The sequence below is a fragment of the Arachis stenosperma genome, chromosome 2 (assembly GCF_014773155.1).
Source record: "Arachis stenosperma cultivar V10309 chromosome 2, arast.V10309.gnm1.PFL2, whole genome shotgun sequence".
NCBI classification, from domain to species: Eukaryota; Viridiplantae; Streptophyta; class Magnoliopsida; order Fabales; family Fabaceae; genus Arachis; species Arachis stenosperma.
Genome location: NC_080378.1, coordinates 9,623,817 through 9,759,690, shown reverse-complemented (window position 1 = coordinate 9,759,690; position 135,874 = coordinate 9,623,817). Strand labels below are relative to the sequence as shown.

The 135,874-nt window shown below is 31.9% G+C and overlaps 12 protein-coding genes, 2 long non-coding RNA genes and 2 pseudogenes across 23 annotated transcripts; 10 read left to right on the top strand and 6 right to left on the bottom strand.

The window, feature by feature from the left end:
- Positions 1 to 3,021: 3,021 nt before the first annotated feature.
- LOC130961950 (uncharacterized) lies at positions 3,022 to 5,370 on the top strand. The gene is made up of 4 exons (XR_009079670.1): positions 3,022 to 3,181; positions 3,273 to 3,322; positions 3,416 to 3,545; positions 5,006 to 5,370. It is a non-coding gene; the product is annotated as an uncharacterized LOC130961950 (long non-coding RNA).
- A 4,506-nt stretch (positions 5,371 to 9,876) lies between these two features.
- On the top strand, positions 9,877 to 11,891 carry LOC130961601 (elicitor-responsive protein 3-like). Its single transcript, XM_057887563.1, has 5 exons — positions 9,877 to 10,116; positions 10,522 to 10,587; positions 10,696 to 10,822; positions 11,482 to 11,596; positions 11,685 to 11,891. The coding sequence occupies exons 1-5, from the start codon at positions 10,050 to 10,052 to the stop codon at positions 11,763 to 11,765; spliced, it is 456 nt and encodes a 151-aa protein (XP_057743546.1). The 5' UTR covers positions 9,877 to 10,049; the 3' UTR covers positions 11,766 to 11,891.
- A 19,715-nt stretch (positions 11,892 to 31,606) lies between these two features.
- LOC130960159 (transcription initiation factor TFIID subunit 7) lies at positions 31,607 to 34,432 on the bottom strand. Its single transcript, XM_057885462.1, has 6 exons — positions 34,194 to 34,432; positions 33,226 to 33,252; positions 32,837 to 33,096; positions 32,598 to 32,717; positions 32,439 to 32,508; positions 31,607 to 32,054 (listed from the first exon to the last, which is right to left on the bottom strand). The coding sequence occupies exons 3-6, from the start codon at positions 33,092 to 33,094 to the stop codon at positions 31,894 to 31,896; spliced, it is 609 nt and encodes a 202-aa protein (XP_057741445.1). The 5' UTR covers positions 33,095 to 33,096; positions 33,226 to 33,252; positions 34,194 to 34,432; the 3' UTR covers positions 31,607 to 31,893.
- A 5,668-nt stretch (positions 34,433 to 40,100) lies between these two features.
- Positions 40,101 to 43,269, top strand: LOC130961411 (uncharacterized). The gene is made up of 6 exons (XM_057887288.1): positions 40,101 to 40,560; positions 41,207 to 41,366; positions 41,639 to 41,826; positions 41,909 to 42,032; positions 42,326 to 42,456; positions 42,837 to 43,269. The coding sequence occupies exons 1-6, from the start codon at positions 40,315 to 40,317 to the stop codon at positions 42,966 to 42,968; spliced, it is 981 nt and encodes a 326-aa protein (XP_057743271.1). The 5' UTR covers positions 40,101 to 40,314; the 3' UTR covers positions 42,969 to 43,269.
- A 369-nt stretch (positions 43,270 to 43,638) lies between these two features.
- On the top strand, positions 43,639 to 44,562 carry LOC130961412 (NAD(P)H-quinone oxidoreductase subunit S, chloroplastic). The gene has a single exon (XM_057887289.1). It carries the CDS (start codon positions 43,733 to 43,735, stop codon positions 44,414 to 44,416), a length of 684 nt encoding a protein of 227 aa, XP_057743272.1. The 5' UTR covers positions 43,639 to 43,732; the 3' UTR covers positions 44,417 to 44,562.
- Positions 44,563 to 45,784: 1,222 nt separating this feature from the next.
- LOC130961410 (uncharacterized) lies at positions 45,785 to 47,562 on the bottom strand (annotated as a pseudogene).
- A 404-nt stretch (positions 47,563 to 47,966) lies between these two features.
- Positions 47,967 to 51,612, bottom strand: LOC130961409 (disease resistance protein Roq1-like). 6 transcript variants are annotated; one of them, XM_057887287.1, is made up of 5 exons: positions 51,487 to 51,612; positions 50,308 to 50,362; positions 49,854 to 50,215; positions 48,634 to 49,741; positions 47,967 to 48,552 (listed from the first exon to the last, which is right to left on the bottom strand). In XM_057887287.1, the coding sequence occupies exons 1-5, from the start codon at positions 51,489 to 51,491 to the stop codon at positions 48,235 to 48,237; spliced, it is 1,848 nt and encodes a 615-aa protein (XP_057743270.1). In that variant the 5' UTR covers positions 51,492 to 51,612; the 3' UTR covers positions 47,967 to 48,234. The 6 variants fall into 6 exon arrangements, with proteins under 6 accessions (XP_057743270.1, XP_057743269.1, XP_057743267.1 ...); XM_057887286.1 differs by lacking the exon at positions 51,487 to 51,612 and adding an exon at positions 50,833 to 51,058 and having other exon boundaries at positions 47,967 to 48,190; positions 48,280 to 48,552; positions 49,854 to 50,362; XM_057887284.1 differs by having other exon boundaries at positions 49,854 to 50,362.
- LOC130961413 (uncharacterized) lies at positions 51,587 to 52,097 on the top strand (annotated as a pseudogene).
- A 10,224-nt stretch (positions 52,098 to 62,321) lies between these two features.
- Positions 62,322 to 69,393, top strand: LOC130957335 (DEAD-box ATP-dependent RNA helicase 13). Its single transcript, XM_057884206.1, has 14 exons — positions 62,322 to 62,921; positions 63,612 to 63,793; positions 63,884 to 64,078; positions 64,201 to 64,377; positions 64,817 to 65,205; positions 65,594 to 65,774; positions 66,064 to 66,186; positions 66,256 to 66,372; positions 66,682 to 66,786; positions 67,134 to 67,274; positions 67,362 to 67,427; positions 68,103 to 68,261; positions 68,516 to 68,597; positions 68,707 to 69,393. Exons 1-14 carry the CDS (start codon positions 62,333 to 62,335, stop codon positions 68,760 to 68,762), a joined length of 2,562 nt encoding a protein of 853 aa, XP_057740189.1. The 5' UTR covers positions 62,322 to 62,332; the 3' UTR covers positions 68,763 to 69,393.
- Positions 69,394 to 78,916: 9,523 nt separating this feature from the next.
- LOC130962510 (uncharacterized) lies at positions 78,917 to 80,098 on the top strand. Its single transcript, XM_057888715.1, has one exon. The coding sequence runs from the start codon at positions 78,917 to 78,919 to the stop codon at positions 80,096 to 80,098; it is 1,182 nt and encodes a 393-aa protein (XP_057744698.1).
- A 2,364-nt stretch (positions 80,099 to 82,462) lies between these two features.
- On the top strand, positions 82,463 to 88,799 carry LOC130962070 (NAD-dependent malic enzyme 2, mitochondrial-like). The gene is made up of 19 exons (XM_057888160.1): positions 82,463 to 82,794; positions 83,625 to 83,721; positions 83,883 to 84,001; positions 84,080 to 84,247; positions 84,405 to 84,533; positions 84,890 to 84,950; positions 85,141 to 85,244; positions 85,344 to 85,427; positions 85,541 to 85,647; positions 85,771 to 85,873; positions 86,172 to 86,279; positions 86,460 to 86,525; positions 86,676 to 86,748; positions 86,840 to 86,926; positions 87,019 to 87,073; positions 87,176 to 87,247; positions 87,569 to 87,631; positions 87,744 to 87,858; positions 88,386 to 88,799. The coding sequence occupies exons 1-19, from the start codon at positions 82,663 to 82,665 to the stop codon at positions 88,455 to 88,457; spliced, it is 1,815 nt and encodes a 604-aa protein (XP_057744143.1). The 5' UTR covers positions 82,463 to 82,662; the 3' UTR covers positions 88,458 to 88,799.
- A 1,331-nt stretch (positions 88,800 to 90,130) lies between these two features.
- LOC130957272 (zinc finger CCCH domain-containing protein 48-like) lies at positions 90,131 to 92,381 on the bottom strand. Its single transcript, XM_057884143.1, has 7 exons — positions 92,291 to 92,381; positions 91,576 to 92,074; positions 91,178 to 91,465; positions 90,942 to 91,088; positions 90,677 to 90,856; positions 90,460 to 90,557; positions 90,131 to 90,359 (listed from the first exon to the last, which is right to left on the bottom strand). Exons 2-7 carry the CDS (start codon positions 92,068 to 92,070, stop codon positions 90,218 to 90,220), a joined length of 1,350 nt encoding a protein of 449 aa, XP_057740126.1. The 5' UTR covers positions 92,071 to 92,074; positions 92,291 to 92,381; the 3' UTR covers positions 90,131 to 90,217.
- A 5,758-nt stretch (positions 92,382 to 98,139) lies between these two features.
- Positions 98,140 to 101,029, bottom strand: LOC130961845 (uncharacterized). Of its 3 annotated transcripts, none has more exons than XR_009079641.1 (3): positions 100,984 to 101,029; positions 99,541 to 100,839; positions 98,140 to 98,628 (listed from the first exon to the last, which is right to left on the bottom strand). It is a non-coding gene; the product is annotated as an uncharacterized LOC130961845 (long non-coding RNA). The 3 variants fall into 3 exon arrangements; XR_009079640.1 differs by having other exon boundaries at positions 99,541 to 100,847; positions 100,984 to 101,026; XR_009079639.1 differs by lacking the exon at positions 100,984 to 101,029 and having other exon boundaries at positions 99,541 to 100,977.
- Positions 101,030 to 107,593: 6,564 nt separating this feature from the next.
- LOC130962345 ((+)-neomenthol dehydrogenase-like) lies at positions 107,594 to 109,745 on the top strand. Of its 2 annotated transcripts, none has more exons than XM_057888565.1 (4): positions 107,594 to 107,775; positions 107,910 to 108,165; positions 108,695 to 108,769; positions 109,371 to 109,745. In XM_057888565.1, exons 1-4 carry the CDS (start codon positions 107,687 to 107,689, stop codon positions 109,743 to 109,745), a joined length of 795 nt encoding a protein of 264 aa, XP_057744548.1. In that variant the 5' UTR covers positions 107,594 to 107,686. The 2 variants fall into 2 exon arrangements, with proteins under 2 accessions (XP_057744548.1, XP_057744550.1); XM_057888567.1 differs by having other exon boundaries at positions 107,756 to 107,775; positions 107,925 to 108,165.
- A 2,978-nt stretch (positions 109,746 to 112,723) lies between these two features.
- On the bottom strand, positions 112,724 to 114,788 carry LOC130962509 (zinc finger CCCH domain-containing protein 48-like). The gene is made up of 6 exons (XM_057888713.1): positions 114,126 to 114,788; positions 113,748 to 114,035; positions 113,522 to 113,668; positions 113,265 to 113,444; positions 113,043 to 113,140; positions 112,724 to 112,961 (listed from the first exon to the last, which is right to left on the bottom strand). The coding sequence occupies exons 1-6, from the start codon at positions 114,786 to 114,788 to the stop codon at positions 112,724 to 112,726; spliced, it is 1,614 nt and encodes a 537-aa protein (XP_057744696.1).
- Positions 114,789 to 120,900: 6,112 nt separating this feature from the next.
- Positions 120,901 to 125,872, top strand: LOC130962189 ((+)-neomenthol dehydrogenase-like). 2 transcript variants are annotated; one of them, XM_057888318.1, is made up of 10 exons: positions 120,901 to 120,951; positions 121,134 to 121,192; positions 121,347 to 121,394; positions 121,501 to 121,620; positions 121,712 to 121,992; positions 123,314 to 123,457; positions 123,651 to 123,891; positions 124,460 to 124,534; positions 124,681 to 124,860; positions 125,429 to 125,872. In XM_057888318.1, exons 6-10 carry the CDS (start codon positions 123,438 to 123,440, stop codon positions 125,801 to 125,803), a joined length of 891 nt encoding a protein of 296 aa, XP_057744301.1. In that variant the 5' UTR covers positions 120,901 to 120,951; positions 121,134 to 121,192; positions 121,347 to 121,394; positions 121,501 to 121,620; positions 121,712 to 121,992; positions 123,314 to 123,437; the 3' UTR covers positions 125,804 to 125,872. The 2 variants fall into 2 exon arrangements, with proteins under 2 accessions (XP_057744301.1, XP_057744302.1); XM_057888319.1 differs by lacking the exons at positions 120,901 to 120,951; positions 121,134 to 121,192 and having other exon boundaries at positions 121,346 to 121,394; positions 121,491 to 121,620.
- The last annotated feature ends 10,002 nt before the right edge of the window (positions 125,873 to 135,874 follow it).

Here is a 135,874-nt window from a genome sequence, read left to right as displayed (position 1 = left end):
TATCAAACTCGTTAATACTTTTATTATACTTTCAACATATACAATATTTTATTCTTCTATTTTATATCATATTTTTATTATACTATAAAAATTATTAATAAGTACAATAAAATATATTAGTAAGTACTATAAAAAAATATTATCGAGTAATTATTTTAGTATACTCATTAAAATTTTTTATAATAACATTTAAATATGGTATAAAAAGGAGGAATAAAAATAAATATAGTATAAAATGGAAGAATAAATATGGTATAGTAATATTTTTTATTTGTTTTGAAAATTAAAAAATTATTTTAATTCATTTAGATAAATTTTCCATTATAGTAGTCTTTTATAATTAAATTTAACTTTTGAATTTTTAATATTAGTAAATAAAATTGATTATAAAAATTATAAAATTTAAATCCAAAAAATTATTTTTAAAATGAAATTTATTTTTATTTTAAAATTTTAACACATTAATAGTTTAATATATCTAAATGTATAAGTCTCATATTTTTTAATATTTAAATGTATAAGCCTCATATTTCTCAGAAATACTGTTAATAGAATGTTTATACTTACGGATATCTAAAAAATAATTGATACATAAAAAAAATATTGTTTAAATTTATAGTCTTATATACTACTTTTTTTTTCATCCATAGCATCATGATTTTAAAAATTAATTATATTATAACATACTATTTAATTAGGATATATATAAATATATATTAGGAACAAAATTAATATTTTTTAAAGTGTTACTTCAAATTAATTTGTCAAAAGATATTTCGAAAAAAAAGAGATATTAAAAACAAATTTAGATGCCTTTAGGTATTGCATAATTTTTTTAATATTTTATTGAAAATATTTATTTTAGGTTATTAGTTGAATATAATTTTATATTTTTATAGTTAAAACTAAATTTAAAAATAATTTTAAGTAAGTAGTCACAAATTAAGAAGTAGAATAGTGTTACATTGTCACCAAAAAGAATAGTGTTACATTATGGTCAGAATTCGTAACTAGAGTTAGTTGCTTCTAATGTTTAATCCATGGATTTCTAAAATTACATTCAACTAATAACCTAAAATAAACATTTTCAATAAAATCTTTAAAAAAAATTATACAATACCTCAATGCATCTAAATTTATTTTTAATATCTGTTTTTTCTTTTGAAGTATCTTTTGACAAATTAATTTGAAATAACATTTTAAAAAATATTAATTCTATTTCTTATATATATCCTAATTAAATAGTATGTTATAATATAGTTAATTTTTAAAATTATGATGCTATAGATAAAATATATATATATATATATATAAAAGACAAATTTTATGAGATAAATTATAATATCAAATAAATAATTAAAATAAATAAAAATAAAAGTTATTAATTAATTAAAATTTATAAACAAATTTAAGAATTTTAATAACTTATATACTAATAGAATATGTTAAATTTCTAATAGTAAGTCATTAAAAAAATTCAATAATAATTATAATTGTCATTTTATAGAAAATATATTTTAGAGGATATAATTAATGTGTTTGTACTTTGTAGTTTTACAAAAAAAATATATTAATTACTTGATGATCTTATCAATGTACATTAAAAATTACATTAATAAAATATTCCTTTAAATATTGCACCAACGTATATTATAGTATTGGAAAATCATCCAGTATTTCACACTACTTTAATGGAATACGGTATGTCATGTATGAATAAGTTGCCTATGTTACTTTTGGTGTTTAGTGAGGAGTTAAATTCCTAAAATGTCTATCTTATTGATGAAAACGACGAAAATAAGTTGGCAAATGTTTTGGCTTTGAAGGCTGCTACCATCTTTTTGGTGACTAAAGGCTGCTACTATCTGATCTTCTTTATTTATTTATTTATTTATTTATTTATTTATTTATTTATTTTGGATCTAAGTTAAAGCATATATGAGAGGGTTAACATACCTAGTAGAAAAAAAGAGATCCTATTAAAAAAGACACGTGTAAACAACTAACACTTAATATTTTTATTTTTTAAAAAATATTAAAATTAATGTTGAGTCTATAGTTTAATTAAAAGTTTGATAGAAATAAGATGTAGTTAATTTTACATAAAATTGATAACTAAAAATCATTAGTTAAAAGTTTAGTTAAATTAATTAAATTATTTAATGGCTTTTAATTATCAACTTTACGTAAAATTAATTGTACATAAATTTTTACCTACAAAATTATATTATAAATAAAAATATGATATAATAATATAAATATATTTAATATAATAAAAAACTTTAATTTTTTTTCTTAAACTCTAATTTTAAAATTTTTTATTAAATTCTCTTTAATTTCTATCTTTCTTAATATAATATCGTATCAAAAAATTACATTAATTTTGGTTTATTTGTTAAATTTAAAAATATAAAAACACATACATTTGTCGAACTAAAAATTTTTTTTATAAACTTTTTTTCCATTGATTTATTTATAATTTTTCATCATCATCATCACTATTATTCTATCATTGTCATTATCTATTACTATTATAATTGTTACTATAATTGTTGTTGTTGTGGTAGTCATTATTGTTATTATTATTGGTTAATCGTGAACAAATTTTATTTAATTAATTAATTAATCAATAATAATAATAATTGTGAACAAGTTTTCTTTTAATTATTTTGTAAATGCAGTCTTTATTAAATTTGAAAAAAAAATATTTAAATTATAATTATTTCCATAATTTTTTAGGTAAACATCTTATAATAAATGTATTATGTAAACCCCGGTTAAATTAGTAGATAATTAGTCAATAAATTAATTTTTAATAAGAAAGGTTAGAAATGTGAATATTATATTAAATTAAGATAGAGCTCATCGAAACGAGAATTTTGACACCAATTTCGAAGAAATCGGTCCAAGATTGGACCGAACAGGTCGAACCGGTTGAACCGGACTCGAACCGGGCCGTCGGTTCAACCGGACCAACTCATTAAAAGCAGCCGAACTCCTTTCTCTCCCTCATTTGGATGCAGCAGCGTGAAACATTTCCAGGGAGGGGAGAAAGCTTCCGTAACGTTACGGTAAATTTTCGATCCCCGTAACTTCTCCGTCCGAGCTTCAATCGCCGCACCGTTTGCGGCCACGCGTTCACCGCGTCGAGCTCTACGTTTCTACCGGAACAATTTCACTGGTAACTTGTTTAATCACTCTCAACCTTCTCTTCCCCCAATTTTCAAATTTTAAGTGGGAATATTGAATTTCTTTGATTTCTGATGTTTTAGGATCCAATTAGCTTGAGGAAAACGTTCACTCTTGCTTATGTGAAGCTTGGGTAAGATGAGGATACGATAATTCTATTTTATTTTCTTTGAATTTGAGCTTTGAGTATTAAATTGGATATATATGTGTTATGAATGTGTATTAGGTTGTGAATAAATAATTGGAGCTTGAAATTGTGAATATTGGAACTTGGAGGAAGCTGATTAGTTGAATTTTGAAGGGGCTGCCTTGGTTTTAAATAATTTGCTTTGGTCGTTACGTGGAAATCGACCAAGGTATGGTTTAGGTTTCTTGCATTTAATATATAATGTTCTGTGAAAACTTAGGCTAGATGACCATAGGATAAGTTGGAATGCAGGTGTATGTTTAATGTTTAGTAATTTGTTGATGAATATATTTGGTTGAAGTTTATTGAATAATTAGTTATTAATTTTGGATGGTGAATGTTGTTATGTTAATTTGGAGAGAATTATGGTTGAATGTTATTGTTGATGAACATGGTTGGTTTGGTACTTGTTGATTAACTAATAATTTGGTGAATTATTGATTTGAGGTATTTTGTGTTAGAAGCCTAGGATTAGTGAACTATGAACCTTAGTTGAATTTTGGTTGTTGGATTTGAATATTGTATGAGTATAATTGTGGATCTGAGGTAGATTTATTATGGTGACTGTTATGATGATGAGGAAGGGTATGTTGAATTGAAAAGAAAGCAGGTTTGGACCCGAAAAGGGTGGCAAAGTCCGAGTTTTAGAGGAGATGTTGCCAATTTTTTATAAAAAATTAGAGATTTTGTTTATATGATTATTTAAAAAGATTTAGATTCAAAGGGTTATATGATTTGATTTAGAGTTATTAAGAAATTGAACGTGTTTTAAAATCTGATTTATTTAGAAAAGAATAAATTATGTTTCGAATTGGAACTATTGATGGACGGAATGGGAGGCGTGATAATGAAGGATAAGGATTGAATATGATTGACGTATAATGATGAATGAAATGCGGTTGAGAACGATGTGGATGTTGATGAATTATAATTTAATTATTTATATGGCTTATGAATTTGAATAATCTGAGATACGAGATTCCCTGGATTAAATGCCGTGGCTTGCCACCACGTGTACCAGGTTGAAAACTCGATACTCTGTTGACCCTACGACGTAAGTGTGATCGGGCACTATATAAATTCCCGGGAATGTTACCCCCATTGAGCAATATTGATTATTTGAGATAAAGCTATGCATAGACTCTTGGGGATGCACGTCGGGGGACAGTCTAAGGACAATTCAGACTTGTCGGGTTGGCTGGATAACCGACAGATGAGCCTCATCAGCCATAGGACAGGCATGCATCATATGTATATTACTTGAATTACTTGCGTGTGTATTAACTGGGTGTGCCTAAATGTACTTGCCATTGTTAAATGTATATTTGTTATCTGCAGTACTTGTAACCTTCTTGTGCTTGCCTTTGTTGTTTAGTTGTCTGTGAAATGCATGATGGAGTTGGAGGTGAGGAGGTATGGCAGAATTTAGATTAAGGTTAAGTTAAGTTAGGTTTAAATCCTTAGTAAACCACCTTTTATGGCTTCTGTTTAATACTTTAAGCTTACAATCTGAGTGTCGACGTTCTAGGATTGCCTCTGGCATTCCCAGGACCTTATATTATGTGTGTGGCACCTTTATCATACTGAGAACCTCCGGTTCTCATTCCATACTATGTTGTTGTTTTTCAGATGCAGGTCGAGAGGCATCTCGTTAGGCGTCTGGACCCTTGAAGCGGAGTGGTTACTGGGTTATTTGGTTATGCTGATGTATATATGTACTTAGCTTTCTCTCCACATAACTTATTCTTTTTGATCCTCCTAGAGGTGTATGGAGAGGCAGGATTTTGTTTATGTACATTTGGGTTTTGGATATGTATATATATGTATATATGTGTGTATATTCTCCGGCCAGTCTTGACTTCGCAGGCTGAGTCAGGAGCTCGTTATTTTGTATCTTTGACTCTCTGTTCCTATTTTGGGTTACTTTACACTTGACAGCTGTAGCTTTCTTAGCACGCAAGTTAACTTTCTTCTCGAGCGTTGCGCTTTTATATTCGCGATTTTTTATTTCCTCTATTCTTCAAGGCTCCTAGTATATTATAATTATTCTGCTATTATGTGTACTCATTTTATTTTAGAGGTCGTAATACTACACCACCTCTGTTTTACGGCTTAAGCGTAAAGTTTAGTGTGGTAGGGTGTTACATATTAAAAATATGTTTAATTATTCTGTTGGTCTTTGTAATTTTATCAAATTTGTAATTAAGTTTCTATATTTTTTTTTTCAATCACGTTCTTACACTACTTTTAATTTTGTAATTAAGTCTTTTTGTTTCAAAAATATTAAAATCAATGAAATATTCCCTCTAAAAAATTTCTGGTCAAAGTTCTAATTAAGTTTTTAAATTGTGGGTACATTCAATTTGTATAAAAATATTTCATTAACTCTAGCATTCTTATACTGGAAAGGACTGAATTACAAAATGTAAAATAATATAAAGATTCAATTAAAAGAAAAAAAAATATTAGTAACCTAATTATAAATTTAAAAAAATTATAAGGATTATAAAATAATTAAATCTTAAGAATATAGTTGAATTAAATTTTAACTCTTTTTTATATATAATTAGACTCTTAAATATGAACTCTATCAAAGATTTTTTTTGTAAATTGAAAATTTTTTCTTATTTTTCTGTAAAAAAGAATTAGTAGTAAATTTTTTTACTTTCAAATATTTTTATTGTGTGCTCTTTAAGACTAGTAAAAATATTTTTTTTTATCTTTTTGTATAATAGTATCTCTGATGTTTTAAATATATTTTAGTTTTATCTTTGATAATTATTTTAGTTATACCTCTAAAAATATTAATACCATATAACATGACAAATTAAACTATTAGTAATACTTGAGTTTAGTACTGCTATATGTAGGTGACAAATTAGCATAACATTATGAGGTTATTAATTAGCCATTAACTATTAGTTATTAATCCACTAAAAATCAACAATCAATAATTTTTATAAAATTAGTCGTGTGATTCTTATTATGAGTAATACAAAGTAAAAAAATACAAATTAAAAGAAGAAAAAGGTGCTTTTAATTATATTAATATATCTCATATGCTGGGTACTTATTCTTTTCTTTTTTAATGAAATATGATAGTCATGAAATTTATACAATAATACAAATGAATTGATAATATAATATTTAAATCCTAACTATTATTGCATAATTCATGACTTGTTCTATTCATTTTTTTCATGATAGTTATATTCTATCCTATCTATATAACTATGAATAATTTATATAATAATTTTGGTAAATAAAAAATTAGTAATTTTTGTGATAATAAATACTACATACATCATTATTGACTAAACTAACTGTATTTAATCAAATTTGATTTTTTTAAATCATAAATTAATTAGAAAAATACAATTCATAAACCTAAAAATTAAAAAATATGATTGATTATGCAACCATATTGATGATATCAAATTAAATTTTTAAATATACTCATTAATCATCAAAAGAAGAACTCCCATTGTACTTAATTTAAAGTATTTTATTTCTTATAAAGTCTATCGACTTTACTCTATTTTTTATTAATATTCAAAATTCCTACTAAAATAAATTTTTAGGTTTTACAAATATAACATAAATAATTTTGATTACAAACAAAATTAAGAACTTACCATTATTTTCTATCAATATTTAAATAAATTTTTAAGCTCATTACAAATTAAACATATTTGCAAGTTAAAAAATACTATGTGCATACAAAAAATTAAATATTAAAATAATTACTATGTATTAAGATAATACATAGGAACGGAGTTATGTTATATTTAAAAAAAACTAAAAATTAATTTTATAAAAAAAATAGTTAAATAAAAATTTATACATAATTTGTTAAAAAAATTAAGAGGGAGCATTGCCCCTCTTCCTTTACACAAAATTTTGTTTTTGTTTATATATATTAATTTATATATTTTTAATTATTAAAATAATTAAACTTAGTATACTAGAATAATCAAATAATAAATAAATAATTTAACTATTTTATAGTACTATAATAAAAAATTTTATGAAAATCAAATGATATCTTTATACACAATAATTATATTTTTTTTATATACATTGCATGATTATTGTTGTGACACTCGTTCAAAAAAAGAAGAAAAATAACGCCATTTAGTGCAGCTCAGCCAAGACATATCACATATGGAGGCTGAAAAAAAATGGCTTTTAAAATTGATCTATAAGGACAAGCTGACAACTTCAACCTATAGTATTAATAGCATAAAGGAGTTTCAAAATTTCAAACTACAGAAGAGTATGGAATCGGGTCCGGCTTAGAGCCCGTTTGGGAAATAACAGAAACTACTTTTTCTGACTTTTGAATTAGCGTATTTGGTATCATTTAAAAAAAACTTTTAACTTTGCAAAAATTTAATTCATAACTTTTTGAAAAAATAGAAATACATGACTTCTCCAATAAGTCATTCTATCATTTCCGTAAAAACAAATGACCTCAAAACAAAAAAAAAATCTATTTTCACTATTGGCTTTGTAAAAAATACTGGAAATACTTATTTATTAAAAAATAAAAAAAATATTTTTCATTGAAAAAAGATCTTTTTTTTATCAAAATAATAGCGCCCCAATAAATACTAAAAATCCAAATACAAAATAACTTATTTATAAACTGGTATTAATAAAAGTCCTTATACTTTAAGTTCTTTTTTTAAAAGAGCTTATTTAAGTTGTTTATCCAAACTAGACCTTAGTTTAGTAAAATTTTTACTTTTTAAAAATAACTTACTAATTTTTAAAAGATGACTTTTTAAAAGTTGTAGCATTTATGTTTGGTAAAACAATTAAAAATAGTTTTCAATAAACACAAGCAACAACAATTACCTTTGGCAAAATAGTTTTTAAAATTTAAAAATATTATAATAGACATAAATATAAGCATTAAATTTAAAAATTAGTTACCATATGAGATTATATTAGACTTTTAAATTTTGAAAAGCACACGCCAACTTTAAAAAATTCTATTTTAAATATTTTTAAAAATATCTCAATCTTTTAAAAACTGCAAGCATAAATATATAATTTTTTTGAGTTACCAACCGCAAAATAAAGAGTTTAAACTTTTAAAAAACACAAATACCTCTTTAAAAAAGCTTTACCAAATCAAATTTTAGAAATTATATAACAAAAAATCAGACAATTGACGTGATTAAATAAGAAATAATATTGGGACGATGCATTCTTGATAACTTAATATAGACGATAATTATATCGGTTACATCTATCATTTTTATTGTATTTCAATAAATCCACCCTCCTATATTCACTCCTGGAATCATTGCATATGGGGGCTGTTGAGAAAGCACATGCTGCATGATCTAATCAAAGCATGTAACCTTTACAAGAGTGTTGTGGGAAGGTTCCTTGTCCTTTTAACTAAACTTTTTGTTAGGTTTAGATTATTTTTTCCGTAGGCCCAATCTTATTTTACTTAGATATTTAATCTATATATAAGTCTTAAAAGTCAAGGCAAAAAAAAAATCTTAAAAGTAAAAATTGTACTTTAACATGTACCAAGTATGATTAACAACACCAATTTCCCCACCCACTCGCTTGCCTTTTTTTTTAGGAAAAAAATTTATCTACATAATTTAAAAAGGCAGTGTACAATACATGAACCTAAAGTATTTTTTTTTTGTTAGTAAAAATATCTTTTAATTAAAATACTAATAATGCATGATGGATTAGGGCAAAAAATAGTGTTTTGATTGTCTAATAAGAGATTTTGAATTCAAGTGGTCAAGTTGATTTAAAGTGCATTTATTTATAGTTTTTTAAACATAATGGAAATTTTACCACCTAATTTATTTATAAAACATTGGATAAGTTCTAAAAAATTGATTTAATCAGAAACTAATTTATTTAAGAATTTTCAAATAAAAAACTAAAAAATTATTATTTTATAAAATTTATAAAAAAAATGTGAAAGGTGATTTTTCAATAAAATACATTAATTGTTTGTTCAAAAAAAAATTAAAATAACCGCATACTTACTCTAGTAAGTTCTTGTAATTAATGGATTCCATATGAGTAATTAAAAAAGAAGAAAAAAATCAAGCAAAATTCAACTCTAATGAATTCAATTCATACCCTGAAAATTCTAACATATACCAAGTTAAACATTCTCTAAAGATAACAGATCTTACGGCTTCACATAATTTAATATGAACAATATTTATCAGATCTACATCGTTGGATTATCTTAGACCACCATGCACCAAAATTTAACTTATTGCACATAAGATGTTCCTTTGATACTATATATTAATGAATTTAATTTTAATACACTAATAGAATAAAACGTTTTATACCGTTATACAATTACTTTCGTTCAATTAATATAAAAAATAATTATTTATACTGATATGTCATTGTATAATTGAATATATATATATATATATATATATATATATATATATATATAACTTTACAATGACAACATCAAAATTAAATTTTATATTAATTCAGATTTTTCTGGTACAGTGACGTCTTGCATTTACTTCAGCTTTAAAAAGTTTGTGCATAAATGGAAGTTAAGTATTCCAAGTCAAATGATTTTGTTCTTATAAGAATCCGTGTTCTTTGAAGTGGTGTGTGTTCATTCCAGAAAACTCTATTTCCAAAGAGACCAAAAAACATGCCTCGTGGTACACTTGAAGTTGTTTTGGTCAGTGCCAAAGGCCTTGATGGCAGTGATTTCCTCGGTAATTGCTATGATGTTAATTATTATTATTATTATTATGAACATATGATGTTTGATGAAATTCAATTTGTTTCTTTCAAATGATTTCCACCATTTTCATGGAAACATGATAGCATTTGTTAAAAGAGTTCTTGATTCTCAGGTTTTGATGTTGATTGTATCTTTGTTGATTTTGAATATATCAGATCAAAGTAGAGAAAGTTCATGTTATGATGACTGGATCTAGATATTGTTAATTATCAAGTTAAAAGAATCAATTTAATTGATCCTTTCTTTGATCTGATTCATGGGGTTTTTTATTTTTCATTTTTATTTATTTTCTGGTTTTTAATTATAAAAGTGATGATTATTCAGATTGGTTATGATCATGCTCTGTTAATGTTTGATTTTATGTCTCAATGAGCAGCAAACATTGATCCTTATGTGATTCTCTCGTACCGTTCTCAGGAGCACAAAAGCACTGTGGCAGAAGGTGCATTTTTCTTTTCTTTTTTTTTTCTTCTCTAGCAAATTTGATGATGTTTGATACTTTAACATTTTCTCTATGGTGAATTTGATTACTGTTATTATGAATCTGCAGGTGCTGGATCCAACCCACAATGGAATGAAAGCTTTCTTTTCACTGTTTCTGACAGTTCTTGTGAGCTTAATCTGAAGATCATGGACAAAGACAATTTTAGTCAAGATGATTTTCTTGGCGAGGCAACGTGAGTTTGAATTCTTCTTTGACTTGAACAGATTTTGATTTTCCATTCAAATGTCAATGGTCAATTGGTTTTCCATTCATATATCTTTAAGTCTGACATCTAAACTCAGATGGACCAATAAAACATAGCAATTTTCTTTTCGGCAATTTATATCTAGAGGTGGCAGGCTGCAGCTGTTATTGATTCCACAAGGGTAAATTTCTGATCACAAATCACACATTTTGAGGGATCAAAACAGATGTCTCTAACGGTCAATTGTTTGATCCCTTACAATGTGTACTTTGTGGCCAAAGGTTTACCACTAGTAGGAAAATTTCTTATATGTTTTCGGAGCAAATTATAACTCTTGTGCTGATTTATTAGTTGAATGACAAGTTATTAGTGGATATTTATAACAAAGTCATCTTAGCGTATATGGCATAAATTGATTAGAGAGAGTAAATCTTTTGTTTGCTCCGAGAGCAAGGTATGGATACCTTGCGCAATCACATTTTTCATTTTTTTTCCCTTGAAATCAATAGATTTTTTCTTTCTTTTGATTTTAAATATGTACCATCATTCAAGAGTTTAGACGTTGATGATACAAAAGGTATACAAAATGGGGCATTTGCACTTATCATATTCTAAGTGTTTGTGTGTATATATATATGCATCTGCAGGATTACTCTTGATGCAGTATTTGATGAGGGTAGCCATCCAGAGACTTCTTATAATGTTGTGAAGGACAAAGAATACTGTGGAGAGATCAAGGTTGCTCTCACTTTCACTGCTGAGGTAATTCTAGAATCTGCATTTTCTAATACTTTTCATCATGCTTTGATGCAAGATGCTCTATTCAAATAGAAACCATTAACTTCTGCAGAGAGGTGGTGCTGGCCGGGACGAATACGGTGGACAAGAAGAGAGTTATGGTGGATGGAATGAATCAGCCAGAGATTTTTAGAGTGAAGGAGGGATTTATTTATCTTAATTACTCTTGTAACAGAATATAATGTGTTGGATCAATTTGATAAACTTTTATCACTCTGTTTCTTTCTGGTGTGGTTATTTGATGACATTGTGCTTTTAACTATGTCTCTTACATTTTTGGTTTCTTTCTTCATTTCTTATGTTCTATGTTTTCATTCATAGTTTTCTTTCTCACGGTTTTTGAAATAGGAAAAAGTACAAAATAACATTTTGTTGTTTTTATTATTTTTTCTTTTTTTTTTTTTACAAAATCATGAGCACAGGGAAAACTAAAATAAAAAAAGAAAAACTGATAAGAAGTTCCAACAGTTGGCTAATTTTTTTTATACAGATAAAAATGGTGTGTTATGTATTATTGGAATGATTGATGTGTTTTCTTAATATAGTGTTATAAATTGTTTTTAAGTAAATTATATGGTCAGATTTGTTGAGGGGTGAAGAGGAGTATGAAACTGGAAGATTTGATTTTAATACACGATTTTTTTTTATTTAAATTCAATACAAATTGGTAGGTTCGATTTTAATTTTTAAATTTTTTTAACTTTTTATAAATAGAAATCAAAACTCTAATTTTCATATTATAAAGTTGGTAAAAAGTTTAAGTCAAGTCAACTTTATATGAAGTTTTGTTAAATAATTTAAATGATTTACTAAATTTTCATTTAACAACTCTTAAACTGAACATAAGTATGCCCGAGCATAAGTATGCCCCTAAACTGAACATAAGTATGTTCGATCATAAGGCGGTGTCGTCCTCGATCATCGAAGTTTGGATCATTGGCATCCAGAGCCATCGGGCCGATCTCCATGTGTGAGTATCCTTGGCCGCCGATCCACATGAACTTTCCGCCGTGGCCTCCCTTCTTGGGCGATCCGCTGATTCCGCTAGCCGATTTTCGGTTTTTCTTTGCCTCCCAGGATGATTTCCTATTTGCCTTGCGGCTCTTTCCGGCGTCCTTCATTCTTACTGTTTTTGTTTTTTACACTTTGAACACTGATCATTGATGAGAAGAAAGGATTACAATGTATTCATAATAGACCAGAAGTAATAAAGTAAATTCTAAAATTTTTGGTGACTTTTATCCAAACAATATAAATTAGATACAAAATACCTGAAGACCTTTAATTATCGATAAAAACTTTTCTTCCTCTAAATAGTACCAAGGTGCTATTCGCATTCAGCAAAAAATAATCCTTACTCACAAAAATTGTATTTAGAGATAAAGGAACAAATTGTGATTTTTGTTGTGATAAGTCCAAAAGGATGTGGATGCCCATTTTCCCTATGAAAAATGAAGCTCTCAAGCCAAAATGATAATAAATGGAGCTTTGAATATTTGACCTTATGTATCTATAAAAGGAGGTTAAGCCTTCGTCAATTTTACACAACAACAACAACAACTGAATATTATTCTCTCTCCCTTTATACACATAGCAATAATAAAAGCAAATGCTATTCTCTCTCTCTCTTTATTTTTTATACTCCTTTCTATCTTTATATATATTTATGCAATTCTCTCTCTCTTTATTTTTTATACTCCTTTCTATCTTTGTATATATATATATACATTACAACATATAATATTATTATATATATATATAAATTATTATTGAGCTAATTATTTTAATACTAGAGTCTTCTATTTATACATCTTTATTTTATATATCTTTTATTTTACAACACGTTATCAGCACGAGACTCTAATCAAATTTTTAAGAAGACTCAGGTAACAATTTTTTATTATGTCGAAACTCTCTCATATTGAATTCAATGCTCTTGATATATCTGGAAACAATTATTTATCATGATACTAGATGCTAAAATCCATCTTGATTCAATGGATCTTGAAGATACCATTAAGGCTGAAAATAATGCATCCCAAAAGGATAAAGCTAAAGCCATGATTTTTCTTCATCGTCATCTTGACGAAGGATTGAAAAATGAATATCTTACATTAAAAGATCCTGCAGATCTTTGGAAAGACCTTGAAGAAAGGTATAATCATCAGAAAACGGTGATACTTCCTCAACCCCGATATGAATGGACGCATTTGCGTTTACAAGATTTTAAATCTATAAATGAATATAATTCTGCAATGTTTCGAATCACCTCACGAATGAAATTGTGTGGGGAAAAAATAACTGATCATGATATGTTGGAGAAAACTTTCTCAACCTTCCATGCCTCGAATGTGCTCCTGCAGCAGCAATATCGAGAGAAAGGATTTAAAAAATATTCTGAGTTAATTTCTTGCCTTCTTGTTGCTGAACGCAACAATAAGTTGTTATTGAAAAATCATGAAGCACGCCCAGCTGGCGCTGTCCCATTTCCTGAAGTAAATGTGGCAAATTACCCCAGAAGAGGTAAATGGCAAGGTTTTAATAATAAGAAGAATTATGGAATGAAAAAGAATTATGTTCAAAAGAGAGGATCTCACCAGAAGTGGGATAAAGAAAGAAATATCGGGCAGAATAAATCAACAGAGGATAAGTGTTTCCGTTGTGGTGGAAATGGCCATTGGTCACGTACCTGTCGTACCCCAAGGCACCTAGTCAATCTTTACCAGGCATCTTTGAAAAAGGACGACAAAGAAAAGGAAACAAATTTTGTTTCAAATGATGCTGAGAACTCCACCACTCATTATGATGTATCTGATTTCTTTGAGGATCCTGAAGAAAATATTGGTCATTTGATCAATGATGGAATAGTTTAATATGTGGGATTGTGAAGTATCTATGTAAATAAATAATGTAAAGAACTTATTGTTAAGTTTTATTTTTTATGTATTTAAGTTTCAAATATGATGTATATAAATAATGAAATATTAATGTTTATGAATTTTGAAATTATTAAATGTATCATGTTTTAAAATAAAATTGTAGTATATGACATTATTTTTATGTACAGTATTTCTTAGAAAAATAATTCCGACCAAGTATTCAATTTAACTGTGCATACTACTCATTTTATTATTATTTGTCTTTGAAGAGAATGGCAAGGATATGTAATGAAGATGTATGCCTTGCGGATAGTGCAAGTTCGCACACTATTCTCAAAAATGATATATATTTTACCCATCTTATGCCAAAAGAGGAATATGTTAATACTATTATTGGCTTAGGCAATGTGATAGAAGGCTCCGAAAGAGCTATAATTTTGTTTCCTGGAGGAACAAAATTTATAATAAATAATGCACTATTATCTACCAAGTCTCTGAGGAACTTGTTGAGTTTCAAATATATTCACCGAAATGGATATCATGTTGAGACAATGAATGAGAGAAATCATGAGTATTTATGTATCACAATGCATGATTCAAATAAGAAAGTTATATTAGAAAAATTACCCTCACTTTCATCTGGGTTGTATTATACCAAGATTAGTGCAATTGAATCACATGCCATTGTAAACCAGAAGTTTACTAGCTCAAATGAGTTCATAACTTGGCACGACCGATTGGGTCATTCGGAAACAACCATGATGAGGAGAATTATTGAAAACTCTCATGGACATTCACTAAAGAACCAGAAGATTCTTAAAACTAGTGAATTTTGTTGTGCTGCATGTTCTCAGGGAAAGTTAATTTTAAGGTCATCACCAGTAAAGATTGGATTTGAGTCCCCCGAATTCCTAGAAAGGATTCAAGGTGATATATGTGGACCTATTCATCCACCATGTGGATCTTTTAGATATTTTATGGTCATAATAGACGCATCTTCGAAATGGTCACATGTGTGCTTATTATCTTCTCGTAACCTGGCGTTTGCGAGATTATTGGCTCAAATTATTCTATTAAAAGCACAATTTCCAGAAAATCTAATCAAAGCAATTCGTCTTGATAATGCTGGTGAATTTACTTCCCAAGCTTTTGATGCTTATTGTATGGCTAATGGTATAAGTGTTGAACATCCAGTAGCTCATGTTCACACACAAAATGGGTTAGCAGAATCACTTATTAAACGCCTCCAATTAATTGCTAGACCCTTACTTATGAGAACAAATCTCCCAATATCGGTTTGGGGGCATGCTATTTTACATGCTGCAGCACTTATTCATTTGAGGCCAACGAGTTACCATCAGTTCTCTCCTATGCAATTAGCTTTTGGCCAGCAGCCAAATATTTCCCATTTAAGAATATTTGGGTGTGCGATATATGTTCCCATTGCACCACCTAATCGCACCAAAATGGGACCCCAAAGAAAATTGGGAATATATGTTGGATATGATTCTCCCTCTATAGTGAGGTATCTTGAGATACAAACTGGAGATGTATTTAAAACCCGGTTTGCGGATTGTCATTTTGATGAATCAAAATTTCCAACATTAGAGGGAGAGAATAAGCTTCCTGAAAAGGAACTAAATTGGAATGCGTCAGCGTTGATGCATTTAGATCCTCGATCAGGGCAATGTGAACTGGAAGTTCAAAAGATTATACATTTGCAAAGAATAGCAAATGAATTGCCTGATGAATTTTTTGATATAAAGAGGATAACCAAATCTTATATACCAGCGGAAAATGCCCCAATTCGAATTGATGTCCCAGTTGGACAAATTGTCACCGAAGCAAATACACGCCAGAAGCGTGGCAAGTCTGTCGGTTCCAAAGATAAAAATCCTCGAAAGAGAAAAGAGGTAAATATTATTCCTGTTGAAAAAGACATAGTAAAGACACCTGCAGTTGTCCAAAATTATAATATAACGCCAGAAGACGTTCAGGTACCTGAAAATTGTGAAAATGACGAGATCTCGATAAATTATGTCTTTACAGGAGAGAGATGGGACCGAAATAAGACAATTGTCAATGAAATATTTGCATATAATGTGGCATTAAATATCATGCATGAAAGTAAGGATCTTGAGCCAAGATCAGTCAAAGAATGTCGACAAAGGAATGATTGGCCAAAATGGAAAGAAGCCATGAAGGCTGAGTTAGACTCACTTGCAAAACGTGAAGTCTTTGGACCTGTAGTCCGTACACCAGAAGATGTAAAACCTGTTGGATACCGATGGGTATTTGTAAGAAAACGAAATGAGAAAAACGAAGTTGTGCGCTACAAAGCTCGACTTGTAGCACAAGGTTTTTTACAAAGGCCCGGTATAGATTACGAAGAAACGTATTCCCCTGTAGTGGATGCGATAACATTGCGTTATTTGGTCAGTTTATCTGCATATCATAAACTGCATATGCATTTAATGGATGTGGTAACAGCTTATTTATATGGCTCATTAGATCGGGATATCTATATGAAAGTTCCTGAAGAACTGAAGATATCTAAACCATCCAATGAATATTTGCAAGGGTTATACTCAGTCAAATTGCAAAGATCTTTATATGGTCTTAATCAATTTGGACGAATGTGGTATAATCGTCTTACTGAGTATCTGGCCAAAAATGGATTTAAGAATGATGATATCTGCCCATGTGTTTTCATAAAGAAAACTACATCTGGGTTCATTATAATTGCTGTATACGTTGATGATTTAAATATCATTAGGACTCCTGAAGAGATTCCAACAATTATAAAAACTCTAAAAGAAGAGTTTGAGATGAAAGATCTTGGAAGAACTAAATTTTGCCTCGGCCTGCAGATCGAGCATATAAAAAATGGGATCTTTATTCATCAAACAACATATACAGAGAAGATCTTGAAGAGATTTTATATGGATAAGTCACATCCATTAAGTACCCCAATGATCGTAAGATATTTGGATGTGGAAAAGGATCAATTCCGTCCTAAAGAAGAGAATGAAGATATCCTTGGTCCTGAAGTACCATATCTTAGTGTCATTGGAGCGCTAATGTATCTTGCTAATAATACGCGACCCGATATATCATTTGCTGTGAATTTACTAACAAGATATAGTTCTTCTCCAACCAGAAGACATTGGAGTGGAATCAAACAAATTTTTCGATATCTTCATGGAACGGTTGATATGGGATTGTTTTATCCCTATGGATCCAAGTCAAACCTAGTTGGCTATGCAGTGCCGGATATTTGTCTGATCCACATAAAGGGAGATCTCAAACAGGATACCTGTTCACATATGGTGGTACAGCTATATCATGGAGGTCCACGAAACAGACGATAGCAGCAATCTCCTCTAATCATGCTGAAATCTTGGCAATTCATGAAGCTAGTCGCGAGTGTCTTTGGCTAAGGAGTCTGATTCAATATATTCTGTCATCATGTGGACTGATTAATCATAAGATAGCTCCAACTGTCCTGTTTGAAGATAATACAGCATGCATTGCTCAACTTAAGGGTGGATACATCAAAGGTGATAGAACAAAGCATATTTCTCCCAAATTCTTCTTCACTCATGATCTTCAAAATCAATGGACAATTGATGTCCAACAGATCCGTTCAAGTGACAATCTGGCAGATTTATTTCCAAAGTCACTCCCAAAATCCTCCTTTGAAAGATTGGTACATGAGATTGGGATGCGCCGATTTCGAGACATTAAATGATGTCGGCAAGAGGGGGAGACTGTACTCTTTTTTCCTTGGTCAAGTTTTTTTTCCATTGAGTTTTTTCTTGACAAGGTTTTTAATAATGCAGTCCCCATCACTAAAGGATTTTGTACTCTTTTTCCTTCACTAAAGTTTTTTCCTCTGGATTTTCTTTAGTAAGGTTTTAATGAGGCATAATCCTAAAATGGTCATCCAAGGGGGAGTGTTGTGATAAGTCCAAAAGGACGTGGATGCCAATTTTTCCTATGAGAAATGAAGCTCCCAAGCCAAAATGATAATAAATGGAGCTTTGAATATTTGACCTTATGTATCTATAAAAGGAGGTTAAGCCTCCGTCAATTTTACACAACAACAACAACAACTGAATATTATTCTCTCTCCCTTTATACACATAACAATAATAAAAGCAAATGCTATTCTCTCTCTCTTTACTTTTTATACTCCTTTCTATCTTTGTATATATATATATACATTACAACATATAATATTATTATATATATATAAATTATTATTGAGCTAATTATTTTAATACTAAAGTCTTCTATTTATACATCTTTATTTTATATATCTTTTATTTTACAACAATTTTCTACTATTGCTATATATATATATATATATATATATATATATATATATTATATATATTATATATATATATATATATATAGTATGAGCTTTTAAAGTTAGATTTTATCTTATTTTAAATTTAAATCTTATCTTATCAAAAGTATAAACAATAATAAAGTACTTTTAATTTATTAGATATAAGATAATTTAATTTATCATGAAGATTTATATGTAACTTTTTTTAAGTTAATAATTAAAAATTATTAAATAATAATTTAGTCAAACATATTAAATTATTTAATAATTTTAAACTAACAATTTCATATAAAAATAATTTTATGTAAATTTTTTTTAACATATTTAACTAAATTAATTATTACACAAATTTAATTTTAATATATTGTTATCAAATCATGTAATGTTACATATTCAACTAAACCAATTAATATGCGAATTTTTTAATTTTTTTACGCCACTTGATTTGACCGACAATGACGTCGTTGGTAAAATAAATTTTACTATTTTGTCCAAACATTAATTTACCAACAACTTTGAGTATCCACAATATTTTTATTTTACCAATACTTCGGGGTCATTGCTAATATTTGCCGAGAATAACCAGTGCCAACTTAGCCGTTGGTAATACTGTTGGTAAAACTAACGTTTTTTGTAATGAATATCGCAAAAATAAGAGTAATATCCCAAATCAGTCCCTAAGGAATTTTAGACCGGATATTTTAGTTCTCAAAGAATAAAAATACCCAGATCGATCCTCAATGTTATACGCCGTTAGTTATTGTAGTCCTCGTCCGTCAAAAGGTAACGTCCGCTGCTGCGGTGTAGCGTTAAGTTTTCTACGTGGCCGTTAAGTGCCAGGTGGAGCGAAGAGGACAGTTCAGTCCCTGTAGTCACAAACAGAACGACGCCGTTTTAGAGGCATGTAACGCTGCGTTTTGAATGGCATTACAGTTTGTCTCTTCATTACCCCCCACTCCTTCACAAGGCTTGACACAAAAAGACCTGAGATCCTAACCCCTCATCTTCTTTTTACAGAGAATTGCCCTAACCCTCTCCACCGTCATCTCCCACCTCATATCCTACATCACCCTCAACACGCTCTCTAATCCATTTATTTTTCGTCGTTACTCTTTCATCCATGAACATAACGTCCGTTTGCTGCACCGTAACCGCCAAAGCATAGGAGCAAAATAGTGGGAATGTTCGATTGTTGATCAAGCCTTAGTTGCGTTCACCAAGGTAATCCCCCGAAACCAAGAATGTAGTGCTTACTGCAAATATTGAAGGTGTTTATTATAGTACATGGTTAATCAAATTTTGAGTAGGTATTAATATGTTTTCATTAGTAATAGCAGAGCATCTTCAGCAAAGTGTGCTCTTATTATATGATTATATGGTTCTTGTGTTTCATTGCATTGTATCTTTGTAGCCCAGGATTATACCTGATTATGTATGATGCTTATTTAGAATAGTTAAATAGAGTAATTTATGAAATTGAAAATTAATCTTCTTTTTTGTTTCTGGGTTTGTGGTGTATGTAATTTATGAAGGCAATATTGTTTTCACCATATATTGCAGATGGAGGATATGGTGGTTCCTGTGTTCCACCATGGAGGCAATATTGTAAGGGATAATAAAGGTGTTATGCTATACATCGATGGAAAGATTGAGAGATTTCCTAAGATGGACATTGACCTCATTTAGAGTGACATGTAGCAAATGTGGAGAGTCTGGTCATAACCACAAGACATGTAAAGGTCCACCTGCTCCAAACAGAAGAGCTTCTACAAGGAACAATCCAAGAGCCAATGGTGCAACAACTAACCAAGCGGCTGAAGAGATCCATGTGTCTCAATCAGCTCCACAAGAACAGGTAACGTGACTACTTTATATTCATCAGGCTGCTATTCGAGAGGATCTTATTGGTAACTGACCAAATTCTTTAGGGATTTCTTTGGTTATTTTAAAAACAGTTAGGGACTGAACTGTCTTATTCTGAGTAGGGACTAACTCTGGATAATCATTGGTTTCAGGCTGGTGCTTCTGGAATTGCTTAACCCCATATACCTTCATCCTTTCATGGACCATCAGCAACAAACATGGTTAGTGATTTCTAACAAAATCTTTATAATTGTTTGCATTCGGTTAGTGAGTTTCAACTAACTATTCATTCTTGTTTGGCAATCTGCAGACCACTGGAACAGTGCCACAAACCATTTGGAATGGCCTTAATGCTCAAGCCTCTACACGAGCAAAGCAGCCTATTATCAGGCCACCTCACATAATGAACCCACCAATTTCGTCAAGTACCCCACCACCAATTCAACCACATCAAACCCTTCAGGGCATCTCACATGAAACAATGTCTGCTGCAAGTGAAGGAACTGCGTCAAGGATGTTCCAGTTCATACCCAATCCTGGTTTCAAAAAATGAACCAACATATATCAAGGCCTACTCTTAAGTGTTGTTTAGGGAATTTTAAAATGTAATCATGTGGTTTGAAATACCTTTTAAGTAGTATTTTGGTTGAATTAGGATAAACTTGATCCTTTGTTTTGCTTCATGCATGAGTATTTTGGTAGAATCAGGATAAACTTGTTCCTTTGTTTTGGAACACATTTTGATGGAATTATCATTGCCAAGAATAGGCTTCTTGAGACAATTACACTTATTAGCACAAGGTTTTACATGTATTACTTAGATACTTTAATCTATGATGGTTGCTGTTTGGTTTTTCATTTCTTACTTAGATATTTGCTAATACATGGTAAGTCACTCATCATTGAGACAATTATACTTATTAGCACAAGGTTTTACATGTATTACTTAGATACCTTAATCTATGATGGTTGCTGTTTGGTTTTTCATTTCTTACTTACATATTTGCTAATACATGGTAAGTCACTCATCATTGATTGTTGAAGTAGAATAAATTTATCGTACAAATAGATTTGCACTCTCCGTAAACAAATTATTGCTTTTTTCATTCATCAGGAATTTAGCAAAGAAATATACAACTCAGTCAATTCACATCCAACCCTAAACTACTAACATTTTCCAGAGTGCTTGATTAAACAAAGCCAACTTATCATCCATAAACCTATAACAAATACAACAACATTAAACGTTATTCTTTTCCAATCAATTTTTGACACTGAATTATGAGGTTTCTCCAGTGCCCCTATCCTGTTTTCAAGCTCCAAAAATCTCTCTTCAACCCATCCATCATCACCACTTATGCCATGAAGTTCAGTCATCTTTTCCACACTAACTTTCTTGTAATCAAAGTCAAAAACTGATTCAAACCATACGAAGAAATTGCAGTGGATTTGTTTTTCCTGCTTAAAAAAAAATTCATCTTTTTGCTCAGAACCAGTCTACAAACAAATGCATCAACAATGATTTTCCAAACCACTATCTAATTAAAATCTAACCTTATATTTTGGGCAACCAAAGAACAGTCTCCCCGGATTATCAGGAGTCCTTGACTTCGATACGATTGCATACAATCCACATCCACATTTTGGGTGCTGTCCTTTGGGGATTTCGCATGTTTCCATGCCTGGGTTATCAGCTCCGGCGTGGGTCGCTCTCCGTCGACGACCACTTGATGCCAAGGTGCTTCCTATACTATGTGACATTATAGTTGTGATGTATTTTCTAGAGGAATCAACTTCTTAGGGTTTCAAATTCATGCAGGATTTAAAGAAGAAAATGAACAAAGACCTCTACACCTTCATATACAAAATGCAGCGTCGTGGTCTCCCCCAAATTGACGTTACTAGGGCTGTGACTACAGGGACTGAACTGTCCTCTTCGCTCCACCTAGCACTTAACAGCCACGACGTGGAAAACTTAACACTACACCTCAGCAGCGGACGTTACCTTTTGACGGACGAAGACTACAATGACTAACGGCGTATAACATTGGGGATCGATCTGAGTATTTTTATTCCTTGGGGACTAAAGTGTCCGGTCTAAAATTCCTTAAGGACTGATTTGGGGTATTATTCCAAAAATAATTATTTTTTATATTGACAGTATAAATAATTATTTAAAAAAATAAATATAATTTAATAATTACGTAAAATATTATTCTATTAACGCATCAAATTTTAACTCTTAATATATATTCACTTCTTAATTTTAAGATGATTACTATGATATCTAAAAAATGGTATTTAATTTAAAAATAATAAAATAAATAATTTTTAAATATTTAAAATTTATTATAAAAAATAAATTAGACACAATTAGATAATAAATAAAAGACAACATAAAATTTACATAATTTTATTATTTATCTAATTATCTTATACTAATATAAACATAAATAAGAAAAAAAAATCGGTAAAGTGAAATAAGAGCCGCTTCAAATGATTGATTGATCTCGAAGACTTGATCAACACCCAAGAATGGCCTCCTTCTTCAACCTATTCATGATCATCATCTTTAGCTTCAAGAATTTTGCATCAACAAACGCACAGGGTCCTAACTATATCTCTTCATATATTGCGTGCTTCAAAATTTCACGGCCAAACAAAGACTGGTAGGTGCTGAGGTTTGTATGGTACCACCAGTGCATGGTTAGGTATTCAAATTTCAAACACGAATTGCTAAATAAGGTATGTTTTGGTTGTTTTTTGCTATTTTATTTTGGTTATCAAACATTTTTTGTAAAAATAAATTAAACAACATATATTTATACATAAATACATAATAATTTATTTTAGTGGCTATTTTAATGTATAAATAGTATTTTTGATGAACTAAACTTTTTTTATTTAACTTAAGAATTCAATTTTGGTGAATTATTAAATATTTTATATAATTGTCCAATCATATTTATTTTTTTAGATAATTATTTATATGATTAAAATAAAAAATAATAATTTTTACTGATATAACATTATATAATTAGATCTATACACGTAAACTTACTTTATTTGATAATATATTAAAATTAAATTCTTAATTTAATATGAATATATAATTTTTTTTTAACTAAAGATAGGGAGATTCAAATCCGCGACTTCTTAGATGTCATTGGCATATGGATATATAATTTAATATATATAATATTCATAATTTTATATTTATTATGTTTAATATTATTTAATTATTTCAACAACAACTAAGATAATAATAATTAAAAATATAAAATAAAATAATTTTAGACTATTTTACTCTCAATTTGTTTTCTTGAATTGGTCAAGACAAGAGTGTGTACATGCTTTAATTTGGTTTGATTGCCGGCCTTGCTAATTAATTTGATTTGTTTTTAGAAACTTCATTATTGACTTACTTTGTTTATTCGGAGTAGTAAGTGTGGAATTCATCTCACGAACTCGAAGGTTTTATTTTATTTTATTAAGATGATTAGATTTTGATGCATAGTTAGTGTTAAAAGACTTTAATTTAAGTTAACCTGTAGTATTAAACACTTGTTAGTGTGTAAGACATGATTTGACATAAAACTAAAAAACAAAATAAATTTTATATCGTATTATAGTTTTTAGGCTAATTTATTTGAATATGAAGGTTTGATTGGTGTTACGCTGAGTTATGGACTTCATAGGGGTTTAACAAGAGTGTGACGGCGTTTAGCTGACAGATTGAAATCGGACGGTCCGATTTCTTGCATGGGGTTAGGGGACACAAATCGGACCGTCCGATTTGTGTGAAGTGAAGCTTGGTGCATAGAAATCGGATGGTACGATTTAAGGAAGAATTCAAATAAGAACCAAAATCGGACCCACCGATTTCTAGGTTCAAAAAACTTTTGGCGGGCTGTTTAGTAATCGGACCGTCCGATTTCTTTATTCCAAAAATATCGAATGCTCATGCATGCGGTCGGACGGTCCGATTTGAGTGTCATATATATATATAGATTTACCTACTCAACCCATTTCATTCTTCTTCTTCGCCAACTCTCAACATTTTTCTCTTTAGATCTCTTTTTCTTCTTCTTCTGTAGATCTATTCTTCTCTATTATCATGGATGATAGAGTAAGATTAAAAGTGTATTATGATGGTCAAATTTTATTACAAACATCAGAAGGAGTGAAATTTGTGTGTCAAAATCCATTAGATATTATTATTCCATTTACACTGTCATTTGAAGAATTAAAAGGTATCATTTGTGAGAAGATAGATTCTCAAACAACAAGGATTGTATCGTGTATTCTGTACAGATATCCATATCTGTATTTGGTGGGTTCGTGCAATTTCAAACTGATCCAAGCATTCGGCCTCTAAAGCCTCATAACTGCTCATTGTGGGTCCCGTAACTGGCAAACCATTTGTCGGAAGACCAAGAATTAGCGCCACATCCTCTAGTGTCATGGCACACTCACCAACCGGAAAGTGAAAAGTATGTGTCTCAGGGCGCCATCTCTCGACCAGAGCATTAATCAATGCCGACTGACATTGGACAACTCCAATCTGTGAAACATGATAAAAGCCGGTGTCCCGTAAATACCCCTCCACTATTGGATCGTACCGATCCGGCGGCATGTAGTGGTCACATTGCAACATTCGAGAACCCTAAACAAAAACGTAATATTAATTAATTATCAAATTAAATTGATCAAATCATACTATCATTACCAAATAACTAATTTTACTAATTAATTTAATCAAATCATACTATCATTATCAAATCATACTAATTAAATTGATCAAATCCACAACATACTAATTTTACTAATTTTACTGAATTAACTGGGTTTTTATTATTATTATTATTATTATGATTCATAACACAACATACTAAATTTACTGAATTAACATTTAATTATTAACGATCATAAATAAAATAATTAATTAAACTCAATTACTAATACTAATAATAACAACAACAATATAATATATCAATAGTTACCTACTCCAATCTAATATGTACAGGTCTTATTTTTCTTCTTCTTTCATTCATTCATTCTTTACATAAGACATTCATTCATTCATTTCTTCATTTTATTTTAACTAAAATACATAAAAAAAACCCAGTTCACCGGTTTACTAACCATATCATTCATACATACATACATAATTAATTCCTATTTTAATTTCTATTTCTAACCACCTAATAATAAAATCATACATACATACATGTTTAGTCTCTACTTAATGCCATTATAATATATTACTAATAAATCTAATATTATCACTATTATTATCATTAAATCAGATTATTCAAAAATAAAAACTTTACATAAGGAAATCAGATTATTAAATCAGATTATCATTAAATCATTAAATCAGATTATTAAATTATTATTATTAAAACAGTATGAAACAGTAATAAACAGATTAATAAAACAGTAATAATCAGATTAATAAAACAGTATGACTTATTATTATTATTATTATTATTATTATTATTATTATTATTATTATTATTATTATTATTATTATTATTATTATTATTATTATTCCAATAAATTCATTAATATTCATTATTTTATTTATTATCTCTCTATTTTTAATAACAGCATTATTATTATTATCATTCACTTGCTAACAACAATAATTAATTTATTATTTTATTATAATGTATCATAATTCTTTTTTTTTTAAATAATCTTATTACACTCTATAATCTCTGCATTATTATACTCTAACATTACTAATTCCTAAAATTTAACTAATCATATTAAAGTACTCAGACATTACTACTCACTAATTTCTAACATTATCATCATAATAATTTACTAATCTCTAACTTAATAATAATTATTATTTTACTTAAAATAAAATTTTTTAAAATAAAAACTTACATAATTAGGATGATCAAGATAATTTGCAATGTGAAGCTCCGGACGATTAACATCTCTTAATCTTCTTCTTCTTCTAGGTATTGTTACAAAGTGGTGTAATTTTTTTTTCCTCAGCATCTTAAGTGGAGGGCCATGGCTGTGGGGTTAGAGAGGGATTGATGAGGAAGAGAGGGTTGCTGAAAGTGAAAGAATGAGGGAGGGGTTGGGTTCATTCATTCACGCAACTATACATTCAATGGGTGCCGGACCATACCTGCATGCGTGACACCTGGCTGGGGGGCACAAATCGGACCGTCCGATTTGTGTTCCTTCCCAGCCCCTAAATCGGACCGTCCGATTTCCGTGGTGAAATCGGTCTGTCCGATTTCTTCATCCCAGCCGTCACAGTTTGGTGAAGCACCATACAGCCCCATAACGTTATAATACCCCATATTAAAAATAAAAAAGTGTAGTTTTTACTTAGATGTTGTTTCAAATAATGGAAGTAAATCATTACTTTTAATTAAATCTAATCATGTTAAATTAGGTAGTGTATAATATATAAAATTAGTCTCTAAATAAATTATATATATATTTAATATATATTAAAATATAAAATATGTATTAAAAATATGAATAATATTATACATTACTTTTGTATATATTATTATTAAACATTTTCTGAATTGAGTTTAAAAGTAATTAAAGAAAATAAGAAAAGTATGCAGAAAATAAGAAAAGTCAATCACGAACAATTATTTTAATTATTGTTCCTATTGTTGTGGTGATACTCTTCACTTGTTTTTGCTATTTGCTAAGAAAAAGAGCAAGAAAGAGCCTTCAAACTATTCTTAGAGAAAATTTTAAGTATCTATAAAATTGAAAGAAGAAAAAAATTATCTGTAAATGTTCAATAAATTTGAAATTTTCTTTGTTTTTAAATGATTTAAACATATTGGTCTAGTTGATCATAAAAGTACCACTTTAGAAGGATTGCAAATTTGCAATTTGATTTGAACGTACTTAAAGTGGCTACAAATAATTTTTTATTTGAGAAGTGTTTATACTCTGTTCTAAAATATAAGTTAGGTTCAAATTTAGCTAAAAAGCCCAATCTTAAAGGTTGACCTTCATTGCCTATTTGACCTTGGACTTCCACAAAGAAATCGGAACCGGCTAAAACAGGCAGCTCATACTTATATAAAGAAGTAACTATCTCCCTGAATCTCTCCCCTACTTTTAGAAGGGAGATCTCAACAACTCTAAGATAAAGGGACGGTTATCTACCATTAAAAGTGAAACTATTTTAACAGTAGTTATTGGTTCATCTCTTAGTAAATTCAAGTTTCAATACCCTATTCAACCCTTTGCTGACTTTGGTATCGAAGTGTCTTTACAAATACCACCTCTCATTTCTCAAAACACACAACTCAGACAGTAGCTTCCAAACAAGAACAATTTGAAAACCTCCATCCTTCAAGCGTTTGGATCTTCAATTCGAACCCAAACATCCGATTTTAGATAACCCCTGAACAAGAACCTTATTGGCAAGGGAGGATTTGGAGAAGTTTATAAGGTAAGATGAAAAAATGTGATAAATTTTATTTTATTTTTACATTCATATTATATATCTATCATATTAATATAATAGCACGTGTTATTAGGGCATTCTTCTTGATGCAGGCTTTCATGAATCACATGAAGAAAGCCTCGTAAGTTAAGTGAAAAAAAAAATTCTTATTTTCTTTTCCCTTTAAATGATTGGCGGCTTTTAAACTTTAATGATGCTAAATGTATACAAAAAATCAGCCACTAAATTAATTACTTTTATAGAATACATATTGTAAATGACTTAAATAATATACGTATTTATATACAAATATATAACAACTGATTTGGTATTTAATTTGTTGTATGCACATAACATCTTTATTTTTATTATTGTTTTTACTAAATTTCATTACATTGAGGTAAGTGGAAGTAGATCTAAGTAAATAAGAGATGTGTAAGTATTTGAGTATTTAACTATGAGCAATGCTAGGGGGCCAGCAATTTTTGTGATTATTAGCCATCAACTAGCCATCAATGATGATTTGATGGTGTGAGATTGGAAATTTCATCCAATGGCTCACCTTCCTCTGCTGGTTACATGCTGGCCAAAATTCAATAAAACTGCTGGCCCTTTAGACTTTTCCTTTAACTATAGATTTGGAGACAATGGCAAGATGGAACACCTTTCAACACATTGGATCCAAATCTGAAAGAAAGTTATGATGAGGTGGAAGTCATGAAATGCATTCAAATTGGTTTATTATGTGTTCAAGAGAATATAAATGATAGACCCTCAATGGTGACAGTTATTTCATATCTTAATAATCTTTCACTTGAATTACCATCTCCACATGAACCAGCATTCTTCACTCTTGGTAGATTCATGGATCCTAAAATCACAAATGAATCAAGTTCTAGCCAATCTGCTAAGAGTTCCACATTATTTTCAATGAATGAAATGTCAATAAGTAAATTTCATCTTCGGTAGCTAGTAACTAAGCTAATTTCTCTTCTATGTAATTATTTATTTATTAATGTATTTTCAGTCTCTGAATAAATATTTATTTTGCTTAATTTCTAGGAACTTTGACTTGAGTGCAAGTTTTTGGGTACATATATATGCAACTATCTATAATAATATGATATCATCTTATATTGTTATTAATATAATTCAGTGTGGTTCCTTGGTACTTCAAATAAATCAGAAAAAAAAAACTAATTGAATTTATTTTTGATATAATTTAGTTCTAATTTTGGTTATTTGAAGGAAATTTTCCTTTTTCCTTTTTCCTTATTGGTTCAAATCCCATTCAAAGTGAGAAACAAAAAATATAAAAAATTATAAATGGATTTATATTTCATTATTTTACAAATAACTATTAATTAATAAATTTATTTTTTTTATTCAAAACAAAAATTAAATTCTTAAATTAATTATTATAATTCTAAAATATAAAGACATTAATTATTTTAGGAAAAAAATCAGCAACATTTAATTCTTAAGAAAATAAAATCATGTGGTTTATTATTTCCCATTTTTTTCATAATATAATAAGATCCTATTTTCATAGAATGTCATCATCCAACAAAACAAAATTCATGCTAGTTTAAAGTCTAAGTCACAAAACATGGGGAACATTTTTCTTAATCAATTCAAAATAATTGTCTTGGTAATAGACAATTCAAGATTGTGGGTAAGAAATTCATCTTAGATTCTAATTCGCCGCAACATCAATTTCCAACTCAAGCAAGGTGATTAGCTATCTCCAACTCAGAATCCAATCCTGAGATAAACATGTTGAATCAAATCATTAGTTGCATGGCATTGTGAATCTTAAATGTACTTTGTTTCTAAATGCCACTTCATATGGTTGATGAACTTATAAGTTTCTAAGAAATTTACTCTGATCAATAGTCTAACGAATTCAGATTCGATGAAGGTTTCCTTGGTAGTGACAGAGCAGCTTTCTGCTCGAATCCGGCAACATTTCTTTCTCTGACTTGACTCTCAATCCTTCTAACTGATTTATCAGCCTGCAAAGAGTAAAAGACATAAGAAATATCATATAATCATGATTATGGACACTAAATTTATGAACTATAGCAAAAAATGTTACTAGAAAGAAATTTTCACAATGGCCAAACTTACTAGATTGTAGATGCCAACGCCATGAGTTTGAGCGAAATTCACATAGCGCATTAGTTCGAAATAGGTAGCGAAGTGCTGCCCTGTAGCAGAACAGTAATAGAACTGCAAAAATCAATGAATAAATAAAATCAAAAGAGTTGCTGAATACATAGATCAATGAAAGAATAGTTGCTGAGATCATTCAAAAAAGTGAGAAAACTGCAATTCCTTTCTTTCAATCATGATCACTAATATTACTCATTTGATGAATTCCCATCTGATCAAATGAAAACAAAATTTTCAATTGAAAAAGAATGCAATAAAAGATTTAGCATATAAACAAAACCAATCACAGAGTTTGCATAAACATAATGAAGTCAATTGAGTCAACTCTGCCATATTATCTTAATTGTGCTTGCTACAATTTAATCATTTCACTGAAGAAACCTGAGAGTATGGTGATATTTTTTCGACGTACCAATATCTTGGAACCATCTTTCTTCACGTAGGTTTCTAAAGTCCATCCGACCGGAATTAGATCTGCTTCACCCTGAGATGCCATATGTGTAGCAGACCTTATCCCGGAGACCAGCTTGAAACACTCCCTTCTTCCTTCTACTTTGCTCAAAGGCGTCAAAGATATATTAGTCATGGGAAATAGTTTTAAAAAGCTAAGATTGTAACAACAAAAGATGACTCAGTTGCATTTGGTCCCATTCTCTGCACTTGCAATTGTCAAAACAGATGCATGACCGTTACATGTTTTTTCCCCAAATTTCAGCCTGTAAATCATATGTTTTTCCCCAGGTATGAACTAATGCCAACTCAGGATGATAAAGATTACCAAATTATGTCAAATTACCATTTCTATACACAATTCATCACAAATAACCCATCTAACAAGCATAAGTGAAGCCTAGATACTCGTGTATAGCTGATAACAAGGAAAAATCAGAAGGTAGAAAAAGCCAGTGAGCTCAATTTTTTTAATAGCAAGCAAAGATAAAAATATAGAAGTAGCAAAATGTTAAGGATATAGGTAGAATCATTCATGCTCCTTTACCCAGCCACATAAGCTTTTGAAGGAAAAATTGTTTTATTATATGGTATTAGAATCGTTTTGTACTTGTAGTATTATTCAGTTATCTGCGGGTGTTTAATGTTGCAAACTTCATACATTGCTTAGGGATATCATAAAGATGGCCTTCATAGGAACTTAGACCACCTTCCTCCTATGAACTAGCATTTGAAAGAGTTAAGTCCACTTCATTCTAAAATAATTTCAAAATCAACTCAACTAAAATTAGTTGGATTTGGAAGAAGGAAAAAAAATTGCTGCAACAGCATTGCCTGATTGCCATTATTATCAAGTATCATATATGTAGAGAAAATTAACACCCGGAAGGTTGCTAACTGACTATACAATTTGATAGGATACAGCATAAGATGCAACAAACCATTTAGAAAATGAAATACACAATGTAGGATGGCAAATCCATTTATATCTGATTATAAGAAAGATGGTGGGCGAAGTTCAAATATAGCATGAAAAATAAAATATACAAGGTTGCCAAAGATGCAAATTTTCTTTGGTAGCTAGTTTGGATCAAACTGAATCATCAGATTCATCAGAGTCACTCCTGTCAGGCTCTCCAGCATTTGTGTTTGTTTCCGGAACATCATTTTTAGGTGCAGGTGTTTGTGCAGGTTTTTTCCTGACACCTCGAGCATTCTCATCCCCTTCATCTTGCTCAGCTGCTTCCACATGTGAATCTCAGTCAAGGAAATGATTAGAGCTTCTTTATATACAGAAATCAGCAAACATTAGGGCAATTGAATTAGTAATCATTGTATTTTTACAGTGATAAACAAACATGGTGCATATAATGACTGTGTAAACAAACCTGATCTGAATATGTAACAATTTATTCCAAGTGACAAACAAGATTTCATTGTGTGATGTAATTAACAATCATATATACCCCCGTTAATAACAAAGAAATTGTGATAAGAATAGGCCAAAAGGCTTGAGCAATGACATGGATCACAGCAAGTAACCAACCATCCATCATCCATTTTAAAGTGGAATAATAAATTTGCAAGTGTTCTCTAAAGTCCTATGTGAGCAAAACAAGACAGATGTAAGGATATCAAGATTGTCAGCTGTTCCTCTTGCCATAATTTTGAGAAGATCTTTCTCAACACGGGAGACAAGCTCAGGCTGAAAAAGAAATATGATAAACATCACACATACATGTTTACGGGAGAGAGATATTTTGAGAATACATGGGCGAAAAGTGGAGAGAATACATTGAGATCAGGTTCTCGGCGAAATCTACGCTTGCGGGCATCTCTCATGGGAGGGGTGAGGCCATGTCTGTACTCAATTACATCAGGAGCTGCGTCACCAGATTCCCTCACCATAATCATCTGTTTATTGGATTCATTAAGCTAAAGCAGTTAGTCAAATGAATATAATAAAGAAATAGTAAAACTATTAAGAATTATTACAACATTGAAGAATAATAAGGATGGAAAGAATAAATGACCTGCCCAATATCTGCAGTCTTAATCAAAGAGTTATCATCATAAGTTTTGTAGGATTCAACGACACAAGGAAGGTCCAACAGAGATGCAGGAAAATGTTCATTCCCAATTACAAAGGTGCCACTTCTACCATCCTCGGAAAATGACAGATCTAATGACTTGTCTTCAGAAGATGAAGAAGCATCATTGCCTTCATTTAAAAGACGCTCTATCCGCTCCGCAATACTAGGAGGAACTCTAAGTATGAATTGCTCCTCCATAACTTAACAACAGGATTAGATTAGGTCAAATTACAATTCAATTTTCAATTGAGTAAATGCAAATAATTGTCTTCAATTTGATTTTAGAAGAAACTCTAAAAATGGAAGAGTTACGGCAGAACCAAACATACCTGGATCTGAATATCTGATGATGAGACCTGAAAGAGAAAGAAGAACAAGATGTGAATTGTGAATTTTAAGAAAGAAAGAATTTCAAACAAAACAATAGTACTGGAAATAGGCATGTAAGTGGCCTATGGTATATGCACCTATGGCCGAAGGCCGAGTCCCGGTAAAATGAGTACAATTACATATGAATCCCCACCAAACCCTACTATTCTCCAATTTATTTCTTTTTCCTTCTTAACTGAGTTCCTCTCTAGTACTTAACTATGTTTGGTAGGTAAAATTGAAATAAAAATTAATCTTGCTCTATGTTAAATTAAGATGTCTGCTGTTTAGGGTAAATGCATGTACATAACTACATATATAGCATTCTTATACACATACATATATGAATGAACATGAACATGAACATATACGTATATATCATGATGAGTCTGTCACTCACTGTCTTTTCTCTTCAAACAATAAGCAAAATGTAAACAAAATCCAAGCACACTGAAAAGCTTGCTTGTAAGTAGTAACTTTACAGAAAGGAAAAAAAGTTAGACATATTATTTCCCTTCAGGATATTTTCCTGAGAATCATGAAAAAATATGTCTAGAAATGAAGATTTCCATGATTGGTAGACATCAACATTTCCAGGAACAACAAACAATTTTGAAAAATATCCCTAACAATTTTAACTAACAACGTAAAATTAAACAAACAATTTAAACTTACAACACCACCAACAATAGCAGAGCAACAAGCAACAATACCAGAGCTCAATTTCAGAACCAATTTCAATAATTTTGACGCCAATCACAAAAAAAAAAAAAAAACACTAACTATCATAAGTTTGTCAAATTTCACATTAGTACATATCAAGCAACTGAAAATTTTTAAAACCGAAACCATTGCTGTCCGAAGCAAAACAAAAAAAAGATAAATTAAAAAGCAACAGAAAAAGGAGGAGGGAGATCAGAAGACCGACCTGGAGCGAACAAGGAGCGCGACCACGGAAGGAGGGCAACCAGCTGATGGACGAGATTGGATGAACAGAGATGGTCGATGGCGATAGAGGCACGATGAACGGAGCGACAGTGACGGAGGCACAACAAACGGTGGCGACAGCGGTTACTCTCCGGTGGAGATGAACAGCGAACAGAGAGAGAGAGAGGTGCGATCAGCGAATGTAAATAAATAACCCTCGGTGTTTATTTGGGTTTTTTTTTTTTTGGTGACTTAATTGGGTTTGGTAATACTGTATTTTAATTAATAATATATTTGTGGATATCAAAATATTTAACGTATGAATAATTTTTTATAATAATACTATATAATCAGTAAATATTATTATTTTTGGACAATAATTAATCATCAATAATTTATATCTATATTTATAGGCACATAATGAAGTATATAATTTATATTATTAAAATTTTACATACATAAATTAATACAGATTGTACTAACATTTTTTAAAATTTATACATATAAATTAATAAAATTTATTTATGAGAGACAATTTAGTGTTTGTGTAGGTTAAATGGCCAAAAATATTAAAATTACTAACCTTAAGAATTTTTCAATTTTTTATAAGAAAAATACTAAGAGCCATAAGAATTTATTATTTTTATCATCACTTAGTTCTCAATTTTTTTAGTTTAATTTTTTTAGTATAGTAATTCACAATATATTTTATTCCATACTTTTAAATATTGATAACTAACTGATGATAAAAATAATAAATTCTAATATCTTTTTAATATTTTTCTTTTTAAATATTGTGAAAAATAAAATTGACCTAGTTAAATCGACAAAATTAAAAAGTCTCTAATCTCAATTGCAATTTAAGTTTTATCGAATATAATAAAATAATATATTTATATAAAAAATATATTTAAAAAAATTTGTGTTTCATTAATTTAAAATAATCACTACAAAATCGAATTTGATTGATTTACAAAATTTTTTAAATTTTTCTTATTTTTAATTGGTTTATTAACAATTATTTTTTATTTTAAATCGGACTGATCTAATGATGAGTTATCTATTAATCGAATCATTCACTTTATATTTTAGAATTATGATAAACTTTGGGCTACATAGTATAAATAAATAAAAAATACAAATATAAATATATAAAAATTTAATTTTAATGCACTATTAATATAAATAAATTTTATATTTGTGTTTAATTAAATAGTGTTACATTAACAAAAATATTTTTTTTAATATTAATTATATAAATAATTATTTTAAAAAATAAATTTGACGATTATAAAATTATACACTATTTATGCATTAAAATTAAACTCTAAATATACAAAAAAAATTATATTAACTAACGTCATAATAAATATAGTTGCTATGAAATTTTGAAAGTATTTGACAACACAAATCTTTGAAAAACAAATACAAAAAACTATAACCAAATACTTACTTTAATTCAAAAACCTATTTAACTTTAAAAATTATCTTTAAAATTAGAATAAATGTCATTTTCAGTCCCTAACATTTGTCCAGTAGATTTTGTACCCTCTAACAAATATAAAAATTCAAATCAATTCCTATCTACTTTGATATATGTGCGTTTCAGTTCCTGCAACCGATTTCGAGCAGGTCACTTGCTGATGTGTCAGTAATTTGTCTACGTGAGTTTCTTTCCTTCATAATTGAGACAAATCGCCCCATGAACTTTTGTTAAAACGTTACGTTTCATAAAAAAGACGTTATCATTTGGGTTCATAGTTGTTTAAGATTTTTTCTTTATTCTTCATTGTCTTCGTTGCGTGTAGAGTGAAGATAAGGACTTTTCTCTTGAAGAAGAATATGGCTACGAAAGTCAGAGACTCTTCTTCATGAATGGTGGAGGAAAGCAGTGAAGATGGGAAGATTTTGTGCTGGAGTCCGACTTTGGGTTCCACTCGGAGTATAAAGAAAAAGGCAAAACAAGACAAGAAAATATTTGTAGCACCCAGATGTCATTATGGCACATATATTATTTGTATTTAACACTGCAGAAAATTCGAACAAGCTTTTTTTATTGCTCTTATTTTAAGATAAAATATTTTTTAATTTTAGTTTTGTTTCAAAATTCGTTGCCATTACCATGGAGTGTTATTTGTTGTAGACTGCAACCCCACATTGCAAATACTTCTTGCCTTGATGAATATGTTGGGTCATATACACATAAAGCTGATGTCAATCAGAATAGAGTGGTTGAAAGTTTGAAAAAGATGGAGGAAAGATTGGAGGCATTGGAAGTAATGATGGCGAAACAGGAAATTAAAAAAATATTTGGAGGCAACACTAAATACAGAATCTTAACCAATTTTTTAATTGGAATTACAGTTACACTTATAATTTCATCAATTTTCAGTGGATTAATTGAGAAAAATATGAATTTAATTTAGTGTGCAAAGTTATGTAAATAGAAGATAACTACTTAATGTATTATGGTTGAAATTCATGACGTGTATGAAGACAACTCATGTTATGGTTATTTACTCTAATTTAGTTATACTTAATTTATTTCATTTCATGTAGTTATTAGAATTTAAAATAGTGTATTGAGATATTATCATATTGTATTATTATGTAATTGTGAAATATATGTCTATGAAAATAACAATATAAATGTTCAAATATGTGACACATTTGGAATTGCACTCCAAATTATGAGAATTTCATAAAAGTTGAAACCAATATATAAACGGATTCATTGATTCACAAACCAAAGCATGAGCGTTTCACAAAAAGTTGACTCTAAAATATGAACAGCTCCAGAGTTTTACTTACAAGACCATGTTTGTTTTTGCAACTTGATACTAAAACAAATACAAAAAAAAAATGACAATATCTCTAAATCAACCCTGAATATTATGTAGACTTTAAACCAGAACCTAATCATAACATTAAAATTAACCAAAATAATTAAGATAGAGTCTCCCCTAAATCAAAGTTTTACATTTCTTAAATAATAAAATATCTATATAGCAGGTTCTTTTACTTTTTTTTTTTTTATGGAGGCTTGGTTCTTAGAGTTGGAATGAGCTTGAAGAGCCTTGATGAGGTCTCAGTGCTAGTTGCTGTCAGAGTTTCATTGGAGATTGCATGAAGAGAGGTTCTTTGCAAGTCTTGTCCTTCTGGTTGGGCTTGGACATTGTGAGTAGGTTCGTTGGGCTGGAGGACTTGGGAGCCTTCTGAGATTCTGTTTAGGCCTAAACCTTGGAGCTGCAGAAGGGAACTGAGTCTTTGGAGTCTAAGTTGTGGCCTGATTCATTGGTGCAGTTTGATCAATTTCTGGAACCTGGTAAAACAATAGTGAATCACATATGGACTTTAAAACTGCATCTTTTGTGTTAAAAAAAAAAAAGCTAAAAACCATGGTGTGTCTATTTACCTCTGCAGTTGGAACAATTTGTAAAATGTTTATCTCATTTGGCTCTACATGAGGTCTCTTTAGCATTTTTTTCTTATTTTTCCTAACCTTATCCTATATCACAGAAACATATTTTACGGCCACATATGTTTACAAAGATTAACTTATTGTGAATACTCAAAGACAACCCAAAATTTACACAACTTACAAAATACTGGTCTAAAAAAAATTTATAAGAGACTCCATGTTAATAGGTTCAGGTCTAGACAAATACATTCTTCAAGTCCTTCTTAAATCTCGCCATACTCGAAAATTGCATTCCAAGTTCAAACCGAACCTCTCCATATTCATTTTCTTTATTGAAATCAAGTCCGTGCATGTTCTTACCTTGGTTTGCCTTTTTTTCCTATACTCCCAGTGGAACTTAGAGTCAGACTCCAGCACAAGTTCTTCCCAGCTTCATTGCCTTCCTCCACGGTTCGTGAAGAAGAGTCTCTGACTTCCGTAGCCATATTCTTCTTAAAGAGAAAAGTCTTTATCTTCACTCTACACACAACGAAGACAATGAAGAGTAAAGTAAAAATTCTAAACAATTATGAACACCAGATGATAACACCTTTTTATGAAACGCAACGTTTCGACAAAGGTCTAGGAGGTGATTTGTCTCAATTATAAAAGAGAGAAACTCACGTGGACAAGTTACTGACACATCAGCAAGCAGGGGTGAAGCTTCTTAGGTTGTAGGGGAGGCAGTGCCCTCCCCCCAAGAAAAAAATTTGTTTATAAAAATAATAAAAAATCAAAGAGTGTCCCCTAAAAAAAAAAGTAGGCCTCCCCCCTTTAGAAAATATATGCTGTCCATAACTCCATTCAAAAAATAGTTTAGAAAGTAGTGTGTTATTTGGGCTATGAATAGTGGGTCATACATATACTTAGTTAAAAAAAAGTCCCAATTCATGTTAAAAGTAAAGAATCTGAAAAGGCAATAACAAGAAGTCAATAAATCACTTCTTTCATTCTTTCTTCTTCTTTCATTTAGAAAACAAAACATCACTCTATATTTTCATTATCATTACAACTTAGAAGATAGCAAGTAGTCTTTGGTCTTCCATTATCATCTTTTATTCTTTTTTTTTGTAAGTTATTTATTTTATTTGTTTTGATGAATAATTTATATATTTATTTATTTATTTATCTAGTTTATAATATTGTAATAATAATTTAGGTTTTTGAAAAAAAATGATGATAATCATGTAATTATAATGTTATCCTTGTATTGTTTTTAATTTTTTTCATTATTAATTGTTTGTGACAGTGATATTATTGATTTGCAGACAAATTTCTTGCAAATAATTTAGTCATTTACATTGAAAAAGAAATTGCAGCTACTTTCAGTATAGATTCAATAATAGATGACTTTGAATCAAAGAAAAAAGTCGAACTCAATTGTCTATGTAAATTGTAAATTTTAATTTATTTCAGTTCTAATAATATTGTTACTAATTTTTTTATTGCATAAGTTATGGTTGTGATTTAAATTATTTACATGAAGGTTGAAGCATAATATATTTTTTAATAATTTTGCAGGAAACGTCTAAAAAGGAATTGAATAGTATTTGAAGATTCTAAAAACAAGTATGTAACAACTTATATTTACAATATTTAAAATTAGTTTTGAGATATTTGTATTTAATTATTTTAATATACAATATGTTTAGTTATCTTATAAAAAGTAAATTTTAAGTTTTAGTTCTTTTTTTTAATTAAAATTATATATAGAGTTATTTTTAACTTTTTTTGTTAAAATAAAAAACTAAAAAGAATATTGGCCCCTGGTAAATATTGTCTAGCTTCGTCCTTGTCAGCAAGTGACCTGCTCGGAATCGGTTGCAGGGATTGGAAGTACATATATCAAAGTAGATATGGACTGATTTGAATTTTTATATTTGTTAGGGAGTGCAAAGTCTATCGAACAAATGGTTAAGGACTAGAAAGAGCATTTACTCTTAAAATTATTATGTGTGTAAAAAAAAATTTCTTTAAAAATAGGAAGGAACTCTAATAAATATTAAGTGTAATATTTTTTTTAAGATTTGTACTTCTTGATATGATTAAGCAAATAGCTTTTTTTTTAGTATTTTTCAATTTAGTAAATTAAGAATTAATTTGTCGCAAATCAGAGTTCAATTTAAGGGTTTGTCGTTGGTCAATACATTACTTCATACATAAGACAGGATTCAAACTTCTTAACACTTATTTAAGTGGACTAGTGAACTAATCACTAAAATCTAATTTGGTTATTTAAGCAAATCTAATTAATATCCACTATAACAAATTAATAACCCTTTTTTAAGAATTTTTTTGGACGTGTTTTCGAAGAGTTTGAGGGTCTCCTTACTCCTTAGATTGCTTAGAAATTCTATTAAATGCAATGAGTTTCTTTTATATTTTTGTACATCAAAAAAAGGAAGTTCCATGAGTTTTCTTTTGTTGGGCCACCAAATCTAACCCAATGCAGAGAAGATGATGAAATTCATTTTCTTAGGGTCAATTTTCATTAGCTTCACCAAATTGGTTTTGTGAAAAACATTAGTAGTGATTGCAAGCGACAACACAAGCATGTGTAACAGAACAACGTTAACCGTTCCAATGCTACAACCATAAAAACGAAGCAGAGAAAAACTCCAAAAAGTTTGCATTTGGAAGGAAACTCCCCAAAGAGAGAAAGATGGGTAAGAAGAAGGTTCTTGTTGTAGGAGGAACTGGTTACCTTGGTCAGCATCTCTTACAAGCTTATTATGGTTCTTCTTCTGATACCAATGGAAATGGAGTCTCTTCTTTCGATCTGGCATTCACTCATCACTCTACTCCTCCGCCAAAGCTTCTTCTTCATGCCATTCCCGGCTCCATTCCTTTCCAAGTTGATTTGAAAACTGGCGTTGGATTTGAATCCATTTCCAATGCATTTGGTCAGGTTTTGATTCACGCTGCTCTGTTCTCATTACTACTTCCTTTGCTGAATTTTGTTGTGTTAAGGGTTTATTTCAAAGTTGGGTGTAAAATTAGATTTTGTTTTGATTTTGTTCTCCAGTTGGGTGGCATAAAAACATGATTTTGATTTATGAATATTGTTTGTAGGATTGAAGTAGTTGCCAGCTTCAGAAGAAAGAGTGTGTTTGATTCTGCTTTTATGGAAGTAATGATTGTGATATTAAGTTGATCTATGTTTCCTAGTGAAAAAAAATTATGATAATTTCTCCCAGAATCAATTCTTGAGGGGGGAAAAAATTGTTCTTGTTGATTAAAACAAAACATTATCTCAATTGATCAAATTGGTTTTGGGAGTAGACACTAGAAAATCAAATACATGTGAACACTTTTTGGTATTTTCAGGCATCTTACATGAATCAAAAAACATATTTTGATATGAACCCATGGTTCTCTAGACTTGTTTATAGCTGATTTATAGCAATGATTTGAGGATATTGTTGGCTCTAAATAGAAAACAATAGGAAAACATAAGGAAGAAGGATCTTTAGCTACCATTTCAAAGTATTTATATAGTGTATTGTGACTCATTTCATTTGGGACTGAAAATTCTGCCACTTTTCGAATTGCAGCCCGATGTTGTTGTTAATTGTGCTGCCATGTCGGTACCTCGTGCTTGTGAAACTGATCCTGATACTGCACATGCTATTAACGTGCCATCAGCTCTTGTAAATTGGTTGCAAAGCTTTAAAGAGAAAAGCAGTCTTCTCATTCATCTCTCAACAGATCAAGGTAAGCCGAAACCACATTATAAAGATGAAGATGAAAGAGATGAGGTATAGAACTCTTTGTATCAATTTGTCATTGTTAACTAAAAACTACTATCATAGTTTTTCAATGTTGGAAATTTTGGCTGCGAACAGCATACGAATGCTTTCCGTTTTTCTTTTATCCTTTTTTCACAAATGAAGTGAATGAATCATTTTTGGCACACAATTTCTTTCTTCATGAACTAGTGTGTTTTCAAGTATTAGCTAGGTTATATTTATATTTCTTCTCATCAGTTTATGAAGGGGAAAAGTCCTTTTACAAGGAAGAAGACATTGCTATTCCGGTAAATGTTTATGGTAAAACTAAAGTCGCAGCTGAGCAGTTCATTTCCGAAAATTACTCGAATTATGCAATTTTGAGAAGCAGTATCATCTATGGACCACAAACAGTCTCACCTGTTCCAAAATCTCTTCCAATTCAGGTGGATATGCAGTATGCGAACTTTGTATGTTATTAATTAATAATTACTTGATGTTATTAATTAAATCTATCTCTTGATGCAGTGGATGGATGGTGTCCTTGCTAAAGGAGAAGAAGTGCAGTTCTTTCACGATGAATTCCGTTGTCCGATTTTTGTTAAGGATCTTGTAAATATGATACTGGCTTTAACAAGGTTATGGATATCAGGTAATAGGAGTTTTAGAACCAAAGCTTATATATTGATCAAAATGTTTTTTAAGTAAAAGAAGATCAATGAGAGATTTAGGATGCCATTCTGAACATTATATTGGAGAAGGGTTACTTCCTATCTATGAAAATTATTCATATATTATAACTGATTTACATATAAATACAGAATTTCATGTAAATATGATTTCCCTGGCACTTTCATTTTCTTTTAGCCCTTTTCAAATGCTCTCCTTATACTTTTTAAACTAATTTTGCAGCCATGATTTCTACTTTTCTGATTTTTTTTCCAGAGGATAAGCAAATACAATTGCTACTCAATGCTGGTGGACCTGATCGGGTATCGCGAGTTCAAATGGCCGAGGCTGTTGCACAGTTAAGAGGCTATGACGCCTCAAAAATCAAATCAGTGTCTGCCTCGTCGGTATGTAATCCACTTCATTTTATCACAATTTTCTGATGTAATTAGTAATTGTTTATTGACATTATCCCTGTGTAGATGAGAAAATATTAACCTCCTTATTGCTAACCGTTAATTTTAGACCAATGTATTCTGATTCTGTTTCATGGACTCTGCTTACTTGTTTTCTGTTTTCACTTTTTCCATCAAAATATCTTTATTTGAAAAAATAAAAAATGAAAATGAAAATAGGAAACAAAACCAAAAATCAAACTACCAAAGATTGTCCTTGAACTTTTGATGCCATTTGAGAACTTCTTAGCCTGCCATGGTATTTTTAACTTCTTTCTCTTTACCATTAAGTCCTCTTCTTGAGATGGCATTGAAATATTCTTATTTTTCAGGTTGATAGAGGTGTGAAGTCCCCATCTGACATATCAATGGATATTACTAGATTGGTTCAAACACTAAAAATTCATCCTGTTTCATTCAAGGATGGTGTCAGATTAACGCTTGAAGCTGAAGCGAAAAATTGAAGCAACAAAGATGTTCAATGATCCCTTGTTAGCATTTTGAGTATTGTTGCCATAAAAGTGAAAACTATGCTCTCTCAGCTCTCTGCCTCTCTTACTGGATTCTGAATGTTGTAAACTAAACATAGGTAAATTCTTGATAAATTTAAGCCAAGCAATTTGTTGTTGGGCATTGAGGGAATTAGTAAATGAGAAGTATTAATTTGTTTGTCAATGTATTGTTTTTCAATTTTTGAAAAATAAGTTGTACTGAAATTTGTTCATGTGTTCTTGCATGTATCAAAAAATATATATTGAACCTGAGTTGCTAAATACATGTCAAGTGAAGACAAATGTTTTTATGGTTCAATTATGCAAGACTTCTCAATGCTCATTATGCACTGAAAAAATATATAAATAAATAAAAGGGGTTGAAGGGGAGGAATTTCAACTTATGATGATGTTTAGATTTTAGTTTCTATTACAAATTGAATCTTATTAATTTCATATGTCTAACAAAAGTTATAGTAAGTTATATGTTAACAACTTAACATCACTTTTAACCTTAAACTATGACTTTATATTACTATAATCCGGACATAATAAACTTTGAGGTCAGAAATAAGTTTGCGGAAGAAGTTTTTCTGATGTTATTATTATTCTTTACAAGAAACAAAAAACAAGGATAAGGGCTATCCAATAAGAACCCTTGTGGTTGGAATTAAACCAAGAATCTTTTTCTCTCCCTGACATCATTCAGTTCCCTCTTCCTCATCAAACTGTTAAGAATGTCTTCCACCTTTGTTGCTCTTCATAGTTCTCTTCTTCAATCTCAGTTTCTAGGCCAAGATGGCCTCACTCATCTCTACCATTCCAAATCCACCATTCACACAAAACCAAAAGCATACAAAGTATGTGCCAAATTTGACATGCTGCAAATCATGGGAGGTAGAGGACTATGCAATGGAGAAGAAGGCCTTATACAAGAGCTGAAAAGACAAGTTGAGAATCCACCATCACCATCATCATCAGAACAAGAACAAGAGAATTTAGCACTGGCCAATGTTGCAGCAGAAGATGGTTTTGAGAAAGAGTTAATGGGGCTAACAGGTGGCTTCCCCGGTGGCGAAAAAGGCTTGAAGAAGTTCATCATGGAGAACCCTCCTCCTAAAAAAGGTGATGGAATCCAAAGCTTGAAACTTTCGATGGCAAAGAAGCCAAAGCCACCGGAGCTTCCTCTTCTGCTTCCGGGGATGATCGCCATTGTGAGCAATCCGAATAATCCGTATTACATGTACTGTGGCATTGTTCAAAGGATCACTGATGGAAAAGCAGGGGTTCTGTTTGAAGGAGGGAACTGGGACAGGTTAATCACATTCAGGCTTGAGGAATTGGAGAGAAGAGAAAAGGGTCCTCCAATGAAGAATCCAAAGTCTTGTGTTCTTGAACCGTTTCTTGAGAAGAAATCATGATAGCATCTTCCATCACCTCCTTCTTGTTGTAAAGCATGTTCTCACTTTTGTATAATATATGTATATGTATATGTATATGCATATGCTTTTCTTGACAATTTATCTAGAGGGTGTTTGGTACGAGGTAATCTACTTAGATTTCTATATGCGTCACCAACTATTTGAATTGGAACGTTGAGTTCTGAATCAAGGTTATCTTACATTCATTCTATAAAAAGTCGAACTTCTATGCATAACAAAAGTGAACATGTACATATTGTATTGCACTAATGGTGCTTTCATCTAAAAATCGACCTCCTCCTCAATAAATCACCTTCAATATTAAATACTAAATAGAAGATTCTTTTCTGAACATGTCATTATATTTCTGACCTGTTCTAAATATAACACTAAATAGCAAATGTATTAGTTGTTTCAAATAATAAAAATAATGAGTAAATATCGTTTTCACCAGAAATAGTATGAAATTTGTTTTTCAATTATTATTTAAATAATAAAATTTAATTGTGTAGAAAATTATCAAATCAAATTTGTACTCGGTAAAATACAAATGTTAGTTCTTAGTTAGAAGTTAGAAATAAGGACCAATTTTATTAGCTTGTTTGAAATTTCTTTCAAATTAAAGAATACTATCTAATTTATATAGATGTACTAATCTCCTACTTACAATTTACATAAAAAAAGAAATTTGTTCTTTGAATTTAGCCGCAAAATTATGTTTATCTATCTTTAGTTTTCGATCAATTTTTCCTGTTTATTACGACTAGAGTGAGACCTGCGCAATGGACGAAGAGATAGATTATTTATACTATATAGTATATTTTAATAAATATTATATTAAAAATATGTTAGAGAACATATTATAAATGGATTTTGAAGTTATTTATTTTAAAAAAAAAAACATAAGTTATTTATATTAGAATTATATAAAACTGCATTTTCATTTTTCGTTTTGCATTACTTGCTACACTTTGTCTGTTCTTACATTTTTTGTTTGTTTGTAAATAAAAATGTTATATTAAATTTAAGAAATCTTTTACAATTAGTATGAGAGATTAAAAAATGAAGAAAGTAAGAGTCTTAATATGTATAAGTTGTAAAATTTGAATATTTGTAACTGAAATTTTTTATAATTATTATTATTATAACACTTTTAATATATGCTTACTGCATTTAATTAGTACTTGATGTTTCAATTGAATAATAATAGATAAGAATTTTTTGTTTTAATTTTTTTAAAATATTTTATTTTACTAAATAGTGATTGATTGATTTTCATTAAACCATTGTGGAGAGAGTTGGTATCAGCTTTTATAAATAGATAAATAAATATTCGGAAACAACCTTATATGTTGTGCCTAGGGCTGACAATTCATACCCTACCCGCGGGTACCCAACCCGGTCCAACCCGTTCGGGTAGGGTAGGCTACCCGACCTGTTGCGGGGTGTACCCTACCCTACCTTACCCACACCTCATATATATAACACATCTTTTATAAAAATTAGGTATATAGTGAAGAAAGTGAAAGTTGAATCCACAACCTTCCTTATGTAATGACTTATACTAGTCAATTAATTTAGTAATTTAGAGCATTAGTTTTTTATTTTATATGTTATTAATATGTATAAAATTCGAAATGATTGAATTTTAGATTTACTTTGAAAACATTTGATATTTCTGCGGGTAGAGTAGGATAGAGTTTAGAATTTTAGGCGTGGGTAGAGTTAGGGTTGAGAACCCGCAGGTAAAGTATGGGAGAGTTTTAATAAAATTTTCAACCCCGGTTAGGGTAGATAAACCCTACCCATTGCTAGCCCTATTTGTGCCTGCTTTTCTTTCTTCTCGTGTTTTTGAAGTGCTTTGCTTTGGTAGTAGCAGCGGAAACTATTCTTGCAGTAGGGAGATCGATATAATAGGATATCATCATTATCATGCATGTCCCCATGAACGGTGCTTTGCTTTATTGTTCCTTCTATGCTTCTGTTTTGGCCTTCACTTACATGCTTAGGATCATATGGCATGTGATATTTTAGCTCGAATGAAACCTCAACGTGATTCCATTCACCCTTGGCATTGGAAAACACTCTTTTAACAACACCCTCCTCAATCAGGCGTTGAAGGTCACCCAGAAAAACAGAGAGACACAATTGCCGTGTCTCACTTGTCTCAGAAATGATGTAGTCACATGAAGAACTGAATTGGTTGATTCCATCGATGACCACTGAATATCTGAACTCACACACTGAACTATGCATGATGTCAATGTATAAAGAAGGTTCTGCAATAAGCAAGATTGTGACCTTTGGAAATCTTCCACAAAACCAAAACGAAGCAGATGATCCACTCCCTAAATAGACGTGTTTTTCAGGCAAAACAATGCCGGTTAGTAGATATTCTTGGATGACATTGTAGTCAATCATCGTTATACAATATGCTTTGGCAAAGGGAAGCAAAGATCCCTTATCCACTTTTAAAGAGGGAGATACGAACACTTTTGACATCACGGCTTCTTCAGATTTGTGTGGTTCATACAATCGATATCCTCTACCCTTGTAATCAATCAACACCTCAAGTTTGGGTAATAAATTAATGCTGAATGGAAGTTGGTTGAGGTTTGTGCATCTCCTCAGGAACAGCCATTCAAGCCCAATCAGACGGTGGATTGAAAATGGCAATTCTTTTATGGCAGTGTGGTCCAAATAAACCTCTGAGGTTTTCCATTTGTCCTAGTACTTCTGGAAAACTCTCAAGACTTGTGCACCACCTTAGGTCTAGAGTCTCAAGAGATGGCAAATTAATGGCACTTACAAAACTTTGAAGCTTGGAGCATCCTTGAGCACTCAACAAAATTAGTTTCTTAAGAAATCCAACAGAATAATGAACTTCAACTAAATTGGTGCAATTATCAAGACACAATGCCCGTAAGTTTGGGAGTCCAAAAAGGCCGGGTACTTGTCTTAACAATTTACAATCTTCAAAATTCATAAAACTCAGAACAAAACACGTGCAGAACCAGTGGTGGAGCTTAGTTCAGACAAGGGAGGGCCACGGCCCCCCCAAATTTTTTATAAAAAAATTAGTAGTACTTTTTCAAAAGATAAAAAATAATTCAATTGGTTTAAATACTTTACTATGACTTAAAGTATCCAATAAATTTAATAAGCAATACTCTTTCTACCTTTAAATTTAAATATAAAAAATTAGATATTTTTATTTATTTAATTTAATATTATTTTATATTTTACTATTTATTTAATTTAATTTTTTATATGATAAAAAATAATCGAATATTCAATAAGTATTAATATTATTGTATTTGTATAAATTGATAAAAAAATTCAATAAATATTATAAATTTTAATATTTGTTCTTCTAACTTCTTCTTTACATATTCTACAGGATATATATTCAAATTTTATTATAAAATAATAATGAAAAATTAAAGAATTGATCCATTTTTTAAGAGGAAGACTAATATTTAAGAAGGAGAACATATAATTTTTACAATATCAACATATGTAGATAGTTTTTCTACTTTAATGAATCGTGAAAAAAGTGAGATACAACTTTAAAAAGTTCAAAAAGTTACATCTGATAAGTTTGACCTTAATTTTTTGGAACGAGACCCTGAAAAACGGCTTTAAATTTGGCAATATCACCAAAACCAGAGAAATGAGATTAGACGAGCTTATCTTAAATGGAGTCCATATCAAAAGCATTTTTACAATTATCTTCTATGTGGCCCCCCCAAAATTTTACTTCAAGTTCCGCCACTGTGCAGAACAAAAACAAGAACTGTTGAACTAATATAAACAAATCAAGAGCCATGACAGACATCACAATAGTATGAAACAATTACTACCTTGAGTGGTTTGTCGAATTTAAGGCAGCTACTAATCATGCTGAGTATGGAGAGCTCGGTAGGATTAAAACCAGATGGTAAAGATGTTGATGGATATCCGACCCAATCCAAAACCCGTAAACTATTTGGGAGATGTTTGGGACCTGTAGAAAAGTATGCATCCCCAACAATAAGAACTCTAAGATTCCTCATCTTCTGGAATGCATTCCCATTCCAACACACTTCTTTCTGTCTGCTTGAGTTCAAAATTATGACTTCGACTTTATCGGTACCCTTCTCAAGCACCAAACATAACCAGATCAGAACATTGTCAGAAAAGAAAAGGAAAACAAAATCAAGAAGAATCCAACGTACCGTCTCATTTTGCAAAACTTGAAAAATATCCTCATCAAACCACAATCTACTGCGTTTGCCAGGCTCAGAAGGAGATTCCTGTCTAACAATTTCTCTACCCATATCCTGAATCAAGTCATGCATTCTCAGACAATCATTTCTATCAATACTCACAAGAGATTTGTCAACCAAAACTTGAATGCCATGTTCTGGGTGGAAACCATGTGCATGTAGCATTCCTCTGACATAGGACATTTTGTATTTGTGGAAGAAACAAGCAATGTCAAGGAAAATATTCTTCTCATCTTCCTCCAGACCATCATAACTTACCTTAAGTATTATATTAACCTCTGTATTAGGAATTCTTTCATATTTATCTAATGCAGACTTCCATTCATCAATGCCTCTATTATACAAGTTGGAACCAATTACTTGCAGAGCTAAAGGAAGACCACCGGCATACGACAGGACACGTCTTGAAATTTTTGCATAACCTGGATCAACTTTGTTGCTTTTAAAGGCATTCCAACTGAACAATTCAAGTGCATCTCTTTTACGTAACTCTTTAACCTCATAAAACTCACTCACCCCATGAGCACTTAACAGATGCTTGTCTCTAGATGTGATAATGATTCGACTACCAAAGCCAAACCAATCATTTCCTCCAGCAATTGCCTTCAACTGTTTAAGATTGTCCACATCATCAAGTACCAATAGGACCTTCTTTCTTTGGAGCCTCCTTTTTATTAGTGGAATCCCTTTATTGACACATCCAATCTTAATATCTTTCTCTCCAAGTATTTCAGAAAGTAGTGTTTCCTGCAGTTGTACAAGGCCATGCTTATCAATCGCCTTTTCTCTGATGTCCGCAAGAAAACACAAACCATCAAATTGGTCAGCGAGCAGGTTATACACAGCTCGTGCAATTGTTGTTTTACCTATTCCACCAGTCCCACAAATTCCGATCATTTTAACTCTCTCACTAGAGCCAATTCCCATAATAGATTTCACTTGAAGCACCAGTGATCCTAGCCCAACTGGGTTGTCAGCAACATGTAAAGGAGTGTGATTGAGCTTTTCGGAGACAGTTCTAATGATATTTGTAATAAACTTATATTCTGTTTGAGACCTGCACATTGTAAAACTTCATGAGAAAGCTTATGAAATGAAAAACACTAAGATTTTTTATATAATAATACATAAATATAAAAGGATAAGTGTGATTATGACTGGTATGGTACCCCTGTACGAAATGCCAACCAGACAAGTTAGCTGCTTCAAGCAAAGCTTTCCTCCATTTTTGCATTTTTCCCTTGTCATCTTGGTACCTTTCTTCATGTTTTGCTAAAGCTTCTGCATAACTATCCCTCTGATGTCGAACAACGGATGGATCCACATCATAAAAGATAGGCCAAACAAGTCGACCTTCTGCTTTCAAGTGCTCAAGAATTGCGACAAGTTCATCCAAACAATAAGTTGAGGACGCATAGTTTTCTGAGAAAACAACTATGGCGGTCCTAGATTCTTGAATTGCTTTGAGAAGGGATGGCTTAATTTCTTCTCCCTTTCTAAGGCTTTCATCTTCGATGAAGGTGTGTATTCCCTTTTGATCCAAAGAATGGTAGAGATTACCAGTAAAATTGTGGCGGGTATCTTGCCCTCTAAAACTGAGGAAAACATCATAAGTCCACTCACCGGTAAAGGAAGATGGTGATATTTCTGCAGGCTGTGCCATGGGTAACTACAGAAACTGCAAGAGCAAGAACATGATTAATTCCATTGAATGAGAGAAAATTAATTAACAAGCAAGTTTACTTTGAACTTTATGTAACATCTACAATTACAAATTTATTACATCTAATATTACTCAATTATTTCAAAGATAATTAAAGAATGCAGAATAAGGTAACTTGAGGTACTTTGAGCCGATTTTTTATTATCTCCCAAACATTTTTGAAACTTTAATAGGCTGCTGTATGGAAGATGAGTAACAGAGTCACATAATAATAAAAGCTTACAATTACAAGCTACTCTTTCTTCTGTTTTCCCTCAAATTAGCTTCTAATCCTTTTAACCAATATTAATTTGAACAATGCAACGTCAGCAAGCTTAACCTATCCTCCAACTGCCATATATCATATCCCATTTCATTCCAGAAAAGACGATTTGTAGATTAAAATAAAGGAGAAAAAGAAGAGAATAAAGATGATGATGATAAACCAGGGTGAATGCCATGCAGGTGATTTTAACTGATAAAGGTCGAATTTTACTTGCGCCTCAGTGCTGAGAAGTGAGAAGCAGCTTGCTTGCTTCTCGGAACCAAGATCAACAACTCATTATTTGAGAAGTTTGCATCGTTGACTAATGACTAGGAAGACTTAATTGGCTAATTAGTTTGCTTTTTCTCCCTTAAGTATCTTCCTTGTTTTTTTGTTGAGTATTTCCTCCGAACTTGATCGGTTAAAGACTAATTGTATCGAATCTCTATTTAAAAAGTGTAGCTAGTCATAGTAGTCAATGAGTTACTGCCTAAAAAGTAGAATTTAAACTTTCAAATTTTGATTACGCGAATGAGTGAACTAACCACTCCAACTTGGTTTCAGGATCTTCCATGTTAATTAAACTAACCGGATATCAATAATTTGGGGGCTTAATTTTCGGTGGAGCACCTAAATGCAGGAGCTCCAAGCACCATCCTAATATATTCCTTTTGTGTGGCTGTTATTGTAGCCGTACAGTTACTTTTCTATTTGCTAAACTATCCCACAAGAAATGAAATTAAATATGAGATTTGCTTTCTTACCATAATTATTAGTTAAACAACGAAGTCTCTATCTATAAAGATGGTTGGATCAAATACTGAGCAACACTAACCTCATTTTGCATTCGACCTTAAGTACTCGTTTTCGTTATTTCATAGTTACTGGAAGATGTTCATTTATGGTTCTTTCTTTGATTCTGCTGTTAATTTTGGGCGCTGCAATCCTCTGTTGCGTTCCCATCAAGAGCTACCACCATGAAGGTTCATCCCGTCGTTCCCCGAAAGCGCAACATCACCATTCAATTCAGTGTTGACGCCGCAGCCGCTTCCGGAAAGAAGCTTCGTCACCTGCCGCACGTCTTCAGCCGCGGCCTGGAGCTGCCGGTTTGGTCCGAAGCCGATTGCTTTCGCTTCGTTGCCAAGATCGTCGTCGGAGACGGTGGTCCAGTGGAGTTCTCCCTCAACGATCTCGAACTCGATATGTGGAGGTTCTGGCTGCCGAATCAACGCGACCGGAGCTTTCCAGCACCGTGTTCGTCGACGGCAGCTCATCGTCATGGTGCCGAATGGCGAAGACGAAGAAGAGGAGCCGACTGAATGGCGAAGATGAAGAAGAGGAGCCGAGGGAGAATGTTGAGGGGGTTAGTCATGGCCTACTGGGCACTGACGTAGAGTTCTTTTTGCTAATTACAACAATAATTTTTCCTATTTTCATAAAGAACCATGTAGCTTGGAGCACTGCATATTCTTTTCCCGAAGGCAGTTACAATACTGTTTGGAGTTTTAAAATTCTATTAAAATTTTATTTTAATCCTATATTAATTAGATTAAACATATATGTATTGGTAGGATCATTAAGCAATTAATATTTACTAAAAAAATTAATTTTTTTCGTGAAACTACAAACACATTAATTATAATCTTTAGTTTATATTTTCAATAAATGACAATTATGATTACTATTAAAATTTAACATATTCTATTATTATATAAATTAAGCCATTAATACATGCTAAGAAAATTAATTTATTTCCGTATTTTATCTTCTCTGTAACACAAATTCAGCTCTCTATAATTTATATATGGTGCATTTACTTCTAATAATTTATGCATCAACATAAAATTTATATTTGTATAATTGTACACATAATTTATACATTATGCTTTATTTTGATTTTTCTAACTTTACTTTATAATTTAATTTTAATATATGAATATCTAAAATATAAAATAAGAAGTTATCCAACAACATGCCTATAATAACGTTAGCAATCATAACTAAAATTATATTTTGATTAACTTGATAAATTATAATAAATAAATTTGGTCGCATAAATAATTATATTTTTTGTCAATATATTGTTGCTAACTTTTTTTATTTCGTTTATTCATCGTATTAATTTTAATTTGAGGTGTTCTTTACTAATTTAGCATATTATGGGATACCAAATAGTTAAAAGAAGTTAATAATTTTGATTTTTTTTCAATTAACAAATAATTTGAAATGAAATTTGTTAGTTTAACATTAATCCAATGAGCTATTAAGTTTAGACTTCAACCCAGTAAAATTACTATAAACATTAAATTTTATTACTAATTATAATATCATTTGTTATTTGACTAGTTGTTTATCTATATAAATCAGTCACTAACTTTGACAAAAAGTATTTTAGTATTTAAAAATAATTACAAAATTATTTAAATATTTGATATGAATATAATTGAATTGACAGAAAATTTGACAAAAGTTTAGGGTGATCTGACCCGATTATCTTTTGGGTCCAAAATCAATATAATCATATTGGATTGGTTTTAGACGGGTAATCGGATTACCTATACCTGTGAGCACCCTTAATTAATGAATTAGAATTAAATTTAAAAAAAAAAGAAAATTAAAGAAAAAAACATCTACAACAAAAAAAAGAATAAAAAAATAGGTGAATGATGGTTGAAGTGAGATTAGGATTAGAAAAAAAATTATATAAATTTTATATTTTTATTTTTTAATATGTAAGATAATCAGGTTAGTTTGGGTTTGCAGAATCTTAAATTTGATATTCAAACCAATTAAGGTGGGGTATAATCAATAAAATTTCATTTGACATGATTACTTATCGGGTACAAAATTTAATATAATTAGGCCAGATCGATTGGTATTTTAACTTTATTGAATTTAGCACAGAAAAGACCTAATTACAAGATAAATTTAAAATAGTGTAAGAAATCAATTGAAAATTTTTAAACTATAAATACTTAACTACAAATTTAGTGAAATGATAAAAGCTGACAAATTAATTTAACCTTAAAATAAATATAAAATAATGTATTTGGATCTATTAAAACCAAATACAAATTTCTTCTTTTAAATTAATAAAACAACCTTGATTGTATAATTAGTATTTTTGTCATTTTAAAATGATCTAAAAGTGTATGTAATATTTTTAAAATTAAATTTGAATTTTAACATTATAATTTAATTAAACAACAATAATCTTAAAAGAATATTTTAATCTTTTTAAAATTAATCTTAAATAGTATATTTTTATTTTTTAATATCTAGGACAAATTTCTAATTTTTAAAGCATTTGAAAAGACCATTAATACTAAATAGATATTTTAGATTTTTAAATTTTAATGTTACTCTTTAAAAAGAGTACTTTTTTTCTTTTTAAATTCAATATAAATTTTTAAAATAATTAAATAACTCTAATCTTAAAAGAGTATTTTACTATTCTTGTCCTTTTAAAATTTATTACAAATTTATTTTATTTTTTAAAATTAAATTAAATTTTCAGTTATTTTTAAATGATATTTTAATCTTTTCATATTAATTTTAAAAGAATATTTTTGTCTTTTTATTTTTTAATTTTTTAATTTTTTATAATTTTATGATAATCTAATATCAAATCAAAATAGAGTAATGTAATCTGATTTAATAATAGCCCATATTTTTTTATCGCACAAAAAACATGAAAAACCCTTAGCCCAAATTGATTTGTTTTTAGTATGCAATTAATAATAATAAAAACAAATAAAAACAAATAAAATGCAACTTGTTGGGATAAACATGAAATAAATGCCCATTTATCAATTGGACGGCTAATAATCTTTCCCATGCAAAGAGATTTATTTTCAAGGAAGAAATTCCAACCTTTAATGAAGGTTGATTTTGTACTACTATAAATAAGGCTTCATAGCCTTTACGTATAACACAACAATAATACAAAATAAAGATCAATTCTCTCTTTATGTTGCAATCAAATACTCTTCTCTTTATATTTCTACTACAATTCCTTCTCTTCTTTTATTTTATTAGTATTTTAAATTCTCTTTTCTATTACTCTTTACATATAATATTAATAGCAATATTAATCATTTTTATTATATTGAGATAGTAACAATAAACATATGCAATTCTCTCTCTCTTTATTTTTAATACTTCTTTCTATCTTTGTATATATATACACATTATAACATATAATATTATTATATATATAAATTATAATTGAGCTAATTATATTAATAATAGAGTCTTCTATTTATACATCTCTATTTTATATCTTTTATTTATTTCACAATACGTTATCAGCACGAGACTCTGATCAAATCTTTAGGAAGACTCAGGTAATATTTTCATTATGTCGAAGCTCTCTCATCTTGAATTCAATGCTCTTGATATATCTGGAAATAATTATTTATCATGGATATTAGATGCTGAAATCCATCTTGATTCAATGGATCTTGGAGATACCATTAAGGCTGAAAATAATGCATCCCAGAAGGATAAAGCCAAAGCCATGATTTTTCTTCGTCGTCATCTTGACGAGGGATTGAAAAATGAATATCTCACATTAAAAGATCCTGCAGATCTTTGAAAAGACCTTGAAGAAAGGTATAATTATCAGAAAACGGTGATACTTCCTCAAGCCCGATATGAATGGACGCATTTGCGTTTACAAGATTTTAAATCTATAAATGAATATAATTCTGCAATGTTTCGAATCACCTCACGAATGAAATTGTGTGGGGAAAAAATAACTGATCATGATATGTTGGAGAAAACTTTCTCAATCTTTCGTGCCTCGAATGTGCTCCTGCAGCAGCAGTATCGAGAAAAAGGGTTTAAAAAATATTCTGAGTTAATTTCTTGCCTTCTTGTTGCTGAACGCAACAATGAGTTGTTATTAAAAAATCATGAAGCGCGTCCTGCTGGTGCCGCCCCATTTCCTGAAGTAAATGCGGCAAATCATTACCCCAGAAGAGGTAAATGGCAAGGTTTTAATAGCAAGAAAAATTATGGAAGGAAAAAGAATTATATTCAAAAGAGAGGATCTCACCAGAAGTGGGATAAAGAAAGGAATATCGGACAGAATAAATCAACAGAGGATAAGTGTTTCCGTTGTGGTGGAAAGGGCCATTGGTCACGTACCTGTCGTACCCCAAGGCACCTAGTCGATCTTTACCAGGCGTCTTTGAAAAAGGATGACAAAGGAAAGGAAACAAATTTTGTTTCAAATGATGCTGAGAACTCCACCACTCATTATGATGTATCTGATTTCTTTGAGGATCCTGAAGGAAATATTGGTCATTTGATCAATGATGGAATAGTTTAATACGTGGGATTGTGAAGTATCTGTGTAAATAAATAATGTAAAGAATTTATTGTTAAGTTTTATTTTCTATGTATTTAAGTTTCAAATGTGATGTACATAAATAATGAAATATTAATGTTTATGAATTTTGAAATTATTAAATGTGTCAAATTTTAAAATAAAATTTTAGTATATGACATTATTTTATGTACAGTGTTTCTTAGAAAAATAATTTTGATCAAGTATTCAATTTAACTGTGCATACTACTCATTTTATTATTATTTGTTTTTGAAGAGAATGGCAAGGATATGTATTGAAGATGTATGCCTTGCGGATAGTGCAAGTTCGCACACTATTCTCAAAAGTGATATATATTTTACCCATCTTGTGCCAAAAGAGGAATATGTTAATACTATTATTGGCGCAGGCAATGTGATAGAAGGCTCCGGAAGAGCTATAATTTTGTTTTCTGGAGGAACAAAATTTATAATAAATAATGCACTATTATCTACCAAGTATCTGAGAAACTTGTTGAGTTTCAAAGATATTCGCCGAAATGGATATCATGTTGAGACGATGAATGAGGGAAATCATGAGTATTTATGTATCACAACTCATGATTCAAATAAGAAAGTTATATTAGAAAAATTGCCCTATCTTTCATCTGGGTTGTATTATACTAAGATTAGTGCAATTGAATCACATGCCACTGTAAAGCAGAAGTTTACTAGCCCAAATGAATTCATAACTTGGCACGACCGTTTGGGTCATCCGGGAACAACCATGATGAGAAGAATTATTGAAAACTCTCATGGACATTCACTAAAGAACCAGAAGATTCTTAAAACTAGTGAATTTTGTTGTGCTGCATGTTCTCGAGGGAAGTTAATTTTAAGGCCATCACCAGTAAAGATTGGATTTGAGTCCCCTGAATTCCTATAAAGGATTCAAGGTGATATATGTGGACCTATACATCCACCATGTGGATCCTTTAGATATTTTATGGTCCTGATAGACGCATCTTCGAGATGGTCACATGTGTGCTTATTATCTTCTCTCAACCTGGCGTTTACGAGATTACTGGCTTAAATTATTCGATTAAAAGCACAATTTCTAGAAAATCCAATTAAAGCAATTCGTCTTGATAATGCTGGTGAATTTACTTCCCAAGCTTTTGATGCTTATTGTATGGCTAATGGAATAAGTGTTGAACATCCAGTAGTTTATGTTCACACACAAAATGGGTTAGCAGAATCACTTATTAAGCGCCTCCAATTAATTGCTAGACCCTTGCTTATGAGAACAAATCTCCCAACCTCGGTTTGGGGGCATGCTATTTTACATGCCGCAGCACTTATTCGTTTGAGGCCAACGAGTTATTATCAATTCTCTCCTATACAATTAGCTTTTGGCCAGCAGTCAAATATTTCCCATTTAAGAATATTTGGGTGTGCGATATATGTTCCCATTGCACCACCTAATCGCACCAAAATGGGACCCCAAAGAAAATTGGGGATATATGTTGGATATGATTCTCCCTCTATAGTGAGGTATCTTGAGATACAAACTGGTGATGTATTTAAAGCCCGGTTTGCGGATTATCATTTTGATGAATCAAAATTTCCAACATTAGGGGGAGAGAATAAGCTTCCTGAAAAGGAACTTAATTGGAATGCATCATCGTTGATGCATTTAGATCCTCGATCAGGGCAATGTGAACTAGAAGTTCAAAAGATCATACATTTGCAAAGAATAGCAAATGAATTGCCTGATGCATTTTCCGATACAAAGAGGATAACCAAATCTTACATACCAGCGGAAAATGCCTCAATTCGAATTGACGTCCCAGTAGGACAAGTAGCCACTAAAGCAAATTCACGCCAGAAGTGTGGCAGGGCGGAAAATGCCCCAATTCGAATTGATGTCCCAGTAGGACAAATAGCCACGGAAGCAAATACACGCCAGAAGCGTGCCAGGCCTGTCGGTTCCAAAGACAAAAATCCTCGAAAGAGAAAAGAGGTAAATAATATTCCTGTTGAAAAAGACATAGTAAAGACACCTGCAGTTGTCCAAAATTCTGATATAACGCCAAAAGACGTTCAGGTACCTGAAAATTGTGAAAATGACGAGATCTCGATAAATTATGTCTTTACAGGAGAGAAATGAGACCGAAATAAGACAATTGTCAATGAAATATTTGCATTTAATATGGCATTAAATATCATGCATGAAAATAAGGATCTTGTGCCAAGATCAGTCGAAGAATGTCGACTAAGGAATGATTGGCCAAAATGGAAAGAAGCCATGAAGGCTGAATTAGACTCACTTGCAAAACGTGAAGTCTTTGGACCTGTAGTCCATACACCTGCAGATGTAGAACCTGTTGGATACAAATAGGTATTTGTGAGAAAACGAAATGAGAAAAATGAAGTTGTGCGCTATAAAGCCCGACTTGTGGCACAAGGTTTTTCATAAAGGCCCGGTATAGATTATGAAGAAACGTATTCCCCAGTAGTGGATGCAATAACATTGCATTATTTGGTCAATTTATCTGCATATCATAAACTGCATATGCATTTAATGAATGTGGTAACAGCCTATTTATACGGCTCATTAGATCGTGATATCTATATGAAAGTCCCCGAAGGACTAAAAATATCTAAACCATCAAAGGAATATTCACAAGGGTTATATTTAGTTAAATTGCAAAGATCTTTATATGGTCTAAAGCAATCTGGACGAATGTGGTATAATCGTCTTACTGAGTATCTGGCCAAAAACGGATTCAAAAATGATGATATCTGCCCATGTGTTTTCATAAAGAAAACTACATCTGGGTTCATTATAATTGCTGTGTACGTTGATGATTTAAATATCATTGGGATTCTTGAAGAGATTCCAACAATTATAAAAACTCTAAAAGAAGAGTTTGAGATGAAAGATCTTGGAAAGACTAAGTTTTGTCTCGCCCTGCAGATCGAGCATATAAAAGGTGGGATCTTTATTCATCAAACAACATATACAGAAAGGATCTTGAAAAGATTTTATATGGATAAGTCACATCCATTAAGTACACCAATGATCGTAAGATCTTTGGATGTGAAAAAGGATCAATTTCGTCCTAAAGAAGAAAATAAATATATCCTTGGTCCTGAAGTACCATATCTTAGTGCCATTGGAGCGCTAATGTATCTTGCTAATAATACGCGATCCGATATATCATTTGCTGTGAATTTACTAGCAAGATATAGTTCCTCTTCAACCAGAAGACATTGGAGTGGAATCAAACAAATCTTTCGATATCTTCATGGGACGGTTGATATGGGATTGCTTTATCCCTATGGATCCAAGTCACAACTAGTTGGCTATGCAGATGCTGGATACTTGTCTGATCCACATAAAGGGAGATCTCAAACAGGATACCTGTTCACATATGGTGGTACAGCTATATCTTGGAGGTCCACGAAACAGACGATTGCTGCAACATCCTCTAATCATGCTGAAATACTGGCGATTCATGAAGCTAGTCGCGAGTGTTTTTGGCTGAGGAGTCTGATTCAATATATTCTATCATCATGTGGACTGATTGATCATAAGATAGCTCCAACTGTCCTGTTTGAAGATAATACAGCATGCATTGCTCAACTTAAGGGTGGATACATCAAAGGTGATAGAACAAAGCATATTTCTCCCAAATTCTTCTTCATTCATGACCTTCAAAATCAAGGGACAATTGATGTCCAACAGATCCATTCAAGTGACAATCTGACAGATTTATTTACAAAGTCACTCCCAAAATTCTCCTTTGAAAGATTGGTACATGAGATTGGAATGCGCCGATTTCGAGACATTAAATGATGTCGGCAAGAGGGAGAGACTGTACTCTTTTTCCCTTGGTCAGGTTTTTTCCCATTGGGTTTTTCTTGATAAGGTTTTTAATGAGGCAGTCCCCATCACTAAAGGATTTTGTACTCTTTTTTCTTCACTAAGATTTTTTCTCACTGGGTTTTCTTTAGTAAGGTTTTAACGAGGCATAATCCTTAATGGGCATTCAAGGGGGAGTGTTGGGATAAACATGAAATGAATGCCCATTTATCAATTGGGCGGCTAATAATCTTTCCCATGCAAAGAGATTTATTTTCAAGGAAGAAATTTGAAGACCAACCTTTAATGAAGGTTGATTTTGTACTACTATAAATAAGGCTTCATAGCCTTTACGTATAACACAACAATAATACAAAATAAAGATCAATTCTCTCTTTATGTTGCAATCAAATACTCTTGTCTTTATATTTCTACTACAATTCCTTCTCTTCTTTTATTTTATTAGTATTTTAAATTCTCTTTTCTATTACTCTTTACATATAATATTAATAGCAATATTAATCATCTTTATTATATTGAGATAGTAACAATAAACATATGCAATTCTCTCTCTTTTTATTTTTAATACTTCTTTCTATCTTTGTATATATATACACATTACAACATATAATATTATTATATATACATAAATTATTATTGAGCTAATTATATTAATAATAGAGTCTTTTATTTATACATCTCTATTTTATATCTTTTATTTATTTCACAATACAACTTTGTCACCTACTTTGTTTGTGAAGTTTGATATTCCAAAAGTTGTAAGGAGCATTTAATCGGGTGTCTCTTTTCCCACCAAAGAAACCTCCTAATTTCTGTAGGAAACCGAAAGTAAAGTGAAATTCTCAGTCAATTAATCAGGGTTGCTACTTATGGTTTTTTTTTTTTTATGGAAGTATAAGTAGTGATATACCTTAACATTATAATTTTTGGTGTTTTTAAAAAATGTGGAAGATACATAAATCGGAGGGTCTGATTTCTATACTTAAATTTTTTTATTTTTTTTAACAAAAATCCCTCAGTCCGATTTTTATACTCTCACAATTCTCTCGGTCCGATTTTTGTATCCTCACAAATCGGACGGTCTGATTTTTGTACTTCTCACAAATTAGACGGTCCGATTTGTATTTATCTAATTAAACAGTTCTACGTTTGAGAATAACACCCCATCAACCCACATTTTGAAAAAACACCGTTGCTATTACAATATCAAAAACAAAATCTGGCTACTTGCTACACATATTTTTTCATCTGTTATTCTAATAGAGGCAACACTAACAAAAACTACTCTCACTGGAAAAGTATAATCACACAGATTTTTAATAACGAAACTTTTTTGTCCACGGCTTCTCCTTCTCTATTTCCTTCTCTTCCATCTCCTCCTCCTCCTTCTTTTAAATTCGCACACGTACTTTTTCTTCTTCTTTTCATCCTTTTTTGTTATCCTCGTCAACAATAACACCAACATTTTGCTAATATTTTTATTGGTTTGATTTTTTTTTACTATCATCATTAAATAATTTCGGTTCATTTGTGTGTTAATTTCGATTTACTTGTGAATAAAAAATTTGGTTAATACTTATTAGCAGTATCAAGTAAACCTCACTTAGCACATAAATGAACTGACAATTAACACACAAATAAACCGAAATAAATTATAATATGAATCGAAATTATTTAACGATGACAGCAAAAAAAATCAGAACTAATAAAGACATTTATAAAATGTTGGTGTTATTGGTGATGACGATAAAAAAGAATAAGGGGGAGGAGGAGAAGAAAGAAGAGGAGAAAAATAAGGAAAAAAAAATTTGCATGTGCGAATTTAAAAGAAGAAGAGCGAAGAGGAAAAAAAGAAGAGAAGAAGAAATACTTGGGAGAATTTGAAAGAAGAAAAAAGATTAAGAGAAGGAGAAGAAAAAAGAAAAGAAAATAGATAAAGAGAAAGAGCGCATTATTTGAAAAGTTATTATAACAACTAGAATGAAAAGTAGAATTATTTTTAATTGATAAAAAATATGTATATCATATATGACAAAAAAATTGTTACTTTTTTTTAAAATCAATTAGAGAATTAATTTTTTAATCAATATTAATTAATTTTTAAAATTATTTTTTAATTTTTAATTTTAAATATTATATCTTAATTCTAATTCCTAAATCTTCTTACAAACATAAAAATTAAATATACTTTTACAGTAAAATATTAAATAATATTAGCTAATTAAAAAATAATATCTTATACTTTTTTTTCTATTATAAAGAAACAATTTCACTATTCAGATATAGTACACCGTAACATTGCTTTCTTTTTTTATTTTTTTTTTTGGACTTGGACTAAGCTTGTTGAATTGTTGTGGTCTCGGACTAGTAACGTGTCAAATTTGAAATTATTATTTACTGAGCTGGGCCTTGGCCCAAATTAAGGCCTACAAAGGCAAACTTCGAAACCGGTATCACGGTTCGGGTTTTTCCGTGTTCGCCATGGAAGCAGCTACAGCAACTGCTACTTCCTCTCAGTCTCGCCAGAGAAAGCTGAAGAGAAAGCGCGCCGCCGCGTTGGCGAGTGACCCCCAACTCGACCGACTTAACTCGCTGCCTTGGAACCCTTCGTTTCCACGAAACAATGACGAAGATGATAACAACAACGAAAACGATCCCTTTGCTATGCTCGCTACTGGCTCCAACGAGCTCGAAGGAGGTTTCCTCTCGCTCGAGGAGATCGACGAGGCTGATTACGGTTTTTCCATTCCTGAACCTCAAATTAACGATAAGAAGAACCAGAAGAAGAAGCATAAACTCGACGAGAATGTGATAGAAGAGAAGAAGAAGAAGGAAGAAGAAGAAGAAGATGTTGGAGTTGGCGGTGGCGGCGGCGGTGGTAGCGGTGAGGTTGAAGTGAAGAAGGAAAAGAAAAAAGACAAGAAGAAGAAGAAGAAGAAGAAGCAGAAAAAGAAGACAAAGAAAGATAAGAAGAAGGAGGAGGAGGAAAAGAAGGATAAGAAGAAGGAGGAGGAGGAAAAGGAGGAGAAAGCGGTTACCGAAAACCAGAATGTTGAGAAGCCAGATACTGGTAGTTACTTACTTGTTTGATTCTAAATTGCCAATGATACAAATTCATATATGTTTACGTGCTTTAGGTCCCTGAAATGTGAAATATCTTTATGTTCATGTAAAATGTTAATAGTTGAAGATGATAAATCCTCACTATGTCGATGCAAGGTGATAATTAATGACGAGAAATCCATGTGCTGGTAAATACTTGTTCATACTCTTGTAGTAATTATATAGTTCATGAAACGGTAAGTGTGTATGTAGACTCCTGAATTTCGAGACGTTTATGTCTATGCGTTGTGAATAGTTGAAGATGAGAAATCCTGATACTTATAGTTATTTGTTTATTATATATATATATATATATATATATATATATATATATATATATATATATATATATATATATATATATATATATATATATATATTCTAAGTTTTAAATTTTCTGTATATATGTTTGTGTGTGTATGTGCATAAGTGTTTGGAGGTTCCTGAAATATGATGTCTTTATGTTAATGCCCTGTGAATGAATAATTTAAGATGAGAAAGCCAGATACTAGTAGTTGCTATTTTATTTATACATATCAGCATACGTACTTTAGTATGTATGTGGATACGGATTCCTGAAATGTGGGATGTTTATGCAATGTTGTGATGAATGAAGGTTTTGGAGATGTATTCATCTTACTGCTATATTTTCTTTTAGGTCTAGATACTGATGTGAAGGATGATGATGATGTTGGGGAAGACTTTGATGAAACTGAATTTTATGCATGGCACGAGTTGAGGCTTCATCCTTTGCTGATGAAAGCAATTTACAAGCTTGGTTTCAAGGAACCGACGCCAATTCAGAAAGCTTGTATTCCTGCTGCTGCTCATCAAGGGAAGGTTGTTTGAAGTTTTCCTTCTTCAGTGGTTTTGCTGGTTTGATTAGCTAGATTAGCTTTTTGACCCTTGTTCTTGTGTGTTTTTCGGCAGGATGTTGTTGGGGCTGCTGAGACAGGATCTGGTAAAACACTTGCATTTGGTTTGCCCATTTTGCAACGTATTTTGGAGGAACGGGAGAAGGCTACAAAGATGGAGGAAGAAAGGGGTAAAGAGCCAGAAAAATATGCTCCTACAGGAATTTTGAGGGCTCTAATTGTTGCCCCAACCAGAGAGCTTGCTATTCAGGTATTTGTAAAGGCTTTTCATTCATTTGCATGTTTGTTAGTTACTCAATTTAGATTATATGAGTATATACTTGTTTTAGAAATTAGGAGTCATGCTACAAGCTGACTGGAATCCATTTTCAGGTAACTGATCATCTGAAAGCAGTAGCTAAGTATATTAATGTTAGGGTGACCCCTATTGTTGGGGGAATTTTAGCCGAAAAGCAGGAGAGACTTTTAAAATCAAGACCTGAGATTGTTGTTGGAACTCCAGGGAGGTTGTGGGAACTTATGTCAAGTGGAGAAAAGCATCTAGTTGAGGTAACTTCTAGCAATATGAATTATGAAGATTGAGTATCAATTTATGTTTATAAAGATTAAGTTATTGTTTTCATGAATGCTAATCCAGTAGATAAGTGCGAGGGGGAATCTGAAATATAGTGGAAAACTACAAGTGTTTAATAAGACTGAGTATGTAAATTGTAGCCTCCTGGTAATTGTTAATCCTTATTGTTCAACATGTATGGGCCACAATTAAGCACGACTTATTGGAAGAGTCATACAATGGCACCCTTGCTAAATATTTGATATAGACAACATTTGTAGACTATATAAGACATCTATCATTTTGGTTATATTTCATCTTAACTTTTAGCAGCAATAATTCACACATTAAACATTAATGTTCTAGTTTTTGTGTAGACTTGACGTATTGCTTTCATTGAAAGTCATTTTTGACATGGCCATGTTTTTTTTGCAGTTACATTCATTGTCTTTCTTTGTGCTTGATGAGGCTGATCGAATGGTACAAAATGGTCATTTTAAGGAGTTGCAATCAATAATTGACATGCTTCCCATGTCAAATATCTCCGCTGAAGATAATTCTCAACATGCACAAAATTGTGTTACAGTTTCAAGCTACCAAAGAAAGAAAAGACAAACTCTTGTGTTTTCAGCTACTGTTGCACTTTCTGCTGATTTTCGCAAGAAGCTTAAGCGCGGTTTAGTAAAACAAAAACAATCATTCACAGAGGAACTGAATTCTATTGAAACTCTTTCTGAACGAGCTGGAATGAGATCCAATGCTGCAATTATTGATCTTACCAACCCGTCAATATTGGCAGCCAAGCTTGAGGAATCATTTATTGAGTACGTAAACTCATGCCGGATAGGACACTGATTTTATTAAATATTGATGTATATTCTTTTTACTCTTAGATTCATGATTTCATGTTGATTTGAATTGGCTTGAATTTAATGTTACATTATTTTTTCCCGTTTGAGTATTTTGTTGGGTCACATATCCTCCCCCGAGACAATCGTTATCTTAATTATCATTCCTTGTGCAAATAGAGATTTTGCATCTTTGTCAGCTGTCTTTCTCAATTTTAAAACATACTCCGTCATATGCATAGCCACTTTTTGCCTTATTTCACCATCTAAGATAAAGGGACTGAATAGTTTCTTAGAATTAAATGCACACATATGTTACCTTCATCATCTTCCTGATTTTGTTATTGAATGTCATTGGTTGCAGATGCAGGGAAGAAGATAAAGATGCCTACTTGTATTATATTTTGACTGTCCATGGACAAGGTCGCACCATAGTTTTCTGTACATCAATTGCAGCTTTGCGCCATATTTCTTCCATACTGCGGATTCTTGGCATTGATGTTTGGACTCTGCATGCACAAATGCAGCAGCGAGCACGTTTAAAGGTAGCTTCCTTTGTTTGTCTCAACCTTTTCTTGCTTTCTTCCAGTTGTGTTTCTCGTCTTTCTGCTGAAAGATCTGCATAACAAAATAGCTCACCATCAAAAGGTCATAGTGTAGATCTACTTTGCCCTCCTTTTTTTTTTTTCCTTTTTATAGGGGATTGGACTTGGATAGTTGACATTGTGGTTAACCTGAATACATCTTAATACTGAGTTGTCTTTTATTTTAAATGGATATTGTATTTTGTTTCCATCATCATATTTTTCGAGTTTCTTTCATTCTTCAATGCAGGCCATGGATCGTTTTCGTGAAAGTGAAAATGGCATACTAGTTGCTACGGATGTTGCTGCAAGGGGTCTTGATATTCCTGGTGTTAGAACTGTTGTCCACTATCAGCTTCCGCATTCAGCAGAGGTAAATTAATATTTTGCTTCTTTTATCCATATTATATATTACATCTAACAATTTATTTCTTCTTTTTAGGTTTATGTGCATAGAAGTGGAAGAACAGCTAGAGCTTCTGCTGAAGGTTGTAGCATTGCTTTAGTCTCACCAAAAGAAACGGCAAAGTTTGCTTCGCTGCTCAAATCATTTTCTAAGGTTGTTTCCTGAACAGCATTTTTCCTTTTAAATTTAAGCATATAGGTTAGAGATATTAAAGTTGGTTGCTTACTTCATTGAAGTTGGGAAAAAATTCTTCGCATGAAGATAAGAGGTGTAGTCAATAAGAACACGGCATGTTGAGTTGTGTATCATACAGCCATTTATATGTTGTTCCCTGTAAACATGTTTTAAAGAGAGTTGAATGAACTAAATAATACATGTTTGAAATAAGTTACCATCACTTACCTCGTGATCGAGAACAATATAGTGATTTACATTTTTGTCATTATCTTGTTTTATGTACAGGACAATTTTCAGCGGTTTCCTTTACAGAACTCATACATGCCAGAGGTTTTAAAAAGATTGTCTCTTGCACGCCAAATTGACAAAATAACACGAAAGAATTCGCAGGTATTAGGATTCACCTGTACAGTATATTGAATTATATAACATTTTTGCATTTTTTTTCATGCAACCAGTGTTAGTGTCAAGTGTGCTTGGAATTTATCATTTTTCTGTTTACGATTTGAAATGGTTTTGAATGTAATTTGCTTGAGGTAACCTCCATATTCGAGAGGTTTTCCTTATTGCATCTTTACAAACGTACACAGAATAATTTCTAGTTACAGACTTCCAGTCTCATGTATTTTCTTGCTTTTCAGGTTTGATTTAAAATTCTGTTTTGCTTTGTTGCTCCTTTGTGCTGACTGGATATGGATAATTGTGTTTTCAAATTCTATTTCTCTTTGCTATTTTAGGTGAAAGCTGAGAAAAACTGGTTTGATCGAAATGCTAACTCAGTTGAATTAGTTACTGAAAATGACGACAGTGAGGAGGAACAAGTGAACAAACACAAGCAAATGAAAGCCAGTTCTAAACAGTTGAAGACATTGCAACAGGTCTGATGCCTTCATATATATACCTGAAACGATATATAGATATTATTTCCAGTTTATTTAATTCTTCTCAAATGTTTCATATTGCAGGAGCTCAAAATGTTGATTTCACGTCCTTTACAATCAAAGACATTTTCACATCGATATTTAGCAGGGGTATTAATCTTATGATTTTCTTTCATTTTCACGCTTAATATTTATTTACCACATTTGGAATGCCTCTTGCCCATTTCTAGTCATTTGTTATTATTGCAATTCTAATTTTTAATGTTTTTCTTCAGAAGTTTCAGAGGAATTGCAAGGCATGATGTACATACTAGCACATAGGTGTTTTAATTATCCACAATAATATATGTGTTTGGGAACGCTAAAAATTTATACTTTTCGAAATAATCAATTATGTGACGATCAATTTATGTTTGGATACTTTAGCTGAAAAATGGTTTTAGAATAATTTATTGTGTTTGAAATGTATGAAATCTTAAGTGGTGTTATTACGAAATAACGAAAATGGGTATAGAATGATTGCCTATATTATTTAATATTTGGTGCTTTAGGTCAAATTAGGAAAATCATTACAATTAAAAAAATATAAGCTTTTGCTTATATTCCATAAGTTTCAAAATATTGCTTTTGCTTATAAGCTGGTTTTTAGCTTAAAATTATTAGTTTCAATTATAATCTATTTTCAAGTTTTTACCCAAACGTGATTATTTTTCTTAATTTGACTTTTTTGAGAGGTTCTCAAACATGCTCCTAGTATCTTTTTACTATGCAAACATATGTACTATGTTAGGACATAACTCTGAAACATAATACTCTCTTTTGTAGGCTGGTGTCACACCTGTCATGCAGGAACAATTGCTACAATTAGCTAAGCAAAAACTAAATGATCGCCCGGGCTCAGGAGTAGGCAAGAAGGGAAAATTGGTTGTGATTGGTCAAGATTGTGTTGAAGCACTTCAGGCACTCCGGAATGCCGGTGAAGAGGTAGAATGTTCCACCCTTTTCATATTCCAGCGGGCATAATTTTGTATTCATCCTGTCAAATATGAAATCGTCTATTTTACAAAGTAATTTGCCGCATTAACAAACTTTTAGATTTTGAAAAGTAGAATAAGGTTTATTTTGCAGGAAAGTTAGGAATTTCTCGTTATCTAAATATTCAGCTTGAGTAGTAGATTGGAGCTTATGTTTTTTATTTGTTTTGTTGTTCTTGCTTTTGCTCCTTTTTCTCCCCACAGGTGCGCATGGATGTCAAGGATTTTGCTGGAAAACAGAGAAATATAGAAAATCGGAAAAGAAAAAGAAAAGAGGAGAAGAAACGTAATCTTCAGTCTGAAAATATATGATATCCTTTCTTCTTTTCTAGTTATTTATTTAATTAGATCTTGGCTCTAGCATGTTCTAAATTTTCGGAATGTTCTTGCTTCAGGTTTGCGTGATCAACGAAGAAAGCAGAAGAAAAAGCTAAAACAGGACAATCAATAGATTGCAATACATATGATATATAAAGTTGGGCAAATTTTGCACCAACCGAAGTTTTGTCATTTGTTGCTGGGTAATTTTAAGGCTGGGACTATGTCCCATAGTTTTATCGTGATTATCCATAGAGCTTTGATTTCTTGTATGAATAGAATATATCATGAAAATTTCAATTGAGAAGTAGAGAATATAACTATGTCAGAGGAAGCTTATGTCAACTTTGGCAGTTATCAGCGGCAATCAAGCTTCAAATTCAGTGGTTCTGTATTCACACATAGACCAGCCGTGACTGATCGAAAATAGTTCTTTTTCTTTTTGATGTTATACGGAATTTTCTCTAGTCATGTTTCATTCAAAAGCAAGCTTATTCTAATGAAATCCTACAAGTTTAGGCTCTGTTCTTTCTCTCTCTCTTACTATCATTGTTGCAGAATCATTAGCAGTTTTTTATGGTGTTGGTTTGGTGTTTTTGATTTTGGAGAGTATAAATTATAACATTGGAAAGTATCTCAATGTTTTCTACAGGAAAATTTCTTCTTTTTTGCTTTTCACGAACTGGAAGCACTCACTCAGAGCTACCTCAAATTCCGCACCAATTATGAAAAAAATCAGGGATTGTAAAATGCAAATTGTCCAAAATTTTTATTATTAATGGACAATTATAACAATTGTGTGATCAAGGGAGAATAAAATTATTTCATTTCATGTCACATAGGTTAAGTATACCATGTCTTTTGTCACTTGTCATTTGGCTCACCAATATCAATTGATTTTCCCATTTGAGTTAGAGAAAAATTAAAGGATTGGTTTTTAGAAGATTTCAATCAAGCACATGCAGTTGAAGGTTTTGAACAAATTTAAACTATAGAATCAGTGTTTAGGTGATTTAGTTAATTTCTCCGTTAGGTGTTCTTTTTATTTTCAAAACAAAGTTAGGTCCTCTTAGGTGGAGTTTGTTAAAGAGGTGCAATATAAAGAATATGCAATAGAATGTTACACAATTTTTGTGAAATTAGAGAACTTTTCTTAGTTTAATATTATTTATTATTTTCATATTTCAATAAAAGGTTACACAATAGATTCTTTATCTTCACACATAATCTACAATGATTGGATATTTAATTATTTATCCTATTTTAGATATTCAATAAAGAAATTTATAATTAATTATTGATTTTGGACTCCTTAGTCCTTATTTAACGTGCAAATAACTTAATGAATCAACAGATAGTGTAATTCGAAGGAAATATAATTTGAATTGTTGTACAATGCCCGAAAAGGCATGCAGTTTTTATGGCAACAAGGAAAAGGTGGTAATATTTCTACTAAATATTGAATAGTATTACCAACAATTTGGAAAATGGCACTCTTATTAGGCAATGTGTCTAACTCTACTTGATATATAAAGCATAGGCTAGAATTAATGTGCTTTAAAGATAGAAGAAACTAGAAAGAATTGCCAAAATTGCACACTAAATTGTAGTTGGATTGAACCGTCTACTTAGTATTTCAATTGCATTTATGCTATGAAATTGAATTCTTTTATTTCAAAGCCTAATTAAGTACTCCCTCTAGTTTCAATTACTTTCTACATCAACGATGTGAAGGAATCGGTGTTTTTTTTGAAGGCCTTATCCCAGTATGTCAAATATTAATCTATCGTGAATCAGTTTACTTTAAAGATTTATTATTAGTTAATAGATTATTATATGCACAAAACAGAATTTGAACTCTCAACACTTACTAAACTGATGAATAGGCTCTCTACTAATCCAAACTGATTAGATTGTGATCAATTTAATCATTATTGTGGTTTCAAATTCGAGTTTTTTTTTTTTTTTAGAAAAACACTATGATAAAAACGGCAACAACAATTTCTCGAGACAACTTTGTCAATTTTTCTTTTTATATATAATAGAATTTAGATGTCAGTAACAAGAGTAAAAGAAAAGTATTACCGTAAGTTTAAAGGTTAAGTTATTGGATTTGGATCCTTTAAATTTTGAATTTTATTTTAAAAAATAAAATATGATCTATCACTATTTATTTCATAAGTAGGATAAAAAAAGTTATAAAAAAAATATTTAATGATGAGAGATTTTACTTTATCCTCTAAAATAAAAATCTAAAATTTAGAGAACATGAAAAGTTATTTATACTTTGTGTCTTGTAAGCCATCTCATACTTTTAAACATTAATCTATAAACAAAAAAGTCATAAAATATTAATGTGTTATTAAATGTGAAAAAGATCAATGAAATGTAAGGCATTAAACTGTTGGTGAGATGGCCACTGCTTAGTGCATGTTTGGGTGCCATTATTTTGTTAAAAAAAGAAGATCTTTTTTTATTTTTTAACGTATTTGGCAAATTTCTAGTAGTAAAAGTAAAAGCACTAGTAAAATAAAAAAAAGATCTTTTTTGAGAAGCTGTAATTTACATCTTTTTTTAAAAGATCTTTTTTCCTTAAAAAAAAGATGTTTTTCATGTAATAAATAAACAAAAAAGTACTTTTATATTGTTATACCTAAACATAATTGATAGATAAAAAGACTTTTTTACATGAGATATCCAAACATAAAATTATTTTTACTTCTTTATAAGATCTTTTAAAAAAAGATAACTCGAAAAAAGATCTTTTCTTAGAAGCTCACCAAAACAAACCCTTAATGGAGCTGAAAATCCTAAAGAAGCAAACTAACATGTATGATTCTCAATTTCTCATTTTCTCACTGCTATTGCAACCCTCAAATGATCTCGCTTCATTCCAATAATATATTGCGTTCGTTATTTTAAAATTTGACTAAAAAGAGAGATCGACAAATTTTAAGTTTATTTTTGTTTTCAAACATATTTTTGTTCTTAATGTCTTTATTTTCTTTATCGTGAAGACAATAACCAAACGTCACTTTAAATGTCTAAAAACCTTGTTATTTGTCTAGTCACCAAAAAAAAAAAAACTTATTATTTGTCAATGGTGCTTTTGGTGGAGATCTAGTTATTCTTCCCAGCAGTCATTGCATAACTTAGCAGAAAGTCACAACATGAAGACATTTTGTTCCACCGCATAAAAGTAATAATCTTATAATCTCAATTTCTTTAATGTTACATTTATAATTGAAAGAAGCACCTAATCTGAAAATTTGAAAAAAGAAATGCATTATCAGGCAATAACATAGTATAACACACAAACTATTTCCATAATTAAATTAATGACCTGCATTATGAGTAATCCTAGTTTTTATGTATTTCTAAAACATCCTAAGTACTTTAATAAATATACAAAAATATTATGTGTATACTAAAAATTAATCACTACACTAGACATTATATATTTATGTATAAATATATATAGTATTTAATTTATTTTTAATATATAATTTATATGAATGGCTGATTTTTATCTACATATTGATAAATATATTTAGTGAAGCTAACAAAACAACATTTCTATTTTAATATTTGTGAAGGTACAATTAGTTGAAGCTAATAAAACTATGCATGTGTGTGCCAATTGCTCTTTGCAACGGTTTGTTTCATTCCAAACCAAAATTCACGCCACATTGGAAGTTTCCTCCGGAGCTTCCTCCATCACCAATCATCTAATATAATAGAATTTCGTTAACTAATTTGAGTTCAATTCATTTATTTACTTAAAGTTTTAAACAAGTCTTAGAGATTCGAGTCTCGTATTGTGTATACAATAATTTATTGGTCAGTGATATACAATTTTAAATAAAACTTAAATCTGTAAAAAATTAGTTATTAACTTGTCGGATTAAAGAATATTATAGACAATTCAAAACGAATATAATACTATTTTGTTACTATTTTATTTAATTAATGAGTTCAAATAATATTTCATATATGATCGAAGAAGCACATTGAAGGTATAACATCAAATAGAGCTAAAAATTTTGGTTAGGGAAAGGAGAGGTGTAAAATGCTTTAAAATGGTCTATTCAAATAAACTAATGATTTATAGGCTCAAATCTTTTTGTAAGTTACAAAAAGAATTTTTTTATTTTTTGTTTTAATTTTTATTTTCCACAAGTTGCGGATTTTTCTATTTAATTAAATGTTTTGCTTTTTGAAATTTTTGAAAATAACTTATTTATTTTAAAAAAGTTTAATATTACTTTTTACAAGTTACAAAAAATATATTATGAAATAACAAAAAATCAAACATGCGACACCTTCTTTTTTATAGCTTATGAAAATTATATATCAATTTTTATCGGGTTGCGAAAAGCAAAAGCAACTTATAACTTTTATATTTACATTACATTTTATTCTTTTGAATAATCACATCACTTATGTCCCGTTTAAAAATGAAATTTTGTAAAACACATAGCACTACAAATTCTTTTATTTTTTTTAACAATATAAATTTTTCTAGCTCAATATTATGCATACTTTTAATGAATAAATAATTCATTTAAGATAATATGTTATATTACATTTAGTGAATAATAAAGAAAAGTTTAAAGACCACCAAAATTTATTATTTTTTGTTAATATTTTTAGTTATTAATTTAATATCTTTAGTCTAATAGTCTAATAACATATTTTTACCTCGTAATTTTAGATATCTTTATTCTTTATAGTAATACAAATAGGGAGTCAATTTGCTGACGTGGCGCTCATACGTTAAGTCTGGGAGTTTATTTGCTTACGTGTCGTGACTAGAAATTTTTAGATTTATATTTATAAATTATAAATTATTATTTGCTCGGGTTGTTATTTTCAAATTTTAAGTTTGGGTTGTTTTACATAGGTTGTTATTTTTTTAATTTTAAATTATTTTATTTGTTTGGGTTGTTTTAGTTAGGTTGTTATTTTTTAAATTTCAAATTATTTTATTTAAATTGTTATTTTTTTAATTTTATTTAGATTTTACTTAGGTTGTTCTTTTTTATATTATAACACTATTTTTTAAATATCTGTTAATTCTTTTTAGCATTATTTTTTAAAATTTTGTTGATTTTTTTTTAAATTGCAGCTACATAAATTCTTTTAAAGAAATTTAGAGTTTTAAAAAAATTTACGTTAATTATTCTTCGGTTGTTACATACTAATATTACAATAAATAAATATTTATGTTAGTTTAGAATTTTTAAATTATTATTTATTTAAGTTGTTATTTTTAAATTTTAAATTTGGATTGTTTTACTTAATTTGTTATTTTTTAAATTTTAAATTAAAGTCAACCAAACTTTATAAAATTTAGTTATGATGCAACTATAAAAGGATAAGTTATGAGAGATGTAAAGTACCACAATTTAAAGTACATCAATCCCTTTTTTTACATATATCCAAAATCTCCCTACTTATTCCAATGACTGATATCCACAAAATTGCTGACATCAATCCTACAATCGACAATTTGTGTGTACGTATATGAGTGATATGGTTATGGACACTATTAAGTTACGGAAATTCTCCATTGCCATACTCAATTGAGATGGTTTGACTCGACGAAGACGCGAGTTTTCTACTAATATCCTTTTATCCATGACTCCAAGGTTATTTATTTATTTATTTAAATTAAAGTCTATGTACATTGGATTAGATATTAAATAAGTCTATATTTAACTTTTTCTTATGTTATTTTCTTTTTTAAGCATGTATCGAATAAAGCTTGGTGTCATTGATGATTCTGACTGTGCATGTTATGTAGTCTTTGACAAGGAGGCAAAACAAGTTTTAGAAGAGAGCTGTGTAGAAATATTTGATCCACTCCTATTGGTAAGATCTAACCAATATTTATTTCTAAAAGCATTAGTGAAGATATTTTTATTGGTACTTTTTATATTATTTATTATTAATATATTATGTAATATTCTGCAGAAAGGAGATCTATCAGATACACCTACACTTTTACTCAACCTAATTGATAAGATCTTTCTCTTCATCGTTGAAGTTCAAATATATGATATTTCATATTTTTCACCTTCTTATAAAGTTAAGAAGATGACTAATAATGTGGATCTCATAAATAAATTCAAAGAGGCTCATCCTATTCAAATTGTGAGTATATATAAGTGTACTTCTATTAAAAATTAATTTATTTTTTGCTTTCTTCGTCATTAGTAGTATCTAATTTATAAATAATAATTAATTATAATTTTAGGATGTTGACTACACCGGTGGTTTGTTTTCAATTTCAAAGACATTCTTAATCATTGAAAGGGAGAAAGTAGAAGGTACTAAGGTATTTGTTCAAAAAATATTTTTTTTTTGTTCTCTCAAAATTAGATCTTAATTTTATTTAAAAAATATTAGTGAGATAAAATCAAAGGTTAGAAAGAAGTCTTTAATTTAACATGGTTTTTTGTACAGAATTTGTTGCTTGAATTCTCCATTGAAGTTGCGGCCAATGATGAATCTGAATTGTTGGAAAGTGCTATTACACCAACTAAGTGACTATTTTCGGAGTCGAAAGATTCGAAGGTGAAAGGAGATACCTCAACTTACAAGAAGATCAAGATTGATAAAGAAACTTGAGAATTTGGATGCACATGTTTTGGAATCTCTTTTAGAGTCTATCTAATAGAATAATGCCAATCATATATTTGTTTTGGTGGAAACATTATCTTTTCTTGAGTTGTTATTTTTCTTTTGGTTCTTTTCAATTTTTATGTTTGGAATTTAGAATTTTTTTAAATATAAATTGAAGTTATTTTGGTTATTACTTGTGGTTTTATTTTTAATTTGATTCTCACCGTTGATATTCTGATAATTTTTAATTTAATATTTAATGTCATAAAATTATAAATTTCTTCTTTGAATTATTGTTGATACAATTAAGTTAGTTATTAATTTTTAATGTGTACTTATTTAAAAAAATCTAATTATAATTTTTAATTAAAGTATTATGTTTATAATTTTAAATTTAAATTCAAATATACTTTTTTTTTGAATTTTTACGTAAGCAATTGGGTTTGAGAACATTTTTTAAAAATTTATATAATTTATAAGTTACTATGCTAATTACAAAGGATTATAATAAAATAAATAGAATTATCAGTCTTATTAAGATGTGAAATTATTTATACAATTTAAAAAAAATGTAATACTGTTTAAATTTTAGAAAAAGTATAATAAAATTAATACTGTTTATGATGAAACTAAAAAAATTATTTTTAAATTAACAAATTTCTATATTCCTAATGGACAACGGACGTTTGATTAGAAAATTTTATTTAAAAATTTAAAATTTATACTAGCTAATTAGAAAATTCTATTTTAAAAATTTTAAATTTGAATTTCTAATACTAATTTCTAATTAAGTAAGTTTTTAACCATTTCAATTTTTAAATTTAAATTTTTTTACTTGCCACATTTATAAATTTTTATTATTATCTTTTTAGATTGTCTCTCCACAGTAGAAATACTTTCATCTTTTTTTCTCTCTTTAAGTTATTTTTTCTAAATTTACGTAATTTATAAGGTTATTAATTTTTAGATTGTATTTAATTTTATTTATTTTTATCGATAAATAATAGGATTGATACTATTTATGACGAAACTAATAAAAATTATTTTTAAATTAACAAATTTCTATATTCTTAATGAATAACAAACGTTTAATTAAAAAAATTTATTTAAAAATTTTAAATTTGCACTAGCTAATTAGAAAATTCTATTTAAAAATTTGAAATTTAAAACTCTAATACTAATTCCTAATTAAGTGGCTTCTTAACCGTTTTGATTTTTAAATTTAAATTTTTTTATTTGTCACATTTATAACTTTTTTTTCTATTTACTTCATTTACATTGTTATTTTTTATATTATAACAATAGAGGTATTTTTATCTTTTTCTCTCTTTTTACTTATAAGTTGTTCATTTTCAATCTCTTTAACTATAAGTTAAATTTATTGATCGTGAGATTAAACTTATATTTATTTGAGAAAAGATACTTTTGTAAAAAAATATATATTATTTTCTGTAAAATATGTTTACGTAACTAAATAAATGAGAATAAAAAAGAAATTAAAGCAGCCATTCAAAATAAAATTTGTGCGATTTTACATAGACATAAGAAGACACTAATTTCATATTCTATTTGGTAAGTTATACATGAGAAAAAATTGTAAAAAAATTAGTGTCTCAAGTTAAAAATTAGTGTTTCAGCATTTTAGAGAGACACAAAATACATATTTTTAATAGGTGTTTGTATATGAGTATGACTATGTCTTTTATCATTTTTGTCTCAGGAAACAAACATCATACATGTACTACGCTGTCATATGTGTACTACTTTATTTTTTTAATAATATATAAAATTTGATAATAAAAATGTATTATGTATAATGTATATATATTTTTAATTGGTTAAAAAATTTATTTATTTGATATTTTTAGGTATATATTGAAAGATGCAAGAAGTCCAAAGAGAAGTAAGATTATATTGTAGAGAAAATTAATATTAAAAAACAAAGAAAATACAAAGCAAAGCACAATTCAACGTAGATTTTATATAAAAAAATAAATTAATTATTTTATCATTTTTGTTTTTAGGTTAGAATAATATATTTTTTTATTTGGTATTTTTAAGTATGTCAGTTCCATATATTTAGTTTTTATTTGGTATACAAAATAACTAACATGTCATGAGTATTTTGGCCAAATGAAAACTCATAAAATACAATATTTTCTATATATTATTTAGCTATTGATAAGTAATAAATTATTAATTTACATTGTCTTCGTAATATGTTACTAAATTTGTTATGAAAAAATTACAGAAAATTCGAGTGATAGTTCCAATGGTGTACATTTTCAATCGGTGTTGTCGAACATTACAAATAGCATTAATACAGATTTATTTTTGGATTATTTTTTTGGAACTTACTTATGGGAATGTACATGCACTTTATGTATTTTGATTTTCCTACTATTTATTCAATTATAAACTTTAACAAAAAATATGTTCAAAACTAATATCTCGAGTTATCTTATTAGGTAATAACCCAACACCATATTGATCAAGCTCTCCAACTACTAATCTACACTCTGTAGATGAAAAAAATGATGTTCCAATATTAGTGATATTAGTAATTCGGGTATCACACATGAAGCATATGATAGTCCATGTCATCAGATAAGTCAACAACATCTTCAACAAACATCAAATAATATCTACGGATTACTATGTTAATATGTTTTTATTACTTAAAGACCAAACATTTAACTTTTTAATTGGTCTATTAAAAACAATCATTGGTATATGCTAAATAATTATTATAGATTCATTGGAGTACACAAATGGAATTAGATTGCAAAGGGATGTAAGACTGAATAGGAAGACTATGCTACTTCAAAAGAGACATGGTAAGATAAGCATGATAGATTGTAATTATCACAAAGCTAAAATTTTACTTCTTTTATCTCTAATACTACCTTCATAATATATATTCATAATTCAGCTGATTCAAACATTTAACATATATTCATTTTTCTTTTTTTATAATATAAAGTACTTGATATATTATCTCTAATGATTACAGGAGTAAGTACATTTAATTCAAATTTAGATAATTCAAATTTAGATACTACAGAATTATAAGAAGTGTGCATAGCTGAAAAAAAAAGACACCTAATACAAAGAGAAACATTTTTAAAGGAATTGACTACAAATCTTTCAAAAAATTTTCAAGAAGTTGAGGATATTACTGAAAATACGACTATTTTAGATGATTATGTGCAAATTTAATACTCAACCATATTCGATGTTGCTGAGAATACAAGTAATTTAAGAAGTAGCAATATCAGCACTTTATTATTTACTATTGTTATGCTTTTTATAAACAAAAAATTATCATTTAGTGTTCAAGTTTTAAAATTTAAACTAAGATATGGTTATATATTATAATTTTTGTATTTGAACATTGATTGATTGTAAAACTTAAATCTTGAAGTTGGCACAATAAAATTGTATTATATGATCTCATCTTTTTAATCCATAAATTATATTTTTCGGTAATCTTTTATGAATATTATTTTTATACTTAACATGGTGAAAGAAAGGTATATTTTTATATAAAGTATTTGTTGCAGATATAACTAAAACAATTTATTATCTTGGTGATTATTAGATGTGATAGATATTGGTGACCCAGAATTTTTTGTCGGCATTGCGACGCCATGATGTGGTATGAGGAGAGATCAGAGAAGTCCAAAACAGGATCCAATTTTGAGTTCTCAATATGTTGTATGCGAGGGAAGGTACAACTGCCGTTTTAAAGCACTTGATCGGACACTTAGGAATCTTATGTCAGTTACTGATCAACATAAGACACATCAACCATTTGGTGGTAAGATTGTTGTTCTAGGAGCTGATTTCAGACAGATACTTCCGGTGATTTCGAAAGGAAGTAGACACGATATATTAGCATCCGCTATTAACTCATCCCATCTGTGGTCATTTTGTAAGGTTCTGAAACTGCATACGAATATGAGGCTTCTAATGTCTTCTTCGGATCAAGATGAAGGTGAAATGAAGATATTTGCTAATTGGATACTTGATGTTGGAAATGGAAATATTGGCTCTGTTGTTGGTGATGAATCAGAAGTTGAAATTCCAGATGATCTATTGATTACAACTACTGATGATCTTCTCTCTCATTTGGTAGACTTTGCATATCTAAATTTGTTGCAAAACATGTCAGATTACAAGTATTTTCAGAGTAGAGCAATTCTTGCACCCACACTTAAGAGTGTCGAGAAGGTAAACAATTTTGTCTTGACAATCTTTCCAGGGATGGAAAAGGAGTATTTGAGCTCTGACACAACATGTCAAACTGATGAGAATGAAGATGTAAAACAAGAGTGGTTCACACCAGAGTTTCTAAATGACATCAAATGTTCGGGACTACTCAATCACAAGTTGACTTTGAAGTCAGGAGTCGCTATAATGCTACTGCGAAACATAGACCAGACTTTAGGTTTATGCAACGGGACAAGATTAATAGTTAACAAACTTGGCAGCAACGTAATTGGAGTGACGGTAGTGACCGGTAGAAATATTGGAGATAAAGTGTACATTCCAAGAATGAACTTGATCCCTTCAGATTCAGGATTGCCATTTAAGTTCCAACAGAGACAATTTTCATTAATAGTATGCTTTGCAATGACCATTAACATGAGTCAGAGTCAATCATTATCACATGTACGGCTTTATTTGCCAAAATCAGTGTTCACCCATGGACAACTTTATGTTGCTTTGTCAAGAGTTAAGAGTCGCAGTGGCCTCAAGATTTTAATTCTAAACGAATACGGCAATCCAAAGTCATCAACAACAAATGTCGTGTTCAAAGAGGTTTTTAATAATATTTAGGTAAGAATAATATTATTTTCATTTTAATAGCATGTTATGATTTACACTTTTGTACAAATCTTTACTATAGATATAACTAATTTATCTATAACTCTTTTTTCAAATTTGAAATGAAATGTGTAACAAGGAGCACAACATCCAATGATTTTCTAATGAAGTTAGTAAGATACTAGGTTGTCGATAAATTTTTATTAGCTTTTTGATATAAAATTTAGAGTAAAATTAACATGTTATTATTACAGTTATATATGTTCTTATTTTTTTTATCTCCCTCCTTATGGTTCAAGAATATTATAAACTTTGAACTCTTCTATTCATATTTTACTTTGAATAAAGATAAAACAACATATTTAACACGTTTATTATATAACGATGATGATAGTGTTATACTAAATTTAAAAAATATATGATTATAAAATATTATTTTTAATTTAACTTATCAAATTTAAATATAAGCCCGTGCATCGCACGGGTTTAACACTAGTTACTAATTAATTACTGACCAAAACTAATAAATTATATTGATTGATATTTTTTTTTATGAATTATATGTGTAATGTGTGATGTAAAATTTCAGCATTGCTTTTGATATTTTAATTTTGTTAGACAAACTTGCCTTATAATTTTTTTTTGTTATACAGTTAAGAGAATAATATATATAATTTATTTTTATTATATTGCATAATAAAATTTAAGTGTATATATTTGTATATGTATACAAATTTCTTTTATCATTTGACTGCTTCTAACAATCACATACATAAGAATCTTGTGTAAAGTGAATGTTACGATGGGTAACCGGAGATTAATAAGATGGATGGCTTTGGTTGGCCCAATCGTCCGCGGATGGTGGCTTCTGAGCTGATTTGCACGTTGGGGCCTCCTTCCGATTTGCGCTCGTGAGTGAATGGGGGGTGGTAGCTGCAAAGACACTCCAATGCCTAAGTTAGCAAGGGTGTGAGCAGGTCTAGAGAGTATTGGGCTTAGAGATACCTGAGGGGTGTCAGTGTATTTATAGTGGTGAGCCAATAACCACCGTTGGAGTAGTGCCATATTTTTAGGGTGTTAACCGTCCCATTATCTTAGGGAGGTTAAGATATGGCTCGATAAAGTAGTTAGAGAGATTTTAGGGGCAGTTACTCATTTGAATGAGTGCTTATCTGCCAACTATTCTCCGTCCCGACTTCTTGGGAGTAAGTCGGGTTTGGCACCGACTTCTTAGTGTGAAGGTTGGTGCTTAGTAAGGCTCAATCCTCTGGACTAGGCCTTTTATTTGGTCCTGGGCCTTTCATTATTGGGCCAGGGTATGAACAGTGAATATCTTTTTTTAAAAAATATGATAAAAAAAGATACATTATAATTTTTGATTGTGTATTGAATTTATTTTGAACATTAACTCTCAAAAAAGTTGTCTACACTCTTAAGAATTTACAAAAATAGTATAGATGTAATTTTAAAATATTTTGTTTTAATTTTTTTTAAAAATTATAACATAAAGAGAATAGCTAATATGTATTTATGTTAAACTTATTTATTAGAAAAGACTTAAAGTTTAAGTTATATATAAAACATTTGTTGTGTATTTATTAAAATAAAAAATTCAAAACTTTCTATAGTAATAACTAATAAGTTTATTATGTGTTTAATGGTCAACACATGTTAATTAAACCTTAAAATAAAAAAATAAGTAAATTACTAAAAATGTATACGAATAATTTTGTCGCTAATAAAAATTCATTTAAATTTTACTATTAACAAAAATGTCCTCAAATAATTTTAAATGCGATAAAAATATCTAATATTAAATATGTATTTTTCAAAAATATTTTAGAGATTGAATTTTGATGCGATTTTTTATAAGTATGATTAGAAAAATGAGATATTATTCTTCTTAAAATTCAGTGATTTTTCGTTAAGTATATATTTTTTGTGATTTTAAAAAGTATTATTAATTGTTGACAAAAAAAATCATAAAAAATATATATTTAACAAAAAATTACTAAATTTTAAGGATAAAAATATCTTATTTTCTAATTATATTTATAAAAAATTACATTAAAATTTAATGTCTAAAATATTTTTTAAAAATAATATTTAATATTAAATATTTTTATTATAATTTTAAATTATTTAAAAATATTTTTGTCGATAATAAAATTCGAATACAGATACAAAATTATTGGAGTGTATTTTTTATAGTTTATAAAAAAAAATTAGAAACACCAACCAAAGATGTCTGTTGTAATGTCACAGACTTTGACTAAAAAAAAAGTTCATTGCTGTAATGTAATTTAAAATCAGCCAATGATTACTCATTCTTGAAGTTGAATCTATATATACTCTTTGATGTTACCACTCCAACACTTCCCATCCTTTTCCATTAATTAATTATAATTAATTTCCCATTTTCTCGGGAAAATTGTTTTTTCACCAGTAAAACCAAAACACACGCACCAGCTCAATTTTCCTGAGAAAATTTAGACGCTTGCTACCATTTTTAACTTTATACAGAGCTTAAAGTTCAGCTCAGTAGTATAGTAGCTGAGTTGAATTTCCCGACAGCGATGTGGAACCTGGCACGAGTCGCCGCCACCGCCGTTGCCAGATCGAGCCGGCGGTTATCGACGGCGATTCCCGGCCCTTTCATTGTTCACAAGCGCGGTGCTGATATCCTCCACGATCCTTGGTTCAACAAGGTTGGTTTTTTTGTTCAAACTTCAATTTTTCTTTCTTCAACTTCCTCACTTTTTTTGTTTTGGTTTGGGAATCTGAAGTTTTAGTTTAAGATTTTCAGAAAGGAAATAACTTTCGTTTAGTTTTTATCCTTAGTTTGTCTATTTATAGTTTATAAAGCTTCTGTTGAATGTTGTGAATTGCTGTTCGCTTGAAAGTCAATATTTTCAAAAAAAGAAATTGGGTTGATCCATGTTGAAAATGTTCCACAAAATTTTGATGAAGTTTTCGTGGTTGTTTTTCTTTCTGAAGACTTGAATGGCTGAGAATTTTTAGTTTTTTTTTTTAATTAATAAATGCTATGTAGGTTACTACAAACATGTAGTTTTATGGAATTACACTACTCTTGTAATGGATTTGAATATGGTGGTTATATGAAAGTGGAGGCTTGTTTTTGGATTGGCTTAAAATAGGCCACACACTAAAAACTTTTGAAAGTAAAATGTTTATTTCCCCAAATTTAACCAAATCCAAACAAACAAAAAAGAAAACAATTCAAAATAGCCTGCACACTAGAGAGGAAAAAGTGATTGCTTGATCATTAATGTCATCTACTTTTTCCTTGTTAGTGGTATTTATGTGTTTTAAAGTTTGGTTAAATGCTGAACATGAGTTCATGTATTACACATACAATTTGACATTAGAATAAAAATGTAAGCTTCTCATAGAATGTTTTACATAACTTTGGGATCACGTCAAATTGTTCATGAAACCTTCTCTCATCATGTCATCACGGTTTTGGATCTAAAACTCAAGTTTTTCTCCAACTCTGTTTCCAAATTCTTGAATGCAGGATACTGGGTTTCCTTTGACTGAACGGGACCGATTGGGGCTTAGGGGCCTCCTTCCTCCTCGTGTAATTTCATTTGAGCAGCAATATGATCGGTTCAGTAAGTTTAAGCCTACCTGTATCATATTTTATATCTTTAGAATTTTGGATGTTTTACTCTCAGTCATTTTTCCTTTCTTCTGAAAAATACATTATAGCTTTTACTTATTTGTAAATTTCCTTTTTGTTCAGTAATAATTTGATAGCAATATATTGTTTTAGTGAACTCATACCGGTCTTTGGAGAAGAACACTCAGGGACAACCAGATAAAGTTGTTGCCCTAGCCAAATGGAGAATCTTGAACAGACTGCATGACAGGAACGAGACATTGTACTACAGAGTGAGTTGATGATGAAGTTTTCTTCTTAACATGAGAGTATATATTATTATCATGTTGATTTCTTCCATTTCGCTACAGGTGCTTATTGATAATATTAAAGAGTTTGCCCCTATAATATATACTCCTACAGTTGGATTAGTTTGCCAAAATTATTCTGGGTTATTTAGACGTCCACGTGGAATGTATTTTAGTGCCAAAGATAAAGGAGAGATGATGTCGATGATCTATAACTGGCCAGCTCCTGAGGTATTGCATTAATCTTGTTTATGGCAGTATCCTTTTCTTTTGTTTATTAAAGGGTAAACTCTTTTCCTTGATGTTTCTTGGTACATTGAGTAGCAAAAGTTGTTTGCATTTATTCATTTAATGTGTTCACATCTTGTCATCTTACACCTTTTTGCAGGTAGATATGATTGTCTTGACAGACGGTAGTCGAATCCTTGGCTTAGGTGACCTTGGAGTTCAGGGCATTGGAATACCAATAGGAAAACTTGACATTTATGTTGCTGCTGCTGGTATCAGCCCGCAAAGAGTATGCTTTCTTTTCTCCGTTATCTATTTGCTTCCTACCTCTTTTCTCTAGCTCACATCTGCTGATGGTGGGAGTTAACTTCAGTTTTGTTTCACGGTGGCCCATGCTTGGGACTAAAATTATTATCAACGTTTACTAGTGGATAGGATTACTACCCATGCTAAGATACCTTAGGACATATAATTTATTAATATGCTTTCTTTAATTATTTCAGTTTTATTACCTTCTGTGATAGGTGTCATTTACAAAGGGGCTTGACTATCTTAATTTCGTTTTGACTTCATTAAGATCATCTACTAGGTAAAAACCAGTAATTTTTTCTAAGTTGTTATATGTTGAATTTCTTAATGTGGCAGATACTTCCAGTTATGCTAGATGTTGGAACCAACAATCAAAAGCTACTTGAAGATCGTCTTTGTGAGTAAAATGTTTCCTGCCAGATCTTTGTTTTCTTGTTTAAAGCTTTCGTTTGTTAATTAGTTTATCCTTACTTTGCAATTATATTTAGAAACTGCTAAGACCATACCAAAAGCTAGCATGTGAATTAATCTTAGTTGATCTTGTGAAAGGTATTGGTGACTGTTCTGATGTCATTTTCATGTGATAGATTTAGGACTTCGACAACCAAGGTTGGAAGGTGAAGAGTATCTATCAATTGTGGATGAATTCATGGAAGCTGTTCATGCTCGATGGCCTAAGGCCATTGTGCAGGTTTCTTCTTTCTTTCTTTCTTTCTTTCTTTCTTTTTATTCTTTTGGGCACATAGCTGTTATCAATTGTATAATTAGATGGTTGTGATAATTTCTTCAGTTTGAGGATTTCCAAATGAAGTGGGCTTTTGAAACTTTGGAACGATATCATAAAAGGTTTTGCATGTTTAATGATGATATACAGGTGAGAAAATGATTTAAGACTTTATTAATCAAGAAAATCTTGAAGGTTGTTATCTACTGGACTGTTTTATTGAAGTAGCTACCGAAACTCATTTTTTCCTTCATGTCCTTCAGGGCACTGCTGGTGTTGCTCTTGCTGGAATATTGGGATCTGTAAGAGCCCAAGGTCGGCCATTGTCTGATTTTGTAAACCAAAAGATAGTTGTGGTTGGAGCTGGAAGGTAATTGCAGAACTTATTATGATCAACCTTAATATTGGGTGTCTGATTTCATTTTGTTGTTTCATCACATTCATTATAGATTAGCTACTTTTGTGTCAAGAACATTTCTTCCCTGGCTTGCAGTGCAGGGCTTGGTGTTCTGAAAATGGCCATCCAGGCAGTTTCAAAGATGGCAGGGTGCAGTGAAACAGCTGCCAAAAGTCAATTCTTTTTGATTGATAAAGATGTATGCTTTCACATATTTACTAGCTTTGTCAGTTCTTTAAGTTGTAATGCTTGAAACTATAACTGTTTATGATCGTAACTATACTAAGATACCCAATTCTGATTTTGATTGATCTTCTTGTAATGCTAGTATTATTTTTACTCTCTTTTTCCATCATATTGTTTGTCTTGATATGACTTAATATAAAATGCTGGAATTATAAAATAAATAAATTTGTGCAATCAAGTGTTGGATGCTGCTGTTTTGTATTTGTATTTAGTTGCATTAATCCTGATGACAATGCCATTTCTGTATGCAGGGTCTTGTCACAACTGATAGGAATAATCTAGATCCAGCTGCAGCTCCATTTGCTAAAAACCCAAGAGACCTAGAAGGGCTCACTGAGGGTGCTAGTATAATTGAAGTGGTAAATTTAAAGGATTCATTGAGCAAAACTCTTTTGTGTCAAGGGTTATGTTATGATATTGAAAACAATTATTTTGGTATAAGATAACTTAACCATCTACCTATGGTGATGCTGATCTTGAGGGTCACGCATAGTCATATTCATACATCAAAATTGATTGTTGAACATATTGATGTTTAGGTGAAGAAGGTTAGACCACATGTTCTCCTTGGTTTGTCTGGGGTTGGTGGCATTTTCAATGAGGAGGTAATTATCTTGTACAATTCCACTTATATCATGTCCTATCCATGAGTGAACTATATTAATAATATTTTTTTTATTGATATGTTAGAATGCTTGGTGTTCTGTATGTGTTATTCAGCAATTTCTTATTTTAATAATTGTGATTAAGCTCAGGTGCTTAAGGCAATGAAAGAATCTGTTTCAACAAAACCTGCCATCTTTGCCATGTCTAACCCTACAATGAATGGTTTGTCTGCACAAGGCTTAATAAACTCTCACAATTTCTTAATGTAATGACTGTTTTTAATTTTGACATTGTCATTGGTGTACCTGGACAGCTGAGTGCACTGCTATTGATGCTTTTAAGCATGCCGGAGGAGATATCGTATTTGGAAGTGGAAGCCCTTTTGAAAATGTAGATCTTGGTAATTAGCTCTCATTGGTTGAGTTGAGGCTTCTTGTCTACTTTACATTTTTCCTTAGTTGTGAAGAAACGTCTGATTAAAATTTTATGCAGGTAATGGAAAAGTGGGTCATGTAAATCAAGCCAACAACATGTATCTGTTCCCAGGGTAGGACATGCTTTCAGCTTTCTTGTGTCTTATAAATTTTCATGATCATTCTTATGATTGGAAATATTGATTTAGTCTTTTATTTTAAACTTTCCATTTTAGAATTGGTCTAGGATCACTTTTGTCAGGTGCTCGGCTAATAACAGATGGAATGTTGCAGGCTGCTGCTGAATGGTATGCACATGTTAATGTGGACTACTTTTATTAGCATTCATGGAAGTTTGGCAAAATCTGTTTATTTGATATTTATAGTGTTGCATTTTAGAATTCACTAAGCTGCTAAAACCTAAAGCGATTAAGCATATTTTCCTTGTTTTACATGCTCAAACATTTATCTGTTCGCATTTCTTTGATGGATCAAACAACACCATATTTCTATGCTGTAGATCATATCCGTGTTTTACCCGTGATAATTTGTGGCATCTTCTTGCATTCATGATGACATGACATTCAATCTTTTAAAATAAAATACTAACAATACTGTCTTTCTCACAGCCTTGCTTCATACATGTTAGAGGAAGATATCTCAAAAGGAATCTTGTATCCATCCATTGATAGGTAATATTTTCGTCACTTGGTATATTTGATTTTCCGTTTTTGCTTTGTTGATTGATTGTTCTTATAGCTGATATTATTGACATTCTCTGATCAATACTTGTGGTTGCTGTAGCATTCGAAATGTAACAGCAGAGGTTGGTGCTGCTGTTCTTCGAGCAGCAGTTGAAGACAACTTGGCAGAAGGGCATGGTGATGTAGGGCCCAAGGAACTTGCAAAGATGTCAAAAGTAAGTGAAATCTTCATTTACACGCTTTATATGATACTAGTTGATATGTTATAGTCTGCAAATTAAATTGTTAAATATTATTATTTTATTATGAAAATTAGTTATATGATTAGTAGTAGAATGTTTAAGTAGTGGGTAGTTTTAAGTTATTATGTGTATAGAGAAGTTATTAGAGGTTAGGGACACGAGCCATTTTTAGCATCAGAAATTGGACACCAAATCTTAATCCCCTTTATATATGTAATACATAATACATGATAGTTTTGCATATACTATCTATGTTGAATGAGTTGCCTAAGATTAACAGTTAAAGTTTACATCCAAATATGGCAAATTAAGTTGTTTGTGATAAAAGAGATAACATACCTCGTGTCACACAGTATCTTATTTTGTCTAAAATGTTTTTCCAAACTTGGCAAGGTGTTAAAGTTCTAACAAAACTTGATAGTTTGTCCTATTAGTCTTTTAATACCCTATTTTATATTATCAAGCCTTATCTTATCAGATGTGGTTTACGCTGGTTGCAGGAGGAGACGGTGGAGTACGTCGCAAGAAATATGTGGTACCCTGTGTATTCTCCTCTTGTTCATGAAAAATAGAAGTCCTGAAGACCCTGTGCAAGTGCTTTCTATTTTTTGCTGAGAAATGTTTTTGGTATTCATTTTGCTTTGTATGGAGTCAACACACAACTTTCTATTATTGGATTGGATATGAGACTTATGTCATGTGTTATGTGTATCACATATTTCATCCAATAATAGAATATATATCAGTTTTGTGTGTGACACAGATGAGCAAGAATAACACATACACATCTTTCCATTTTCCAAGTTTAATGTGTATACCATATTTTGTGGTGTTGTATGCTACGTAACAAAGAAATTATATATCAAAATTTAGGCTGAAATACAATCCCTTTTCTGGAGAGATATATCAGTAATTTGAAATCTTTTATTGGTATTATTGCGATGTAAAAGAAGATGTAAAAGAAAATGTTCATTATCATCGACAGTTTCAAGTAATGGTAACAATATCAATGCTATATGTTGGTAAATATTCTTGAAGGAAAAAGTTAAAAGAATGATTTTAGGATGCGGAAATTTTAGAGTCTTTCCATCCATTTCATGTTCTGTGTCGGTTTCAGATTAATATCAGTATCAGTAAATATTCTGTCAGCGATGAACTTAAAACTTGAATGCATTTTCAATTCAGAATCAAACTTTCTTGGAAATATCCAATGACAGAAAGGGCTTACAAGTATAAACAACTTTTTGAATCATATGATTATAAAAAGTAAGGCTGTACACGGGTACAAAGAGAGATCTACAAAGACTTGTTTTTCCATTCTGCTTTGAGGTTCTACGAAGGAACCTACTAAATGCTGCAGAGAAGTTCTAACAGTCCAAAATTATGTTACCTATTATTATGTAGTTTTTGAATTGGTCACTTTTTTCTTTCTTTCTCCTTAAAAAAAATCAAAGTCGATATTATAATTTCAGAAGTTAAATGAAGAATTTAAAACAACACGCATACTTTTCAAAACTCATGCTTTTATTGAGAATTGTATAATACATAGAATGTTACATTATACATTAGAAGTTAGAGTTGTTAGATGAAGCTAGGTCTAATTACTGAATGGGGCTATTAACTCTCTATTTCTGAATAGTTTTGGCATCTCTCTTTCCTTTGAAGTTCAGCAATATTGGTATCCTTCAGAACTAGAATCCAGATCATATTATTGACTTTCTTCTTTTATAAGTTTTTCTTGATTCTTGAATACAACTTTTATTTCTTTTGGTGCTTTGCACCTTTGAGCATAGCCGTGACTCTAAGTGTTTTGTTTTCAAGTATTACCACCTGATACATAAACACCACAAGCACTTAACTGGGGGAACCCTTTGGATTCGAATTTAGCTTTGCTTAAATTCCGAGACAGTGGTGCTCAGAGCCTTAAGCATACTCCTTAATAGCTTTGGGGTCACGACTTTAAATGTTCAGTTTCAAGGATTACTTGACACTTTCACACCACAAGCATATAGTTAAGGAGAACAACTCTTTTGAGCTTTTTAGGCCAATTTTCGACCCTCCTAGCCATTGATGCTCAAAGCCTTGGACCCCTTTTATTTATTTATTTATTTATTTATTTTTTGCTGTTTCTTTTGCTTCAAGAATCAATCTTTTTTTATATTTCAGAGAATCAATAATACTTTTCTAAATTCTTGTACCTCAAGAACCAATATGCCCAATCCCAACATCAAGTATGCTCAGTTAATTCATACATTCAGAGAATAAAGATAAGGTCACCACATTAAAGTAATTAGAATAACTCATCATGTAACTCAAGATCTTATGTATTTTCCTATGTTGGCACCTTAGGCTCTTCTAACCATTTCCACACATTCAGCAAACCAGTCCCATCTCCAGTGAAGAAGAGTCCACCAGGGCCTATCTCAAAGGATCGAACTTCTTGTCTTGTAAATAGTCGACCTCTCTCTAGAAACCTGTAGAAGCGGGCACATTAAGTAGCTACAATAGTAAAAAGAAAAAATAAGCCCCGTAAAAGTAGCAAGACAAGTAGATAAAAGATTTATCATTACTCACGTTGGCAATTCATACATACGAACTGAATTATCTTTGCACGAGCAGAACAATATTGGCTTGGCCTCTGTATCAGTCATCCCATACATTCCAAGAACAGCCTATAATAACAAATAAAATAAAAAAAAATGAATTGGACAAACTAATCACCTCCTTAAACAAAATCAAAATATCAGCTTAAAGACATTTGTGAAGAAACGTTAGTGGTTGAACAACTTACAATTTCGTGAGTGTGAGTGTATGTCACTTCTAGAGTTCCCTCCTCGGTGCACACCCAAACATTGACTGTGCGATCAGATGAAGCCGATAACAAGAAATTGTCCCAGCAAATAAGTGATGTGACAACGTCGGTATGGCCGTTAAGTGTCATTGTGCACTGTAATGTATCAAGGTCCCAAACCTGTAGATAGCAGGGTAAGAAATTGCTTAGCTAAAGGGGAATAGTGTGCAAATTACATGAAGCATATAAATAAATAAATAAATACCTTAATGGTATGGTCCATGGATCCAGAATAAAGCATCTTGTGAGATCCAATAGCAAGAGAAACCACTGGTTTACTATGACCACTTAGTGTTGCAACCATTTTGAAAGGAGACTCAAAGCTGCATCTCCAAGCATAAATAACACCATCCTGCAATTTAAATAGATTATTTAAAAACTAATGGACAAGCTGAAATGTCATAGTTCTAATCAGTAGCAAATCACTGCAAGGTAATTTACCTCTGCTCCAGCAAGGAGGGTATCATTGCCAACCTTCAAGGAAAGGACTTGCCCTTTAGGTCCATCAAGAGTAACATCTGCACCCGTCTGAATATTCCATGCCTTCACAGCATTTTTCACACCGGCAAAAATCCATGGGCCCTCAGATATGAGTGAGGTAACTGGAGAATTAAGATGGATCATGTGAACACAACGGCCAGTGTTGCAGTCCCATGCCCGAACTGTGCCGTCAGTGCTACCAGAAATAAGTTTGTTTGAACCAGCCGGCAGTGCAATCCCAGTGATTGCCTGTCAACAAAATTTGAATATTACTTTAACTAGACTAAACATCTTACAAATAACTTATTTCAATTGCAATATTCACTTAACTTTCAAATTAAACCAAGACATGTATATACCTTGTTGTGTTCATGAAGCTTTGCAAGTGTAGAAAATCCATCGCCATAAAACCATGAATGCAAATTCTGACACAAGTCACCATGCACACAATTGTCAGTCATCCAATCTTTGCAAATACTGCGTGATTTATCCACACAAGCCTTAGCAACAGTGGCCACATCTTCCACATCTGCAACAGCCTTTTGTTCACACTTAGTTGGCTTCTCAACCGACATAGCTTCTGGTCTATACTCAACAGCCCTTAGTGCACAATTTTCTGGCTTCTTGAAGGCCTTGGGTGCGCAATTTATTGGCTTCTTAGCAGAGGAACTGGCCATCTTCGAATGCTTATACGTCGAATTGGCATTATAGTATACATTGGACGGCGAGGTTGGTAAGCTATGTGAAAATTGACAAGGATTTCTGTTGCATCTCCCAGCTAGCCAATACTTACATGTTGCTGGTGTTGTCGGACGGAACCGTTCAGTCCTCCTTGTTGTTGTTATAACAGCCATGATACTACGAAATAAAACACAGTATTCCCATCAATAACACCCTTCATTGCTCATTTATCTCTTCCAAAACTTAAACAAGAAGCTGCAGAATCCATTCCCTCATCAAAACCCACTTCTCCATCAACCCAACTTAACACCACCACTTAAGTAAAATACAATATGAACTCTAAGGAAGAAAAAAAAAGAAATTCCAAACAAGGTAACGTGCTAAGAAGCAAACCTGAATTAAGAGTCGAATTGAGTTCGGAAAGTACAATAAAACTAGTAAGGATTAGAATCACTGAATCAGCGAAGAAGAGAGTGTAAGAGAGTGTTTGTATAATTGTGTAAAGGAAAATTGGATCACGTCCTTTATTTATAGGTTTCGTTGACGGTGGAATTAAACCGAGAAAAATCAATCATCAATAAATATTAAATAGTATCATTATGAGATTCATTTATAGCTCGAAACTGATTCTGTTACATATTTTGTTTTCTAACTGGTTTTTCAATACACAGTTACTGTAAAATTTAATTATGCAACTATAATAAATTTATCTTGGTTCAATCATTCACTATATCATTTTCTTATAATACTTTAATTTTAACATTTTTTTTATTTGTGTCATTTTTACACCGATAAAAATTAGTTTATATTAAAAAAATTTTAAATCTAAACTAAATATTCTCTTTTTTAAATCTAAATTATCCAATCCTAACGATATATATGAGGTATAAATAATATAGTTTGAATTTGTTAGATTTCATATCCAAAACTAAATCAGAACACAAACTCAAATTGCAATTGATAGTAGTCTAGTACGCCATCATTATTATGAATTTATGATAATTCATATAATATTTTCGATTTAAAAGATATTGTTCCAATCAAAATTATATGTTTTATTATATCATCAGTTCTATCATACATCTAAGACTTTTTAGCCGTCAAATTCAATTAAATTGGCTCAAATCTATTAAAAATTAGTTTCATTATCCACTGCGTGTGAACACGCTCTCACTCTCCAATACACACAACATTTTAATGTGCACTTTTTGACACAAAAAATTGTTTCAAATCCTCATTTTAAGATAAATAAAAATAAATAAATAAATAATAAAAATTACTAAAATTTTAAGATAAATAAATTTATCAACAAAAATAAATAAAAAATAATTAAAGATATATTTATCTCCTTATAAAAAGATTTAATTTTTTTTCTTAAATATTATAAAAAGATTTAGTCCTTTTTAATAATTTTAGTATTAAAAGTCTTTTTTTAATAATTAAATCTTCCTAACGGTTCTTTAGAATAATTTTCCCTAATAAATATTAAAAATAGTTATGTTTTGTAGAATTAAATTAAATATGTGTAAACTAAAGTTAAATTTGAAAGGTATTTTATTTAAAATAATTTGTAGTACAAAAGATTTTGATGTTGGAGTTGTACAAAGTGACATTTTTATTTGGTGATTTAATTTTTGTATTTGTTTTAGTTGATGGATTTAGTCTTTTTATGTGGCGCTTATCCTCCTTTTTCTTTATTGGTTATTGTTAGAATTGTTGCTTTCTTCTTTTTGTCGTATGTTCTTGTGAAGGCATGTTATTTATGAATTGTTGAGTTGTATGCATTTTCTATTATGTTGTTTGTTCCATCTTTGCTTGTATATTTTTCTTCCAAAGATGTGTCTTGAATTTGTATGATTTTCTTTTTTTCTTAATCTCTTGATGTAGTTTTCCAATGGCATCTACAATAAAAAGAACAAAAATGTGTAAATTTTTTTAATAAATTATTTTTAATAAGAATAATTAAAATAGTGTAAAATGAAATTACCTTTTCTTTGACCCACTCTGTCAGACAATGTCTTAAGTGATGCAAATTTAAAATAGTCTTGAAAAATGTTCAAAATTGGATCTTTATTTTCTATCACAGTTGTGAGTAAAAATTTTACTTTCATTATATCTTTAATTGGTCTATACAGATCATTTGCATCTTCTATTTTTAAATTTTTTATAATATAGACTTTTTCTTCTTGTAACAAATGTTTGAATTTATTCATCATATTTTTCTTTACAATTATACGAAGATGTGTTCCCAAATCATAGTCAATAATTAGTTAAAAAAGAAAAATGAATAGCATATTAAAAAAAGTATAATTTTAACGATATTAAAATACAATTATATATAAAGTATTATAAAAAAATATAAAAAGTATAAAAAGCAAAAATAATTAAAGTATTTTTTTCGTAAATTCAATTTAAAAATATAATAATTATGTTTATAATTATTTATAAGCAAAGAGACTCTTCTTCATTTGTGGGTGTTAATATTTTTCATAGATGAACCACGCGAACTTTGATAAACCAATTGTCTTTTTGTTTAGTGATATTGTCCAAAAAATGATGCTCCATTGAGTAAGTTTGAGATGTTGTGTAGTTCGTAAATAAATTTTTCGTACTAAATTTGATATCATTTGAAGAAATAGTGACTAGAAACTTATATAAGTAGTTCAAATAATATGGAATTTGAATATTTGTAACGTAAAATTTATTATGATTATTAATATTATTATTACATTTGTAATATGAATATTTATTATATTTAATGAGTTATTTATAGAAATTAACAAATTAATTACTAGAGTTATAAATTTATTATATTGTTAATTATTGGAGTTATAAATTTATTATATTGTTGATAATGATGAGATATAATAAATATATGGATATGGATTGAATGTCTTTGTAGGTTACAAATTTTATTACAAATTTTTGTATATATATATATATATATATATATATATATATATATATATATTGCTGATTTAGAAATAATAGTTGATTTGGCAAAAATTGAGTGATTGATTATAATATTTTACTAAGTAAGCGATGTTGCTAATATGTCATTCGTAGAAAGAAAAAGATGTTTTAAAAGTAATGTAGATAAATTTATGTATCTACTTTTATATATTAAGAATAGATATACAAACTCCATATCAATATGATAATATGGGAATTACAGGTTGTTTGCAACAGAATATAATATACCCAGTGGAGCGTGCAACTTTTGGAATGGCTCATGTCTAGTGTGAACACTGAAGTGAACAAAGTGGTCACTTGCTGAAGCTGAAATTCTTCATTTGTTTGCAGCATGGCACTCTTTCATCCTATACAAGATCCAACAGAGGGGCATCTGAAAACTATACGCAGACCAATAAAATCAGCTGGCAGCTACAACAACCCTGCACGAGAAAATAAACAAAGCAAAGTACTTGTAAGACTAAGTGTGTGTTTGAATTACAGTTTGTAAATGAAAGTCTGCATAAAATTGATTTTGATAAAAAATAAATTTGGGTTAATGTAATTTATGTTTGGCAATCTTTATATTAAAATTGATTGTAGTAAAATAAATATTATTTGGATTATACTATTCAAAATCACTTTTAGATGAAAAATTATTAAAAGAGACATCGATTTAAATAATTTTTTTATATATATATATGCAAAATCAAAATACTAACAAAAATAATATAAAAAATATTTATCATATAAATAAAATAAATACAATAAAAAATAAAAATATGAGAGAGAGTACTATAAATTTTATAATGTCAAACAAAAAGAAAATATTCTATAATTTTTTTAGTACTATTAGTACTCTTTAATTTAGTATTATTTTGGACTATAAATTTTTATTATTTATGGTTTCATTGTTACTTATAATTAATTTTTTATTTATTTATACGATAATAATTTATTTATATATTATATAAAATTTTGATAATAAAAGTAGTATATAATAATTACAATTACAAATTTTACAAAGTTAGAATAAAAAATAAAAAATAAAAAATTAATACAAAATAAAAATAGAGTACATGTACATCAAAGAATAGAAAAAAATCCTTACAGATAAGAAATAATAAAAATTTCATAAAATCAACAACATATATCATATGAACAAAAAAATACAATAAAAAGTAAATAAAATTTGTATGAATAAAATCAAATAAAAAAATTGGATACACAACGTAAATACAATGTAGTAAAGGATAAAAAAATCACATGAACAAAAAATAATAAAAATATCATTAAAAAATCAACCACATTTGTCATATGAATAAAAGAAATACAATAAAATTAATAAAAAATCATATGAACAAAGTCAAAAAAAAATTTCATAATAAATATACATATAAAAAATAGTATAGTAAATAATAAAAAAACTCATAAAAATATAGCATGAGAAATCAGAATACTACTCAAATAATATAAAAATATTTATCATATAAATAAAAAATATAATAAAAAAACATAAAATTTAAAATATGAAAATGAGTACTAAAAATAATAAAAAAATTAAAATATTCAATTTGCGAGTGATTAAAACAAATATGAACTATTTTAATGAAAAAAATTAGAACGAATAACTATGAAGAAGTAGGAAGAAGGGATAAGTATGATTTTGATCCCCTATAGAGGCTGAAAATTTATTTCGTTCCGAGCCTTTTTTTGCTTCAAAATAGTCCCCAAAGTTTCAGTTTGTTTTAAAATCGTTCTTCGAACGAAAATACCCTCCCCTCCCATCTTCTTCCTCAACACCCCTATTCTTCCTCAACATTAATGGAAGCAGAAGTAGATGCACAAACCCTAGAAAAAAAGCCAACAATAGATAACAACAACAACAATAACAAAATTGAAAAGCAGAAGAATCCACCACCACCACCACCACCATTATCATCATGGTTATTATCATCATCATCAGAACCATCAACCAAAAACAGAACATCAAGCAGAAGCGGAAGAACAGCAGAAGTAATTTTCAGTAATTCAATAACAGAAGCTCAACAACAACAATTCAGTAGCAATTTTCAACAATTCAATACCCTAAAATCAACTAACAGAAAATTAAAATCCAGCTAAACTAATCCAGAATCAAATCAAGCATCTAACACTAACCAAAAACAGAAATTGAAAGCAAAATGATAACTGGATTATGAAAATAAAAAACAGAAAAAAGGGGACAGGAAAAGTAGTGGTGGAGCGCCGGGGGTCTGGGCATGACAGGAAGGGGCTGGAGGGAGGTTAACGGGCGGCGGTGAGCTCTGATTCCTTCTGTGATAGGAATTGAGGGAGGGGAAGCAGGGAGGCTCGCTGGCGGTGGTGAAGCAGGGGAGGCTCCATGTTGCTGCACGATGGTGAAGCACAGGAAGGGGCTGGAGGGAGGTTAACGGGCGGCGGTGAGCTCTGATTCCTTTTGTGACAGGAATTGAGGGAGGGGAAGCAGGGAGGCTCGCTAGCAGTGGTGAAGCAGGGGAGGCTCCATGTTGCTGCGTGATGGTGAAGCAAAGGAGGCTCGTCGGCGATGAGCTCTAGTTCGAGGAGTCTAAGACAGGGAAGAAGAAGAAGAAGAAGCGGCGGACAGTGCGGCGGCGGGAAGAAGAAGAAGAAGAAGAAGTGGCGGGCGGCGGTGCGGCATCCCTCTTCTCTCCCCCCTCCACCATCCTCCCTTTCTCGGCCCCCCTCCCCCCTTTTCTTTCTTTCTCTCCCCACCAACCCCGCTTCTCTGTATCCCCCTTTCTTTTTTTAATTTTATATTTATTTTATATTTATTTTATTTTACAATTTTATAATGAGGGGTAATTTGGTAATAAAAAAATAAAATTGGTAAAAAAAACGATTTTAAAATAAACTGAAATCTTGGGGACCATTTTGTAGCGAAAAAAAGGCCGGGAACGAAATAAATTTTTGGCCTCTACGTTAGGGACCAAAATCGTACTTATCCCTAGGAAGAACTACCAAGAATTATTGTGAAGGTAATAGTTACTAGTATCTTTTTATAAAAGAAAATGAAGGGTAAGGTTGGTAAAAATGAAATAAATTTTTTACCTAATTTTCCAAGGATAATAAGCAACTATGAACGCGAAACACAGAAACTACAAATTTTAGCTTCTCCTGAACGTGAGTTCAGAGGTAGAATTAATTCTGCGTTCAGGAAGATAAAAATGGCCAAACATAAAAGTGAAACTTTCAAGAAGCTCAAACGTGCTTCTCTCCTCCCAAATACATTTCCCAAACACACCCTAAAATAAAGCCATTGTGAATGAATACTTGTAAGACGAGAAGAGATATTAGCCCTGTAAGTAGGTTGAATGTACAAAATACTTTTGTCTATAATTCTGAACTTCTGAGGATCATTTCTTGCAATACAAAGTTTTCTCAATCCTCCTAATTACTATACTCAGACTGGCACCAATTTCTAACACTTTAATGGTTGCTTGGTGCGCAGCTCTGTGCCACTTGAGCAAATTATAAGATTGTAAAACCGACCATCTTGCTTGATTAGACATCTTCTCAAGGCAAGAACATTAAGGTTGAAATTTCAGTATCAAGTATGAATATATACCATCAGAACAGGGGCATCGATTGTGCACTGTGGAGACACCTCAGCTAAAGATAATGGGGGCTCCAAAAGAAGACAAATGTTTCTGAATATATTTCCATCATTTTCTCCCCCCTCTGCCTCACCATAAACAAGAGCTTCAGATGCAATGCCTGCAAAAAGCACCATGCAGTACCTAAAGCACGAGTTACATACTACATTAGTAACACATGAATGCTCAGTGAAAAAGAGAAATTTTAGAAAATAGAAAATATGCATAATGAGAAAGAATTAGCTCAAAAGGTTCTAGACAATCAAACTTTTCTTCTTAGTATCTTGTTAAAGCAGACCAGATCTAGCGAAGGGAAATTTTTTCTTCGCCACCCAGAAATTGACCAGAACTGGAATCATAAAAGTGAACGTTTTAGCAACTGTGTGTACGCCTATAACATATATAACAGGTTGATAACTAAATCCAGAGTTACCAACAAAATCAACTTAACTTTCTTATTACAGTTTGAGGACCAAAAATGCTCTTTGAACTCCAAAAATCAGTCACTATATATTTGTGTATATTTACATGTGTTACTTCACCGGTTTTGTTGATGGGCATTACATGTTCACTGATTTTGTATTTGCAATAGGATTCAGTGTCATGTGTCACACAATGAACCTACACACTTGTCGAGCAATGAACCTGTAACTAAAAGATTTTATTACATGTTTACTGGTTTAGTGTATTGATTAGCTTGATATTCTTGTTAATAATACAATATTATGTATTTATTACCTTAATTGTTTTCACCTATAAATAAGTTATGCTATGTATCATATACTTATCACCACAGTAATACATAGAAACCTTTTTTTATTTTCCAATCTTTCCTTCTGGTTCCTAATAGTTTGTTTGCTTAATTGTTTCTTCTTAGTTACCACCGGTTGTTCTTTTTCTCTTCTTTCTGTAATTGCCACCCTCCTAATATGAGTTTGATTTTGGAATAAGACAATTGGGGGACAAAAATTAAGAAAATAATTACAAATTATAAGTGAAAATTGAAGAAAAAAATAATAGAATGAGAAGAAAATTAAAAGAGTAAGAAAATTTTACCTCATTTTCAATTATGATTTTTGTGTCTAATCATTTGGGACATTTTCATTGGAATTTAACTCCCACCAAGAACCTCCATCATCCTTATAGTCATCATCAATATCATCACAAACACCTTTAATATTATCATCTTCTAATTCTTCAATAACCACATCAGCCGGATCATATTACCTTTTATCCACCTCTGGGTTATATTTTTACTCTATCCTTTTCAAAATATCATGATCCTTCCAGTTCACAACAATCGATACAGCCTTTTTTCTAACTTTCCCCATTAGAATTTCCTCCCAAGAAAAGGAGGTATCAGCAATCCTGTTCAATACACCATCGCTAGTATCCCCAATGACAACTGTCTTTAGACATCGTAGCTTCACTTCCCTTATTACATTAGCGAAATCATAATCATCCGACACAAGTACTATGCATTCAACCCACCTATGATCCATCATATCCACCATGTGACTTTCTAATGCATGATCCGTACTTGTGGCTTATCCAACACGGACTGAACCCAAAATCTTGCGCGTTTCAGCTCATCTGCCAAACCATATCCCACTCTTGGAGTAAGAATATCCCTTGCAGCAAGAATATCCCTTGCAGCCTTCTTATAGTTCTCCATCTTGATCGAATACTTTGCCACCAACTTCACCCACCGGTTTTCCCTTTTCGATGCTATCTGGTTCTCCTTTTTCATTTTCTCGCTCTCGTGTAGCTGCTTGAAATGGTTAACAAGCTTCTCATTAGTGTAAAACTTTCTCCCACAAATCCTGCAAACATGAGGCTCATTCCGCTTGATGACACCTTTGCTCTCCAATCGATTATACAGCTCCTTCTCTTTCCTCCTCTACCAAACAGCGTCTGGGACACTGGTAAAAGTGTGGCTATTTGCATAAGCTACCATATGCCTAACAACCCCAAATGAAGATGCAACAATTCTAAGCTTATTGGCAACTTCATAAGGTGGAATTGGGTTTGGTGGCTTGTTATCTAAGTCCCAAAAAATCTCTACCCTATTGTTATTCCTATTTGGTTTCAATTTGGGGGTTTTATCTGAAGCAGCGGAACCCCAATTAGGTTTAGAATGAAAGCATTTAAAGGAACCATATATGTTACAAAATTTGAGAATTGAACCCATAAGAAAACGGTTCTATTCTTCTATAAATACTAAAACTTCTAAAAGAAACCATTTGAATAAACACAACATACAATGAAGCTTCAGAACTTAACTGCGATTTGTCGGTAAACGAAAGTGTCGATACCTGCGAAGACGCTTTCAGCAGCCGTTCCAATCTTTCGCCACTATAATACTTTTAACAATCAAATTTGCATTCCCAAATTCATTAAGCAAGTAAGAAATTGCAAAATCAGCAACAGTACGAAGTTGATATAAGCAAACATGATTATATGAAACAAGAGGTGGTGGTAATTAATCGAATTTCTCACCTTGCAGAAGCACTAGATGCAGAAAAGAGAACCAAAAGAAGTCGTCTTTGTCTTTAAGAAGTTTTTTTGATATTATTTATTTATTTATTAAAAATAAGTAATTAATAAATAATTTTTTAATATATATTTAGTATAAAGAATCCTAAAATATTAGGACTATGTCCAAACACTTCTATATACTAACTAATAACCGTTTGTTTGAATATTTTTAATGATATAAAATTAAATTAAATTTTATTAAAAAATTAAATTTTACTGTTTGGAATGAATTATAAAATTACAAAAGTAAAACTGAATTCCAATATTTAAAATATTTATTAAATAAATTAAAATTTTATAATAAATATGTTCGTCTTTTATTAATATAATATTATATTTAAATAATAAATATATTTATTTATTAAATTATATAAAATAATTAAAAAATTATTTTTAATTAAAATTTGCTTTCTTCTTTTAAAAAAATAAAAAAATATTATTTTTCATCGTTATAAAGTACGTAAAATATTGAAATCAGAGTCTACAATTAGTAAAGTTATCTACACAAAAATAAACTAAATTATTTATTAACAACTCAAAAATATTTTAAATCAAAATTAAAAAAAATAAATTCATGCAATATAAGTATTTATTTGTCAAAATAAAAAACACAAAAATATCACTCAAAGTCTACTTTAAAAATTACAAAAAATCTGTGAAACTATTAGACATGAAACAACCTAACTTAATTAGTATGCAATAATCCTAAACGCAAGTCTTTTGGACATCCAAAAAAGACAAAAATAAAAGTAAGATGCTCAACAAACCCTTCAGTAGCTTCAAATAATTTATCATCTTATACATTCAAGTTTCGAATTGCTTCAAATAGTTTAAAAGTCTGCTAAATGTAAAACTTTGTAGTGATAATAGTTTGTGCAATTTTTTCATTACTGCAGAAATTTCTTTAAGTTCTGATGAATTTTTATCACTTGTTTTTCGTTTTTTTATTTTTGGAAGACAGTAACAATTTTTATCACTTACTTTTTCGTTTTTCATTTTTGAAAGACGAAGTATCAGTATCAGATGGAGTAACACATGAAACTTGTGTAGTTAGAGTTGTTCGAACACTCTCATTTTCATATTCAAAAGTATTAAAGCTTCCAAATGAATCTCATTATTCACTTGCATCTCATCAATATCATTAATATTGGTGTCCTTCTCCTGTGACCATCTTCATAATCTTTCTTTAGCAGACCCACTTCGATATCTAGTTATTATATCTTTCTCATATATCTCTCTACATATCCAAGTGTAAAGAGATTTTCTTTTAATCTGTTTCAGTTTAGGAGTAGATTGAAAACAAAAGAAAAAATAATTATAATTTAGTATATATTTAGATCATATACATATAAATATTATCAAAAAATTGTTTTGATACTAATTCTACTTTTGGATCCTGATTCTTTTGCTAGTACCTTTTAATTTGTTTCTTGAGAATCTTTAAACGATTTTGTACTTTGGTCTTATTGATACTTAAAAAATTTTTTTCATTAATTTCTTCTACTGTTTTTTTATAAGCTTCTGCTAAAAATGGTCTATCTTCCTTTTGTCCCTTATTCTTTTGTTCTTTGAGAACCTCAAGTAACAAATCATCAATGTCATAGTCCATCTAAAATATGCATTTGGTTCATTTCCTCCTTCAGCATCAAATTTATTTTTATATCCATAACAAATTTATATCATAAAATGCACCAATAATTAAAAATATGACATGTTAAAAATAAACATAAAATGATGCATAAACTATTGGTCATTGTATAAACAAGTAATAATTCAAATGACACATAAAATTCAAATTTAATACAAAAATACTTAATAATATAGTCTCTTAAAAAGATTTAAAACTCATTCAATAATATAATTGTTTCACATTTGTGCGGCTACAGAGTCTCTCAAAATTTCTCTCATTCGTCCATTTTCACTTCTAGCAATTTCAACATTTGTAGAATTTCGTTCAAGCAAATTATTGAGATTCCTTTCAACTTGTGTAATAAATTCTTCGTATGGATCAAAATTCATTAAGAAGTTATACAGAATACAACAAGTTATAACAACTATGCTCACAATGTCTACATCATATCTAGTCATCTTTGCTATGATAGAAAATCTATTTTTCACAATCCCAAAAGTTCTTTCAATTACATTGCGCAATGGTGAATGTCTTAAATTGAATAACTCTTTTAAATTTTCAGGAGGGTGTCGTAAATATTCTTTTAAATGATATCGAATACTTTAATAGAAGGTGATAAAATCAGACCTCAATAGATATCCAGCATCTGCTAAGCAGAATTTATCTAAAAATAGAATTAAACTATTTACTTAACTAATACTAGAAGAATGTTTATTAAAAAAATTATTAGAAAATTAATATATTGAAGAACAATTTGATTATCTTCCTTACTTAGTGCATTATATCTAAAATTCGTGAATCTGAAGCCAAACCTTCCCACCCAAGCATCACATAGGAGAATTTTAAGTCAAATATACATGCTGCTAATACATTTATTGTCGGATAACTTTTTCTTCCTCTATATTTAGACATCTTCTTTTGAACCTTTAATACAAATATGTGTTCCATCTATAGCACCGACACAATTCTAAAAATTTTTAACGAAAATTAGTGATATGACCATTTGAAAATACAAAAAATATATATTAGAATAATAAATGAATTTTATTTTTTAAAAATGACCTTAAAATATGATACAACATTTCTTGACAAAGAACTTTTTATGGAACAACTATACAATTTGGTTGAACGAAAAATTAATCTTCAAGTATTATTACAATTTTAAGAATTTGGTAAAAATGACGACGGACTATTTTAGTAGATTGACAAAAAAATGAAGCACGTCAGAATGGAAGGGAAGAAGAGTGAAGGTGACGTTGAGAGGAAAAAACTTTGATGAAAGTGAATGAGTAAAAAAAAAAGTAATTAAGTCACATAAATATTTTTGGCATTTTACATTTTAAGTGAAATTCTAATAGAGTAGAATTTTAAATCAGACTCGATTAGATAGGAATTAATTTTAGGAGAAAATAGTGGAATTGAATTCATTTAAACTAATTTATTATTTTTTTTTGTTTCAAACGATGGAATTCAATGCTTGTGAAAATTGAATTCTAAGAATTTTCAAACACTCTGTAAATACCTACTACCTACTCTTTATGAAAGTTCTCCTACCAGTGCTTATTGCAATCTGCTATTTCATAAAAAATTATATCTTATAAATGAGTAGAAAAAAAAAGCTTAGTTTTTGAGCTTCAAACTTAGTCCAATGCTCAAATATAGCTTTCTCTAACTTTAGTGCTCATCTCGTCGTCTATAGTAATTGGTTAAAAAATATTGCAGTAGCTTAGCAACTCATGCTTTAGGAAATATTGCAACAGCAGCAACTTATGCTCTCTCTTATTCTCCTGAACTGAACAATCTTTCACAACACTGTGTGAAAGGGTAGAATGCTGGAACTGGACGACTGACAACGACAAAAAAGAAAGAACTCGGTGGAGAAGTAAAGAAAAAATGGCATCGTTTATTGGCTTTAACAAAAATCGATCAATTTTTTAATTTGGTTCAACTAATCAATTTTTGGATTCTGTGTCATCTTTGAATCTCAATAATTTTACTTGTAATTCTTGTAATCCGAATAAGATCAGGGTTGCGAGATATAAACCAATCCAATCAATAAAATTGGTAGAGTGACTAGTTTAATAGTTCAACGGTATAATTAAATATAAAATAAAATTATTAAAATTTAATATATAATTTTAAATATTTAAATTTAATAATTTTAAACAAATAAAATTCATAATTTTACAATTTCATATAATAAATTATCTATAATATATCATTAAAAGTTCACAAACAACTTCAAACATCAAAATTTATAACTAAATTATCCATCTTTTATCACTTTGTCTTCAATATACAGCCCAAAAAAATTATCCATAAAAAATTAACTCAGACAAATTAACTCAAAAAAAATTCAACAGAATCATTCAAATTAAATACCAACTATTATTTTAGAAAATCAGCAACATTATTTCAAAAAAGGATAAATTACCAAAAATACACTCGAATAATTTTGTCACCGACAAAAATACACCCAAATTTTGCTATCGATAAAAATGTCCTTAAATAATTTAAAAACACGACAAAATATCCAATATTAAATATGTATTTCTCAAAAAATATTTTAGAGATTGAATTTTGATGCGATTTTTTGCAAGTATAATTAGAAAAATGAGATATTTTTATTTTTAAAATTTGGTAATTTTTCATTTAGTATATATTTTTTGTGATTTTTTAAAAGTATTATTGGTTGTTGAAAAAAATTACAAAAAATATATATTTAGAGAAAAATCACTAAATTTTAAGGATAAAAATATTTCATTTTTTTAATCATGTTTGTAAAAAATTACATCGAAATAATTCAATCTCTAAGATATTTTTTAAAAATACATATTTAATGTTGAATTTTTTTTATCACATTTTAAAATTATTTGAGAGTATTTTTGTTGATAACAAAATTCGAGTACACTTATCTACTCGTGACCAAAATTCTATTCTAAAAACAATAATTGACAATTTGGCAATGAAACAACTAAGACTTTTTCTTCCTTTTTCAATCTTGATAAGAATTTTTTGTTTTATATATTTTTTTATTATAGTCCTATTTAATTATTTAAATTTTATGCAAAATAGTAATTACTCAATATTCTATGATACAAATATAAAAAATAAAGTATTGTATGCTTTTTATTTTAGAATAAAAATTTTTAATAACAGCATAAGATATTACTCCTAAATTAGTCACTTTTATTACTTTATTATTATTGATATCTTTTTTAAATATGTTACTCTTTTTCTATCAACCTAGTAATTTACTTGTATGTTTAGACAGGTAAAATAGGTAAAATAAATAAAGACAATTATAAGATAAATGTAGACTATATTTAAATGATTAATTGGTGTAAAAAATAAAGAAATAGCATTAGTGTTTAAAAAAGTAATGTAATGTAATTTAATATAAAATTAAAATATTATTATTTTAATTTTTCACGATTGAGTTAAATAACAAGAATTTAGTGCATTATTTATATTTATATTTTTACAGTGTCATTTATATAAATAATAATATAATATAATACTTTTATAACATTTTCATTTTTTTAATAGAAAAAATTTTTATTTACTTAAAATTTTTTATATATTTTTAAACAATATCAATATGACTTTATTTTTTACCCAAATAATATTTTAAATATGTTTTATATTTATGCTATTGTAATTTTCATTTGTTTTTATCTCCCTAGTGAACAAGAATAGTTATGAAGAGAGGGTTTTTGCCAAAAAAAAAAATGAGTACAAGAAGTACGGAAGATAAATTGTGTATAAAATTAGATCTTTGTAAAATAAATTTTCACTTCACGACTAATAAGTACACAATTTTTTTAGCAAGGTTTCAATTTAGTGGTAAATTTGACTAATGAATAATCAACTTTGTCACTATTATTTAATATATATTATTTAATATATAGTAGACAGATATTCATGACAAGTGTGTCGAATGATATATGCTTAACAGTATTTATTTGGTATGATTTTTTAAATGTCAATCGAGACTTTTGAGATAGTACTTATAAGAGATTTTGATGATCAAATCAGTCTAGATTTAAAAAATATAAAAATTATAATTAAATAATATATTTTAAATTTGTATTTATTTATAAATATGAGAGACTAAAATAAAAATATAAAGATATAAAATTATATTTGATAGATAAAAAATAAATAAAAATATTATATCCAAAAATATTAAATTAGCATATTTTGTATTTATTTTGACAAAAATTATATTCACACTAATAACAAAAGACACGATTTATGTTTTATTTTTTATTATTTTTATTAATATTTTATAATTATATTTTTTCTCGAACTTTTAAATTAAAAAATAGAATAAATTAAATTTTTATAATTATTCTAGTTTATTAACAAATAAATATAAAAATACTAATTTTTATATCTTTATTTTTGTGTCTTGTTTTCAGTATCTTGTTTTATTCTTTTTTTAAAATTAAACGAAGTCTAAAGATACGTTTAATTTGTGTTTTTATTTTTTATTTTTATTTTTAGTATATTTTATTTTTAGAATTTTACAAAGAAAAAAATGAAAATAATAAAAATAATAAAATTTTATTTTTTATTTTTACTTTTTATTTTTACTTTTTTTATAAAATTTAAAAAATAAAAAATATTAAAAATGAAAATAAAAAATAAAAATACAAACTAAACATCTTCTAAATGTGTGATTAGCCTTTTATTGATAGTATTTAATGAAAATAAATTATGAGGACCAAGAGTAGCATATATAGCCTTGATACCCTCTGAAAAATACGCAATACCAACATATTATCGAACCATTTATATGTATCATAAGCCAAATTAACATCCCAAGTAGCTGTTCACAATAATTTCAAATCAACATCCTATTAGTAGTAATTCATGCTAAGAAATAATTAATGTAAAATGCTAACTTAATTAACAGTTATTAAACTGAAACAAATTAATCAATTTAAAAACTCAAAACAAACTATACTCAAATTGATTGTTATCTCGGCAAACTTGTAAGACGGAAATCATGGCAAGTGGCATACATGCATGGAAATAGTGCTCATGATATCTTCTTTCCTGATTTCTCCGTTAAACGAACAAGGCCTCAGATTAAAGATGGAACAAGCACCACAGAGGTAAAGTACAACACCATTTTCTTTGTAGTATTTTTGCTGGAGACACTAGCATTTTCAATGCTCTTTTTTTTATATACTTCAAACCCACTTCATCCCACTTCAATGATCTATTTCGTTTTAATTTTTATTTTCAGTATTTTTTTTTTCAGATATGCAATTGTGACGGGAGCAAACAAAGGAATTGGAATAGAAATAGTAAGGCAATTAGCTTCAAATGGAGTGAAGGTTGTGTTGACTTCAAGAGATGAGAAGAGAGGCCTTCATGCTTTGGAAACTCTCAAAGATCTCTCTCATCTTGTGCTCTTTCACCACCTTGATGTTGCTCATCCTGCTAGTGTGGATTCTCTTGCAAATTTCATCAAATCCGAATTTGGAAAACTCCACATTTCGGTAACTTGACAAATTAAATTCCATATATATATATATATATAGCAGTAGCACTTTCGTTTTCTTTTTTTATTTGCATGAAAGGGGATACAAGATGAATTATGTGAAAATAAAATTTCCAGCCATGTTTGCATTTTTCTACTCAGAAATAAGTTTCATTGACTTAGTCAACTATATATATATAAAATTTCTATTGTATGATTTGGGATTTTCTCATTTATTTTCATGTTTGTTAGTTGCATGTTGAGGATTTTTTTCCTTACAATTCCACTAAGAAAATGTAATTGACTAATTTGTTCTGAATGTAATAAATTAAACTTCTCGTATGAAGCTCTGCCTGCTAAGAGGTTTACTATCAAGTCATGTTTAGGGTTTATGTTATTAATTTTGAATACTAACCAGGAATGAGTTCATTGTCTTAATTAATAACCTTGACTTGGTAGCTTTCAATTGAAATGGATTCTATCATTTTTCTTGTCATATATATTGATGTTTGAATATTATTCTTGAAGAAAAGAATTGCATTTTGTAGATCAACAATGCAGGGATTGGTGGACTTGTGATTAAGGACAATGATTTGGTCCCTCAAGTGTTATTCAAAAGCAGGGTAAGAATTTTACAGCCAGTTTGGTTCATATTTTTTCATTTTTCAACATTTTCTATTTTAGAATTTAAAAAATATAAACCAAACACAAGCTAAGATGTTTTCTTAGTATATTGAATTGGGTGAAATTTTTAGGAATTATTAGATGATGTAATAGAGAAAAAGGTAGGATACTCTCTTTGTTTGTTTGTGTTTTTTTTAAAGTTAATTATTCTAATAATCTCTATAGTTTAAAAGTATGTGATTAGATCATTATATTAGGTAAAAATTTGTAATTAAATCTTTACTAATGATTATTTTTTAGAAAAAAACATGCTAATGCTAAAAAAAGACCGAATGGAAAGTTTTTATCTAATATAGAGACTCAATAGTCAATACAAACTTTTAAACTATAAGGATCTAATTAAAATTTTGATGAAGCTATGGAAACCAACAGAATAATTAGACTTTTTTTTAAAAAAATTAGTAGATCTTAGATTGGTTCCCTAAATTTGGTTGTTGCTCTACTAATAAGCATATTTTATTACTTTTTATTCTCCATTACTATTTTATGATTCTGTTTTGTAACTCTCATTATTATTGCTTTCCATGTCTAATAATTCAGCGTGTATTAAATGAATGGGCTAAAGGAATCTTGGGCGATGCTGAAAACCTTACAGGAGAGAGAGTTGATGAAGTGTTGAATGAATTTCTGAAAGATATCAAAGAAGGGTGTTTAGAAAGAAAAGGATGGCCTAAGGTTCTTGGTGCCTATATTATCTCAAAAGCTGCTATGAATGCATATACAAGAATTGTTGCAAAAAAGTACCCTACTATATGCATCAATAGTGTGTCTCCCGGTTATGTTAAAACCGATATAACTGCCAATATTCGACTTTTAACGGCAGAAGAAGGTGCTGCTACTGCTGTCAAATTAGCATTGCTTTCAAATGCCTCTTCTGGCCTTTTCTATTTTCAGAGTGATGTTTCTTCATTCTAATTCAAGTGAGTTGGGTTATGTATACTCATTTTCTTCTACAAACATAAGTCTCATAATTCAATTGTAAAGAAAAGTGAACCGATCTCTATATGAATTGATAATCAATCTTGGTGTGAAATTACTTATTATTAGCATAATAAATTAATAATAAGACTATTATGAATAAAAAGAAAAATATTGGTACATTTGTTCTAGCTAGTGTGGAACTTCAGACCTCAAGTATCATTTATTATTTTTCGTGATGTGAATCAATTTGACTCTAAGTATCATTTATTATGTTAATTCGAGCCTCTTTCAATTGCAGTATTCGAGCCTCCAACCATTACTGTCTCTAACTCCTCACAGTTTGATATGGACATCTTTTTCAGTTGAGCAAAACTGTTAGCAGTTGAGGATGTAAACAAATCATTAAGACAGTAGATGGTGCCAAGTTCATCAAACAATTACATGCCAAAACTTTCAAGTGTTCAAGATTTTCAAGAAGTGGGGCCATCCAGGTTTGCTCAAAGCCTATGGATTGAAGCTAGTATAAATCCCTAAGAACCAATCCTTTAAGCTGTGAAAGAATTTTGGTATAATTTTGTGTGTCAAGCTCAGGCCTTTGTGAGTTGAATATCTGTTTGAAGCCACTATCGACCACTGCGATCTGTTCTATAGCAGTTAGTTGAATCGTTGAGACGAAATCATCTGGAAATGAATGTAAGTCATCATGGAAACTCAACAATTTGAGGAATAAGATGTTTTGGAGGTCCACTTGAAGTAGTCCAAGGTGAAGAATATGTAGAATTTTGAAGATCCTGTGTTTGAATATGGTAGAATTTTCAAGATCATCTGCAAACATCTTCAGCTCGGGACAATGATAAACATCCATCTCTTTTAACTCGGGCCAATCTAGAATTTGCACCCCTGACCAAATGCACCTTAGAGCTGGAGATTCCCAAAGAGTCAAGGTGGTTAAGCAAGGGAATATCAAAAGCTCTTTATTATTTTCTTTTCCTGCAGTTATGACTTCATATTTTCCAAAAATTTCCTCTAACTCGACACAGTTTCTCACATCTAATTTTCGTATCTTGTTTTTGAAAACTGATATGGGAAACAAACTTGTCATGCATTTACATTCATTAACAATGACTTGTTTTCGAAATGGAACCCTGAAACTAATCAATATTCCATCCTGTTGCTTAAAGTTGAAATCACTGAAAATAAATTGTTCATCACTTCAGTTGATATAACCAAGTGTAGAAATTATTTCTCTTGGACATAATAAAATTTTATTTGGAGAAGGATCTTTATTTATTTATTACCTGACTTATAAACTGTCATACTGCAGCAGCATTAAGATCATGGTGGAAGACCAAATCCTCAGGGCGTATTAATATTTTCGCTGTTGAAGGTGTAAATAGACATAGCAATGCCTCTGCCTCACATGATTCTATGTGCAATTCTTTCAGATTGGAGGAAGACTATAGTACTAGTGTTATCAATTTTGGACATTCGACACAGCTGCCTTGACAAGTATACTATTCTAACCCATTGATGGATTGCAACACACATAATTTGAAGAGGTACAATTCTTTTTAAGTTTCCAATAATCTCCTTATTACTAGCTTCATCATGGGATTGGGAGGGCAATATATTTTTGAGGGTTTCATCACAGTAATAGCTTACATCCATTGTTTTCTCAAATAATTCAATTGGCACATTAGAGTTATTATGCTCATTATCATTAAAACGGTAAAGTTTATTCAAACTCTCAAGATTTTCATCCTTACATTTTTTCAACCATGAACTTAAAGCTTGAGTGCATTTCCAATTCAGAGTCAAATTTTCCATCTTGGAAATATCGACCAAAAGGATTTATATTTATAAATAACTTTTTGAAGCTTGTAACTAAAAAAAGTAAGGGTGTACACTAGTTAGATTGAGGTTAGTACGAAGACACAGAAGTTTTCATCTACAAAGACTTGTTTCTCCATTCTGCTTTGAGGTTCTACCAAGGGACCTAAATGCTGCAGAAAAGTTCTAAGTTCTAACAGTCCAAAATTATGTTGCCTATTATTATGTAGTTTTTCAATTGGTCACTTTTTTCTTTCTTTCTCCTTAAAAAAATCAAAACCGATATTATAATTTCAGAAGTTAAATGAAAAATTTAAAACAGCACGCATACTTTTCAAAACTGATGGTCTTATTGAGAATTGTCTAATACATAGAATGTTACATTATACATTGGAAGTTAGAGTTGTCAGATGAAGCTAGGTCTAATTACTAAATGTGGCTATTAACTCTATTTCTGAATAGTCTTGGCATCTCTCTTTCCTTTGAAGTTAAGCAATATTGGTATCCCTTGAAACTAGAATCCGGATCATATTATTGACTCTCTTCTTTTAAGTTTTTCTTGATTCTTGAACACAGCTTTTATTACTTTTGGTGCTTTGCACCTTTGAGCCTAGCTATGACTCTAAGTGTTTTGTTTTCAAGTATTACCACCTAATACATAAACACCACAAGCACTTAACTGGGGGAACCCTTTGGATTCGAATTTAGCTTTGCTTAAATTCCCAGACAGTGGTGCTCAGAGCCTTAAACGTACTCTTTAATAGCTTTGGGTCACGACTTTAAATGTTCAGTCTCAGGGATTACTTGACACTTTCACACCACAAGCATATAGTTAGGGAGAACAACTCTTTTGAGCTTTTTAGGCCAATTTTTAACCCTCCTAACCATTGATGCTCAAAGCCTTGGACTTTTTTCTTTTTCGATTTTTTTTTTGTTATTTCTTTTGCTTCAAGAATCAATCTTTTTGATATTTCAGAGAATCAATAATACTTCTCTAAATTCTTGTACCTCAAGAACCAATATGCCCAACCCCAACATCAAGTATGCTCAGTTAATTCATACATTCAGAGAACAAAGATAAGGTCACCACATCAAAGTAATTAGAATAACTCATCATGCAACTCAAGATCTTATGTATTTTACTACTTTTCAGACAATTGACAAACATTTTCTACGTGATGCAATGCCAATGAACTTGTAGTCCTCTCCTCCTCTAGAATCTTTTTTGTTGTAGCTGAGGAGGTTGGCACCTTGGGCTCTTCTAACCATTTCCACACATTTAGCAAACCAGTCCCATCTCCAGTGAAGAAGAGTCCGCCAGGGCCTATCTCAAAGGATTGAACTTCTTGTCTTGTAAATAGTCGACCTCTCTCTAGAAACCTGTAGAAGCAGGCACACTAAGTAGCTACAACAGCCGTAAAAGTAGCAAGACAAGTAGATGAAAGATTTATCATCACTCACGTCGGCAATTCATATATACGAACTGAATTATCTTTGAGAGAGCAGAACAATATTGGCTTGGCCTCTGCATCAGTCATCCCATAGAGTCCAAGAACAGCCTATAATAACAAATAAAATAAAAAAAAATGAATTGGACAAACCAATCACCTCCTTCTTAAACAAAATAAAAATATCAGCTTAAAGACATATTTGTGAAGAAACGTTAGTGGTTGAACAACTTACAATTTCGTGAGTGTGAGTGTATGTCACTTCCAGAGTTCCCTCCTCGGTGCACACCCAAACATTGACTGTGCAATCAGATGAAGCCGATAACAAGAAATTGTCCCAGCAAATAAGTGATGTGACAACGTCGGTATGGCCGTTAAGTGTCATTGTGCACTGTAATGTATCAAGGTCCCAAACCTGTAGATAGCAGGGTAAGAAATTGCTTAGCTAAAGGGGAATAGTGTGCAAATTACATGAAGCATATAAATAAATACCTTAATGGTATGGTCCATGGATCCAGAATAAAGCATCTTGTGACATCCAATAGCAAGGCAAACCACTGGTTTACTATGACCACTTAGTGTTGCAACCATTTTGAAAGGAGACTCAAAGCTGCATCTCCAAGCATAAATAACACCATCCTGCAATTTAAATAAATTATTTAAATATCATAATTCTAATCAGTAGCAACTGGCTAACTATAAACAAATCTTAATTTACCTCTGCTCCAGCAAGGAGGATATCATTGCCAACATTCAAGGAAAGGACTTGCCCTTTAGGTCCATCAAGAGTAACATCTGCACCCGTCTGAATATTCCATGCCTTCACAGCATTTTTCACACCGGCAAAAATCCATGGGCCCTCAGATATGAGTGAGGTAACTTGAGAATTAAGATGGATCATGTGAACACAACGGCCAGTGTTGCAGTCCCATGCCCGAACTGTGCCGTCAGTGCTACCAGAAATAAGTTTGTTTGAACCAGCCGGCAGTGCAATCCCAGTGATTGCCTGTCAACAAAATTTGAATATTAGTTTAAATAACTTATTTCAATTGCAATATTCACTTAACTTTCAAATTAAACCAAGACATGTATATACCTTGTTGTGTTCATGAAGCTTTGCAAGTGTAGAAAACCCATCGCCATAAAACCATGAATGCAAATTCTGACACAAGTCACCATGCACACAATTGTCAGTCATCCAATCTTTGCAAATACTGAGTGATTTATCCACACAAGCCTTAGCAACAGTGGCCACATCTTCCACATCTGCAACAGCCTTTTGTTCACACTTAGTTGGCTTCTCAACCGACATAGCTTCTGGTCTATACTCAACAGCCCTTAGTGCACAATTTTCTGGCTTCTTGATGGCCTTCTTAGCAGAGGAACTGGCCATCTTCGAATGCAATTTATCCACAGAAGCCTTAGCAACAGTGGCCACATCTTCCACATCTTCCACATCCTTTTGTTCACACTTAGTTGGCTTCTCAACAGACATAGCTTCTGGTCTATACTCAACAGCCCTTAGTGCACAATTTTCTGGCTTCTTGATGGCCTTCTTAGCAGAGGAACTGGCCATCTTCGAATGCAATTTATCCACAGAAGCCTTAGCAACAGTGGCCACATCTTCCACATCTTCCACATCCTTTTGTTCACACTTAGTTGGCTTCTCAACAGACATAGCTTCTGGTCTATACTCAACAGCCCTTAGTGCACAATTTTCTGGCTTCTTGAAGGCCTTCTTAGCAGAGGAACTGGCCATCTTCGAATGTTTATATGTGGTATTGGCATTATAGTATACATTGGACGGCGAGGTTGGTAAGCTATGTGAAAATTGACAAGGATTTCTGTTGCATCTCCCAGCTTGCCAATACTTGCATGTTGGTGGTGTTGTACGACGGAACCGTTCACTCCTCTTTGTTGTTGTTATAATAGCCATGATACTACGAAATAAAACACACTATTCCCATCAATAACACCCTTCATTGCTCATTAATCTCTTCCAAAACTTAAACAACAACCCAATTACAAGAAGCTGCCGAATCCATTCCCTCATCAAAACCCAAATTCTGTTACTCCACTTCTCCATCAACCCAACTTAACACCACCACTTAAGTAAAATACACTATGAACACTAAGGAAGAAAATAAAGAAATTCCAAAGAAGGTAACGTGCTAAGAAGCAAACCTGAATTAAGAGTAGAATTGAGTTCGGAAAGTGCAATCAGACTGATAACAATTAGAATCACGGAATCAGCGAAGAAGAGAGTGTTTGTATAATAGTGTAAAGGAACATTGAATCACGTCCTTATATTTATAGTTTTCGTTGGCGGTGGAATTAAACCGAGAAAAATCAATCATCAATAAATATTAAATAGTATCATTATGAAATTCATTTATAGCTCGAAATCAATTCTGTTACATATTTGTTTTTCTAACTGATTTTTGGATACATAGTTAATGCGGCATATGCATTTAATTATATAAGTATAATAAAAATATCTTGGTTCACTCATTTACCGTATAATTTTGTTTAGAGTAATGCTAGGGGACAGCAACTTTTGTAATTGTTAGCCATCAATTAGCCATCAATGATGATTTGATGGTGTGAGATTTCATCAATGGCTCACATTTCTCTGCTGGTTACATGCTGGCTAAAATTCAATAAAATTGCTGGTCCCTAAACTTTTTCTTTTTTTTTATAATACTTTAATTTTAGCATTTTTTTATGGTTGTTTCATTTTTACACCGATGAAAATTAGTTTATATTAAAAAAGATTTTAAATTTAAACTAAACATTCTCTTTTTCAAATTTACACTATCGAATCCTAACAAAATTCAAGTGCACTTAATTTACTCGGGATCAAAATCCTATTCTAAAACTAACTGACAATTTGATAATGAAACAACTAAGTTGTTTTTTTGTTTTTCAATCTAATAAAAAAATTTATTTTATATATTTTTTTATTATAGTCTTGTTTAATTATTTAAATTTCATACAAGTTAACAATTATTCAATATTCCATGATACAAATATAAAAGATAAAGTATTGTATGTTTTTTATTTTAGAGAAAAAGTTTTTAATAACAACATACATATTACTCTTAAATTAACCACATTTATTATTTTTATTATTATTAATATGTTTTTTTAAACGTGCTACTCTTTTTTTATTCATACTAGCAATTTATTCTTACGTTTACATGGATAAAATAAATAGAAATCATTATAAGGTGAATGTAAATTATATTTAAATTATTAGTTGGTGTAAAAAATAAAGAAATATCATTAGTGTTTAAAAAATAATATAATGTAATTTAATATAAAATAAAATATTATTTTAGTCCTTAACATTTAGATTAAAAAACAAGAATTTAGTACATTATTTATATTCTTACAACATCACTTATGAATAATAATATAATATAATACTCTATAACATATTTTTTTTAATAGCAGTTTTTTTTACTTGCTTTAAAACATATATTTTTAAACAATATCAATGTGTCTTTATTTTTTATCCAAATAATATTTTAAATATGCTTTATATTTATGTCTTTGAATCTTCATTTGTCTTTATCTTACTAGTTGGCAAGAATAATTATAAAGAGATCAAAGGAGTTTTGCCAAAAAAAATAAACTGAGTAAAAGGAGTGGAGACGGAAAATAAAGTGTGTATATAACTATGAGGCCTGCTACACATACAAGTCTTTTTGGTTTATAAGTCTTACAAGTCCAATAAAACACACGCATTACACTTAATCAACGCATTACACACTTCCACATTCAAGAGTAAATAAAACGCACGTTATTCAACAACTTCCTGTTTCCAAAACGCGCTACTCACCATGCATTATGAACGACTCTTCTTCTTCTTCTTCTTCCATGAAAACAATTTTCTTGCCAAATTTGAAGATAATGGAACTTCAGAAATACACCCAATCGATTACAGAAATACACCCCAACGATTACAGAAATACACCCAAAGGATTATAGAAATACATCCAAACGGTTACAGGAATTCACCCAAATGATTATAGGAATTCACCCAAAGGATTACAGAAATACACCCAAAGGATTACAAAAATACACCCAGAGGATTTAAGAAATACACCCAAAATTCGTTGAAGTACACCTTATGCATATTTCAGAACTCTTTCTCTTTCTCCTCCTCATCTTCTGCTGCTTTTTCTTCTTCAAAAATGATTTCAGAGCTTGATGTAAAAAAAAATGAAAATCGAGAATAACGAAGAAAGAAAACAGAGAGAAAAGCACGTAAATGAAGAAGAAGAACAAAAAGAAGAAGAAGAACGTGCAAGAAGAAGAAGGAGGAGAAAGAGAAGGTAAGAAACAAAAGAAAAGAAGAAGAGGAAGAGGAAGAAGAACGTGCAAGAAGAAGAAGAACGAGAAAGAGAAAACAAGAAACGAAAGAAAAGAAGAAGAAGAAGAGGAAGAGGAAGAAGAACGTGCAGCAAGAAGAAGAAGAAGGAGAAAGAGAAGGCAAGAAATGAAAGAAAAGAAGAAGAAGAAGAAGAAGAGGAAGAGGAAGAAGAAGAAGAACGTAGACTTTGCATCGCGTTTTTGGGGTTTATTCGTTAATTAACTTGTAAAGCATACAAGCCCTAATGACTTGTATGCGGAGCTTTTCTCTATAACTATATATGTAGAACAAATTCTCACTTCATGATTAATATCGCACAATTTTTTCCGTGAGGTTTATTGTTTGACTATAATTATACTTGAGATTTATCATTTCATGTGCTTGAGACTGCATATTTTGACATATTTTGGATAATTTTATCATAATTTGATTTTAATTATGGTTCTAGTTGCTTAATTTGAGGGGACCAATTTAATATATACACTATAAATTCTGGGACATTTTTGACTTATAACAATTTTTGGGGACCTATTTGACTTTAAAAAGTTGAAGTTTCGAGAATCAGGGAATAAAGGTGGGGACAAATCTGTCCCCTCAAAACGGCGTCGTTTGGCGTTGTCCAAAAACGATGTCGTTTTAGCCACGTGTTCAGGGACTAATCTGTCTTGAGTGTGACACGTGTTGCTTTACCTGACACGTCACATCTACAACCTCCACGTAGGAGAGAGATTGTCATGTTAACCGGTTCAATCTGACTTGGGGACCTATATGACATATATCTAGTAATCTTAGAGACTTGGGACCTAGTTAATTTTTCTAGGAGACAAATCTGTCGCCAAATCTTTGGAGACCTATTTAAAGTATTACTCTTTTTATATCTCTATTTTGTTTATTTTATTCTCAATATCTTATCTTATTCTTTTTTCATAACTAAACAAAGTCTAAGGATGCCTTTAATTTGTGTTTTTATTTTTTGTTTTTTAATTTTTGTGACAAAAATAAAAATAATAAAATTTTATTTTCTATTTTTACTTTCTGTTTTTTACTTTTTTTAATAAATTGAAAAAATAAAAAAGATTAAAAATTAAAATAAAAAATAAAAACACAAATCAAATATACGTGCACGCCAACAACACTCATTCAGCCACATTTTTTTTAAGTTATATTTAAAAAATATAACCTATTCATAAGAGAATAAAAAACTCAATTGTAACATTGTTTAAAAAGTATTTTCTTAGATATTATAAAGATCAATTATAAAGCGATCTCTTATCTTAATATCTATTGTAGTACACTTTTTTAATCAAAGGGTACGCTTTCCAAGAGTAATCTGTTCCATATATATTGGGTGCGCTTCAAAAATGTTTTCTAATGTAAGAGCGCCAAATACCAATACACTTAGTGAACCGCTTCACCATACATCAGAGAAGAAAGGGCTTTACCACTTCACCACTCACCTTCGCCCTTCATTCCCCGTCGCCCCTCTTCTCCACCACCACTTCACCTTCGCTCACCACTCGCCGCTCCTCATCTTCTTCACCTTTGTTCACCGCTGTACTCGTCGTCGCCGCATCTTCGTTGTCTTTGTGAGCTCACCGTCGCCGCTCACCCGCGTCGTATCAGCGCACACCATCACCGCTCAACCTTGTCGTCTCTGTTCTCACCGTTGCCTCTTACCCTCGTCGTCTCTGTGCTCACCGTCGCCGCGCTGTCACCATCGTGGTCTCTACGCTCATCATCGTCGAGAAGGTATGTATTGGTTTTCCTTTGCTTCTGAAATTTGGGAGGTTTAGAGTTGTTGTTTCACCAGTGTTGATGTTTCTTACCATTTCTCTAACTTCAAGAAAATTTGATGAAGTACTCATATGCATTGCTTGTTTTGTAGAGGTTCTTATATTTGGGAGTGTTGCTTCCGTGTGTATGCTGATTTGTTATTGTTTTTGTTGGATGATATTTTGGTTTGTAATGTGAGTCTTTAGTAATGTTGGAACTTATATAGTTATATTATTTTGAGATTTGCTTCATGTTTTGATGAAACGTGATCCAGAATCATGTATGTCTATTTGAAACTATGAATACAAGCCTTTCTAAAAGTCAGTGATTCTGACTCCATGTAGTTCTGTTACATTGAACATTAATCAAAATAAGCCCCTAAACAATAATGATATATTTGAGTGATTTCATTTTAAAGTGTGAGAGTATGATTATGTTATACTTTATTTTAAAGTGATTTAATGCAGTCATCTAATTTGGAAGCTACTTCAAAGTTATCATGAGTAGTAGTACATATAAGACGTTTTTTATTTTCCTTCTATTTTTCAATGCTGCTTCATTAATCATAATAGTATTTTCCAATCCTACTTGATTTATTCTTACTAAAGTTTCATTTTTTTTAGCATATTTACAATAAGTTATTGTTTGATTATTATGATAAATAACTCGTTTTACCTTTCACTGTGCAGTTCTTGAGTTATCCTGTACTTTGTGATCTTCTCACTGAGGAAGACCAGAATGTTTGGCAAATGGCGTGAACCTTATTTAACATTTTAAATGGAAATCCAGTTCCTGAAAAATGATCTTATTTTGATCATGGTGAATATTATCATCTTTGCAAACTAATTTGCTCTTAGTAGTTGACCCTTGACATTCATTTCAGCTGGATTTGAAGGGTGCTGAGAAGCTTGTTGACCTGCAAAGTAAAAATCCATACATTTTAAAGGCCAGTGCACTTTTTCTGGTAAGAGTTTCATGAATTGGTTGATCTCCCTTACAGAATCAATTGCCTCTAAGTTCTAAGAATCATTGGAGCCTTGTTGAAAGCAAAGCCAACAACTAGACTAAATGGATCACTCTTCATATTATAATTCTTATTTTGTTTTCCCTTTTATAATAGATTTTTGTTTGCCTGATCTATTCTCTATTCTTTCCAAGCTGCATTGTCTTCACTTTTTGTCTGTTTTATGGGTTATGGCTAATTTTGTTCGCTTAATTTCCTAAGGTTATGAGAAGAATAACTGAAGATGGGAATAGAAACAATTGATGTACACTTATATTAGATAGTTCTGATTCATAAGCTTTTATTCAATTCTCTAATTATTTATGGCATAGGATCTGTTAATATTCAATAATTAGTTTCATGGTTTGATTAATCATTCAATAATCAGATCTGGTTTTTGTGAATCTACTTCAAGTTTCAGTTTAAATTTCACACTTAATTTAATTCTCGTATAGATGTAAATGTAATTGTAATTATTTTTTGCCCTTTGGTTAAGAATTAGTAGCTGCTGAAATCTAATGGCATGATTATTAAGAAGTGAATAAAGTTATAAGTGAATACTTTCAGTTTTTTGCCCTTTGGTCCAAAATTTCATATGTGAAATTGGTTCTTGTAGCACTTCCATTACTTCTAGCTTTTAGTTTTTAGATTCATTTATATATATTGAAGTTTTGTTTCTGATTCAATTTTTCATCTACGTAGCCAATTCATGAAGACAAAAAAAAGAGTGACAATTCTTATGGATTCAGGCAGCAAAAATATTAGAAGGTAAGAGAGAAACTTCTGCTCAATCTTACTACTAATATATGTGCCTTCTTTAGTTATAACATAACAAAAGAACTGTGATTACATGATTTTTCAATACACACAATATTAAATTTTCAATTCCTTTGAAGCTTTTATATTTAAATTTGTTTTCTATTTGATATGCATGCACGTTCCCTACAAAGTAATCGGCAGGCCACTAGTTGATGAGATTCATCAAGAGTTTAGCTCTTGGATTTACCAGGTCAGTGTCCTTTAAAATAATTGTGTTTATTGTCTTTTTTCTTTTTCAACATATAATGGTATATCCTATTATTTTCAAAATACTTAAATGGGTTTGCTTTGTCTATAAGCATGTCATTTGCATCCTATTTATTTGTTTCATTTATTTTTTGAAGGTTATTAGGCTTTACAAAAACAAAGACCATGCTGAAGTTGAATACACTGTGAGTTGCTTTCTTTGTAATAGTGAGAAGCCACTTTTTTCATCAGCCAAAATAGAATATTATGCTGTTAATTGTCTAAGGTTATGAAACAAATAGTTTTATGAAGGTTGGTCCAATTCTAACTGATAATGGAGTTGAAAAAGAGGTGATCACTCAAATAACAGCAAATATGGCTACAAACAAGGAGTTCTATACTGATTCTAATGGAAGACATTTTTTGAAAAGGGTAACTCTGATGCCAATTTTTGTTCGTTTGTAATAAAAATCCTCCAGTTAAAGATGTTCAACATTGAGTTTTCTGACTCAAACTTGTTTAGGCAGGTTCGTGATCACAGGAAAGATTGGCCCCTTCAAGTTACTCAACCTGTGGCAGGAAACTATTTTCCCATAGAATTCCTTCACTCTCTTAGTTTTTTTTTTATAGTTTTTGAGCTTCTATGATCTCATGGTTAAGTTTGTTAACAAAGCTAAACTTTTTTTTATAGCTTAATCTTGGAATTTATATTAAGGATTAGAAATCTGAACTCTCTGTCTTAGTTGATCATGCCACGGGTGGAGCGAGCATTAGAGATGGAGAGATGGAACTAATGCTTCACAGGTATATATAAACATGCTATTTCTTTCAAGTTCAAGATTGTTTTACTGTGAACAGTTACAAACTGCTAATGGTCAATGCTTAAGAAAAGCGTAGCCTTTGAGAATAGGCAACGGTGGAATAGACATCTCCCACTAAAGCGTTTTCGTAGTGCGAAAAGCGTCGCCTTTACTTAAGGCATCATTTATTTTTACTTTTGGCTATATTTTTTAAGTGTAGTTGAATGGGTGTTTTTTTTATGTACATTTTAAATATGTAGTTAGCCTTTTATTTATAGTGTTTAATGAAAATAAATGATGAGGACCCAAGAGTGGCGTACATAGCCTTGGTTCTAGGGTTGGAAGTGAGTCGAGTTGAGACGAGTTAGGCCAAGCTCAAGCTCGACTCATGAAAATTAAGCTTGGCTCACGGCTCAACTCATCAACAATCGAGCCTATTCCATAAGCTCAACCTCGGGTCAACGAAAACTCACGAAATGGCTCGAGTTTGAGTTCACGAGTTGACTCAAATAATAGAAGAATAACCTATAATTTTATATTAATAAATTATAACTTATATATATTGAAAAATATTTAAAAAAGATAAATTTTATATATTATCTATCTATCATATATACATTTTTTATTTATGACCTACATCAAAATTATATATAAAAAATGGATGTAAAATTTTAAATAAATTAAGAACATTAATATAATGTAAAATTATATATTAAATTATTAATACACATATCTTATATACATTTAATCTATATTTTTAATATTATATATATAATTGAGTCACCTTATGAGTTGATGAGTTGAGCTTATCAAAGCTCAAGCTCGTCGGCTCATTTAATTTATGAGTTTAATTTCAGGCTCAAATTCAGTCCACTAGCTCACGAATTTAGCTTATCGAGCTATTAATAAGTTGAGCTTGAACTGGCTCATGAACTAGCTCGATCCACTTCCAACCCTATGCGCAATCACTACATATTAACGAACCATTTATATGTATCATTATCAGACCAAGTTAGCAAGAATTTAAAAAAAAAAAACCAGACTAAGTTAGCATGCCAAGTAGCATTAACTGTTGACAATAATCTCTAGTCAGCATCCTATTAGTAATAATTCATGCTAAAATTTAAGTACAATTAACTTTAACTGTTAATTAAATTTTTATTTAATAATTTTTAATTATTAATTTTATATAAAATTCACTGGTAGTGAGTTTCTACCATAATTTATGTAAAAGGCTAACTTCTTAATTAACGGTTATAAAACTGAAACAAATTAATCAAACTTAAAAACAAAACAAACTATACTCAAATTGATTGTTGTCTCAGCAAACTTGTAAGACGGAGATCATGGCAAGTGGCATACATGCATGGAAATGGTGCTCATGAACTGAAGCCTTAACTTATCTTCTCTGATTTCTCCGTTAGAAACTAACAAAGCCTCAAATTAAAGATGGAACAAGCGCCACAGAGGTAAAGTACAGCACCATTTTCTTGTAGTATTTTTGCCGGAGACATTAGCATTTTCAATGCTCTTTTTTTTATATACTTCATCCCACTTCAAACCCTATTTGATGTTAAACAGGATCTGTTTAATTTTAGTTTTTATTTCCAGTATTTTTTTTTCTAAGAAAAATGAAGTTACATTATTTTCCAAATTAATCAGATATGCAGTTGTGACGGGAGCAAATAAAGGAATTGGAATAGAAATAGTAAGGCAATTAGCTTCAAATGGAGTGAAGGTTGTGTTGACTTCAAGAGATGAGAAGAGAGGCCTTCATGCATTGGAAACTCTCAAAGATGTCTCTCCTCTTGTGCTCTTTCACCACCTTGATGTTGCTGATCCTGCTACTATGGATTCTCTTGCAAATTTCATCAAATCCAAATTTGGAAAACTCCACATTTTGGTAACTTGACAAATTAAATTCCATATATATATATATAGCACTTTCTTTTTTTTTTTTGTTTGCATGAAAGGGGATACAAGATGAATTATGTGAAAATAAAATTTCCATGTTTGCATTTTCCTACTCAGAAATAAGTTTCATTGACTTAGTCAACTATATATATATATATATATATATATATATATATATATATATATATTTTTTTTTTTTCTATTGTATGATTTGGGATTTTCTCATTTATTTTCATGTTTGTTAGTTGCATGTTAAGGATTTTTTTTCTCTTACAATTCCACTAAAATAATGTAATTGACTAAAGTTCTGAATGTAATAAATTAAACTTCTCGTATGAAGCTGTGCATGCTAAGAGGTTTAATTACTATCAATTCATGTTTAGGGTTTATGTTATTAATTTTGGATACTAACTAACCAGGAATGAGTTCATTGCCTTAATTAATAACCTTGACTTGGTAGCTTTCAATTGAAAATTTGAAATGGATTCTATCTTTTTCCTTGTCATATATATTGATGTTTGAATATTATTCTTGAAGAAAAGAATTGCATTTTGTAGATCAACAATGCAGGGATTGGTGGACTTGTGATTAAGGACAATGATTTGGTCCCTCAAGTGTTATTCAAAAGCAGGGTAAGAATTTTACAGCCGGTTTGGTTCATATTTTTTTATTTTGTCAACATTTTTTATATTAGAATTTAAAATATATAAACCAAACACAAGCTTAGCTTTTAATCTAAGATGTTTTCTTAGTATATTGAATTGGGTGAAATTTTTAGGAATTATCAGATGATGTAATAGAGAAAGCCGGAATTGTTCAAACATTCGAGCTAGTTGAAGAATGCTTGCAAATAAATTATTACGGTGCTAAAAGAACATCTGAAGCCCTTCTCCCTCTTCTCCAATTATCTGAATCACCAAGAATTGTGAATGTATCATCCTCCCTAGAAAAGTTAAAGGTAGGATACTCTCTTTGTTTGTGTTTTTTTAAGGTTTAATTATCTAATAATCTCTATAGTTTTACTAATTATGTGATTAGATTTTTATAGTTTAAAAATTTATAATTAGATCTTTATATTAGGTAAAAATTTGTAATTAAATCTTAACTAATGATTATTTTTCAGAAAAAAACACGCTAATGCTAAAATATCTGCTTTTAGAATATTCCATATTCATTATACATCAAACACAAAATCAAATATTTAAAATAAAATTGATTTTTTTAAACAAAAAATAATTAAAAAAGACCGAATAGAAAGTTTTTATCTAATATAAAGACTCAATAGTCAATACATAGTCAATACAGACTTTTAAACTATAAGGATCTAATTAAAATTTTGATGAAATTATGGAAACTAACAAAAAAATTAAACATTTTTTTTAAATTAATAGATCTTAGATTGCTTTGCTAAATTTGGTTGTTGCTCTACTAATAAGCGTATTTTATTACTTTTTATTCTCCATTACTATTTTATGATTCTGTTTTGTCACTCTTATTATTATTGCTTTCCATGTCTAATAATTCAGCGTGTATCAAATGAATGGGCTAAAGGAATCTTGGGTGATGCTGAAAACCTTACAGAAGAGAGAGTTGATGAAGTGTTGAATGAATTTCTGAAAGATATCAAAGAAGGGTGTTTAGAAAGAAAAAGATGGCCTAAGGTTCTTGGTGCCTATATTATCTCAAAAGCTGCTATGAATGCATATACAAGAATTGTTGCTAAAAAGTACCCTACTATATGCATCAATAGTGTGTGCCCTGGTTATGTTAAAACTGATATAACTGCCAATACTGGGATTTTAGCGGCAGAAGAAGGTGCTGCTAGTCCTGTCAAAATAGCATTGCTTTCAAATGCTTCTTCTGGCCTTTTCTATTCTCAGAATGAGGTTTCTTCATTCTAATCCAATTGAGTTGGGTTATGTATGCATTCTCATTTTCTTGTACCATTTAATATGGGGTATGACATCCAAATCTACAAACATAAGTCTCGTAATTCAATTGCGAAGATCATGACTAAATTAAATTAATCTTTGTTCTGGTAATCAGTCTTCGTGTGCAACTACTTATTATTAGTATACTAATAAGACTATTATGAATATTAGAAAGTATAGGGAAACAATGATGATGGTAAACAATGACGTTGGGGCTGGTTGGCGATCAAGCGACGGCGTAAAGAACCAGGAGACGATGATGATGGCCGGTGAGGGAGGGAGTGATGCCGATGAAAGGGGCTGGCTGGTGAGGCGGCGACGGCAGAAGGTTTTGGGAACAAGCTAGTGCTTAGTTAAAATTTTTAAATTATTGAAGGGAGATTTTTTTTTTTTAGAGTGTTTTTTTTTTAAATTTTATTGGGTCAAATTTTCAATCTACTCTTTACGTTGTTCAGAAATTTTATTGTCTATCTAGCAGAAATTTTTTTTTTGGTGACTCTACTTAACGGAATTGTTATGAATAAAAGAAATTTGGTGATTTTTAGCCAACCTTTTTATAAACAGAGAGGTAGTTACTCTATAATGTATTCAATTGTCTTTAGTAAATTTTAATTGTGTCACTATAATTAATTAACATTAACCATCTCTTCCTCCTTACTTTTAAAAATTAAATAACTCAACTATAGTAATTTTTTTCAAATTAAAAGAATTTCCAAATAAGTGTCAATTTGTAATTTTTAAATTTTATTTTTTAAATCATCCAATTTATAAATTAGTTTTGACCCCAAAAAAAAATAATAAAAAACAAACGGTAAAAATAATGGTACGGTGTTTATGCATTGCTACTGCATTATCCTGCATGAGGCTAATAAAAATATTTTGAAATTTAATAATGTTATCTGTTCGGTAGACGATTGCCGGACGAGTCGGGTGATCCTTTATGGGGTGATGACACGTCGATCGTGGAAATGCTGGGCTTGGATCTGCCGAGTAGCCGAGCTCTCGTTACGGGAGGAAAGGAGAAAAAAGGGGGGGTGCCACCTGCAAAGACACTCAGACGCTCAAGTCAGTTGGTGTGCAGGTGGGAGATGTGACAGGTGTAAAAGTGACATACCTTGGGGAAAGGGCAGGTCCTTCCCCATTTATACCGTGTCAGAGGTGGGCCCCGCAAGGACAGGCCCATCTTCCTCGAAACTTCCTCACAGCTGCAGTGGAGAGCTGTCAGGGACGCGTGTTCGGGTCACGCGGTAAGCCGCATGTGCCCGACCGCTCGGGTCGGGTACTCATCGGGTTGGTTTGACCCAAGGTAGGTTGGGTCAGGCCGTTACAGTGCCCCCACGCGCCGCTAATCGACCGTTCAGGTCGTTGGAGGCGAGTTATTTCTCCCTTTGTTGTCGCGAATTCGCTCGTCCGTGTGGGGGACGCGCTACTCGTACCCGTTTGCAATTCGGGGCGTTCTTTTGTCGCCTCGTTTCTCGTGAGGGGCATTAAATGCTCATTAAGGGTTGAAAAAACCCACGCGTGCAAAGACTGTTCTGCCCCCAGGCCTTTCGCGCTTCCACTAAAGCGGTTTTAAACAGTTTTACGTTTTGTTCCTCTTCTACTTGTTTTTCTGATCACACTGCCCATTCCTTCTTCCTGCGTTTTCATCACTCAGAAGTTATTTTCATTGCTCCAGTGCGCTTCGCCCTTATCCGAACTTCCTCGATCATCCAGGTAACCATCTTTTTTCCTTCTACTTCAATGGCTGTTTGCATGTCTGTTTATGCTTATTGTGGGCATCTTTCCTGTGCTTGTTCTTCCTTGCTGTGCATGGATGCCTTTTCTTTGCGTTTTCTTTTTACCAACTATGGTGTGTCATGGGGGGTTTGCGCCATTGTTCTGGTCTTGGTTTTGTTGAGTCCCCCTTGTGGTCATGGCACGTGGGGTTTCTTTGGGTTTTCCCTGGCTTCCGACCTCACGGACTAACCGCACGGTGCCCCCACTGTAGGTATGCCTCGTGTTGTTAGCCGAGCTTCTAGCTCCGCCGCGGGTTATGACCCGTATGCGTGGGTGGTTTCCGACCTCAAGAACTCTCCCAATCAGATGGGTGAGGAGGAGCTCACGGAATTTCGCCAGGCCGAGTATCTTTGTGGGGGCACCGACGAGGAGGCGAACTACGACGTATATGTCCCTGCCCCTCACGAGCGGCTTTATGAGATTAATTTTAATGCCCCCCGGGTTCCCGATTGGATCTGGTTTTACAAGGCCATGTTCACTCAGGTAGGGGTTCGCATTCCCCTTTTCCCCTTTCAGATGAACCTCCTGACTCGAATTTCGGTGGCTCCATCTCAATTACATCCGAACAGCTGGGCTTCCGTCCGCTGCTTCGAGATGGTGTGCGAGTACTTAGAGCTGCTGGTCTCTGTCGATGTTTTCCTCTTTTTCTTTAGTCTAACAAACCCTTCGAAGGAGGGGAAACACAAGAAAGGGTTCATGTCTTTTCGGTCCGCCCAAGGCCGGAGGATCTTTGGTTTGTTCGAGGACTCCTACCACGGATTCAAGGACAAGTACTTTAAGGTCCGCCCGGTCAAGGGTCGTCACCCTTTTTGGTTGTCTCTGGAAAAGGAGTGTCTCATCCCGACGTATTGGAGCTTCGGGGCGGGGTCTAATCCTTTTATCAAAGTTGCTTATAAAGGGATGTCGGCTGTGGACCGGCGGGTGGCCGACATATTGTGGGCGGTTCTTGGGAGAAACAATGTGAATCCACACCTCCTTATGGGTAATCGGGAGGCCGCCCGAGATTATATCCGTGAGTTTCTTTTGTCGTGTGGTTGTCTACTTAAATGTTTCACTGTTGCTCCTACTAACTTATTCGTTTCTCAATTTGTTGTTCGTAGTGGGACTTTCTGCCGAAGTGACCGGCATGGATAACCTGTTCCACACCTTCCTTCAGGACGACGAGGGTGAGGAGACTGGAGGACAGCAGGTGACGGTTCCTCCAGAGATGCATCCTCCTGAAGTTGAAGCGTCTGCGAAGGCCGCCACTCCGACTTCCGCAACCCCGATTCCTCCAGAGGTTCCTATTCCCGGACACTCGTCTTCCTCACGTCGTGAGGAGGAGGAAGAGTTGTCCATCATCCCTACTCCCAAGAGGCAGAGGTCACAGTTCAGTCCCGAGGGGGTTTTGACTGTCATGGAAAGGAACTTTGACGCTGGGACGTTCATAGATACCCAGCTGCTTCCGGGCACGGAGGATCATTTCCATGGCGCCGACCTCTCGGGGCAGGCTCGGTGGATGTACCGTACCCTCCTTCGCGGCGCGGCCATAGCCCGAAAGGCTGAATCTGAGCTTTCTGGTATGGCCTCGCTTCGTCGGAAGCTCGAATCTGCTGTTGACGCCAACAACAAGTACAAAACCCAAGTTAAAACGCTTCAAGATCGGTTAATTGAAGCGGGGAATAAGCTTGATGCCGCCGAGAAAAAGGCTGCTTCGGCAGAGGAGAAATTGAAGACTGCCGACGCCTCTGTGTCCCGCTTGACGGAGCAGGAGATGACTCTGAGGAACCAGTTGAGTGCCACGCAAGGTCGGGTGTCCGCTTTGGAGAAAGAGCGGGACGAAGTGGCGGCGACTGCCAAGGCCGCTCGGGAGGAGGCCGAGTTGTTCAAGCGGAAGCACAAGGAGGTCAAGGAGCAGGGCAAGAACGCAATTTTCATGACTGAAGATGCCCTCAAAGCTCAAGTGAAGATTATTTCTCCGGACTTCGACATGTCGGCAATTGGTGTTTTCAAGACCATCAAGGTTGGGAAGGTTGTTGATATGCCGAAGAAATAATGTTTGTACTATTGAACTCTTCTTTTTTGTTGACCCTTGTACTGCGACTTTTGGTGCCCGTTAATGGGTTTATGGGATCGTTTGCCCGTGTGTTTAATTTCTCGTTTTACTTGCTGTCGTTTCGTTTCCGTTTACTCGTGTTTGCCGTTTGTGGCGTTCTTTTTTGTTAAGGTCGTTTATCGCGTTTTTTGATCTGAGGGGCTCCCGGGGTAATCAGCCCCGGGGCCGTGTATCCCCGTTCTCATAGTGGTCGCTCAAAAAGTTAGTAATAACATAGGCAAAAATGGCATATGGAAATCGAGCAAGTTTAATCATTGTAATCAAGGATATTGAAGTACTATTACAAAAATGGCTTAGGAGTAAAACCTTCTTAAGTTATCTGCATTCCATGTCCTCGGGACCTCTTTGCCGCTGAGTCTTTCTAGCTTGTACGCTCCTCTACCGATTACTTCTTTGATTCGGTACAGTCCTTCCCATTTTGTTGCCAGTTTGCCTTCTCCAGGGGCGGATGGGCCGATGTCGTTACGCCTCAAGACGAGGTCGTTTTCTTCGAACTTTCTTTTGAGCACTTTGGCATTGTAACGTAAGGCCATTCTTTGTTTTAGTGCCGCTTCCGCTAGGTGGGCCATTTTCCTGGTTTCCTCTATCAGGTCCTTTTCAACAGTTTCCTCTACCCCCTTCAGGAGTAGTCGTGGGCTCGGCTCCCCGATCTCTACGGGTATCACTGCATCTATCCCGTACGTTAGTCGAAAGGGTGTTTCTTTAGTGGAGGACTGCTCAGTTGTTCGGTAGGACCATAGGACTGAGGCGAGCTCGTCGGCCCAAGCGCCTTTTTTGCTATCCAACCGTTTCTTGAGCCCTAGCAGGATGATTTTATTTGCGGACTCGACCTGCCCGTTTGTCTGTGGATGTTCCACCGAGGAGAATCTCTGCTTTATGCCCAGGCCGGCGAGGAATTCTGTGAATTTCTTGTCGGTGAACTGTGTCCCATTGTCCGAGATGATGACTTCCGGGATACCAAATCGTGTTATGACTTGTCTCCACATGAATTTCCTACAATTGGACGAGGATATACTGGCCAGCGGTTCGGCCTCTATCCATTTCGTGTAGTAGTCGATAGCGACTATAAGGTATTTGACTTGCCCCGGGCCTACGGGAAAGGGTTCTAAGAGGTCGACTCCCCATTGGGAGAACGGTCGGGAGGACGTTAGCAAGCTGAGTTCAGAGGCCGGCGCACGATGGAAGTTGGCGTTTTCTTGACACTTGACGCACTTCCTGACAAATTCCATGGAGTCGGCCATCATTGATGGCCAATAATATCCAGCTCGGATTAGCTTCCTCGCTAGGGCCTTGCCTCCTATGTGGTGGCCGCAACACCCCTCATGGACTTCCCTGAGGACGTAATCCGTCTGGTCAGGGTGCAAGCACTTCAGCAGGGGGTGGTTAAACCCTTTTCTGAACAGCTGACCCTGGATGGTGGCATATCTGGCAGCTTCCCTTCTTAGCTTCTTGGCGTCTTTTTTGTTGTCGGGGAGCTTGCCGTTTTCTAAGAAGTCGGTGATGGGGTCCAGCCAGGAGGGGTTTAGCTTTGAGAGGTGTAGTGTGACCGCCGGCTCTTTCATCTTCCCTTGGATTAGAGATCGGTTGCCCTCTCCTGGTTTGGTGCTAGCCAATTTCGACAAGAGATCTGCCCGTGTGTTCCTTTCTCTCGGAACGTGCTGGATCGTGATTTCTTCGAACTTTCGGCTCAAGTCCCTGACTTTTTCCAAGTATTTCTGCAGCAGGGGGTCCCTAGCTTGATAGCTCCCGTTTACTTGGGAGGTGACGATCTGCGAATCGCTGCATATCTCTAACCTCGTTGCCCCGACTTCTGCTGCTAAGGCCAATCCTCCTATAAGGGCTTCATATTCTGCTTGGTTATTTGAAACGGGGAATTCGAACTTAATTGACTGTTCGTACACGACTCCGGCTGGGCTTTCCAGGATGATCCCGGCGCCCCCGAACGCTTGGTTGGAGGCTCCGTCAACATGGAACTTCCACCGTGTGTTCGTGTCTTCGGCCGGATCCCCCGCTACTTCTACCAAAAAATCCGCCATCGCCTGCGCCTTGATGGCTTGCCGGGGTTCGTATCGTATGTCGTATTGGGAAAGTTCAATGGACCAGGTCATCATTCTTCCCGCCAAGTCGGGTTTTTGGAGCACTTGCCGGATCCCTGGTCCGTTCTTACGACAATCTGGTGGCTTTGGAAGTATTGCTTTAACCTCCGCGAAGAGGTCAGGAGTGCCAGAGCTAGCTTTTCCAGTTTGTTATATCTCAACTCTGCCCCTTGTAGGGCCCTGCTGACAAAGTAGACTGGTTGCTGCCTCCTTCCTTCCTCTAACACCAAAACCGCGGCCAAAGCTTCTCCTGTTATGGCGAGATAAAGGTATAACGGTTCCCCATCCTTTGGCTTCCCGAGGACCGGGGGTGCCGCCAGGATTTCCTTAAAGTGCTGAAAGGCGTCCTCGCATGCGGGTGTCCATTCGAACGCTATTCCTTTCTTCATGAGGTTAAAGAACGGTGAGGCCTTTGTTGCCGATGCTCCGAGAAACCGTGATAATGAGGCCAGCCGTCCTGCCAACCTTTGGACGTCCTTTATACCGCCCGGGCTCTTCATTTGGAGTATCGCTTGGCACTTCTCCGGGTTGGCTTCTACCCCTCTTTGGGTTATCATGAATCTGAGGAATTTCCCCGCTTCCATGGCGAAAGCACACTTGAGGGGGTTCAGCCTCATGCCATGTCGTCGGAGGGACGCAAAGACACTCGCCAGATCGTTTAGGAGATCGTCAGGTCGTGTCGTTTTGGCGAGGATGTCGTCCACGTAGACTTCAACTGTCTTTCCTATGAGGTCGTGGAATATCCTATTCATTAGCCTTTGGTACGTTGCCCCCGCATTTTTCAGGCCGAATGGCATTACCTTGTAGCAGAAGGTTCCTCCCGGCGTTATGAACGCCGTCTTGTCTTCGTCAGGACGGTGCATCGGTATCTGGTTGTAACCGGAGTAGGCGTCCATAAAGCTCAGATACCGGTATCCCGCCGCGGCATCGACGAGTGCGTCTATGTTAGGGAGGGGGAAGCAATCCTTCGGACAAGCTTTGTTGAGGTCAGAGTAGTCTACGCACATTCTCCACTTGCCGTTGTGCTTTTTCACCAGGACTACATTCGAGAGCCATGTCGAGTAGTCTACTTCTCGTATAAAGCCTGCCTCAAGGAGGCTGGCCGTCTGCTTGGCCACCTCCTCTGCCCTCTCCGCCGACATTTTTCTCCTACGTTGGGCTACTGGACGCGCTTCCGCCTTGACGGCTAAATGATGCGACATGACTTTCGGGTCTATGCCTGGCATGTCGGCCGGTGTCCAGGCGAACAAGTCTCTGTTGGCTCTTATCATTTCGACCAAGGGCTCCTTTAGCTCGCGCGGGAGGTTCTTGTTGACGAACGTGAATCTTTCCTCTTTGTCGCCGAACATGAACTTCTCCAGATCTCCTTCTGGTTCCGGTCTGGGTTTGTCGTCTACCCTGGCATCTAGGTCGGCCAGGAACACGTCGGACACCTCCTTGGACTTCTTTCTTAAGGAGAGGCTGGCATTGTCGCAAACGACCGCCGTCTCGAGGTCTCCTCTTATGGACCCTATAGATCCGTCATCGGTAACAAACTTCATGACTAGTAGCTTTGTGTTAATTATGGCCTCGAAGTCGTTGATCGTCTTCCTTCCCAAGATGATGTTATAGGCGGTCGAGTCTCGGAGGATCACGAACTCGGCCATCGCCGATCTTCGACCCTGGGATTGCCCCAATGAGATTGGCAGGGATATTACTCCGTCTGGCTTAATGAAATGATCCCCTAGCCCAATGACCCCGTGTTGGTGAGTCGTCAGATCGGCGTCCTTTAGTCCCAATGCGTCGAATACATTGCGGAACATGATGTTCGAGTCCGCCCCCGTATCAACAAGGATGCGTTTGACGAGGCCGGTTCCCACTCGAGCCGTGATGACCATGGGTGGGTTCTCCGGGGCGTCATTGAACCATTGGTCTTCTGGGCCGAAGGAGACGAGCGGAGGCTTCTTAGAGTTTTGCATCGATGAGGAGGAAATCGACAGTATCTTTGCATCTTTCTTGTGTGCGGATCTGGATCTAGGTGCAGTGTTTTTGGCCGTCACTACGTTTATCACAGTGAGGCCGTGATCTCCGCCTTCTGGCTCTGGTCGCCGCTTTGCCGAACGGGTTTTGCCTTCTTCCTCTTCGTCGCGATAACGTCTCCTTGGCTCCCTGATAAGGTGGGAGAATGCTGCTAGTTTGCCTTCCCTTATCGCTTGTTCTAGTGCATCCTTTAGGTCAAAACAGTCCTGCGTTAGGTGACCGTAACCTTTGTGGTAGTCGCAATAGAGGTTTTTGTTCCCCCCAGTGCGGTCCTTGAGTGGTCGGGCCTTCGGCAGGATTCCTTTCTCTGCTATTTGTTGGTATACTTCTACGATGGAAAGCGTGAGTGGGGTGTAGTTGGTGAATTTCCCGACTTGGGGGAATGTCCTCGGCGTCTTGCTTGGCGCCTCTTCCCTGGTTCGCTCCTTTGGCCTATCCCCGTTCCCGTGCTGCCGGGGTTGATTGTAGCCGGACTGCCGTTTGTTGGCAGCCACAACTCGGCTAACTTCCTCATCATTTATGTACTCTTTGGCTACCGTCTAGATCTCGTGCATCGTCCAAACCGGTTTCGTGGTAAGGTGTTTTCGGAAGTTCTCGTTGAGGAGGCCGTTCGTTAAGCAAAGACTGGCCACCGAATCGGTCAAGCCGTCGATTTCAAGGCATTTGTCGTTGAACCGATCTAGGTACCTCCTGGTCGGCTCTCCTTGTCTCTGGGTTACCCCCAGAAGGTTGATCGGGTGCTTTGCCTTTGCTATTCGTGTTGTAAACTGGGCCAGGAACGCGCGGCTTATGTCCGAGAAGCTGTAGATGGACCCCTGTGGAAGGCCGTTAAACCACCTGATCGCGGGTCCTGCTAAGGTTACCGGGAAGGCGCGGCATCTTACCTCGTCCCCTACCCCCTCCAGATTCATCCTGGCCTCGAAGGCCGTGAGGTGTTCTAGAGGGTCTTGGGTTCCGTCGTACCTCATGTCCGTTGGTTTGTCGAAGTGTTTCGGCAACCGGACTTCGAGGATAGATCGGTGGAATGGGGTGGCGCCCATTATCACGGGTTGTCGTGTCCTCGCGGATCTCCCGTCCCCGTCTTCGCGATCACGCGCGGCTCGGCGAGCTGATCTTCCCCTGGAATAGATGATCGTGTCATTTCGCCTTCTCGGGATGGGTGATTCCTTGCGCGTGCTCTCCGCTTCCGTTCGGGATGCGGAGGTACGCCGCGGGTGGCTCCGGTGGGAGTCTTCCTCTTCTCTTTCGGGGGATGGGGTGTAGCTGGGATCGGTGGTTCGTCCGTCCTGCTCTCGGTCGGCCAACTGTCGTTCTAGGTTCTGCACTCTATGGCGTAGCTCCTGCATTATTATGGCGCTGTCGCCGCCCGTTCCCCCGAAGGGTCGTGTCCTTGTATGCTGTTCTGTGTGTTGTCGGGGGGACCTCCGCCGTCCCCTTAGCGAGGCGACGGAGGCTGTCCCCTCCGCTCCGGCTCCTCGAGCTTGGTCTCCGTGACCCAGCGCGACTTCCATTCGAGCGTTGTCCCCACAGACGGCGCCAATGTTCGGTAGACGATTGCCGGACGAGTCGGGTGATCCTTTATGGGGGTGATGACACGTCGATCGTGGAAATGCTGGGCTTGGATCTGCCGAGTAGTCGAGCTCTCGTTACGGGAGGAAAGGAGAAAAAAGGGGGGGTGCCACCTGCAAAGACACTCAGACGCTCAAGTCAGTTGGTGTGCAGGTGGGAGATGTGACAGGTGTAAAAGTGACATACCTTGGGGGAAGGGCAGGTCCTTCCCCATTTATACCGTGTCAGAGGTGGGCCCCGCAAGGACAGGCCCATCTTCCTCGAAACTTCCTCACAGCTGCAGTGGAGAGCTGTCAGGGACGCGTGTCCGGGTCACGCGGTAAGTCGCATGTGCCCGACCGCTCGGATCGGGTACTCATTGGGTTGGTTTGACCCAAGGTAGGTTAGGCCAGGCCGTTACATTATCTTAATTGATTATGCTTAATATAGTAGAGTTTAAGTTGGATATATGTTGATGTGGTGTTTTATTAGTATAATTTTTAT

Coding starts and splice junctions, on each gene's coding strand:
- LOC130961601 (XM_057887563.1), top strand. CDS start 10,050: ATGCCTCGTGGTACACTTGAAGTTGTTTTGGTCAGTGCCAAAGGCCTT. Junction 10,117..10,521: donor TGATGGCAGTGATTTCCTCG/GTAATTGCTATG, acceptor CTCAATGAGCAG/CAAACATTGATCCTTATGTG. Junction 11,597..11,684: donor CTCTCACTTTCACTGCTGAG/GTAATTCTAGAA, acceptor TAACTTCTGCAG/AGAGGTGGTGCTGGCCGGGA.
- LOC130960159 (XM_057885462.1), bottom strand. CDS start 33,094: ATGGAGGAGCAATTCATACTTAGAGTTCCTCCTAGTATTGCGGAGCGG. Junction 32,718..32,836: donor AGACTGCAGATATTGGGCAG/GTCATTTATTCT, acceptor TCCAATAAACAG/ATGATTATGGTGAGGGAATC. Junction 32,509..32,597: donor GCCGAGAACCTGATCTCAAT/GTATTCTCTCCA, acceptor TTTCTTTTTCAG/CCTGAGCTTGTCTCCCGTGT.
- LOC130961411 (XM_057887288.1), top strand. CDS start 40,315: ATGGGTAAGAAGAAGGTTCTTGTTGTAGGAGGAACTGGTTACCTTGGT. Junction 41,827..41,908: donor CAAAATCTCTTCCAATTCAG/GTGGATATGCAG, acceptor CTCTTGATGCAG/TGGATGGATGGTGTCCTTGC. Junction 42,033..42,325: donor AACAAGGTTATGGATATCAG/GTAATAGGAGTT, acceptor TTTTTTTTCCAG/AGGATAAGCAAATACAATTG.
- LOC130961412 (XM_057887289.1), top strand. CDS start 43,733: ATGTCTTCCACCTTTGTTGCTCTTCATAGTTCTCTTCTTCAATCTCAG.
- LOC130961409 (XM_057887284.1), bottom strand. CDS start 50,347: ATGGCACAGCCTGCAGAAATATCACCATCTTCCTTTACCGGTGAGTGG. Junction 49,742..49,853: donor GGTTGGCATTTCGTACAGGG/GTACCATACCAG, acceptor TACAATGTGCAG/GTCTCAAACAGAATATAAGT. Junction 48,553..48,633: donor AAGTTTTGCAAAATGAGACG/GTACGTTGGATT, acceptor GTGCTTGAGAAG/GGTACCGATAAAGTCGAAGT.
- LOC130957335 (XM_057884206.1), top strand. CDS start 62,333: ATGGAAGCAGCTACAGCAACTGCTACTTCCTCTCAGTCTCGCCAGAGA. Junction 64,079..64,200: donor CCAGAGAGCTTGCTATTCAG/GTATTTGTAAAG, acceptor ATCCATTTTCAG/GTAACTGATCATCTGAAAGC. Junction 68,262..68,515: donor TCCGGAATGCCGGTGAAGAG/GTAGAATGTTCC, acceptor TTCTCCCCACAG/GTGCGCATGGATGTCAAGGA.
- LOC130962510 (XM_057888715.1), top strand. CDS start 78,917: ATGAGGAGAGATCAGAGAAGTCCAAAACAGGATCCAATTTTGAGTTCT.
- LOC130962070 (XM_057888160.1), top strand. CDS start 82,663: ATGTGGAACCTGGCACGAGTCGCCGCCACCGCCGTTGCCAGATCGAGC. Junction 87,074..87,175: donor AACATGTATCTGTTCCCAGG/GTAGGACATGCT, acceptor TTTCCATTTTAG/AATTGGTCTAGGATCACTTT. Junction 87,248..87,568: donor TTGCAGGCTGCTGCTGAATG/GTATGCACATGT, acceptor TCTTTCTCACAG/CCTTGCTTCATACATGTTAG.
- LOC130957272 (XM_057884143.1), bottom strand. CDS start 92,070: ATGGCTGTTATAACAACAACAAGGAGGACTGAACGGTTCCGTCCGACA. Junction 90,857..90,941: donor CCATGGACCATACCATTAAG/GTATTTATTTAT, acceptor TGCTATCTACAG/GTTTGGGACCTTGATACATT. Junction 90,558..90,676: donor ACACTCACACTCACGAAATT/GTAAGTTGTTCA, acceptor TTGTTATTATAG/GCTGTTCTTGGAATGTATGG.
- LOC130962345 (XM_057888565.1), top strand. CDS start 107,687: ATGGAAATAGTGCTCATGATATCTTCTTTCCTGATTTCTCCGTTAAAC. Junction 107,776..107,909: donor ATGGAACAAGCACCACAGAG/GTAAAGTACAAC, acceptor TTTTATTTTCAG/TATTTTTTTTTTCAGATATG. Junction 108,166..108,694: donor TTGGAAAACTCCACATTTCG/GTAACTTGACAA, acceptor TGCATTTTGTAG/ATCAACAATGCAGGGATTGG.
- LOC130962509 (XM_057888713.1), bottom strand. CDS start 114,788: ATGGCCAGTTCCTCTGCTAAGAAGGCCTTCAAGAAGCCAGAAAATTGT. Junction 114,036..114,125: donor AGCTTCATGAACACAACAAG/GTATATACATGT, acceptor TTTTGTTGACAG/GCAATCACTGGGATTGCACT. Junction 113,669..113,747: donor TCCTCCTTGCTGGAGCAGAG/GTAAATTAAGAT, acceptor TTTAAATTGCAG/GATGGTGTTATTTATGCTTG.
- LOC130962189 (XM_057888318.1), top strand. CDS start 123,438: ATGGAACAAGCGCCACAGAG. Junction 123,458..123,650: donor ATGGAACAAGCGCCACAGAG/GTAAAGTACAGC, acceptor CAAATTAATCAG/ATATGCAGTTGTGACGGGAG. Junction 124,861..125,428: donor CCTCCCTAGAAAAGTTAAAG/GTAGGATACTCT, acceptor CTAATAATTCAG/CGTGTATCAAATGAATGGGC.